Source organism: Diabrotica undecimpunctata, chromosome 3, assembly GCF_040954645.1.
Source record: "Diabrotica undecimpunctata isolate CICGRU chromosome 3, icDiaUnde3, whole genome shotgun sequence".
Lineage (NCBI taxonomy): Eukaryota > Metazoa > Arthropoda > Insecta > Coleoptera > Chrysomelidae > Diabrotica > Diabrotica undecimpunctata.
The window spans coordinates 4,247,125-4,391,303 of NC_092805.1; the positions used below are offsets into that span (position 1 = coordinate 4,247,125).

Sequence of the window (144,179 nt, forward strand, 5' to 3'; positions counted from 1 at the left end):
TTGACTGTCTTTCTGGACTTCAGAGATCAATCTTCCCCTCGATTTTATACAAGCTTCCCCTCGATTTTATTTTCTTCCTTTGGAACCGAATTTTCCCAAGGATTTTTCTAGCTCTGCTTCTTTTACACCTATTTTTGCGTTGAAATTTCCATATAAAATTGTGAATTGCGTATGAGAGTTATTAAGAGCATTATATATCGTCATAAAACATTTCGATTTCTTCGTCTGTATGGTCTGTTGTTCGAGCGTAAACTTGGATAATTTTGAGTTGATATCTACTGTTCAACTTCAGAATAAGATATGTTCAACTATCCTATTCTATTTTAGCCTATTGTATTCTATTTTATTTTATTTTATATTATTTTCATTTTACTTTGTTTTATTTTATTCCTTTTTCTTCTACTTCCGCTGTCAAAATCGGTGGTTCGGTATCATCATTTTTATTTTGTGTTGTAGGGACACTCCTATTGTCTTCAAATGCTGTTGTCCATTGAACACCCATGTTGCAATGAATAGTGTTTGCAAAAATATTAGTTATCAATTTCTAGCTTAACCTTTATCGACAATCTACTACGCCGATCGTAGTAGCATGATAACAAAACAATTTATTTAGTTATAAGTACACATGTAATTTTAGTTTTAATAATCTGTTAGTAAAATTGTAACTATTGTTGATTTGTTAATCGTTTATTAATTTGTTTCAAGGCAATCCCAAGCTGATTCGCAGCTAACGTTGACAAGAAAATGAGGGCACACTTATTTCTGATTTTTCTATTAAAAATAATAAGCAATGTGAGCGGTTATGAAATTTTAGTAGTTTTTCCGAGTCCAGTTCCAAGCCATTATATCTTAGGAAACGCATTAGCGAGAGGTTTAGCCAATGCCGGACATAGTGTCACTATGGTAAGCTCGTTTGAAGAGAAAGATCCACCAAAGAACGGCAGCTATAAAGATGTAGTCCTAACTGGAATGATTGACATGATGAAAGGTAAGGAACTTTTGGCTATATACACTGTTGCGTAAAATTAACTGGACACTACTTTTATTTTAAGTAAAATTAAAAAGTATTAAAAAAACTTAAATTTCAATCAATTTTTTTTATTACATGCTCAATAAAAACCGTAAAATAAAAGCAAGTTCCAAAATATTGATTAATTTATCAAGAAATAAAAATTTACCCCATCAACCACTGAGGGTAATTAGCGGGAGAGCAAAATACAATAATTTATACATTATAAAATTACTAAGTAAATTAAAATTTCAGTTGTGTTGATGTTAATTTAAAAATTTTAATTCTATAATATTAAGATCTATATTAAATAGTTAAGGCTATTAATGTTTTTTAATAGTTACATAAGGTTTTAAAATTGCAATTAGGTCATAAAAATTGGAATATTGTGTCAGTATTGAGTGTTTGTGTCTTTTGTTGATGTATTTACGACAATCAAGATTATGTAGGGCAAATTTAAGCCCCTTTGTTATTGGAAATGATTCAGATATAAAGTTTCCTTTCCTAACTACATTTCTTGCATTTCTGTATATATTTGCGATAGCATCCACGTACTTTCTACTGAGACCTACTTTCGTCAATGTTTGAAACAGTTTCTTCAAAGGTACCGTATCGTAGACCTTCTCTAAATCTACAAACAATAGGTGGGTAGATAGATTCCTTGCCATCCGTTTTTCGATTACCTGCTGCAGAACAAATATACCATCAGTGCACGATCTCCCTGCACGAAATCCATTTTGTTCTTCTATGTCTTCGTATTCTGATTCTATTCTTTCTTTTATTATTCGACCGTACAACCTCTTCACTGAGCTGATAACAGTTATTCCCCTATAATTAGAGCATTTGCTTTTATCCCCTTTTTTGAATATTGAGCTAATGTATCCAACATTCCAATCATTAAGGATATTTTGTCCTTTTAAGCATTTGTTAAATAGTTGAACCAACATCTCATGTAATATTTTTGGTCCATACTTTACCAACTCTATTGGGATGTCTCCAGGTGCTCTGCTTTACCGTTTTTCTATCTTTTGAGGGCATCGCTTAACTCTCCGGTTGTTATCTCAATTATTTGTGTATGTTAGGACATTTCTTCCATTTCGATCTCTTGGAATTTACATCTATCCTCTCTCAGTAAGACCTCATAATGGTGTTTCCACTGTTTCAGATCTATTAACTGTAAGTTAGATTTTTCCTTTCCTTCCCTCCGGAGAGACTTTATCACCTTCCACCCTTGCTCAACTCTTATTCCACCCATATACCTATCCACCTCTGCACATCTTCGATCCCACATCTCATTTTTTATTTTTCACTACTTCTCTTTTTACATCTCGATTTAATTTTTTATATATCTTGTAATCTTCCTCCTTTCTCGTTGACATCCATTTCTGATAAGCAGTTTTCTTCTTGTTTACTACCGTTTGCATATTCTCCGACCACCATTCTTGATTTTTTGTTTCATGTTTGTCTTTATACTCCAAAGCTTCACTTATAGCATCATGAATGCATTTTTTAAGTTGCTGGTATAATTCTTCCGTTGATATATATTTTCTCGATCCACATTTCGAAAGAAATTTTGTCGAATCTTCTTTGTTTGATGATGAAATGAAAGAAGAATTCATTTTATACAACCTATATTTTTTAAAAGAATGTAGTCTCTGAATATTTCATAGTTTGTTTATAAAAGTTTTACTCAAATCTTCCATTTGAATATCTTAACCATGTTCCAATAGGAACTTTGGCAAGAAATAAATCAAACCTTCACTTTGATGATTTTATTTTAAAGATTGGTTTTTATTACCAGAAAATGATCAAATTCAAAGCTTGGAATTTTATTTCAAAGTAAACATATTTAATCAAGGTCAATACAAAGACATTGATCTTTGCATTCAGCGAAATAGCAGTCAAGGTGGACAAATTCGAACCAGAATTTGTAATTATTTTTAACAGGTGTATTTTCTATATATTTCAATTGAAACCTAATAATGTTAATAATAATTAAGAGCATTATTTATTTATGAAATTCTATTAATTAGGATTGTAAATGTGCTCTGAAATTTCTCATATTCATAATAAATTGAAAATAGTGCTGCTATTGCTGTGGACTTGGTCCCGTATCAGTATAGTCGATGACAATACCAAGAGAACCTGAGAGATGTAATTTACCACTTTATAATAAAAATGGGTAGCAAGTACTTCAGATATCTAGGCGTTAATCCTACAAGCAATACAAATACAAGCGATCAGCAGCTAGAGTATCAGGGTTTCTCCGGGATATAATATGCAGAAAAAAAATTCATCATTCAGCCAATTGCGTCCACTGCTAGACATAGACCTCCCTCAGTTTCTTAAAATAACCTTACACTGGCACCGGGCCGCAAGTCGCCAGTTTTCTGCTACTTTTTTCGCTGGTTTTCTTCGGCGTATTGAATGCCTGATCTTTGCCTGATTTTTTGGTTTGTTAAATGGTCTCCAACCTTAGTTGCGACATTTAATTATTAGTACGTATAATGTTTATAAGTTATTATTTGCACACTGTATGTACATTAAATTTATTAGCTTCCATATTTCTTTTAATAAACATGTTTTAGTTAGCCGAAAAGGGTGTTTCATTTGCATATTAATCTGGGTAGGATTTTACTCACAAAATTTAAGAATATTGTAGACTACTGCTAGCAAAACAATGCCAAATATATAATCACTTTCGGTAATCCGGACACTTTTCGTAATCCGACACTCCTTTGGTCCCATGCCTGTCGGATTATCAAGGAACAACTGTAATATCTTTATGGTATGCAAATGGTCATTTGTGCCATATCCTATCCTGAAGCCTGCTTGTTGTTTGGGCTGATAAAAATAAAAATCAAGTTTAGGCAATAGTTTCTTCGTTAAGATTTTCATTAATAATTAATTTGTATATATGTGTCAAGAGACTGGGGCTATGAGGCAATTGCCACTTCGGAAATCGTTCTCAAAATACATTAGTAAATTAAACAAATTTTTGTCTTTTGTTACTTGGTGAAAAATTCTTCTAATAATTTAATTTTATCTGACTCATCAATATTGACAATTCAGGCATGAATTATACATTTTAAAGTAGTCTACTTTAGAATGATATTGCTAATATTGCAGAGTTGCTTTCCTGGTACGACTTTATTGCAAGATATTTCATTTGATTACATGAAATCAACGTTAACTTGAGAATATCCGACAGAAAAATCATAGCATGTGATTCATCTTTAAAAAGACAACTACATGCCATGATGACAGTAAAATTCTCCTTTTAGTGATTCCATATTAAATCATGACGAAAATACCAGGAAAAAAACCTCATAATACTATCCCGACGTGGTAAGTGTTTGGTCTGAAATTTAGTTTACTCTCAATAAACACCAAACTCTAATTTTTTATTTATCTTATTTAAAAACATAAATGATATATCCTCGATATATTGCTGACTTACTAATAGTGGTATTTTCCTTTTATTAACTTACTACTGCATTCTACCGAGGAATTTGGGACACAATTAATCTCATTTAGCATAATTAGAGCCATTTCTTTGATTTTTCTCTTTTTACCATATGTTTCTTTTAGGACTATATTTGAATCGTTACATTGAACCCATACGTGTTTACATATTTGAGATCCATCAAATTCTCTATTTTCAATAGATTAATGTTCACTTATTCTTACATTTAATGGTCTTGACGTTTCACCTAAATAAAAGTGATCGCATTCACAAGGTATTTTATAAAGACAATTCTTTGTTCTAGTTTTAGATAAAATAGATCTCAATGTGTTTGTTGTTTTGAATGTTGTTGAAATGTTAAATTTATTTCCATCTTTTTGAGTTTTTCTGATAATCCTTTTATGCATGATATTAATATTTTTCTCGTATTATTCCTTTATATTCCACTATATAATGTCGCTCTTTTTCTGGTATGTTAGTTATCATTCCTGTGTAGACTTGTAGATTCCGTCTTTCTGGGTGTGTTGCGAGATCATCAAACCTTAGAAATCGAAGCAAAGACTTGATTCTGATACGGAACGTTGTTGCACGAAAATCAGGCCTCTGAAACGCTGGGTTTTTTGTACTTCTCAGCTCCAAAATTGGTTCGTGATTTGACTTGAAGCATCCGGCAATAAGCAATAACCCGATAAAGGCATACAGTTTTCCTTACTGACGGGATTACAGTTATCGCCTAAAATTGATCTTGTGCGAATATTAGATTCACGAATGACAATGTCTATAATTTCATCGGAAAACAAAACAACAGAAAGTTAGTCAGCATTTTGCCCTTTTCCTTTCTTACCACGGTCCCAAAATCTTTGATTACCACTTCTTGTTCCTTTTTTTTTCGAGTTTACCGTTAAAATCTCCCATTATCAGATTGTAATGGGCCGGTTCCAATAGAAACAAATACATGATTATTGAAAGCAAAAGACGAATTTACAAAACCTGTGTAAGATCTATGACCTACGCAACAGAAACACGAGCAGAAACAATTACTGTTAAACAACTACTAAGGAGAACAGAAATGAAGATAAAAAACTGAGATATAAAGTAAGGAGCAACGATATCAGAACCAAGTGTAACATCCGCATTTATAAGACGTTGCAAAACGATCTAAAGTCAGAAAGAGAGCATGGAGCGACCCGATTTTGTTAGAATGAGTGATAATTTGCAAATATTGCAAATGAAGAGAAACCTAACACCAGCAGACGTTGGCATAAAAGTTAAACATTACTTTTATGTCATAAATTTAAGATCTTGAAATGTATTTCGTATTGATCAGGACACATTTTAGGAAAATTATCGGTTTTGCCCGTTTTATTTAATAAAAATTTGAGAGTTGGGTTCCTACTTTTCAAGAAAAATGAATATACAGTTTCGCGGGTAATATAATTTGGGGTTCATCCAACTTCGAATAAGTAAGGGTCAAGTACGGATTTGCGTCGTCTAAGGATTAACTTCTCTACATCTTATTTTTCATCTTTTGTCCTAATTTAATTTATTATTTATGATTTTTTTATTATGTTCAATTACCTTAAAGTTTTTTAGATTTGAATGCACCTCAATGGATGGAGTTTGGAGACATGAACCCAATAAAAATAATTTATTTGATGGACACTCCTGGACATGCCATTACCAATTTTACATTGAGACACCCAAATTTTCGGGAATTACTAAACTCCGGTAAAACCTTCGACGTAATAATTTTGGAACAGTTTTTAAATGATGCCCTTAAAGTCTTAGGTTGTCATTTCAATGCTCCTGTTATACCTCTAGGCACATGTACACCCAGCATGTGGGTAAACCAACCGTCTGGTAATCCAGAAGTGCCGTCGTATGTGCCAGACCTTTATCAAGATTTCCCTACAAGAATGAATATCTGGCAAAGAGGAATGAATAGCTTATTTGTAGTTGCAAGACGAATTATGAATGATTTCATATTTTTACCGGTACAGGAGGAGTTCGTGAATCAACACTTTCCTCATTGTGCGAAAGGTAAAGATTTTTATTACGACGTCTCACTCACACTAGTTAACCATCACGAAACTATTAATGACCCAAGACCTTTGGTACCAAGTATGATAGCAATTGGAGGTTTCCATATTAATCCCCCGAAAAAGTTACCTAAGGAACTGCAGATATTCCTGGATGAAGCCAAAGAGGGAGTTATATATTTCAGTGTGGGTAGCAATGTTATGCCTTCGTCGCTTGGTAATGCCACCGTTGAAGCCATCGTAAACGCTTTAAAGAAAAGAAAGGAAAAAGTTCTTTGGAAATGGGACGACAGTGTGTTTTCAAGTAAACCTGCTAACTTTAAAGTCGGAAAGTGGTTTTCCCAACAAGACGTCTTGGGTAAGTTTTATTTGTAATTTATATACTCTACAAATTATGATAGTAATTTTAGATATAATTAAATTGTTTAGATTTGCCTAACATGCTAGGAAACACGATGGTAAAGATGTTTTGTTAAGTTTATAAAGTGCGGCTCTCAAATTAAAAAAAAACTTAAAAAAATAACTTCTTATTTTTTTTAATAATATCACAATGTAGGCGGTCTTAGGGCCAAAATTTTAAATGTGCAGATGTCTGTACTGTGTTCAATTAATGATTATTGTGGAGGTGTGGTTGAATAATTATTGCAGAGATCAGGCCGTGTGTTCAAATTAATAGAGATCCTGTTATTTCAGATAAATCTCCTGGAAGTGGAATTTTGATAACAGCAGACATTAACGTAGGGAATATATATGAATCGCTTATTTTAGAAACAACTTAAGTCACATTCAGACAGTTTGCAGGAGATGAAAAAAACGTTTTGAGAGTTTATCTGAACATCTTCACTAAAAGCGAAGTTTGAAGTTAATAAATGACACCTAATGTAAGAATTTATCAAAAACAAAAGCATTCTAAATCGTTACTAACTTTTTTAAAATGGACTTAGGTTGTTTCAGTAATGAAATGTCAGGTTTCAAAACAAAAATATTTATTACTAAAGAATTTTAATATCATGCAGTTTATTTTGTGACTTCATTGGATTTTGTCTTAGTTGCTGATGTTTGAATTATATTTTCGTAAAATGGTTTGAACGGTTCATCCACCCATTGAAGCAGTGTGGTAAAATTTTCTTTTTTGGCCTCTAGTATTGGAGCCTTTTGAGTTGGCATTGTAATTGTTACATTACTTGTTTTTGAAATAAAAATATTGAAGGTACACCATATCGCACCATTAATCTATTCACTAGCTCAAATAATGCCGGGATCATCAACGCTGTAGACAAAATGATGCAATTTGCAAAATTGAGAACGAAATTCGTTGGTCCCTTGTTAGAGATAGTGCAAACACTCCTCACCATGGAGCTGCGCGAAGGCGGAGTCAAAATTCACGTAAAGGCAGAAAGGTTCTATTATAAACCAAATTTCGTCTGCTGCGCCGTGGTCAGGAGTGTTTGCACTATCTCTAACTTCTGTGTCTCGGTCGACGAATATGCAGACTTACAATATCTAGGCCACCAGTCTTTAAAATTTATAATACTTTCCTTTTTAATTTCACAAACAGTGAATAGATTTTGGGCACTTGCGGTAACAATGACCTCCGTGTACTTATAGATGTCATAAACTCAGTCAAATTTTCTGAGGTTTCTTTTAATAACCCCAAAAACACGCTCTCAGGGAAGAAATGAGTAACATCGAAGTGGGAAAAATTGTTTTTCTCTTGTTTGATTAAAAAAAAAAAGAATTTTTTGAAATCTGCCTGTATTGGTTAAAGCCAAACAATTCTTGTAACGCAGTGGTTTTTGTTTTAACCTGAGCAGTTGTCAAAAAATAGGCGTAGTTCTTTTACATCTGTTCCAATATATTTTTCAGTATAATCCAATAGGAAGCTGCAGACTTCATTCGGGCTTTTTCCTGCTTTTGCTTCCTTATAAATATAAAGAACGGATTTTCGTGACTTAATATTTTTCAAAAAACATTTACTGTAAGCTGCGACAGATATCTTGTACAGGAATTGCTGGAAGTTATAAGGTTCTGCATAAAATCGAAGGCGATTGCTTCTTCATCATCTCCTTGAATGCATTCCTCAACTTGATCATGTAGAGCAATGTAAAAATTTTTACTTCGGCGGCAGTGTAGGACTTTTTCGGCAACCGCTACTTTTTTGCTGCTTCACCAAGACTAGGGCGTTTAATTTTTAAATTAAGCTCCTCACAGACATTGCATGTGTCAATTTGTGGCCTACCAAAATTTAGGTTAACATTTTAATGAAAAAATTTATTGTACTAACTGTATTTTAGTAACAGGTTCTCCATCCTTAACGTTTTCAGCACTGGGGGTTGGTTGATCGTTGTTCATAATAATATTAAAATCTGAACGTTTTTCTTCCAATATACAGACAACTTTTTGTAAACAGTAATTAGAACAAACAATAGAAACACTATGAGTTTTATAGGTTATAGTAAATCTCGATATGCAAAAAAAGACAACTGACAGTTTAGTGCAGAAACAACCTTAGTCCGGGACTAAGGGTGGTTTCAGAAATACATGAATATTTTAAATCGACGGAACTTCCATGTAAAGTGTGGGAGGTGTATTCTGAATTGAATTGTGTGTAACCCACAGAAATACATGTTGGTTTTATAAACTCAAAATCGCCAAAATGTGACTTCTCTTCTCTATCGAAATCGGTAAAGTGCGAATCCAAGCTTACCGGCAAGGGATAACCTTTCATTCCGAGAATACATCTAAAATTTACTATTGCAAAAGGCCATCTTGTTCACTCTTTACGTAGAGAAAAAACGTTAAAATCAAAGTAGACTTTTTTTTCACTCATACGTACTAAAGCTAGTTAAAAATTTCGCCAAACGGGATCAGAAGTTTATTAAAAAAGGAGGTCAAAAAACATATTAGAAATGAAGCGGCAAAGGTAGCAATTTTATGCCACGTTAGTTTGGAATCTATTTCAAGGACTAAAAAAGTTGTTCAAGTATGATTTTTGGCGCAATATTGTACACAAAATACTGAAATATTACAAATTTTATCCGTACAAAATACACTTACCTTGAAGTGCTTCATATGTTTGTCATAATTTCGAACAACGACTTTATAATACATGTATGGACGTTGGTGGATATCATTTTAAACATAACATTTAATTAATTAATTACAGCTGATGAGTAAACTGTTTTGAATTGCGAATTTATATCAATAATATCGTTTTGGACGTGACGCAAAAAAAACGACACTAGCAAACATAGGTGTTGCATTTAGTTTTTAAGAGATGTAACACTTTCAATAAACTGATACTTTTCTACAAGAATCTCACTTTCCATTGCTTTATCTCTGGTAGTACTTTTTGGTTAGGTTCGGTAAAAACAAAATGTTTTATTCTGTGTCTAACTATATTATGTACCAGTAACAGTTTATGCAAAACTAATTTTATATTTCGTTTTAGCCCACCCAAACGTAAAGCTTTTTATTACACATGGTGGTCTATTGAGTCTTCAGGAAGCCGTGTACAATGCAGTTCCGGTTTTGGTTTTACCCATTTTTGCGGATCAGTTTAGGAATGGAATTTTAGTAGAAGAAAATGGATTGGGCTTAAATCTACCAATTCGAACAGTTACTGAACCAGCGTTGGTTGATAAAATCGATAGGATAATGAGTGATTCAAAGTAAGTACAAGAGTTATTTAGTTGATGACAGTGAAAAAAAGTAGGTGAGGTAGTTCACTCAGCCAAATATTCGGTTTACATCTAAACGTTTCCAAAACTAAAACTTTAGTATTTTCAAAGACACCAATAAACAGTAGAGAGTACAATAGTCAGTGTAATCCAAAAAAAGAAATTCTATCAAGAATCGAACAAGCAAGGAAAGCATTCCTGAGCATGAAAACATTTTTTACAAGATCCGACCTTAGTCTGCAGCTTAGAATCCGAATGATTAGATGTTACGTTTTTTCTGTCTTACTGTATGGCTGTAAAAGTTGGACAATGGACTCTGAAATAGAAAAAAGAATATATGCCTTTGAGACGTATATATACAGACGAATTTTGAGAATTTCATGGGTACAAAGATTTAATAATGTTGAGGTAAACAAAAAGAATGATGCCTTATCAACAACACTTTTTATTCTAAATTTAGAAGCTGTTGTTAGAAAACTGGATATAAATGGCTGTATTAATACAAGATCAATGCAAATATGTGCATATGCGGATGATGTTGCCTTAATAAGCCGCAACAAAATTGTATTAAGCGAAAAAGTTATAAAACTGAAACGAGAAGATGCTACGTTTGGTCTATATATAAATGAAAGTAAAACAAAATATATGGAGTGCACAAAATCGAATCAACATGAGAATCTGAAGGTAGACAACCATACCTACAAATATGCCTCCACTTTTCCCTACCTAGGCTCAATAATAAATGATAACAACAACATCAGTCAAGAAATACAAGCACGGATTCTTAGCGGTAATAAGTGCTTTTATGCATACAAAGACTTAATGAAAAGTAAGTTACTGAATCGTGAGCCTAAGCTTAGAATCTACAAAACAGTAATTAGACCATTGGTCACATATGGATGTGAAACGTGGACCCTCTCAACCACTGATGAAAATCAACTGAGAATATTTGAGCGCAAAATACTAAGGAAGATATTTGGACCAACCCAATGCAGCGATGGTTCGTGGAGAATTAAAATGAATCACGAGCTGGATGAACTAATGCAGAGCCCAGATATTGTTAGATTTGTAAAGTCACAAAGACTAAATTGGCTTGGTCACCTAGAAAGAATGCCAGATAATCGAGCTGTAAAAGTAGTCCAGAGATGGAAGCCCCAAGGAAACAGAACAAGAGGAAGGCCCCGTAAAAGATGGATAGACGACGTAGAGAGGGATCTTAAAACCATTAACATCAGGCAGTGGCGAAGAAAAGTATCCGACAGGGCAGAATGGAAGAACATTGTTAAGTAGGCCAAGACTCACAAAATGTTGTAGCGCCATAAGAAGAAGAAGAAGATGTTTTGTAAGCTGATACCACGATTCCTAGACTTAGTATAGTAAGTCTACGAACCGTGAGCTGATACATCCTATCCTATGAATATATACATCTTATGAATTTGTTTTTATATCTGACTCTCATAGAGGGCGCTAGTTACAGGATTCGTACCAAGTATTACCCAACGTAACAATACAATTACCCAACATACAATTTTACACCAAAAAGATACTCGTGGTGATGCAGGTATTCTTGTCTTAATAAGTAGAAGATCCGGTGAATTAAAAGAAATGTTTAAAATATTAGGATGAAAGTCAGCTAGTTTAGATTAGGCACGTAATTGGACTGACAGAAAGAAGCATTCTCAAAAAATTAATAAACACTGAGGGTAGTACAAAAATAAAAACAGGACGACCTCGAAGAAAATGGATGAAGGTCGTAAAAGAATGTGTGAGATTGTTGGGGGTATGAAATTTAAAAAATCTATTGTTTTTTTCAGAATAGATTATTCTGTTTCTCTATATGTTATAGTCTTAAATTTAGATTGTTTTGTATTATTTAAACTATTTTTTATCGAGCTATTTTTTGTAGATATAAAGAAAATATGCAAAAACGGTCTAAGCTTTTCAGAAGCAGACCTGTTAATCCGTTGGATTTAGCCATTTTCTGGGTGGAATACGTAGCCGAAAACAAAGGTGCGCCGCATCTGAAGGTACAATATTTAAACATTGAATGGTACAAAATCTTGTTATTAGACGTGATAGCGTTATTTAGTACAATTGCGTTAATTGCAGCTGTAATTGGTTATTTTATTTTAAGAAAATTACTAAAAGTGTTGTTAGGAAGTAAAGAAAAAGTTAAAAGACAATAAAAATATATTTATAAAATAAAAATTTATGAGTTTTAGTTTATCCATTAATATTTTATACTATATGGAGGGTTAAGAACATCCTTGAAAGAGATGAGGTAAGTGGAACAGACGAGAAGGAAGAGGAACCACCAACGCTTCTTGAAGTTAAAGACGCCAAGTCTTGTCTTGACTTGTCTTGCCAAGTTTACTTTTCTGAAAGTTTATTCTGCTTTCTCAGACAGAGTTTTAAGAGTGTATTATAAAAATTGTATCTTATAAGCTGTCTGCTCTTATTACGTCTGCTAGTTAGTACGGTTTTAGAAAAGGAAGATCCACGATAGACGCTATACATACGCTAAAACAAGCGATAAAGAAAACATAAGAGTACGACGGAGATGCGCTCTTAATGGTACTATTTATTCTATTACTAGACAAGATAATAATAATAATATATATATATATATATATATATATATATATATATATATATATATATATATATATTTAGGGATTCTACAGTATTCACTGCCTTCCCTCGCTTAACCCTTTCCATCTCTCTCTGTTGTTCCATTCTCCATCGTTTAGGCCTCTCTTACTCATGGCGTCGTCTACTTCTTTCCTCCAGGATTTTCGGGGTCGTCCTCTTTTCCTCCTTCCTATGGGGCTCCATTCGGTTATTCTCTTTATCCATCTGCTGTCGCTAGTTCTTCTTACATGTCCATACCACTTTAGTCTTTTTTGACGTGACAACGTCTTAAATTAGGTTGTGGCTCGGAGTCATTCATGAAAAAGTGTAACGCCCGCTCACGTCTGTTACAGTGAGTCACCGAACGAGAGAGAGGCCCGCTGGACCGGCGAATGCCTTGCGTCTCTCTCCCACTCAAACATGATCGGTCCGCTGCGCGCGCAGCACTAGAGAATTAGGCGCGTTGAATCGGTGCGTGCTTCCGTGCTTGTGTCTCTGTCTTTCTCGAGCGTTCTTGGCGTTCAAGACACATTACAGCAGAAACACTTCCTTTCATTTCATATTTCTCCTATCATCGTCCTATCCTCAACAAAATCACTCAAATAGAAATTAGTTAAGTTTAAGTTTACATGTACAATGTTTTAGTAAACAAAATATATTTCTATAGTTAAAATTTGTGCAATTCTTATTTTCATTCAATTCCTTGTTCCTATTGTGCAATTTAATAATATTCATATCAATAAATATTCTACCGAGAAAAACCCGTTGTCACGTAAAATTTTCGCCCGTAAAACCGACTTTACAGGCAACCGATTTTTTTTTGTTCTATGTATGTTAGTATGTCTGTTTGTATTGATGTTCTTTGCTTTATTTCGTTATTACTTCTCCTATCCATTCTTGTTACTCTGCAGCATCTTCGCAGGCATTCCATCTCTGTTGCTACTATCTTACCGCTGTTTTTCTTGTTTATGATCCAATTTTCAGCCCCGTATGTAATATTACTTCGCACTAATGTTTTATAAATCTGCGTTTTTGTCTTCATATTTAGGTGTCTGTCCCACCATACTGAGTTAAGTTGTCGGATTGCTGTTCTTGTTTGTCCTAATCTTTGTGTAATTTCTTCCTCTGTTGTTGCCTTTTTCGTGATTATAAACCCCAGGTATTTGAATTTATCCTTTCCTTTGATTGTTACGTTGTCATCAATCCGTAGATCTTCTATGTCTTCTTCACTTGTAGATAGGTACTCTGTTTTCGCGAGGTTAATATCTAGACCAGCCTTGGTATATTCTTGTTGTAGTTTCTTCATCATATAGCTGAGGTCGTCTTGGTCTTGAGCAATCACTACTTGATCGTCGGCAAAGCTTAACATATATAGGTATTCGTTCCGTACCGGTACTCCCAAGTAGTCAAGGCTTTCTCTAAGTATATTTTGAATAGGGTTGGAGATGTGGAACAACCCTGCAGGAGCCCTTTTGTTGTGGTGAAGTCTCCTTTGATTCTTGTTCCCATTTTAATGGACACTTTATTTTCTTTATACAGAGCATTTGTAGCTTCTATGAGTTCCGTCTGTATTTCTAATTTGTACATTGCCTCCCATAGTTCTGACCTTGGTACAGAATCATACGCCTTTCTCAGGTCCACAAATGCCAAGTGTATATCTCTATTTTTTGCTTTTTTCTTTTCCAACAGTTGTTCCAGTGTGTATATGTGGTCTATGCATGATCTTCCTGCCGTGAAGCCTGCCTGATCCTTTATGGCTTGCTCTATCTTTTCTCGCAGTATCTTCCCATATAAACTTCCTATTGATGATATTACACTTATTCCTGTGTAGTTTTAGCATCGGTTTGTATCTCCTTTATTAAATATAGATGTCATATATGCCTCTGAACATTTCTTTGGGAGCTGTTCTCCATTTATGGCTTTCTGAAATATCCATTGTATCATCCGGTGTAATTTTTTTGATCCGTATTTCATAGCTCAGGTGAGATGCATCCAGGTCCCGGTGCTTTCTTATTTTTGATTGCTTTTATGGCTGTTCTCATTTCCCTATCTGTTATTTCTATTTCTTGTTCTGTACAAATACATTTAAAAACATTCAGTTTTTATTTGCGAAATCTTTTAATTTCTGTGAGTGTTTTTAAATGTATTTGTACGCCATTTTTTGTAATGTTCAAATTGTTTCAGTTTACTCCTGAGGAAGCTATCAAATAAATAGCGAAATAATGAGTATCTTACAGTTTTAAAAAAAATTCTAGGCTCTCCTAGTGAACCGATTTGAATTTTACAAAAAGCGTTTGAAAGTTTGTGCCTTCCTTTATATGTAAAAAAATTTGCAACTATCTAAGAGGCTTATTTAGGGCCTACTATAAATTTGAAAATTTGTGATTTTTTTTCCAGTAGGCTGGATTGCAAAATTATTATGCAAAACCTATCCGACCGATCTTAACAAAATTTAGCACACGTTTTAAACATATTAAGAAGTTTTTCTAGGCGGAATATGGAGCTTGTAAGTCAAGTTTAGAAAGTCGAAAACATTTAAAGGATTAACTTCATTTTTTTGTACTTTTTTTCCCATTATTGCTATTTTTTCAACAATAAACATTAAATTTTCAAGTTCTAGCTAACGAAATATTGTGTAAAATTGAATAACGAAACTTTTTACTTCTTATAATTTTTTCTCTAGGATCAATATTTTCCGAATTATAAACGAAAATAGGAGCAAAAAAATGGGAAATTTTCAATTGTTTTCAGATTTTGTTAAATAAAAAATTTAGCACAGGGTTTGCGACTGGCGCATATCGTGATTATCGATATTGGGATCCAATCCAAAACAGATCCCGCCTAGACTAATTTTCATAAATCGTGTAAGTATTTTTCCATATGTAGATACTTTAAATTATCGTTCGTCGTGAAACGCCCTGTATAATACCTAATACCAAATTATATACTGACCTCTACAATCGTCGGACTAAACAATAAAGATATTCAAATTATCAAATTAAATATAATTATAATTTAGATTATGTACATCTTACCGGTTTATTTACCATACATATATCGTTACAGTAAATACTTAAAATTCGATTACTATGCGAAGGCTGTAGAATTAAATAAAATAAACTTTATTAGCACACAATGTGCTAAAATATACAATAAACCTTAAAGTACGTATTTCTATAAAGCTAACTAGCTGATCCGGCCACGCTTGGTTATTATACGACTAATATTATGTTCAATTTATTTAACAGAGCTTAGTAAATATCATGAAATCCGTAATGGCATCCCTGGTATATCCACTTCTTCTCCTTCTTTAGCCTTAAGTAATCCAACTTTGGACATAGGCCTCCCCCAAATCAATCCAGTGTTTTCTATTTTGCGCCACTTGCTTCCAGTTGTGTCCTCTGATCTTCATAATGTCATCAGCCCATCTCATTTGTAGTCTTCTTCTCCTTCTTCCGTAACTATGGTCTCCATTGTTGTATTTCGTGGTTCCATCTTTTATCCTTTAGTCGGGCATTGTGTCCTGTGAAGTTCCATTTTAATTTGGCAGCATGTTCTCCTGCGTAAACTACTTTGGTTTTGCTTCTAATCCATTTGTTTGTTTTTTTGTCTATAAGTCTTACCCCGAGCATTGATCTTTCCATCGCTCTTTGTGCTTTTACTATTTTATCCATATTAGACTTGGTGAGTGTACACGTCTGTGAACCATACGTGATAGGCGAGCGGTTTACCCCTATAAGCAGAGCATCAACCGACTAAAATTCTTTTTGCATTTTTAATGCACCAAACCTTTTTTATTCGATTCTATATATTTTTCCAAGATAAAATGTATTTTTTTTTAAATTTTTACAAGTGGGCCGGCAATTGTTATTAACAAATAACTTATACAAAAAAAAGCAATTTCACCGAATTGTTTCGAAATCAATTTTTTTAGGTGTATCTCATCAAAATAAACACTTTTTCTCTCTTGATAATTTTTCGAAAAACTCAAATAATAACAATACAAGCGATATCATTAACTATAGAGGAATCATGCTATTGAACACCTCATACAAAATATTGACAATCATCTTGGGAAAAAGAATAGATAAATACACGGAAAATACATTAGGGTAATACCAACAAGGCTTCAGGTATTATGGAGTAAGAAAATGGATGCGCCAGCATCCAGGAAGACATGTTACAATTTATAAAGTGGGAAAACTCTTTGGTGAAGCTTTTGTTAAATCGGCATTTATGCAAACTGCAATAAGTGGTTTCAGGAAGTCTGAAATTTATCCGCTTGATTCTGAAGTCTTTCCTGAGTGGATGTTTGCTCTCTCAGAAACTAAAGAATGAGAACTAAATACACAAGAAGATGAATCTACAATGCCCAAAGCTCCGTTACTTATACCTGACTGATTTTCCACAACCAAGCTAGAGCGGTATCGATTCTCACCAACCAAGCTGTTGGTTCTTAAAGCCCTAGATTGCAAATCATACTAACATCTCTTCATCTCCTAAACAAGCCACCACTAAATCTAATAGTTTACAAGCAACATTACCAAAACCAATATGTGATTTTTCAGTCTCTCTAAAAGAGGTTTTTCCGATCCCCAAGGCAACCAGGAAGCCATCCACAGTAACAGAAGAAGAAGAAAGGCTTCTATACTAACATCATCTCTTTATAAGTCTGAGTTGGAAATAAATTAAAAAAAATCTCCAGTCGTAAAAAAATTAAAGCTTAATGGACCGAAAAAAAAAACAGGAAAAATCGTTGTAAAAAAGTTTGCACCAAAAACAAAATTGGTTCCGAAATTACCGATTGCAGATCCTGAAAGTTCGGAGGAAGAAGATAATAATGACAATGCGTTTCTATGAATGACACGTGTCTAATGAACTATTGTCAGATTCTAAGGCGAAGAAAGTCTGGATAAAATGTGTCTTGTAACAAATGGGCTCTTGAAGCCTGTAGTGCCTATGATGGTATAGATGAAGTTTTTATTTGTGACTTCACATATTTTTAATAAATATTTTATTTTCTGATCATTAGTCTTTTTACATGGTAATTAAGTTACTACCCAGTTTTATCATACCGATTGGACAAAACCGGGTATTTTGCAATATTTTCATAAAAATAAAAAATTTAAGAATATTTATAAAAAATGAGATTGGTATATCAAACTTAAGTCATTTGAAAATATTTAAATCTGCAGCAAACGTTTGCTAATCTAATATAGCACTAGATACAGTCAGTTTTTGGATTGACCCGGTTTTGTTCAACTTTTCCCTACTAAGACGACAAGAAGCTACATTAATAAAGATAATATTAAAGTGAAAACCTACAAATATAAGAACTAGAGGGAGGTCAAAGTGCAGATGAGAAGAGAAGAGTAGAAGTGCAGATGAGAATCAACACAATGAATATACATACTTACCTGGAGAACAAAAATAGATAATAGAAAGGAAAGGAGCTTAATCACCAATCGGGTGAAATTACACAAGAACCTGTGAAGGAAAACGTCAGAGAACAAGAAAACAAAGAAAAGTCGAAGTGATCCCCTTCGAAAACGGATTAGAAGACAGGCCCGTATATAATATAGAGAAGCTGAACATTTATTTTCATCTACAATTTTTTCTTAAATATTTACCGAGTTTTTTGGACAGACCCTGTATGTTTATTATAAAAATTTAAATAATTAATTATTAGCAAGAAATTTAATTGGTTGATAAAAAGCAAAAAAGAAGTCTTAAAACTAGTATACACCCAAACGCCTACATTGAAATTCAAATAACAGGATTGCAAGGTTACGAGATTTATGATTTCTCGAATTTATCTGAGATATTATTACGAACTTAAGCTACGAAAATATTTAAGCGGTGTCAGACCTCGCGAAAGGTTCGAGAGATTATATTTATTATTTATATGTGAACACAATGAGCGGACGACGATTTTTATTTTTTTGTTTATCAGTGTTATTTTTCCTCGGACGGGTGACAAATGGATATAAAATTTTATTCGTGTTTCCCATGCCGGCTAGAAGCCATTATTTTTTAGGAAATGCCCTGGCTAAAGGTATGGTCGCGGCTGGACATGATGTTACTATGCTAGCCTATTTTGAAGAAAAAAATCCGCCACCGGGAGGAACTTATACGAATGTGCTTCTGCCTGGTATAGACAAAGCAGGTGAGTACTTAACAAAATCAGTACAATATATTGTGGTACAGAATATTAAAAACAGTTATTTAGAAAAAAAGTGTTAATGATATCCTTCAGGCTTGGAAAATATGCCGAATTCTACTGGTTAATTAATCACTACGCGGTAATTATTAAGTTTCACACACACTATTATACAGGGTATTTAACGAGTTATGATCATTTTTGTTTTGATATACATAGCTATGAAATAAACCCCCTGTATATAAAGAAGGAATACATAAACAATTATTCTTTTTACATAATAAGGTAAATATGTAAATTTGGTAATAATTCGTATCCAAGGTGAACTACAAAAGAAAATTACGATTTTCTAATATTTTTAAATGTGTAACCCTATATTTTATTTTTTCAAAATATTTCATTTATGATACTTTCTATTTTTATGAAATTTTCGCTATACCTAAACTCATTACTTTCCAAATTATTTTTAGTTTAATTTAAATTTTGGGAATACCTTCAATCTTTGTAACTAGAAATAACTTGTGTAATAATAAACCAATTTTTTTTAAGTAATAAATAACTAATTCAAAATATAAACCATAACAATATACAATAAATGTAACAATTAACGTCTTCTTCTTCTATTGCACTACAGCCCAAATTGACCTCCTTTATTTTTTGCATCTACCCTTGCTTGTCTGTGGCTGATCTTCTCCATACACGGACTCCTAAAATGACTTGTGCGTCGCTGTTTACTGTGTCTTTCCAACACTTTCTTGGCTTTCCAACCGGTCTCTTTCACTGCATTCTAGCATTAAGTGCTCTTTTTGGTAGCCTATCCTCTCCCATTCTTATCACATGTCCGGCCCATCGCAATCTTTGTTTTATAATGAAGTCTAACAGTGGTGCTTCCTTATTATGTTGATAAAGCTAGTTGTTGTATCGACTTCTAAAGATTCCGTTTTCCCTCACAGGTCCTAGTATTCTCCTCAGTACTTTCCTTTCGAATGTGTCGAGTTTGCTTTTGGATGATTCTTTCAGGACCTATGCTTCACTGCCATAGCATGGTATTGGTCGAATTAATGTTTTATAGATTCTCATCTTTGTATTTCGGTGGATAGTTTTAGACCAAAATATATGGGAGAGGGCAAAATAAGCTCTGTTTGCCTGCGTTATTCTCTTCCGTATTTCTCAATCTTCTAATCCATCGGCATATATTTCTACTCCCAGGTATGTAAACTGTCCAACCGTTTCAATGTCATCTTCATCTATAATGTTTTGTGGGACTATATTTCTTCTTGTTTGTTTCATTATTTTTGTTTTTTCTGTGTTAATTTTCAGACCTACCCTTTTGTTTGCGTTTTTAACTTTGCGTATGTTTCCTGTGCTCCTGTTGATGTTCTACTGATAATATTATTATCATCGGCATAAGCGGCCAGTTGTAACGTTCAGTTGGTCAGTAGGTTTCCTCATCCAGTTTGCATTTGCCTAACCGCATACTCCAGTGCCAGGTTGAACAAAGTTGGAGCCAGCCCATCTCCCTGCTTTAGTCCCTCCGAAATTTTTAAAAAGTCTGTCCGGTGGTTTTGTATTTGTACACATGCCTGAGTTTTATCCATTGTGGCTTTAATGAGTCTAATTAGTTTGTGTGCTGTACAAAATGCTGAAGTCTCAATATCTGAAAATAATGCTTCCAAGTTTCTGTGTCTTTCTGTTGGACACTGATTATTTGCCCACTTTTATCTTTACATAGACTTGTTTGAGGTTTATACCCTCTTTTATCTTTTTTAGGTATTGCAAGCCCCTTTAATTTCGTCGTTTTTGAAATGTCCTTCCATTTTTTCTGTTTGCCCATTTTCATACTCTTTTTTTATTTCTACATATCTTGTCTGCTTTCCGCCTTGCGATTTCAAATGATGTTCGTCTTTCCCGTGTTCTACTTATTATATGCATTTTGTGTGCTTCACTTCTTTCCTCTATTGCTTGTTTCCACTCGTCATCTTGCTTGTCTGCACTCTTCATCGAACCATGCTCCTCTTTTTGCCTTTTTCTTGTTTCCCAGGGTGGATGCTACCGCTGTCAGTACTGCTGTTTTGATATTATTCCATTATTTGAGTGCAGTTCTAGCGTCCTTTACTCAGTTTGTTTGTTCTTTGTTGTCTTTCGTTTCTTTCTTTGTTAACTCTGCATCTAAATTTGATTTGGAGTAAAAGATGGTCTGATCCACAGCATGCTCCTCGTCATTTTTTCACATCTGAGCTACTACTGGCTGCCCTTTTGTCTGTCAGCACATGGTCGATTTGATTGATGAATACATGTCATATTGTGTATGTCTTTATGTGAGAACCATGTGGAACTTATAATCATGTTTTTACTGGTGGTAAAATTTATTAAAAACGCCCCATTCTCGCTTGTTTCATTGTGCAGTGGGTGTTTTCCTGTTGTGCCATAGAACTGCGGCTCCTTGCCTATTTTAGAATTCATATCGCCCATTATAATCTTGATGCCATTTTTGGGCGCATTATCATATACTATCTAAGCTTTCTTTTGTATTTTGTTCTTGTTCTTCTGTTGGGCAGTCAATGTTTATGATTGTTAGATTGAAGAAGTGGGTACAGATTCATAACTTGTATATCCTTTCACTGACTTCCTGGAAGTCTATGATCTTTGACTTAAAATAATTATCCACCACAAATGCAACTCCACATTCTTTGCTTCCTTGTTCCTTCCTACTATATAGAATTGTGTGCGTTTTAGTGTTCCTGACACCTTGTCTCCTGAAGAGCAGTAATCATGAGCTTATATCTTTCTAGTTCTTGCAGAAGTGCAGTTTGAGCTCCTGGTTTATTTAGTATCCTCACATTCCAATTTCCAAATATATAGTCCATGTTTCGTAGCTGGAGTCGTTTCCGAAAGTTCCGTCCTGTATTCCGAGGCAAATGTTCAGGTTTCGTAACAGTGTTTTTTTTTCCGGGAGTGAGTTGTCAGCCCACTTCCAACCTTCCAACCTTCCTCCTTTACCTGGGCTTAGGACCGGCAGTGGTGAGTCTTGAGCTACTCGATCCACCCATTTGTCACCACAGGCATAGTTAAAAAAACAATTAACGTGCTATTAATGAAATAAGTCTAAAGTCAATCTTTAAAATATCCACTTCAAACGTCTATGCAACTTTGTAACAGATATTCAAATGACTGAGGCACTTGTAAGTCGTAAGTACATATTATTAAGAGCTTATCTTATTGTAATTTTTATATCACCTGGCATTGTTGGAGACTTCTGGTACATAAGGTTTTTTTTATATGTATAGCCCCACACGAAAAACTTAATTTTTATCAATTTCTGTTCAAGAAAGTTATTATTTAGATAATTTTGAATAAGAGCAATGTGGTTAAACTGGAGCACGGTTGTGTAATAACCACATTCTTTGTCGAATAAGTGGAATATTTTGCAGAAGTAATAGCAAATTATTATTCTGAAATCCAGATATATAGTACCATTCACAAAAAATGTGGGCCAATCATATAATCTCCAACTATATCTACTGTAGAGCTTTCTAAATGCATTTTGTCCATTTTTTGAAATTTTGGCAAATAGAGAAATACTGCTATGCGTTTGGTAAGATATTAAACGAAAGACTAATATACCTAAAATGTGGATGAAAAATCATTAAAATAATATACCTATATGCTTAAAATCTAGTATTGATAATATCCCAAAAAACTTTGGACAAACTGCATTTAGATTGTCATCCAGGGACAAAACGAATTTTGATTGTCTACACAAAGACTTGGTAGTAACGATGTAAAAAAACTCAAGTAGCTTCATAAAAATAGTATTTTATTTTTACATACAAAATAACGTTTAAAAATGAATTCAACAATAATGTCATTTTAGGCATCCTCAGTATCACCAAAGTTAGCTTGATTGTCATTTTGCTCACCAGAGTCAGAGAGAATTCGTTGTAACCATGTTAGCTCAGGATCCTTGACCCAATTCCCCCTTGACAGTTCCACTAATAGTTTCGAGAGGCTCTGGAGTTTTTTTGGTTTAATTTCTTTTTGAAGTTCTACAGCAGATAAGCGTAAAGTCGAAAGCTTATTTCTACGTTTCAATAACGTTTGGAATTGGTTGGATGGATCATCACAGCTCGGTATTAAGCAAAATGTCGTTGTTGTTTTGTGATCTCTTAATAATAATTCGTTTGGTTAACGCAGTTTTTATATCGTAAACAATCCAGTCCCTACCAAATTGTTAACCTTCTCCCTTCTTGGCGTAAATGTCGGTGTAAGTATCAAATATTGTGTAGGTGTTTTTATTGTACTGTAGGATCGTGTCACTTTTTCTATTTGCTCGAAAACACGGACCGCTGGCAAATATGAATGTCCGAGTAGCGGAAAAATATGTCATTATCATCATGCAACCTCGTCTGTCCACTGCTGGACATAGGTCTCTCCCATTTGTCAATTAAACATTCGTTTAATCTCGTCCACCCAACGTGTTGGTGGTCATCCTCTGCTGCGTTTGCCTTCTCCTGGGTGCCAGTCAATTAGTTTTCTGGTCCATCTTGAGTCTTTTAGTCTCGCTATGTGACCTGCCTAATTCCATTTCAGCTTGGCTAAATTTTCGACATCAGTGATACCTGTTCTTTTTCTTAGGTCTTTGTTCCTTATTTTGTTTTTTTTTTGTCACGCCGAGAATAGATCTTTCCATGCGCCTTTGTGTCACTTGCATTTTTAGTGCTGTTACTTTTATGAGAGTGAGAGTTTCTGCTTCGTATGTAGGATTGATTCCGAGTATAATATTTTGGCATTTCAGAATATAACAATGTTTCAGTAAAAACATTGTTTTGGTATATCTCAAAAACACTGGTTAATGTAGTAGATGGTGGCTGAGCAGCTCTTAGTACTGCGTTCTGTGCTGTAAAATATACTCTTTGTCCATTTTCTAAATGCACAGCTAAATGAACAACAGTAGGGTGTCTCTCATGAATAGTTAAATAGAAATTCAGTTAAAAAATATTTCTATGGAAAAAAAGGGCTGTTTTAGGGTTTCCCGGAAATTATTCGAATTTTTCTCCGTAAAAACCATCCTTAGACTTCAAGGAACATTTTAAAAAAATAATTGTTAAGATTGGCCCATGCGTTGTTGAGTTATGCGCTTACCAACACATTTTGCGATTCATTTTTATATTATGGATTGCTCGTCACAAACGACAGTTATGGATGTTTTACTTAAAACTTCTTGGTTTAGAATCATCATCATCATCATCATCAATCAGCCCTGAGTTGTCCATTGTTGAACATAGGCCTCCTCTAGACTTTTCCATCTGCTTCTGTTCTGCGCCTCTGCTATCCAATTGGTCACGATTCTTTTGAGGTCGTCGGTCCATCGCGTTAGGGGTCTTCCTCGGCTTCGCTTGTCAGCCCATGGTCTCCACTCAAGCAATTTTTTTGTCCAACTGTCGTCTTTCATTCTTGCAACATGTCCTGCCAATCTCCATTTTTGCCTTGTAATATGTTCGATAATGTCTTCCACTTCGGTTCGTCTACGAACTTCGTTTCTTATTCTATTTCTTAAGCTTATTCCAAGCATTGATCTCAATCATTGGTTTAGAATACTGTTGTTATAATATTAATCTAAAAACTGTTACAATTATTGCCTATTGTGTTGATTTATGTTTTGTAATAGATATTTATTGAATAGGAATTGTTGGATTTTTTCGCTAAACTTCGCTGGTGAGAACGCTAGGAATAATTTAAGCAACTTTTCACAATAAAACTTTTATTTCACAAACAGAACTTACACGAAACTGATTGGATTCCCAAAGGGAAGAGCCACTTATATTTTTATGCAACTTACAGATTTTTTTACTCTCTAAGTACAATTTTTTATTGGGCTGATAAAAAGCCATCCTTTCTGTCTGATATTTTATAACAAACCTTTTGTTTTTTAAAAATGCGCATGTGTTGGAACTTAAAGTCAAACATAGGACACCTTGTGTCACACAAAACATTAAATATGTTAAAGTGTATTGTGTTGAGAATTTATTTCGCCAACAGCAATAATTTTGTTATATTATTACAATTATTACAAGACTTATTAGTTATTTACAAAAATTAAAGGAATTCCCGAAAGTTGAAGAAAACTAAAAATGTCTTGGAAAGTAATGAGTTTATGTATAGAAAATGCTTTATAAAAATGAAAGAGTATCATTAATGCAATCTTGAAAAAATAAATCATAGAGTTGTATATTTAAAAAATATGAGAAAATCGTAATTTTCTTTTGTAGTTCATCCTGTATACGATTATTTATCAATGATTTTTGTTAAAAATAATTTAAAAACTAGAACTTATCGTTTACCTCATTATGTAAAATGAATAATTATTTATGTATTCCTTCTTTATATACAGTGTTTATGTCATAGCGATTTCGGAATAAAAATGGTCATAACTCCCATAATAACTCCCAAATGGTCATAAACCCATATTGTAAAAACAGAAATTATGAGAGGAATCTAAATATAAGAAAATAAACAGGGTATCCTATTTAATAAGGCATAATATCCAAGCCTGGATTCCCCATTCCTACATTTTTTCTAAATAACTATGTTTGTTATCTTTTATCAATTTTAAATGATATTTTTATTTGAATTTTCTAACAATTTTATCTATAAGTTTTCTAAAAATGTAGATTGTTTAGACACTCGGAACCGATTTAATCGTTGCATTTTTTGTAGATAATTCAATTTCATTAAAAACAACTATTCGTAACCAATAAAAATAATAATCTATAAGACTTATAATCTATAATAATCTACTTCACTATTGACGATTAAATTTAAAATTAAAAATCAACTAATGACATAGCAACAATTATTAATACTTTTTCTCTGTACATCTAATAATTCTAATAATTTTTCTAAAGGAAAGATTAATTATATCTTTGAAGAAAATAAATGGAAAATACCAACTTACGTAAATTAATATTTTTTTATTAGTAGAAACCCTCAATTCAGAAGAGTGATATCATAGTTTAAACGCGGAATATCCTCAAATTTAAATGTACACAGCGGCCCTCGAAAACTGCCTGTTTTCTCGATTGCAATTTGCGTTTCCTCATAAGAAATTACAGAATATATAAAGTAGTATATTTATTTGTGCTTCTCTATAGAAGACTTGACCAGAAGTTGTTGTACAGTGTAGCCAAATCTTGTTCACAAGTAGTAATTATGGTCATACAAAACCTGTATTCTTCCACGCAGCGATTATTACCGTCATAAAAATACCAAAAAACATGATTTTTTCAATAGTAAAAATTAAGCACAAAATTGTAATAAAATAAATTTTATTTATATGTTCCGTTTCGTTACGTATTTAAATTTATAAAATAAAAATCGATATTTTAAAACATTATTTTTCAATCGTTTGGCAATGTTGGAATTAGCGAGGGAACTCGGTTTTACAATTCGGATCCAGACATGCAGTAAAACTAGTTTTTATTATTTTTTGCCCAAGAAATGAACGAAGAAAACATTGGTGTTTCTATGGGTAAATAGCGCATGTGTTTTTGTGAGTATATTTTATGTGATAAGTTTGTAAACTTATTGTTGTCAATACTGTTTTATCAATACTGCATTGTAGTATTGATAAAACGTGTTATAGATAATAAGAGTGTTATAGTTTGTCGTTTTATAGTAAATATTTAGTTATATTCTTTGAAATTATTGTATATATAGTATATATCCAGATTATTGAAATACAATGGACGAAAAACCGAGTTGTTCCAAGAGAAGACAGCAAAATTCTGATGTGGATTCCAAGAATGAAAAGCCGCAAAAGAGACGGAAAATGTTAACGTCCGAAGAGAAGGTAATGATACAAAACGTTTATGAAGGAATTGTCGGCAGAAAAATGGCATTAAACGTTAGCCAAGCGGTCGACATTTGTAGCAGTTTAACAAAAGTATCCGTTAGCTGTATTTATCGTGTACTTAAAAATACATCGGAAAATAAAAAGCAAGAACAAGGTAAAACTAGAGATAGGAAAAGCTTTGTTTTGGATGACGAGACAAGGAATATTATACGTCGAAAAATTCATTCATTTTATTTTCGGAGTGAAATTCCAACACTGAAAAAAATTTCTCAAAAATGATGACTCTTTACCCAAGATATCTCATAGGGTCTTAATCAGAACCATGCACGAAATGAACTTTCGATACGTAAAACGCAACATAAAAAGTATGCTATTAGAAAAAAATTAAATTATTCTGTGGAGAAGAAAATATTTAGAAGAAATACGAAAAATTCGCAGCACTGGATACAAAATATATTATTTGGATGAAACCTGGATTAACGAAGGTCATACAGTTGGAAAAGTTTGGCAAGATTTAAATGTAAAAAGTAAACGCGAAGCATTTATAGAAGGCTGGTCTACAGGATTAAAGGCTCCATCAGGAAAGGGACGTCGTTTAATCATCACCCATATAGGAAGTGATACAGGGTTCCTTGATGATGGTTTGCTTCAATTTGAGTCGAAAAAAACAGGTGATTATCATGAAGAAATGACTTCTGAAGTATTTGAGCGCTGGTTTAAGAGAATCTTACCAAAATTGGAATCTGGGTCTGTGGTTGTTATGGACAATGCGCCATATCATAGCCGCAGACTAGAACAATTACCGACGATGGCATGGCGGAAAGGGAGAATTCAAGAATGGCTTACAGAAAAGGGGATTGCATACGAAGAATCAATGCTCAAAATTCAACTACTTGACATTGCACGGTTAAGGAAAATTGAATATCTTAAATATGCTGTAGATGAAACTGCAAAAGATTGTGGTGTCAAAGTTCTGCGTCTACCACCTTATCATTGCGAACTTAATCCCATTGAACTTATCTGGGAGCAAGTGAAAGGAGAAGTAGCACGCAATAACAAAACGTTCAAATTAAACAAAATTAAGAAACTTTTGATTCAAGCAATCCTCCATGTAACTCCAGAGAAATGGGCTAAATGTATAGGCCACATAATTAAAGAAGAACATCGTATGTGGGAACTTGACACTCATATCAAAGTTTTACTAGAGCCAATTATAATTACACCAGGTGGTGAAGATAATGACAGCGATAGCAGCACTGCATATTCAGGTTTAGACACCGAATAATATTTTCTAATAGTTTAATAAGAACATCAGCATAAAAAAAACCAAAAACAAAAAAAAAAAACGAGAAGAACATAGTAAGTGTGTATAGTGTTTGTGTTTAAACACATCAAACATTATTTTTATTTTGTTTTTATAGAATTTTGTTTGGTTGCGTCCCTGTTTTTCATTAATCTCCTTTGGTCCTATCATCTGTAGAATGTCATCAGTCATCCATTCTTTATTTTTTACTCTGGTTTTCTTTCCCAGATGTTCTTTTCCCGCATTTAGTAGCAGGAGTTAGCAAAGTTGATTTTAGGTACTCAAATAAACTATCCACCAACAAAGTTTTCTCAGGATTAAAATTCAAAAATATTAAAAATACCACTTTAAAGTCCTTGACTCTAAAATGTATATTGCATGTGCAAATTAATCTTAATTGTTTAATTTGTATTTTGAGAACCATTTCCGAGATTATCATAATATTATATAAACATATATATTTGATTAGCGTACTTATCATTGTTTAGAAGCATCGAATATTGTTATTATTATTTTCTCGTGGCATCTTAAAGCAATTACTATTTTAATGGGAATAAGCCACAATTGAAGTTTAAACTAAGTTTATTTATGTTTCAATTTCCACTTCGGAAATCGTTATCAAAATACAAACGTTAATAAATTATTAACAATTTATTAATGTTTGTATTTTGATAACGATGTTCGAAGGGGAAATTGAAATGTCAATAAACTTATTTTAAACTTAAATTGTGGCTTATTCCCATTAAAATAGTAATTAGCGTACTTATGGTATCAAGCCGTTTTGCTTTATCAAAGTTTTGTAACAGATACTATCGAATACCTTATAGTAGTTGATGAGTGGATTTTTATAGACCACTCATGTAATCAATAGAAACATTTTTACAAATCTCAGATTACGATAGTTTACACATTTGTGAGAATAAAACCTTGAGATCTGACGATAAAAGATTATTTCAACAGAATTTAATATTGAATCGACAATGTTTACTCTCCTTATTATATCATGTTTCGATTTTTACCGATTTGTTTTTAGTATCAATATCCTATATTTCATAATAATTGTATTTATATTTTCTATAAATATACTTATCTTTTTTTCTTCGTTTTTATCTGCTATATGATGTGTAAATATGAATGATATCTAAAGTTACACGAAATGTTCTTAGTTGTAGAATTAATGTCCGTTCAGATATCGAAATGAAACCTGTCACACATTTGTCCGCTTCTTTATTGACTATAATTATCCATGATCAACCCGCAACCGGCGGGCGAACTTTCGACACCAAATTGTCTTTGTACCTGGGGTAATCGAAGGGTCAAATTTTATTATAGGAAATTTCGACACCGCGGCGTAAAGCAGGTAGGTAGGTAATTAGCGGCGATGGACATTTGCACCCAAGCAGGACAAGCGGGTTTTCCCAATATTTATTATCACGGCGGGGGGCGTGGCACTTGTGTACTTGTGACTAAATTATTTCAGTTGTAATTTATTTCTTGTTTGACGTTGACTTGTGCACGTATACGGATATTTAAAAAATGAGTTTGATAAAAAGTTCCCGTGTTCGAGATTTATTAGTGGTGGAGCATCATTCGTTCTCGAAACAGAAAGTGTTAAAAAGCGGCGAGATATTTTGGCGCTGCATCCAAAGAAACACTAAGTGTTCCGCAAAAGTGTTTACAATAGGCTGTGAGGACCTCACCATCACAAGAACTGATTTGGTACATAATCATGAAGACGATCCAAAAAAGCTTGAAGTAAAGATGGTAACCAATGCATGTAAAAGAAAAGCCCAAGAGGACATATCGGAAAAGCCTGCCAAAATTACAAGAACTGCTGTTGCTGAGTGTGATGCCAATTTGCTGACGGTTCCTGACATAGCTAGCATAAGAAAGAACATTTACAACTGTCGTCGTAAACTGTTACCAGGTCCGTTACCAAGAAGCATATCAGAAGTTCATAACGCGGTTAGTAATTATTCTCCTAAAACCTGTCGCAATGAAAGTTTTTTGTTTTTAAATCATCCTGAATTAAATGTAATTGTATTTTCATGCGAGACAAATATTCGTTTGTTGTGTAAATTAAAAACTTTGTATATGGATGGTACATTTTCATACAGTACCAAATATTTTCTACAATTATTTACTATACATGGCTTGGAAAATGGACATTATGTTCCTTCCAAACATACTGTTTGTTAAAGGACAAGTTGTCAATGACATACAAAAATTTATTTTCTTTATTAAGGTCTAAGATTTTTGAAACATTTCAAATATCATTAGAGCCAACTGAAATATTTGTGGACTTTGAAAAAGCAATTCACTGTGCTTTATTGTATATGTGGCCCAATGCAAAAATTAGTGGATGCTGTTTTCACTTACACCAAAACTGGTTTAAAAAAATTCAATCTTTGGGTTTGGTACAAGAATATAAGGATACAAATTCAGAAATTGGAAAATGGTTAAGGCATACGTTTGGTTTAACTTATTTAAATCCAGCAGAAGTTGAAGAATGCTTTCTTTATGATTTAATGTCATATAAACCTATAAACGCAACACTTGATATATATATGCAGATTATTTACTGGAAAATTACATTTTCGATAGCGCTCTATTTCCACCACACATATGGTCTAATCAGAACCCGTCTATTGCGAGGACCACAAATGCCTGTGAATCCTTTCATTCGAGATTTAATTCTTCTTTTTATTCAACACATCCTTCTATTTTTATTTTTATTAAAAAGTTAAAAGAATTTCAAGTAGACACTTATGTCAAAATAAATAGTTTACATATACCAGCAAAAATCAAAGATACTACTGTTAAGGCTAAATTGGCATTTTTGGAGAAAATGATGGATAAACTACGATCCCAACAAATACGTAGGTTAGATGTTATAAAAGCTGTATCTTATCATTCCTATAATAGCAAATAAATCATTGTATACAAGTATATTAACGGTAAAATGTACAAAAATTAGGTACTAGTTGTATTATATTTAGATATTATTACAGTTATAAAGAAATAAAATGCACATTACTTTTATTAAAATACATAAATAAATTAATTATGGTATTTTATTTATGTCGCAGCAATATTTATTTGGTGTCGAATATACCTGTAAGATAAAAACGGGAATTAGGGCTGGTGTCGAAAATTGCCATTAAATTTTAGTCGCTACCTGCTTAGTGTCGAAATTTCCTACGCCCCCCGCAACAAAGAAAAAAAACCAATTAAATTAAGACATGTAGTTCTGGTACATAACATCATCAAAAGTATCCAATTAATTGATAAAGACTATCTTTGAGAAGACAATACTTTTTTTACTTTTTTCAACAGCCGTTGGCTATCCATTCCTAAATATAAGCTTCCCCTTGACGTTTTCATTTTAATTTGAAGCTAAAACACAAAAACAATTTGGTCCAATTGGAGTGTGCTTAAAAAATTGCAATATCTCAGTTTCGACATTATTTATATAAATATATAATAATAATTATAATTTTTCTTGTAAAGTACAAAAAGATTCCTTTGAAAATTTGTTTTAAAGCCATTTACTTAGAGACTTCTTAAAAAGTATGTTTCACATTTCAATTTAAATAAACACATTACTATTTTATAATTAATATTATATATTTACATAAATAATACATATTAATTATTAAAATTTAAATAGTTCTTACGAAATAATAATAAAGTTCCATAGCTTTTTAATGGAAAAAATTAATTTATTTATTTTGCCGGGATTTTCAGATTTTTCCGGGAGGTGAAAGTAGACCAGTCCTTATTATTTCCTCGAGCTATCCCAGTTTGAAAAAATGAATATTCTGCTTGCCATAGAAGGCGATATATTGCAAATTTTACCAACGCGCTCCGATCTGAAGTTCCATTAAAAACAAAAACGGAGCTCGTAAAGTTCTCCCCTGCACTTTATTGTGGAGGTATTTTACGAGTACGATTACTTTAATTTTTGACATCTTCTCTGTACATGCCATCTTAAAATGGATTAAAATGGATGGATGTTTACTTATAATATGTTTAATTTTCAGTTCTTAATGTTAATAAAGTGGAGACTTTAACGCCAAAATAGGAACAAAACTGGATCCAGCAGAAGCTGCTCTTGGAAATTTTGGAAGTCAGGGACGGAACGACCGTGGCGACACTATTTTAAACTTCTTACTAGAGAAAACCTATTCTTAATGAACAGTTACTACTACAAGAAACCCAGTGGAAAAGCCCAGATGGGAAGACGACAAACGAGATCGATTACTTTATCACTGATAAAAGATACATATTTACAGATGTGACAGTGCTAAATAAATTTGCGAAATCAAGCGACCATCGTATGGTGAGAGCCACTATTGTGTTAAATACCAACTATGAACGACACAATATGATAAAAAAGAAGCAAATAAACATATGGACACATTCAAACAACGAACAAAATTTTGAAGATCATATCGGTAAATTCCTTCAAGAAAAATCATCAACAAATGATATTAACTTCCTAAATGACATAATAGTAGAAGCAATAACAGAAGCTCAAAAGAAATGCTGCCCAAAAAGCGTGAAGGAAGAAAAAATTAGTCTGGAAACCCAGAAAAAAATGGAACAAAGAAGAATACTGAGAAGCGACGAAAACTCTAGTAACGACGATATAAATAAAATGAACAAGGAAGTATCAAGAGAAATCAGAAAAGACCTAAGAAAATACAAAGATGAGAAAACCATCAAAACCATTGAGGAAAATAAGAGTATGAAAATAATGAGACGCAAACTCACAAATGGAAATAAACAAACTCAAGGATAGAAATGGCAACATCACATCAAACAGAGAACATTTGTTACAAATTGTAGAATCATTCTATGAGACATTATATAGCAACCAATCGACCCTAGATATAGTTGAATATCAGCAGAGGAAGGTTCAAAATCAGGTTTCCGAAGATATCCCAGAAATCTGCGATAAAGATAGGAGGCTCAGTACTGATAACCAAAATTCAAAAGCTTTTTAATCTATGCCTATGGAATCAAAATATCCCAACAAAGTGGAATAATTCAATAACTGTACTCTTACACAAGAAGGGAGATATAGCAGACCTGGAAAGATACAGACCAATCAGTCTCCTTAACCATCTTTATAAATTATACACCCGAATAATAACGAACAGATTAGAGACAAAGCTGGATTTTTACCAACCTTGGGAATAAGCCGGTTTCCGCCCTAATTACGGCACAAACGATCACCTGCAGTGCCTAAAAACCCTGATAGAAAAAACTAACGAATATAACCGTCCCTTGGCATTGATATTTGTAGACTTTAAAAAGGCGTTTGATACAGTGGAACTACCGTCCATCTTAAGAGCACTACAAGATTGCAGGGTCGACCACAGATATTGTAATATAGTTAAAAATATATATGAAAATGCTACAACAACCATAAGTCTACATTCAGCAACTAATAAAATAAAGATAAAAAGGGGAGTCAGGCAAGGTGATACCATGTCACCAAAGCTGTTCATTACCGTTCTTGAGTATGCATTTAAAAAATTAACATGGCAACAGAAAGGAATATCCATCGATGGAGAAAGATTAAACCATCTACGTTTTGCGGACGATATCGTGCTTCTGTCAGATAATCTGGGAGAGATCAAAGACATGCTCTAAGAACTGAATGACATACTACAAGAAACTGGGCTGGAGATAAATTTCGAGAAAACCAAAATGATGACCAATATGGTTCCCAGCGAAGAGATACAGATCAATAACAACAAGGTAGAATTAATCGATAAATACACATACTTTGGTCATGAAATTAGAATAACCAGAGACAACCAAACCTGCGAGTTAAATAGACGAATCTTGGGCTGGGCGGCATATGGAAGGATGAGAGACATTTTTAAAACAAATACCCCAATTCAGCTGAAAAGGAAGGCATTTAACCAATGCATCTTACCAGTCTTGACCTACGGAGCAGAGACCCTAACTTTAACGAAAGCTACTGCCGAAAAACAGAGGGTAACACAAAGGCGAATGGAGAGATCAATGCTGGGCCTGACCTTGAAAGATCGCGTGAGAAATGAGGAGATACGCCGACGAACTGGCGTAGACGATATTATACTGTGAATCAATAAACAAAAGTGGAGGTGGGCTGGACATGTTGCTAGAATGGAAGACGGAAGATGGACGAAGAGATTATTGGAGTGGAGACCAAGAGCCGACAAGCGAAGTCGAGGTAGACCACCCACCCGATGGACCGACGACCTAAGGAGAATAGAAACAAACTGGATTGCAGCAGCTAGAGATAGAGAGAACTGCAGACGTTTGGAGGAGGCCTATATCCAACAATGGATGTGAAAATGGGGCTGGATGATGATGAATGTTAATAAAGCTTGGAAATATGATTTTAAGAAAAAATTGCCATCTTCGTTCCTATTGATCATAGAAGGTTCTTTTTTTTTAAAGATTGCGTTTTTTCACCATATTTTTAGTGAGCCTACTTACAAGCGCGTAACATAAAAAATATGAAAGTTATTATGAATATTTATAAATTAAAATGTGGAGTGAGAGAGTAGTGAGACAGGGGTGCATAATTTCACCACTAATATTCAATCTGTACTCTGAACACATTTTTGAAGAGGATCTAAAAGATATTAATGAAGGCATCTCAATAGATGGAGTCAGCTCAATAACCTGCGGTATGCAGTTGATACAACAGTGCTTTCCAATATCATATAAGGGCTCCAAAGCTTAATGAACAAATAACGGAAACAAGTAGAACATATGGACTGGATATAAACACCAGCAAAACCAAGCTAATCATCATCAGCAAGGAAAACATAACTGGAGCAAATCTGTATGTGAACCAAATGAGAATTGAACGTGTCTCACAGTACAACTACTTGGGAACTTTAATCAATGAGTTGTGGGACAATCTTCGCGTGCCATATCAGAATTATTCGACGTAGGCGATCACCATTGCGAAGGTTTCTCGATCTTCTACAATATGGAATGATTGTCCTGCATTTGATATCTGAGTCCATTAAGTCCATTTAAGGATCAGTTGTAAAGATAAATAGATTGAATAACTTACAAACTATTTGGTCAATCTAGTTGCGATTTAGCACATATAAGTAACTTATAGTAATAATACCTCACAGTAGTAATTTTGTTCTTCGTAATAAAATAGTTTAATAAATCTTGTGTACATAAAATGCAATGTAATGTGTTGGTCTTGAATGAATGAATAACTGTTGTTATTTAGCTTTTTTTTATTTTGCAGTACACAAAAAGCCTATGAACTTCTTCGACTTGGAACATGCTCCCGCAGCAATTGGAATATATTTTACCCACCAGATCGGTAATGATTTAACCAAAACCATGTTTGAACACGAAAATTTTAAGAAATTGTTGGCTTCGAATCAAAAGTTCGATGTAATCGTTATGGAACAATTTTGCAACGATGCAATGAAAGTATTAGGCTGGTATTACGATGCACCTGTGATTATGTTTAGTACAGTCGGTGCCAATTTATGGATAAATCCTTTGGTGGGGAATCCCAATCCGTTATCTTACGTACCAGACCTACATCTAGATTGTTCTCAAAATATGACGTTACTACAAAGAGTTAAAAATACGTTAATAACCGTATTTCAAATAGTTCATAACGAACTTATTTATTTACCTGCACAACGAGAAGTACTGAGGCAAGCTTTCCCTAAAAGTCCAAGTTTAGAAGATCTGATGACAAATGTGTCCCTTGTTCTGCTGAATTCTCACGAGAGTACAAGCCAGCCGGTACCATTGGTACCAAATATGATAAACGTTGGTGGAATGCATATATCTCCTGGAAAAGGATTACCTAAGGATTTGAAAGCTATCATGGACAGTGCCAAAGAAGGTAAGGCTGTATCTTTTTATGTTCGATTCCTACTTTTGATATTTGTAAAATTTGTTATTTATTACATTTTTGTTAAAAAGTTGGTTTACTGGTAAAGTCTGTAGGGGCTCTAGATGGCAACCGTAGGTTGCCATTATGTAAAATGTTTATTTTACTACAAATAATTAATTTACTGCTAATTGCTGATAAAAAAACCTTAAAGAAATTTGAAGAAAATTAACAAAGCTGTAACGATTATTTTGCCTACCACATTGGGATCATTATAGGGGGTTAAAAATTGGGGACAAAAATCAGTGGGGTGGAGATAGAGTAAGCAAAACAAACCGGAACGTTTGCGAACGGCTACTCAGGTTTTTTTTGGTGAGCTGGGTCGTAGATAAGTGACTGGCAAGGGGACTGGAATGAGGTAACTACAAAAATGAATCAAAAGGGGTACTTACATGGATCTCCTGGACAAATACAACACAAGAAGGTTCTTAAGCTATTTAAAGTAAGGACTCCGCTTACAAGAATCTTCCTGCTGGGCGGAAGAAAGCCTTTTCTTTCCTAAAAAATATTGTCAATGTCACTCCCTAACATTTATAATTGTATTTATTACAATTTCTTAACTTGTTATGAAAGCATGAAATTTCACTAAATGTTATTTTTTTCCTTTAAAAGTTCTGGGGTTGGAACTGGACTCAAATTCATTGCAACACAAACAGATGCACTGCGAAAATATTCTGGAATGACCTGGTACAAAATTAGGGTGGAAGATGGGCACTGGGACGCAACCTTTGAAACTTGGCTTTTTAAAAACTCAAGTGCAATGGAGCCATGTGGGTATCTTTTAAAGTTGTTTGAAACGCCGTTCTTCAAATCCCTTAGGTGAGAGACGGCACAAAACAAAACAGTGATTACTTTTATTTAAATTGATACATTACATTCGAGTATAATTCATTTTTTTTACAAACAAATTTGCCTTTGACAGAGGCCTCACTGAGAGTGATGTCATTCTCTTTAAAAATCGTTTACCCAACTAGGTATAAACAAAGCATAAACAAAAATATTTTGTTTATTTATTTAGCAAAATATCCTAGAGCGGCTCTCGATCAAAGAAATACCGAAGAAATACGCATCTGTGATATATAAACAAACTGTAAAATGTGTTTCTTATCAATTCCACCGATGCAAAAGGATTGAAAATACTTTTTCGGTGTTTTAACATAGGTATACGATAGGAAATAGAAATACATTGAAAATATTCTTCGGTGTTTTAACATATACAGGTGTAAGGTGATTTGAAATGCTACAAAGCGTTTCAAATAAGTGCAAAGTTGTTTGTTTTTTGAAATATAATAATTATATTTACCTATAAATTCTATTCCTACAGGATAGGAATTCTATGCGTTGTATATTTTACGTATGTGGGAAGCAAAACTAACAAACACAGATTAGCTTATTAGGATTAAAATTGAAACCACATTTAAAAAATTTTTCTATCGTCACCTCGGGGGAACAATTAAGGGTCTAACCACCTTCTGGAATCCCCGGGTGCTCTGTAGAGGGCTTCGGAGTTAACGTCGAGAGCTCCTCTACTTTAAGTCCATTTTCGGATTATGGACTTGTAAATATTTCGGTGTCTTGCCTTGAGAAAGGCAAGATATTTCTTACACGACAATTTCTTCGTCGAAATAAAACACCAAGTTAAGTTGAAACAATTCTCAGCCACAGAGTATAGTAAATAAATGCAGGAAGCAGAGCCCCGAGAGCACTAAGCTCTCGGAGAGCCCGTGAGGGACTGACCTGGCTTACCTGAAAATCGCCAATATTTAAATGTGCTGTTCGAGCGATAAATAGGGATTTCCAGGTGAAGAGCCAATGGGAAAATTCGAGGCAGGGCGATGCGCATCGAAATGCGTACTAGTCCACAGACTATGGCATTCGATGACACTATTTTACTATTTTGTATAACAGTATTATAGCAGAAAATAAGCTCATTTTGGTACCCACCGGGCCCTTGCAGACCCGTTTTCGCCAGCCCTGTGTGTGCGTAGGTGTACAACTTTATAATAACAGTAACATGCTCAGTAATATATTAAAAAAAAAATGGTGATTAATAATAACTGATTTTTATATTGCTTTTAAGGTATTGTATATTTCAGTATGGGCTCAAATATTGATCCATCTATGATGAAAGAAGAGATAAGTACAGCAATATTTAATGCTTTAGGAAAACTTCCGCACAAGGTAAGTGCATTTACCAACTTTGCATTATTTGTTTTGGGAAAGATGAAAAAATAGCTATTGATAATATATTGGAATTTACAATTACTTTTTCTTCTTTAACCCGGTATTACACACGCCAAAAAACTTACGTTATAACACGCGCGCGGTCAAATCGACCGTATTTATATAGTTTTGGTTTTAATTAATAAAAAAAAATAAGTAGAACTTAAATATAAACCAAAAATCTTTTATTTTAAACTTACGTTACAATTTTTCATTTATTGTTGTCTTTTATAGAATTCAGTACAAAGCTGGAAGTATGTATACAGGGTGAGTCATGAGGAACTTTACATACTTCTACCATATGTAGAGTCCCTCAGGGAGCATATCATGTGGCCACTAAAAAATGTCAACTCCTCTTCTTTATTAATTAACAGGGTGATTTGTGTAATTGACCATTTATTTCATTTTACTGTAGTGTTTATACGGCTCATTTGATTTTTTTAATTTTTGCATGATACAGTACACTACTATCAAGCATTCGACTGGTATTAGCTAAACTAAAAAATTCCAGGACTGGCTTTGGAAAAATTAATTTAGGGATTCGTATTAAATATGACACCCTGTATATATTTTTTTAAAATGCAATAAGTGATTTTCAAACTACATAAATAGCCAATGAAAACGACATATGTGACAATGTTGTCGCACTTTTATTAAATTTTTAGCGAACGATCAAATCTTACCAAAAATAGAACAACCATAATGAAGTATCAAATTATAAGGTAATTAATTTAAACAAATGTTATAAATTTCAAACATTTTAATTGAAATGATAAACTGAGTCACTGCACAACAAAAAACAGTAACTACTAACAATAACGAAGAACAATTAAAAAAAAACTAAAAATATGTACATAGTTATGATAAACCCATAAATTCGAACTGGAAAAGATACAATAATGGTAACAAAATAAAAATAATTCAAAATAGATTTTCGAAATGGAACCCTGCAGCCTGTACACATTTTTGTTGCCGAATTGTTAATTGACGTATTGAATTACGGATACTCTGGGGATCGTTTCTAATAGTATTACAACAATGTATAATTCTATCAATTAATTGTTGTCGGTTATTAATATTCACTGCGTAAACTAGTTGCTTCAATCGTCCCCAAATATGGTAATCAACGGGATTGAAATCAGGGGATCTTGAAGGCCACGAAATAGGACCTGCACGTCCTATCCACCTGTTGTCATAAACATTATTGAGATGTTGTCTCACTGCCAGTAAAAAGTGTGGGGGTGCCCCATCATGCTGAAAATACATCCCTCGGATAGCAACGTTCACGTTGGCAAGCAAATTCGGCAAAATATTTTGTAGAAAGTTCAAATAGACCTGCCCTGTTAAAGGACCATCAAAAAAGTGAGGACCTACTAATTGGTTATTTATGACACCAATCCACACGTTAACCGAATACCTTAACTGGTATACGACGTTCTCGAATAGCATGGGGATTTTCTTCTGCCCACACATGTGAATTCCGTGAATTATTTATCCCGTCTCTGGTAAATTGGGCTTCATCTGTAAATAGTGTCCTGTAAAGCGTTGGTCGATTATTGTTAATCCATCTACAAAATTCCAACCTATCGATCTCATCTCCAGCATGTAGTCGCTGAACCATTTGAATGTGATATGGGTATAGATTATTTTTTTGTAAGACTCTACTTACTTTTGATTGAGTAACATTGAGTTCTCGACTTACTTGTCTAGTGCTTATTGTAGGGTTCATAGTAACGGCGTCCATAATGTCATCTTCCTGCGCTTCATCTACATGTCGCTCTGTTGTTCCACTAGGAAATGTGCCATTTTCTCGCAAATAATTAAAAACTGACCCAAATGTTGGATGACTGGGAGTTCGACGATTAGGAAATCTCCTGCGATATTCTCTACTAGCGGCCCTACCATTCCCATTACATAATCCATAAACAAATATTATATCTGCATATTCTGTGGAACGAACTGTGGTTTGAACGAAAGTAACAAAAGCTCTACCAAAACTAACACAATGTACTTAACGTAGATATGACAGAAGAAATATGTATTCTTGTACACATAAATAACAATTGATAATGACAATAATGACAATGGGTATAAAATATCAAGAAACGTCAAACGGTCAACGCCAACCTTCATTTTAAACTTTTTTAGATTTATTCTTATTTAGTACAGTTGATGCAATGTATTATTATTTGACATAAAATTTTAATCATTTACAATCAACAAAAACTAACACATACAAGAGGTTTGACTTCAATTAAATAAATCAATTTAATTTATTATTTATCGAAAATAATGCCCCAATACGATCTATGAGTAAAAATTTAAAACTGAAAAACAATTTATTCTATCGTAGAGATAATACAAAGTGACAGTAAAGATGTTAATTTTCTACGTATTAGATTATGTTGTAGGAACTCATTTTAATTAAAATGTTTGAAATTTATAACATTTGTTTAAATTAATTACCTTATAATTTGATACTTCATTATGGTTGTTCTATTTTTGGTAAGATTTGATCGTTCGCTAAAAATTTAATAAAAGTGCGACAACATTGTCACATATGTCGTTTTCATTGGCTATTTATGTAGTTTGAAAATCACTTATTGCATTTTAAAAAAATATATACAGGGTGTCATATTTAATACGAATCCCTAAATTAATTTTTCCAAAGCCAGTCCTGGAATTTTTTAGTTTAGCTAATACCAGTCGAATGCTTGATAGTAGTGTACTGTATCATGCAAAAATTAAAAAAATCAAATGAGCCGTATAAACACTACAGTAAAATGAAATAAATGGTCAATTACACAAATCACCCTGTTAATTAATAAAGAAGAGGAGTTGACATTTTTTAGTGGTCACATGATATGCTCCCTGAGGGACTCTACATATGGTAGAAGTATGTAAAGTTCCTCATGACTCACCCTGTATATATTCAAGGATTCTACAGTATTCACTGCCTTCCCTTGCTCAACCGTTTCCATCTCTCTCTGTTGTCCCATTTTCCATCGTTTAGGCCTCTCTTACTCATGGCGTCGTCTACTTCGTTCTTCCAGGATTTTCGGAGTCGTCTGTTTTCCTCCTTCCTATCGGGCTCCATTCGGTTATTCTCTTTATCCATCTGCTGTCGCTAGTTCTTCTTACATGTCCATGCCACTTTAGTCTTTTTTGTTCTATATATGTTAGTATATCTGTTTCTATTGATGTTCTTTGCTTTATTTCGTCATTACTTCTCCTATCCATCCTTCTTACTCTGCAGCATCTTCGCAGGCATTCCATCTCTGTTGCTACTATCTTACTGCTGTTTTTCTTGTTTATGATCCAATTTTCAGTCCCATATGTCATAATACTTCGCACTAATGTTTTATAAATCTGTGTTTTTGTCTTCATATTTGATTATGATTGATTATGATTTGATTGATTAGGTATGATTTAGGTATGGTTAGGATTTGTTATCGTGACTAATCAAAATAGATTTTAATAGAGGATTTACAACAGGGTTGATAAATACTTGTCTTGTAAAACTGTAAATATGATCGAATTTCGGCAGGGTAGAGCTAATATGAAGAAAGATAATTGATGCCATTAGTTTAAGAACTAGATTTTCTAATTCTTTAATAAGAATATCATGTGGGATTGAATTGTATGCATTTAATAGAACTAATCTATCCGCTGGAGTAATATAATTTCTAACTTGAATTGGTTCATCATTTATTAGTATTAAACCATCATGTACCTGCATAAAGTTATCCATGATTTCTTTGCCCGCTAGATACATGCATACTCGATTATTGGATAGCCTTAGTGGTTAGGTTTAAATGGATTAAACCGTACTTGAAAATATTAACTTATCTGGTAGTATACCGATAAAATTATATTGAACAGGGAACATAAGTACCTACTCGAAAAAGTTTTCTACATCATCTAACTGTAGGAATGTTAAATGCCAACACTTTGGGGACACTAGAGGAATGTAAACGCCTTGTTCAATTTCCTAATTTACCTCAGAATGCAACAAGACGATAGTAGTTAACGTCTGCATATCTGCACATATTACGCATATCCTTTAAAAATTTTTGCACATGTGCGCCAATTTTATGCATATATATGTGCATATTTGCTTTATTCTCTGTTGCTAATAAGTATGTTTAAAATAATATTGGCAGGTTTTCGTAAAATGGCCTAAAGACGTCCCAGGAAAGAATAAGAATATTGAAATACGATCATGGTTCCCACAACAGGATGTATTAGGTGAGTAAGATAATGTGTCAGTCGATATATTAACTACTTGTTAAATTTAGCTTGAGACTTGAAGCTTAATTTTTAAAAGAAGTTCTTAAACTGGAAGAATTTTCCAAATTACGTATTTCTTGTAAGAAAAGATAAATATGTATCTCTAAAATTTTTTATGACGAAAACATTTCGGTAATTATTGTATAACAATATAGTTATCATTTAACTATGAAGTGATAGGGGAGAGTCCTACAGTACCGTCACCTTAAGGTTTATCAACAAAAAAATCAAAATGCTAAAAGGTACATGTTTAATACTTCCTGTCATGTATGAAAGGACTATTATGCTGTCAATGAAAGTAATAAACAATCATAATGTTTCAAAATAATCACTTTATTAATGAAAATTAAAGATAAGGAAAAATCAAACTTTATAAAATTGGCCTCCAGTACCGGCCAGTAAATATATTACCAATTAAACAATACAGAAATCACAAATATATTAAAATCCACAAGGAAAATAATTCCTGTAGCTGGCTGTATACCACGTATAACAAAAGAGGTTAGTCTTTGTATGTGGGTATATTTTATTTTATAAAAACCCTTAAAAGGGCAACATTACAAGCACGAACGTTTTCGGAACAACTGTTCCATCATCAGGTTAAAATGCCTAAAATAAGTATAAACCATTTAGTTACAACAAACGTGGTTTAAAATTTTGACTAAGGTTAAAAACAATAAAATGGTTATACTTACAGGTTAACATGCCTGAGCCACCAAAATATTTGGGTAAAAACCCTTTAAATTGAAAAATGTTACCGAAGAATGTACATGATGTTTATAATATTATATGATGTTTAATATTTTAATTAGATTTTACTTCAGGTAACATACACCCATGCTTAAGTGAGTTCCAGTGTCCGGAGAGTAAACCTCTTCAAACGGACTACGGTTGGCAACTGATTGATGAAATACTCATGAGCGGTGTCAAAAACAAAATGTCAATGAACCATGAAACAGTGTTAGTTAAACATTATATTACTACAGCCAAAAGATTAAAAAACTTTGATGATGTTAAAATGATAACAGTAATCCAGGTGTTGGAATTTAAAAATTTCTCTATAATTATTTAATATTGGATGTAAAAGATGTAAATTACTGGTGTTGTTGAAGGTCATGTTTAAGAAGATGACGTATGCATTAGGCAGCTTATTTTACTCTTTATCGTATGGAGTGTGGTCTAAAAGGTGTAATTTGTGAAGAATTAGCTGAAATATATGGAAATGTCCTTTTATGTTGCTAACATCTAGGACAAGGAAGAATAATTAGTATATATTTGTAGCTAATGTAAGACTTTTTTAAGTAGATGAAATTGTTTAATACTGCTAGTATCGTAAAAATTTTTTTTTAATATAAGTGAGTCCAATAGTTTGAGAAAAAATGATTGAAAATCTTCCGGCTGAAGGAATTAAAGTTATAATTTATGTGATTAAATTTAAAAATTTTATGGAAAGACTGAGATCCTCAGAGACCTGGCAGGAATAACAGTAAATGGAATGACTAAAGAATAAAGGGGAGTGGGTTAAAGGCAAATGAATGAGTTAATCAACAAAATTAGAGATGATAGAGGTCCTTCATGCTTAAAGCATCTAGCACCCTGAACAAAATATATTTTGGTTGTGTTAAAATCCGATACATAAAAGTTTGAAATTTTATTTGTGAGTATGGTGTACTAAGTTGTTGACTAAGAGAGGGGGGAGCAATGGTTGATTAAAGGTTTAGGTAAAGTGGGAGAAAGTGAATTCTGATGAATTGCTGGATTGTGTTTAAATGTTTACTGAGTTTGGAACTAATGGGTGGATGGTAGATATATGAAAAGACAGAGAACTAGCAAAAGAAAAAAGAATGGACAGGAATATGGTGCAAACGTGAAGATTGTAAAATAATGAAATAGTGAGGTATAAAAGATATGATGTTAACAATAGGGGGCTGAAAAATTCTTTTGGAGGGAGTGTTGTGACAGTAGTGTAGAGAGAATGGTTGTTTTTAAAAAACAATAATTGTTGAGAAGGATTAAGGTGTTGACATTTATAGAGGAAAGACAGATGAAGAAGATGGGGTAAATTTGAGAAGTGTGGGTTATGAAAAGAGTTGTCGGTGTAAGGGTTGAAAGTCTCGGTTGAAAGATACATGGCGATTAACGCAGTTGGGGCTTCTTTGCTTTTCCTTGACTATTTCCAAGTCTTCATATAGATCTAATTTTAGAAAATTTTTTTGGGGTATATTATGTAACAAAGAGACGTCTTCTGGTATGTTGAGGGTATGTTTATGTTGTGCAAGATGTTGTGAGAAGGTGGAAGTGTTCTCTTTTTTAGTGTGTTCTTGGGAACGGGAAGTTAGTGATCTACAGGTTCTACCTATATATGTAGCATCACAATCAGAGCACTGTAATTTGTAAACACCACTACGATCCATGTAGTTGATGCAATCTTTTGAATTGGTTAAACATTGTCCTAGATTGTTCAGGACTTTAAAAGAAATGTGGGTATTCTCAACAGATCTTTTTAGGATATATCTGATATCTCCAGAAAGACGTTCTTGAAGGTAAGGTAAGGAAGCATAATGAGGTTTAATGGTCAAGTCTCTGGGGAACGCAGCCTCTCTCAAAAGTTTGAGTTGTCTTTTATTAATAAGTTTGTTAATGAGGTTGGGGTCATACCCATTGTTGGATGCTATTTGTTTTAGAATATTGAGTTCTGTTTGGTAGTTAGATTGTGATAGTGGGATTGTTTCTAGGCGGTGAATATAACTATGGAAGGCTGCATATTTATGTGACATTGGGTGGTTGGAAGATAAAGGTATGATATGATCGGTTTGTGTAGGTTTCCTATAGATACTGAAATCGAAATGGTCGTTTAATCTGGTAATAGTAAGGTCGAGGAAATTAATTGATTGAGACGACTCTAGTTCCATGGTGAACTTTATGTTTGGGTGGATTTGATTTATTTTGGAGAGTAATAGATCAGCTGAATTCGAGTTACCTGATATGAAGACTAAACAGTCATCAACATATCGAAACCAATGGAGAATTTCAGGATTTTTCATAATGTGTGTGGATTCTAAGTGATCCATAAATATATCAGCTAGGAGAGGGGAAAGGCAACTACCCATGGCTAAGCCATCAGGTTGTCTGTAAAATTTACTATTGAAAACAAAAAAGTCTTGAGCTAGACAAGTTTGTAATAATTGAATAATTGAGTTAGTGGTAGACATAGTGATAGAATTTGCTCGTAGAAGAGAGTGGACCAGATTAATAGTTTCTTGTTTGGGGACTGAAGTAAACAAATTGCTGACATCAAATGAAAGCATTGTGATGTTGGGATGAAGATTTATTTGTTGGAGATTGTTGACTAGATGAATTGTATTTTTGACTGAAAAGCGAGGGGTGAAGTTCGTCATATTGTTAATGAGATTCAATATGAATTTTGACAGGATAGAAACTGGAGTGTTTATAAAACTAACAACAGGACGAATGGGAATTCCCTCTTTGTGTATCTTAGGTAAACCATACAATCTGGGTGTTAATGGGTTGCTAGGTATTTTATAATATGGAGCATCATGTTCTGACAAAAATTCTGTGAAAAGTTTATTGGTAGCTTTGATTTTATTAATGAACTTTTTTGTTGGATCTTCGGGGAGTGGAGTGAAATTGTTATCTGAAAGAAATGTAGTGACCTTGTCGTTATATAACTTCTGATCAAGAATGACTAGACAATTGCCTTTGTCTGCTTTACTAATGATTAAATTATGGGATTTAATTTTGTTTTGAATAGACTTGAGGATATGGAGTTGGTCTTTCTGTTTTTTGTATGAAAATTGTGGAAAAGGAACGTTGAATGAGTAATTTTGAGAAGTAGAAGGTAGGTTGATGGATGATGAGTTGTGGGATGTGTTAGATGTAGTGTTGGTAGTAGAGATATTGAAAGAAGTAGAAGTTGATGGGAAATTTTTGTTTTTGAATTTGAAGATGGTTTTGTAGCAGGAGTTTCTAATTGAAGTTTTTTGGTTTAGAGGGACTGAGAGATTCTGTATGATAACATCTAGCTCAATGGAGAGACTCTGAAGGTCCTTTTCAGAAACCTTCCTCGGAATTGAGTATTTGAGACCTAGATTCAATAAGTCGAGTTCATTTTTATCAAAAGTTACGGAGGATAGATTTTTGAGCCTAGGGTGAAATTGAAAATTAGAAAATTTAGTTTTGTTCTTGTTACTGTTATTATTTTGTGAATTAGATGCATTATTAATGAGTTTATTGAGTTTAGATTTAAGTTTACTGAATTTAATAGAGGTTACACTGTCCATTTTGTCCTGAACATCATTCAAGAGGTTACTTAAGTTATCAAAACCTATGGATTCAAGTAAAAAGTCATATGTTACCTTAAGTTTACAGTTTAAAAAGTTAAGTTTTCCATAATGGTTGCAAATCTCCTTCTTTAAGATTTTTAGTTGAAAGGTGTTCCTTAAGGTGGTTGGAACATTTCCTGGTGTTTTAATTCTACAAAAGGTTGGAAAAACTTTGTAGTTGATACATTGTGAGATGAACCATATATCCAACTTGAGAGTACATCTTTTAGTGGCTAAGCGCATGTATTGAAGAGCCAAGTTGACCATACCGTCAATTAACAAAATCCACAAGGAAAATAATTCCTGTAGCTGGCTGTATACCACGTATAACAAAAGAGGTTAGTCTTTGTATGTGGGTATATTTTATTTTATAAAAACCCTTAAAAGGGCAACATTACAAGCACGAACGTTTTCGGAACAACTGTTCCATCATCAGGTTAAAATGCCTAAAATAAGTATAAACCATTTAGTTACAACAAACGTGGTTTAAAATTTTGACTAAGGTTAAAAACAATAAAATGGTTATACTTACAGGTTAACATGCCTGAGCCACCAAAATATTTGGGTAAAAACCCTTTAAATTGAAAAATGTTACCGAAGAATGTACATGATGTTTATAATATTATATGATGTTTAATATTTTAATTAGATTTTACTTCAGGTAACATACACCCATGCTTAAGTGAGTTCCAGTGTCCGGAGAGTAAACCTCTTCAAACGGACTACGGTTGGCAACTGATTGATGAAATACTCATGAGCGGTGTCAAAAACAAAATGTCAATGAACCATGAAACATCATATACATCTTTTTTTTTTTTTTTACAAGATGTACTCTCAAGTTGGATATATGGTTCATCTCACAATGTATCAACTACAAAGTTTTTCCAACCTTTTGTAGAATTAAAACACCAGGAAATGTTCCAACCACCTTAAGGAACACCTTTCAACTAAAAATCTTAAAGAAGGAGACCACACTCCATACGATAAAGAGTAAAATAAGCTGCCTAATGCATACGTCATCTTCTTAAACATGACCTTCAACAACACCAGTAATTTACATCTTTTACATCCAATATTAAATAATTATAGAGAAATTTTTAAATTCCAACACCTGGATTACTGTTATCATTTTAACATCATCAAAGTTTTTTAATCTTTTGGCTGTAGTAATATAATGTTTAACTAACACTGTTTCATGGTTCATTGACATTTTGTTTTTGACACCGCTCATGAGTATTTCATCAATCAGTTGCCAACCGTAGTCCGTTTGAAGAGGTTTACTCTCCGGACACTGGAACTCACTTAAGCATGGGTGTATGTTACCTGAAGTAAAATCTAATTAAAATATTAAACATCATATAATATTATAAACATCATGTACATTCTTCGGTAACATTTTTCAATTTAAAGGGTTTTTACCCAAATATTTTGGTGGCTCAGGCATGTTAACCTGTAAGTATAACCATTTTATTGTTTTTAACCTTAGTCAAAATTTTAAACCACGTTTGTTGTAACTAAATGGTTTATACTTATTTTAGGCATTTTAACCTGATGATGGAACAGTTGTTCCGAAAACGTTCGTGCTTGTAATGTTGCCCTTTTAAGGGTTTTTATAAAATAAAATATACCCACATACAAAGACTAACCTCTTTTACAAATATATTGTTTGGATAGCTCTCATATGTTCGCACAAACCTCATGAACCCAAATATTACAGTTTCCACACTGTATCCAATCCTCTTCATGAGATTCAGTGCACAAAGGACAAACTGTCTCTTCTTCAACCGGTCTGCTAGGAGGAGGTAGGTTTTCATCTTTATTTTTCCTACTTTTCTTACTAACATATCTTCCTGACAACAAGCGTTTACCTTTTTGAACATATTTTCCTGAGACTTTATTTTTTTTGTTAACGTTATTTTTCACAAGTAAATTCTTCCCTCGTTTAAGTGATTCGACGGTTGTTTTGCCTGCTTTTTTCTCTTCCAGCATTTTTTTGTATGGAGAACCAGTTATAATTTCGCTTTTTTCAGCTTTACGACTCCGGGCAGTTGCTCTTCTAAAAGAAGCATCAGGAACCGGTGAGAGTTCTGTAAGTGCAGCTTTAAAATTGTCTGAGGATAGGTCAATTGTAGCTTCTTCTTGAGATTCTAATTGCCGCAAAAAAGCAATTTGTGATTCTCCATTAGCAAGAGTAGTTTGGTTGTCGGAATGCACAGAATTTGTAATATGGGCTACGAGATCAGGAGCAGGAGTAGTAGATGTTGGTTCTAGCAGTTGGGAAGATGAAGGCAACGGTTCTGATGTTGAAGGTGTTGCTTCTAGCAGTTGGGAAGATGAAGGCAATGATTCTAACATTGATTGTTGTTCTGTAATGTTGGTTATGTTAGAACAAATAAAGTCCAAATCATTAAAGACATTTTTATCAAAGGGGTGTATGCCTGTGCAACGAAAGCCACTAACTGCGATTTCCATTCGAGAAACTCGATTAAAAGCTGAAGCAACTAAGCCAGCAATCTCGTATTCACTGATTCTAATACCGGGATTCAATCTCATCCACAAGTCACATGCATTATTATAAGCAGATTTAAATGGCTTCATGAACGTACGATCTAGTGGCTGTAGCTTATGAGTCGTATGTGGTGGGGTGCTAAGCATATGGATGTTATTTTTCTGGGCAAATTCAATAACATCTAAGTCCTTATGACTCGCATGTCCATCTAAAATCAGAAGAACTGGATTCTCGGCTGTAGGATTAGAATACTGCACAAAATGATGCATCCATTTTAAAAATAATTCGGCATTCATCCAGCCGTTTGGCTGAGCTTCGCCTACGCTCTCATTTGGGGCGTTAACCATTAGTCTTTCATTCATTCGGACTCGTGGAAATATAAAATATGGTGGAACAAATTGACCTCCAGCGCTCATTGCAAAAAGCACCGTCACGTTCTTTCCACGTTCTGCTGAAGTCAGTTTTCCTACTTGTTTTTGGTTTTTAGTAGCTAAAACTTTGGCATGTTTTTGGACAATGCTGACCCCAGTCTCGTCGAAATTCCATATTTTATAAGGAGTGAATTTAAACCTCTGTATCAAAGTCTCTAAACCATCAAAGAAACGCTCAACCTGAGGTCTGTTAAATCCTACTGCTCTCATTAAGCTCGTTGATTCAGCACTCCGCAATGATAAATCACTATGTCTTTTCATAAAAGAATAATAATAGTTTTTCCCTGCCATTTCTTTTTCTTTATTAAACTGGTGAGGTAACTTCAACTTCTCTGCCAGTTGAAAAGCAAGACGTAAAAATTCTTGCATGTTTAAAGGCATTAGTCTATTGGCCAAGTGGTTAACATGTGTCGCCAATGTTTTTTCATGATCAGGTGAAAAAGTATTGTGAAAACGACCCATAACTGGCTCAATGGATATCTCTTCATTATTTTTAATAGCACTTACTCTGTCATTCAATGTAGTTCGTGGTATCTGATATCGATGAGTATCACTCATCTCATTATTCAGTACCTTTTCCACGGCTTTTCGCATGTTCGCAGGATCCCAGCTACCCTTTTTTCCCTCACATGAACATTATTTTTATCACTTGGCATTTTTGCGTACCTGTAAGTAAAAGAAATCTTTTAAAAACGAACTTTAATATTGGCCGGTACTGCAGGACAATGCAGTGGCCAGTACTGGAGGAAACGAAAAAAAAAAGTTTGTTTACAGGTAAAAACAAACGCACAAATATTGATTTAAAATATACTTTTTTATAGTTATATAAGTACACTATACATACCAGGAGTTATTTGTTTTAAACTGGATCTTTAAATGTTGAAAATCACCAACAGAATTTTAAATATGCAGTGTACGTCTATGATGCCCAACACAAATCTTTGCACTGACAAGAATCCTGTCGCGACAAGTTGACACCGCGTTGGCTTGTACTTATAGGAGTGTCTAGCACTAATACCGATAATCATCACCGTACCATCTATTATAGGTTTGTAGAACTTTCAACTGGCCGGTACTGTATGCCGGCCGGTACTGTGGGACTCTCCCCTACACATTTTTCTAAATGTAAAAATGTATGGTATATTTATTAGGATTTAAAAGTTGCTTCCGTTTTACAGGCAGCACGCATCTTTAGCATAAAAGCTTTAAACAATTACATTTTGAAAACAAAAAGAGAAATCAAACGATTTCTACCTGGCGAAACCGAATTCAAATTTTTACCACTGTGCTTTTTAAAACTTGCAAAGCAAACAGCTTGATAAATTACTCGGCAAGGGAATCTAAAATTACATTCCACATGCCGTTCATCATGGTCAAAATTCGTAGTGAATTTAGTTTCTGGTACTGGTTATTTTGATAACTATTGTCTAGGACGGGAAAGATTTTTGTTTCGGTTCAGAGCAGTGGCTATACCGTTCTAAGGAGACTTAAAGAGGTCGAAATACGTATAAGCGGCTTGTCGCTGTACTGTATCGAAACAAAAATCTAATACCGTCATTATGTTTTAATTACATTTTGCTACCTCTCTAGTTTGTCTAGGAAGACTTGGCCTTCTAATCTTGATTTAAAATCCATGCTAATAACTTAAAAACTCAAATAAATCACAATAACAGCTTTTCCAAAAGATTAAATACCTTTATTTGTTGCAGTAAAACAGTAAACAGTTAAAGCACCTTGATTTCAGCAATCACGAAATAGGACCAAGTCTCAAAGCTATATTTGACGAGTAGTACTTACATACTCTTTACCAAAATTGATACATATATATACATCGGTTTAGAACGTCTTTCGTCGTTGTCCGATACCTAAACACCATCTCTTCCTATCTTCGCAGTCGTTTGTTGTTAAATTTCTTTCGCTCATGGACTTGTTTACGCCGTGTTGCCATTCTAATCTGGGTCTTCCTCTTTTCCGTCGACCTATCGGTTGCCATTCTATTACTTTTTTGGGGAGTCTTGATGCTGGCATCCGTTGAACATGCCCATACCACCTTAATTGTTTCTTCTCTATATCTTGGGTTATATTTCCTTCTATTCCCATACGTTGTTTTATTACATCATTTCTGATTCGGTCTCGTCTGGAAATACCTAAAGATCTTCTCATTGCATCCATCTCTACTGCTTCTATTCGCTTTTTGTTCTTTTCACTAATTCTCCATGTTTCCGCGCCATAAAGAAAAGTAGTTTTAATCATGGTCTCATATATATTAAATTTTCTTTCTTTCGTTATCTCTTTACTCTATACTATTGAGACATCCTAAGACTTTCTTTGCTTGAGTGATTCGTTTTTCTATTTCCCGTGTATCAGTTCCTGTATTGTCAAAGGCAACACCCAAGTAGTCATAGCTCTGACAGCAGGAAATATGTTGTCCGTTTTCGAGGTCTATGTTATCTGACTCGTTTCCAATACAAAGATATTTGGTTTTTGTTGTATTTACATTCATTCCCTAGTCGTTATATTCTTCTATCAGTTTTCTTAGCATGTACTGCATGTCTTCCCTGTCGGTCGCTAGCACTACCTGGTCATCAGCAAACTGGAGTGTATATATACATTCATTGCTAAGCTCTATACCCATCCTATGTACCTTTCTTTTCCATCTTTCCAATGCCGCTGCAACATATATCTTGAATAAGGTTGGTGAGATACAGCATCCCTGTCGCAAGCCTTTTGTAACCAGGAATTCTTCCGTTAGATATTTTCCTGTTTTTATCTGTGCCTTAGAGTCTCTATATAGTTCTTGTACAGCATTTATCAATGTGTGGTTGATGTTAGATCTTTTCAACGTTGTCCACAGTTTTGTTAAGGGGATGTTGTCATATGCTTTTTGCAGGTCTACAAAAGTAATATGAGTTTCTAGATTCTTAGCCGATCTTTTTTCTATTATTTGTTTAAGACAAAATACGTTATCGGTGCATGATCTTCCTGCACAGAACCCGCTTTGTTCTTCCTCTTCATTGTGCTTATATTCTTCCTCGATCATATTTCTCAAAATTCGTCCATACAGTCTGCTCAGGGTGCTGGTTACCGATATGCCTCTATAATTAAAAAAATTGATTTAATGTAATATTTGTTGTGAAGGAAAACATTTTACAGATGACCTCATTTAATTACTTGTTTCATTGTTTATCTTCTATAAATTTCTCACGATAAAATTGGCTATATTCATATTTTTTTGTCAAACAGGGAACTGCTTATGATTACACGCACGTCTGTAGGAAAATCATTAGTTTACCCTAAAACGTTCATTTTTAAAGATTAACTTCTTGAGAATTATCTTATTTATTTTGTCTCTTAAAATGGGTGTGAAAGAGATTTTGTAATTTTATACAATCCCCATATTTAAATAAAATCCCACCTCTCAGCGAACATAACCACTCAGTCAGATCTCGCCACGCGCGCATCTATAGTTTAGATCCTCGAAATCTCTTTACTGCCCGACGTCTTAGCAGAAATCTTTGTTACTTCACATGACGACGCCGAGACTCGACGCTATTTTTCTTACCTCACGCCTAAAACATTCAAAAGGCGTAAGTGTGTTTCTTCTGTGCTGATGATAATTTATCAGTTATGCCAATGGATTTTGTTCTTATTTACAATCATATTCATATCATTTCTTACGGGAATTAAGGAGCTAACTCTATATTTCTTATATAAACAATAGGAGTGGCGTTTATTTTTTAAGAGGTGCAACAATTTTAAAAATTAATGTTTTTTTTTCACAAAAATAGAGTAATACTTAAAGAAAAATCACGAATGCCTAAATACTTCTTAATTTAGCCTCAATAAGTTTTGTTGTTTATATAACTATAACATTTCATTAATACAGGGACATAAATATATCAAAATAACACAGATTGTTCTAAAGATATGACTCATTTAATCTATCTTTTACAGCTCATCCAAATGTGAAGCTATTTATCACTCACGGAGGTTTACTAAGCACTTTAGAGACTATATACTACGGTGTTCCAGTATTAACTCTGCCAATATTCGGTGATCAGAAAATGAACGCAGCCAAAGCTAACATCGCGGGCTACGGAGTATCATTGACTTTCTCCACGATAACGGAGGAGGAGTTTAGTAACTCATTGAAGGAAATATTAACTAATAAAAAGTGAGTCAAAATTTGTTTATTTTATGTTACTGTCATGGTATTACGCCCACTATATTGGTTTATTTATCAGATGAAGTACATTTTTCGAAAGAGTTACTTTATTTATTATTGTGTTACGATCATTCTGTATTCAAGAATACTTGAATAGAATTTATGTGAGCGTATGCAAATCAATCTTAAGTAGAATCCCACGGTAAAGATCTCATTGGATCTGAAGATTCAGGTTAGTCGTCTAGGTCTCTTTTAACACAGTAAGGACACTAGCCAGCGACGTCTACTAGATACACACCATCTTTAGGAATTTGGTACCCGCTCAGGAAATAACCATTTAGGTAAAATCCTTGTACACTGTATAACAATTATTTTTAAGTTTAAGGTTCATTCTGGTAATTTTTTGAGCGTTTTGTAGTTGGGTAGAACGGCTAGTTGGATCGTGACGTATGAAGTTTCAATGAGAATATCATGACGAAGAAAAATTAAACATGGCGGCGTGCCAAAGGGCCAATCGTGACGTGCAAGGTATCATATGATAAGAGTTAACGAATAGAATACAATAACAAAGAAAAATAAAACATGGCTATATGGCGTAACGACCTTAAGCTTATACCAATTAAAGGCAATAACGTACAGATAGGTAAGAGGTGTCATATGACAGGATTTAGCAAATAGAATATGATGACATAGAAAAATTATGCCATCTGTATCTGTATCTGTAGAGTAGGGAGGACGAGTTAAGTTTCACAGCACTTAGGCCACAATTGACCCATTGTGCATCCTCCCAGGGAGCTGTCACCCTTAGCTCATTGTCCATCCTGCCATATATAGGCAATATATGCTCTTTTACCATCTAAGTGTGAGTTCCATGTTAACTTCCTGTCAAGGGTAATACCAAGGTACTTCACCTCGTCAGAAAAATTTAGACTGTAGTTTAGAATCCTTGGGGGTATTGAGCCCGTGATTCTTCTTTTCCTGGTAAAGAGGACCATCTCTGTTTTCTTGGGATTTATAGATAATGAGTGTTCCTTGCACCATGTTTCTATTAGTCGAAGAGTAACTTGTGATCTCTCACATGTTCTCAAACTTACCGCTTTGCAGGTCAGCAATATCGTCTGCATAGGCTATTGTGTAGAAACCGTTGCTGCTGAGTTGGTCAACCAGGGTATCTAGAACTATGTTCCAGAGTAGTGGTGATAGCACCCCTCCCTGTGGACACCCCCTCATAACCATGCCTCTAACAGAAACGTCTTCTACATTTATGCTTATTGCTCTATTAGAGAGCATACTGAATATCCATTCGCTTATGGCCAGGGGAACATTCCTGACGTTGAACTGTTGGGTGATAGTTGGGAATGTGGTTTTATCAAACGCTCCCTCAATGTCTATGAATATACCTAGGGTGGATTCTTTATTATCCAGCGATCTTTCAATTCTTCCCACTACATGATGCAGTGCAGAATCGGTGGATCTTCCCGAAGTATATGCATGTTGATTTGGGTGAAGTGGGTTATGGACCAGAACTTCATCCTTTATGTACCTCTCGCATAGCCTTTCCATCGTTTTCAACAGAAAGGATGTTAGGCTAATTGGTCGGAAAGCCTTTGGTAGGGTGTAGTCCATCCTACCTGGTTTTGGTATGAAGACCACACGTACCTCTCTCCACTTCCTAGGAATATATCTCAGAACCAAAGAGGCTCTGAATATTTCCACGAGGTGCGGCAGAAGGATATCCAGTCCCCACCGTAGTAGGGCTGGATATATGCCGTCAGGCCCTGGTGATTTGAAAGGGGTGAAGCACGATTTGGCCCATTTTACCTTTTCCTCATTAATCATTGTTCTGGCGAGATGCCAGTCGTTTGTTGAGGGTATGATTGCTTCTTCCATCCGGTTTGGTGCTGTTGAGACACTAGAACCGGGAAAGTGTGTTTTCATCAGGACCTCAGTACTTTCGCGAAGGTTGGAAGTTTTATTCCCATCTTCCTTCGTTAGTATGCCGACATCCCGATGTGGGTCCTTTGAGAGCGCTTTTTGTAGCCTGGAAGCCTGCGAGAAATCTTCGATTTTCTCACAGAAGGTTCTCCAAGCAGCTCTTTGTCTTTGTCTGCAGACTTTTTTAAACTCTCTGAGATTTGATTGATAAGAATCCCAATCCTCTTTGAGTTTGGTGCGTTTCGCTCTATTAAAAGCTGTTCTTGCTATCTTTCTAAGGTGTTCCAATTCAGTGCACCACCAAGAGTTGGTTATGCGACTTTCCTGGACCATCCTTATTGGACAGGATTTTTTTATAAGCATAGCTTATTTTGTTTTGGATAGATACCGTATACCTTTCCAATTCTGTATTAGTTCCTGAAGTTGAAGCCTTTTCATTCCGCAGAGCATCTTCTAAGAGTCGGTTGTAGAATTCTACATCCGTCCTCCTAGGGTTGCGCGATTTGATAAGGCTTTTTTCCAGACTAATATTATAGGTTAGCCAGCGGTGGTCAGACATAGAAATATCCTCCGATATCTGCCAGTTCTGAATTTTATTCGATATTTCAGCTGTTGCCAGCGTGATATCTATGACTGTTTGGCTCCGAACATTAATAAAGGTAGGTTCGGTGCTCTTATTTAAGATATACAAATCTTTTATAATAATATAGTCATAAAGAGACTTACCTCGAACATTATGCCATACAGGCATTACATAATCTTGACGCCTATTAGGTCGACCGTAACGCGTGATAAGTTTAATAACATATGAGATTTTTGACCTCTGTTCTATATGTTTTGACTAGACCCATTAATACGCCCGGCAAGCTTGATGAGGGAAATAAGGGAATATAAGAACATTTAAAAAAACTTGGAGATCCTACAAAAAATAATGAAGAACTACTTCAACTTGCCACACAGCTAGCAATAGTGTTGGTAGAAATATTAAAAAAGTTTGATGGTAAATTAGGTGAACTGCAAAGCCAAGCTTATTGGAAGCTATTGGATGATGTGATGTTAGGAATAACCTTTTATTTCAACAATACATCGTGCAATAAAAGCTATAATATAAACTTTTACAAAAATACAAACTTTTTCTCTGAATAAAATATATAAAACAAAAAAAAAATAGATTGAAGAAGAATACCGGAAATGAACTGTTTTTAGAAGATTTGCTCATATATTGAAGAACAAAATAAGACTAATGGAAGATATTATGTTAGTATATGGTAATCAAGATAAGAAGGTATCACTACTTTAAAAATACCGAGGAACTAAGTTAAAAAAAAAAAAAAAAAAAAAAAACATGTGAAGAATTTTCCCCTAATAGATTCTTCTTATTTATTAAAACCCACAATCATCACCGCCGCTACTGTTATATTTATTGTCTGTTGATCCAACAATTTAGGAAGTCCAAGTCAAGATAACACCACAAAAAGGAAGCAGTCGGTAAAAATAGCAATCATAATAGATAATATCCTGCAGAATAGCAGGTTTTGTCAGTGCGAGATCGGTCGATAATTCCATGGTATAGAATATCCAAAAAAATTATTTAAAAAAAAATGGCAATAGGCGATGATATTCTACATACTTGGAAAATAATTTTGTTATATTATCACTTAATACTCAATACTTATTTCTACTTACAAACATTAAATGTATTCCCGAAATTTGAAGGAAACTAAAAATATCTCGGAAAGTAATGAGTTTAGGTATAGGGAATGCTATATAAAAATGAAAAAGTATCATAAATACAATATTTCTAAAAAAAAATACAGGATGATCCATTGAGAAAATCGTAATTTTGTTCTATAGTTCACCCTGTATACAAATTTTTGTCAATTGTTTCAATTAAACTTAATTTAAAAACTACAATATATTGTTTACCTTATTATATAGAATAAATAATTGTATACAGGGTGTTTCAAAAAAAGATAACCCCGTCTCTAGGGTAGGTAAAAAACTGAAAAATAATTGGGGTTTGCTTAGTAAAAAATTTTTGTAACGTCATCCGTTTTCAAGATACAGGGCGTTGAAGAAAAAAAAACTTTACGCATTTTTTACGATTTTGCCGAAACTACTGGCAACATTGTAATGAAATTTTATACGAATATGTTTTGTAAGCTGATACATCTCATGAATTTGTTTTTATATCTGATTCTCATAGAGGGCGCTAATTACACGGATCGTACTAAGTATTAGTCAATATAACTTTTTTAAGAGTATAATTATTAATCAAAATTTCAAGTAAACTTAAACATTATTCAATTTTACATGAAAAAGGTACTCTTGGTAAAACTCGATACTGTGTACCGTTTTCGGAATATTTTGATTTGAAAATTATGAAGTAATAATTGATGCTGGTATAAAATAGTTAGTAATTAAACAATACTCACAAGAAAAAAATTAACAAGTCTATTCTTTTTTCTAAAGATTCCATTAACCTTCTAAACGGTAGGGGATCAGCTATTATGTCATTAAATTGACGTTGAATTCTTTCTTCCAATTCTTAGCGTAAATTTACCTCTGTAGCATAGACTTTTTCCTTAATATACGACCAAACTGCGTAGTCCAAAGGGTTAAAATCGCATGACCGAGGAGGCCAATGAATCGGAGCTTCTGCACCTCTACCAATCCATCGATTCGGAAATGATTACTCAACTAATTACGACACCTTCTATCAAAGTGTAGTGGAGCTCCATCGTGCATAAAAAATAAAGATCTTCGCTCGTTTAGCGTTAAATCTTCTAATATCTCGAATAAGGAATTGTTTAAAAAATCAAGATACATATCACCATTTAAATTTTCAGGTAGAATATGATAACCTATTAATTTGTTACCTAAAGTTGCTGCCCAAACATTAACTTTAAATAAGTGTTGGTAATGTGATACCCTTTTGACTCGTGGATTCTCATCACACAGTAGTGTGCATTATGGGAGTTAAACATACCTTGTCGCGTAAAGGTGGCCTCGTCCGTAAAAAGAATGCATTTTAAAAAATTTGGATTGTGGGCTGTCCTTTGTTGAAATGTTTCACAAAAATCCACTCTAACCGGTAGATCATCTGGCAGAGCTCTTGGACTTGTCTGTAATGATAAGGATGTAATTGATGTTCTTTCAGTATATTGAAAACGGATGCCGTTACAAAAATTTTTTACTAAGCAAACCCCAATTATTTTTCAGTTTTTTACCTACCCTAGAGACGGGGTTAGCTTTTTTTGAAACACCCTGTATATACGTGATTTATGTGATTTTCTGGGTTTGACTTTTTGAGAAGTATTCTCAAAATACTTCTTTTGAATCAGAAGTGAAAATCGAAACATCTCAATTTTTTTCAATAAAAATAGTAAATTGCATTAAATAGCTTCAGAACATAACTGATACTACCACCGCTCGTGCTATACATTTTAAATAATAGTACCCTTTTAGCTAGTTTACAGAATTTAAAAAGTTAGTGTCGTTTTATTGAATTCTCAGAATAAACGAATGTATTTGCATTTTTGAGAAATGGACTTTAACAATAGACAATAATTAAGAATTGAATTATCAATGTCTACTGAACGTGCAGATGTTCTCAGCATGGAGAGCGCATTTTTACCGAATGCATAGAGTGGAATGTGTTGTCTAGAGTATCTGATTGCCTTTCTCAAGTGAGAAAGGCAATCAGCCGAAACAGCTGTAGTGATAAGAATTTAAAATAAATTTTGTGGAAGTTTTGAAAACAAAGTTTTCAGTGTTTTGTTGTTACATAAAATGAATTTCCATTAAGTAACGGTCGAATCCATCAATTAAAATAAAATCAAATTCATGCCGACTAATACAATCGCGAGAGCTGGAAGTGTTGACGCAGATCTAACAAGAATTTATGGACTTAAACATATATTATCACATTGTAAACATTTTTTGTAAAAGCCGTTAATAATTTTTTATTATTAATTACATAATATATTATAATTTTATCTACATAATCAAAAGATGTGGTAGCTATTTTCAGTTGTTCTAGCGTAAAGCCTGTTTATTCCGAAATTTGTGATCTTATTAAAATAAACTAATTATTCTATACAATTTTATATTACAGGTACACAGAAAACGCCAAATTGAGGTCAAGACTTATGCACGACAGAATTGTCAAACCGATGGACACAGCAGTTTATTGGGTAGAGTATATAGTGCGAAATAAGGGAGCCCCTCACTTAAGGGTAGCGGCAATCAATATGCCATTCTACAAATACTTTTTACTTGATGTTATCGCTCTTTTAGTATTAGGTTTTAGTATTGTATCTACGGTAGTATATATAACTTGTAAAAAGGTTTGCTGTTCTAGAAAAAACAAAAAATCCAAAAAAGAATAATTTGTAAAATTTAAATAAAGACGTTTTTGTTTTACTAAAGTCTATTAAATTATAAGCATCTAATCTAAATAATGTTCTTGTCTTCTTTCGAAGGTTACGTCGCACGAGCAGCTTCTACTACGTGTTCTCATGATTTTTTCTAATATAATAACTTAAAAGCGTTAATGTAGTTCTTTTATGACATAGCCAAAGATATTGTGGTTTTCGCATCTTTATTTTATCATTTATTGACAGTCTTCATGATGTCTTTTCTTGATTTGTATCTCAATTGTTACTTTCAAAATAGCAAAAGAAAATTCTCAATTTATTTTAAAACAAGACTTTTTCCGGATATAATTATAAATAGGTACATTATTCATGCCAGATCAATTGGTCAGACCATAGGCAATGACGTTGTTCGACGAAACTGACTAAATCCAAAAACATCCAATGCATCACGAAAAGTCACTGTTTTCTGTACATTTTGGCTGGCCATAGTTAAATATTTCTTTGAGAATAACGTTGACTAGGCCATCACCGTTAACGGCGGGTGCTATAGGTCGATGATTACTAAGTTTTTTTGGTCTGAATTGGATGTTATAGACAGCAAAGACATGCAGTTTCAATAGGACAGCTCTGCGTACTTCAACGATCATGCTACATTTTAAATTCTGAACGAACTATTAGCGAGAAACATCTAAACAATCTTAAACAATAAATACTCCTACAAAAGGAATTTATTGGTTTAGTATTCTCGAGATAAATAGAGCTAACTAATTGCTTACCAGTGACTTCTGCGAGAACCACTCTACAAGTCCCTTGTGTTTCGCCTACAATATTCCAACCCCGTTTAAGTAACATCGACGATTAGAATTCGTCTACAAGAACAGAGAGATATCGAAGGTCGACGTGTTAAAACAGATTTATGCAAATAAGAAGGTATACTATACAAATAAACGGCGTACTATGGTATAAGCACATCACCAGGAAGACAAAGAAGAGAATTAATTAGAATATAGTGGATAAAAAACTGATTGACAAGACTAAAATCAAGAGATAAAAGAAAGGATTGTACTGGAACAAGATTTACTGAACTACCTAGAAGAAAAAAAAACAGATCAATCGAAATGAATATTAAAAATCTCGGAAATGAGTCCAACGGGAACAAAATGAAAAAGTAGATCACAAAGTTCATCGAGAAAAATCATGACACGTTAAAATTTATACCGGCATAAACTGAACATGGCACTTTTAAGTATATTTATAAACAAAATACTGTAATACACAAATAAAAAAATCTTTAACAAAATTAAAAGAATTTTAATCAAATAAAAGGTAGATATCGAGAACAGTTTTTATTAAATCTTGCCTAAGTACTTTCGCTCCTAGAGCATGTTTAAAGGCATTTCGTCAAAACTAGGCTATCCAACAATATATAGTAAATGTCATAAACATTAACTGATACATTTACACAACACGAGACAAAGGACAAACAGTTTAAAAATTATTATAAATTCGAGGAAGCTACATATTGGGTGACATCAGGAGTGAGAAAGATACTCTAGGAGCGAAAGTACTTGGCCAAGATTTAATAAAAACTGCGCTCTATATCTGCCTTTTATTTGATTAAAATTCATTTATTCGAGCATTCAACCTTATACCAAAGTTAAAAGAACCTAATAAACATTCAAAATCATTCCTTGCAACAACTGCTCGATTATTCAACCAAATGCTATCTGACAGATCATTATTTCAGGTGGTTATGAAACAAAATGAGTAAGGAAAGAAAACTAACCCCACGGCCTTCGGCGTCCCCACGGCTCGGTACTCTTTCTTATACTCTAACAATTTTCAATTAAAGGTGACTTATCTACAAATTTGTAGCATTTGCATTTTCCTTGATATATATTTTAAAATCCCCTCGTGTATGTATTAAATTGAAATCCCCTCATATATGTATTAAAATAACGAAGAATGTTTTCCATGTTTTTCTGTTCCTATCGTACGAGTTAACACCCAAATAGCATTTCGTTCTTTTTACGTCGCCGAAATTAATGTAAACCATTTTTAGAGTTTGTTTATATTTTACAGATGCGTTTTTCCTTGGTATTTCTTGGTATTTTCTTTGATCGCAACCGCTTTTCGGATATTCTGCGTTTCAAATAAATATTTCAGTTTATATGTTTTGTTTATGCTAAGTTAAGTGAATGAATTTAAAAGATTATTAGATCACTCTCGCTAAGGCCGGCAGCTGATTAAGGCGTGTTTAGTTTTATTGGAGTCCGAATTTATTTTCAAATTCGTAAACTTTTCGTTTTCCTTTTGTTGTCATGGAAATGTAGTATAAAGTGACAGTAGCATTGAGCAGTCAATAGTTGCAGTTTAAGTGAGGTTTGGAAGAATCGTTTCCATCCTCGTTTTGTTTCTCCCTGATTGTCATCCCAGGCTCTTTGGCAGTATGGAGATGAATTTGTTCGTGTTCAGAGATTTCTCATCCAGTTTTACCCCCAGAAAATTGAATAGATCCATTTCCCGACCCCAGACAAGCAGAGTGAAATTTAGTGAAAATTAAGGTAACTTTTTGTGTTAAATTTTAAAGTCACGACAAACATTTTTTTTAAATAATAATTGCTTTCATTATTTAAAAAGATAATTTTTTATTTGCAATAATTTTTTATTTGCCAGAGTTTATAGCCCAGTAACATTTGTAAGTTTTTGTAGCATCTTCCGAGTTTGTAAAAGGATAATAACATGTAAGTGATCTTTGTTATTTTTGGTATAAATCTCTGTAACTATTAACATAGTATTTTTTTGTGCCATCTGTATTTTTGTAACTGTTTGTGGTGACACAACAATAAATGTTTGATTTATTTCTAAATAAAAAATTTCTAAAATAAACATTTTTGTATTTTTAATAATTATTTCAATAGTTACAACTAGTTGTTGTAATCGTTATAATTCGGCACCTCGAAGCGACGTCCATTTTAAATTCCTAGAGGTCCTCCCTGTTGTTTTTTTGTCCGTTTGTTCCGAGAGACTTATGTAAGAACCCCTTTTGTTTCATTTTTTTGTAGTTGCCCCAATCCAACCCCCTTGCCATTCAACTTATCCACGACCCAGCTCTCCAAACAAACTCTGAGTGCCGTTCGCACAGTACCGTTTATATTGCTTGCCCTATCTCCACCCAAAGTAGTTTCTGACCCCAACTTTCAAACCCCATAATAATACCCTATGTTGTAGGAAAATATTACGTTACAAATTGAACTGAGAGCTAACGGCAACAATGTTAAGTGTCAGAAGTTAATTTTCACGGGCACTTACCAGGATTTAGTCTTATGGCGACGAAAATATCTTCGCCCTATTGAAGAGATTCATTTTGTCCACAAAAAGATTATTATCTGGACGAGATGTGGGTGAATGCTGGTGACACAGTATCTAAGATCTGACAAGATATTACTGCAACGATTTATCATCGAGCATTTGTGGACGGTTTATCAACAGGGTTACAAGGACCAACGGGTAAAGGGCAAGGACTGATTGTCGCCCATAAAAATAGTCAGAGTGGCTTTTTAGACGATAGTCCACTAATTTTTAACTAAAAAATAGAGGATTATCACGAAGACATGGATGCCCAATGTTTTGATAAATGGTTTGAATCCCTTCTTTTCCGAGTATTGCCAAATTCGGTAATAGTGATGGATTCGCTTCGGAAAGCTTCTTATCACAGCCGATTAGTAGAACATCTGCCAACTATATCCACTAGAAAAGCAGACATGCAGAGTTGGTTAGGACAAAAAGGAATTCCATTTGCCAAGAACATGGTTAAGGCTGAGCTTATAAGTGTCATTAGATACATTAGCATCATGATATATATCGCCAGCATGTTGTAGATACAATGGCTGTGCTAAAGGCATCACCATTTTGAGACTTCCTCCTTACCGTTGCAAGTTAATACCGATAGAATTAATCTGGGCTCAAGTAAAGAGTTACGTAGCGAAAACCTCACATAAAATTTCTGATGTTCTTCCTTTGTTAAACCTCGCAATAGAACGGACACGGAAAGAAGATTGGGCTAATGCCGTAGTCCATGTGATCAAGGAAGAAGAGAAAGTGGAGATTGGATGGGGTGGTAGACACTGTTTTAACACGTTTATATAAATATAATACAATTATTATTTTGCAAAGTTTTCTGTTTTTTTAAAGTACTGTATTAAGTACTATATACAGGAAATTCATTTTCCTCGTAGATTCCATAAAATAAGTATCTTAAATATTTTGGAGTGACATTAGATTAAATTGTAACCTTTACTATTAGCAACACCTTGAAAAAGTCTTTGAAAAGGTCGCTGAAAACAAGGTTCTATGAACATCCATGTCCCTATTAGCGACCAATTTTGAGATGAAAGACTATTGAAAGAATATATGGGAAGAGAGCATAAAACCATATTTATAGAGTACTTCATTCTGATCAGCTCTTTTCCAGGTTTTGATTTGAATCGCAAGATATGGGTGACACTAAATAGAATCAGGTATGCGTGCGATATATGTGCTGACATCCTAGAAAAGTGGGACAAGGCTCCGTCTTCAGCTTGTGACCAAGCTTGTGATCCAAGACAAACCATACAACACATTAACTGTGAAAGCCCTCACCGAGTATATCCAGCTCTATGGCGGGACTTTCTTGAAACAGTACCACAGGCAATAAACTGGATAATAATTTTGAATTCATTATGTATACTTGTTTTTTATTTGTATTTCATATTTTTCTTATTGTTGTGTCAGACGCTCAGTAATAAAATAAATAAATGCAAAATTTATATTAAAATCACAATTATAAATAAATTCGCAAGTATTTAGCTGCAGGTCACGAATGTTTTTATTATGTATTATAAATAACTGTGTTGAGGTGTTTTGATCTTATAATTTCCTGTTGTCCTTGGCTTTAATGCTAATAAGTAATACATTAACGAATAGTAATTGTTATCATCATTAACTTATAGTAAACATTTAAATTTTACAACGGAGTTCTAATTACTATAAAATCTCATGGACAAAGTCGCAAAAGACCTTTTCTGCGTGACTGTTAGTGAATTGAACAATTTTGAAATTATTTTTAACAGATTAAGTGTCATGAGAGGCCAACACGGGCTCACACATAAAAGATATATAAGTAAATGCTGTGTAGTTCAAAAACGGCTTCTCGAACTCATTTAAAATGCATGGGGACATTTCGCGTCCGGCCAAATGGTCTAGAAAGCATACTTGGCCTGTGCTTCTGATATGTCAACGAGGACTCACATGGCCCATAATATTTATAGCTTGTAGCATAATAAATTTGTTAGTATAAAAATTTTGTAGTACACTCGTGGACTATATATAAATTTTGATGTCTTTTTTTACATTCAAATCCCCCAAAGAAAGAATCGGGTTACGAAGTTAAAATATTATTACGTGTTTATTTCTACGATTTGAAAAAGCTGTTTGGTTCAAGGTTATTTTACGATAATTTTCAGCATCTAACCAGAACTTTAGCTCGTTCCTAAATATGAGTTAGACGCGCGGGGAAGGGTGCCGGTCATGAGAGATACAACATCGAAGATCGAAGGAAGGTCAAGTTTAGGTTGAAAGATTTGGTCAAACGGAACGATCGTTGAGATGTAGCGATGAGATAAGCCGGCAAAATTTGTGGAAAATAGTGGATATTTACTCTCTGTTAATATGTCAGATTGGAAAAGTAATCACTATATGGTTTTGTTAAGTATTTAAGAGATTTGTGTCGTTTACCAGAGTTTTGAAAATAGTTCCAGTGTTGTAAAAGCTGCTTATAGGGTGTGTCCAATGTGCCGCTGATTTTGTTCCAACCTCACTTTTATTTGTCTCTGGTCGTCTTTCCAGACCAGTTGAAGCAGTCCTTTTTGTTCGTGAATAGCAGAAATTCCAGTATAATTCCAGTTTAACCCCAGAGGTGTTAGTGCATTGTTTTTTGTGAAACCAAGGTAACTTTTCTGTTTTAAACTTTCAAAAAAAAAACATTAAAATAATAATTGCTTTCATAATTAAAATAATAAAAAAAAATGTTTTAATAATTAATATTGTAAATCTTAGGGTGTGGCTATGCTGTCATTTTAATTGTTCTCTGTTATAAAATTCAATGTTGATATATGACAGGTAGATTCATATTTTTAGACATTAGCTTGTTTTGTTTTCAGAAAAGGTTAACCTGTATGAATGTTTTTATTTAAAAAGATAATTCTTTACTTGTAATAATTTTTATTTGTCACAGTTTATAGCCCAGTAATATTTGTAAGTTTTGTAGCATCTTCCGAGTTTGTAAAAGGATAATGACATGTAAGTTTTCTTTGTTATTTTTGGTATAAATTTTTGTAACTATTAATACAGTAATTTTTGTGCCATGTGTATTTTGTGTTTGTGTTGAGACAGTAATAAATGTTTAATTTATTTCTCTGAACCATTTTGTCTTTTTATTTTAGAAAAGTCTAATAACCTTTTTTTTGTGTTTCTTATTTTAGGAAAGAAGAGCCTTTTTTTCCTTTAGCGTCCTTATTTCAAATAGCTAGAGGTCTTTCTTGTTGTTTTTGTTAACTCATTTGTCTATAGAAAATGTCACACTGAGAGTGCAGTACGGGTAAGATACGGCAATGCTTTTTTTATGGAGAATAAACGCGCAGGGTTGTCGGTTTTCTCCAGCTGTTGATTGCTCATTGTCTCACAGGACCGGCTTGGATAAAATGCATCTGCCGGCAGTACGAGTAAAATATTTTATATCATGTATACGTATACAGTAGAATAAAAAGGCATTGATGAGTTATTGACAACGAAAACTATGAATTTTGCATATAAAACGTCAACATGAGATATACAATTGAATCATATTCATAAGAGTAACATTTGAACACCTCTTTACAAGAACAACATACAATAACTGTAGTTTTAATGTTTTACATAAAATAGAAAAAACCTACATAATTTCTAGGAAAGAATTTGGAAACTTGGAAATGATATTATTTATACATATTACATATAATATTCAAATTTCCAATTCTTTCATGAAATTAGATTTTTTCTATTGTATGTAAAATATTAAAAATACAGTTATGTTGTTTCTATAAATAGGTCTTCATTTCTTTTGTAAAACTTCTGCTACAAATTACCATCATTAACATAATCACCTAAATATGGCCATAAACTTGTTTGTCATAATTAGTATTTGATAAACTCCAAGCTTTCCCTATTTCACCCCCTACCCATCCTAAGGATGGGTAGGGGGTGAAAGTGCTTTTGGAAAACGAAACTACACTTCAAAATTTAGTCCGTGTTTCAACAGAGAGCATGGAGTCCCATAAGTTTAAATCCGGTGAATTATTTAACGGTTGCGCTAAACTCGTAGTGTTAAATGTGTTGTGTTTTTTACAAAATACGGAACAACTTAATGTAAGTGCTGCTGTAAGACATACTTCGTTGATGACTGGTGTTGGCGAAAGAAGCATTTACAATTTCAAAAAAGAAAAAGAACAGAGTGGAACGTTGAAATCGCCAAAAAACATAAAAAACGAGTGTGTCAAATCAAATTCTAGAATATTCACATATAACGAGGGTGTAAGAAGTATTCTACGGAGAATTGTTCATTGTGAATTTTTCATGAAAAATTTGCCGCCATTCTTAAAGCTTATACATAACTTCATACAAGGTAATGAGAATATACAGCCGTTGTCTCTTTCTACTTTATACAGACTTCTGAAAGATATTGGATTTGTTTATAAGAAACGTGGCCGAAGAAGCATCATGGTGGAGCTAGAGGATATTATTCATTGGCGCCATAATTATTTGAGAACTATACGACGTTTGCGAAAAGACCATTGCAATATTATATATTTGGACGAATCGTGGGTTAATGTTGGCCAATCTATAAATTGCGAATGGTGCGATACTACAATACAAAACAGTCGTGATGCTTTTCTCAAAGGTTTAAGTACTGGCTTAAAAGCACCTACTAAACGAGGTCCACGATATTTTTTATTGCATGCAGGTTTTTCAGGAGCTTTCCTTCCTGGCACACAGCGTGTTTTTCTGGCAAAGAAATATGATGGCGACTTTCACGATGAAATGGATGCCGCATATTTTGAGTCGTGGTTTAAGGAGACATTAATATCAAATTTACCAAATAATGGTCGCAGGAATGTCATTGTAATAGACAATGCATCGTACCACTCCCGTAAAGAGAGATTCCCTAACAATTCCTGGAATAAAGCTGCAATCAAGGAATGGCTAGTGGAAAAAGACATTTTTTTCGAGGAGTGTTATTTGAAATCCGAGCTATTAGAAGCAGCGCGTGCTTTTAAAGATCAATACGATAAGTATCATCTTGATGAGTATGCTTCACAACATAATGTTTATATTTTAAGGCTTCCTCCACATCACTGCGAATTGAATCCTATAGAAATGGTGTGGAACCAAGTTAAGCGATATGTAGGTACCCATAATACCACTTTTAAAAACGACGAGATACGCCAGTTGATCGACGACGGTTTCGCATGCATCACAGAGCAAAATTGGCGTAATTATGTCACTCATGTTGTTGACAAAACGGAAACTGAGATGTGGACTGCGGACAACCTGCAAGATGACGTAGACCAATTGATAATACACGCGAACACAGGGGAGAGTGGCGAAAGCGAATCCGACATCTCGGATGTAGAGGACGACTTTAGTATAATTAATTGAATATCTGTGAGTAACCTCGATTATTTTACACTGTATAACCAATAAAATGCATTTACCAGTCCAATCAGAGTATGGGCTTTTCGGATATTGGGCTGGGTGCACGGAAATCGAGTTCCCGGAGGTTCCACCCTGTATATTTATAGCTATCAAGAAATGTAATTTAAAATATATTTGTTAGTTTAATAAAGTATAAATATAATATAATGTTAAATACCTTACACTATAAACCTTATACCTGCTCATCTGGTCAAGTGTGGGCAAGGAAAACCATTATCCCATATGGAATAACACAAGGTTTCGCTGAAAACTACCAGGTTGCTATGCCAAGGAACTAGATAAACTTATGTTGTGTGAAAAAAATGCGAGACTGCATTATGTTTCAAAAAGGACAAAAACTGCACTTCAGATTTCCACAAAAAAAAATTTCATAGTAGGTGTTAAAATTTCGCAGTGATTCAAGTGCGCAACTTGTTTTTTAATAACATCGCCGGGATTAAAAAATGTGCAAAGCTTTTTCGATATTCCCGTTCCTGATAATTTTTCACATATTTACAAAAGAAAAAGTTTTTCTTGGATATTGGGCTGGGTGCACGGAAATCGAGTTACCGGAGGTTCCACCCGGTATATTTATAGCTATCAAGAAATGTAATTTAAAATAAATTTGTTAGTTTAATAAAGTATACAGTTTTATAATAAAATTCTCGCTAAAAACTTAAGGTCTTTTTATTCAAATCCATGCCTCTTATTAGGCTACTTGAAGGCAATTATTTTATCAATATATTATTTTATAATAAATAACAGAGCCCGGCTTAGAGATCTGGGTACGGTTCTGTGACTACCACTTGGACCTGTTTATATCGCCAAGCACAAGGCGTGAAATCCGGCAATTGTGCATTCCTATATTAGCCGTACTGCACTCTCGGTGTGAGATTTTCTATAGGATATTTATGTAAGTATCCATTTGTTTCATTTTTTTTGTAGTTGCCCCAATCCAACCCCGTTGCCATTCACTTATCCACGACCCAGCTCTCCAAACAAACCCTGAGTGCCGTTCGCACAGTTTCGTTTATTTTGATTGCCCTATCTCTGCTCCAATAATTTCTGTCCCCAATTTTCAATCCCTTATAGCAATACCCTATGTGGTAGGCAAAATATTTCGTTACAAGCTAAAAATTGCGTAATTCTTTCTTTTTTTTATTATATTCATAGTAAGAACACATTTTAAGTTAGCGGGAAACTGGCTACAAGCTGCCCAGTATAGAGAACACTGGAAAGAACTGAGGGAGGCCTATGTCCAGCAGTGGACGCATTGGCTGATTGATGGAAAACACATTTTAGGCAAAATAAGCTTTATTTTCATAAAACCAAACGTAATAACATTATATCAAAAACACAGGCAAGCAATAGAATTTTTTACAGCCATCACATGTCAATGAGGTATTGATTGCTTTCCTCGGTGCCACTTGCCTTTCTTCCTCTTCTACCATTTTTGCGTAACACGTTGTACATCGTGTACCTGCACGACCAACATCGCTGAGTTTGTGACTATTTTCCATAATGCCTGGTGTGACAATAAAATCTCCTAATAGGCCCCGAATTACCTCTTCCTTGAATTTGGTAATCGTCATGTTTTCATTGCCAATTCTTTGATGCGCGACATAGGCATTTATACGTGCTGTGTCAGTCAAGAGCTTCATCGATAATTTTCTGTACCATTTTATTCCTTTACGTAATGGCGAATTATAGCTTTTCATTTGATCTGATATATCAATGAAGCTTTTATATTTATTATATTCGATGATATTCTTTGGCTTTACAACATCACCGCGTGCCTTCTGCATTGTCACCATTTCACCAGCAAATTTGGTACTAATCATCAGCACATCTCGCGTGTCCCTCCGCTTCTGAACAACGATACCCGAATTACTTTGCTCAGCTACATGTTTGCCTACTTTGAATTTTTTGGAAATGACATTTTTGGGATTATATTTGCGGTTTGCACGTAGCGTACCAATCATATAAGTTTTTCAGTGTATGAATTCATGTGCAAGTGTGACAGAACTATAGTACTTATCAACCTCAAAAGCAGTACATTCATAAGTTTCATCACTACATTTATTGGTACGGTACTACCTTCAGCATGTTCTTTTCCACAATATACGTTAAAATCGTAGGTATAACCTCTTTCCAGGCAAAATTGGAATACTTTTATGACAAATTTGTGCCTCTTGTTGTCAATATACTGCATGAATTTTAGTCGTCCTTGAAAAGGCACTAAAGTTTCGTCAATGCACACGTTTTCCTTTGGAACCATGGCAGCCGTAAATTTATTCTTCAGTCTGCTAACCAAGGGAACGATCTTCTGCAAACGGTCATCTGTTGTTACTGAATTATTGTTGAAATGCAGCGTTTTCCACAATAATTGGAAGCGATTTCTTGACATTACTTTTTTGATATTATTTACATAAAGATCATTCTTTGACCAGTACGAATGAAAAGATGGAAAATGACATAATCCCTTCCATATAACTATACCCAGGAATCGTTTTATATCGGCGACATCAGTGTTGTGCCACGCGGTAATACGTGTGCTTTTTTTCTGATTTCTTTCCTGACACTGCATTACGATTTGTTTCTTCGACCTAAGAATTAAAAAAAAATCCATTACAAAATTTAAATAAATTGCACAACAAATCCTTACGAACTAATAAGTTAGAGTTGCTGCATGTGATGCCCAAATATAGATAAAAAGACTTTAGTTCCTTGTACTTAACGGTACTGTAATTTCTTAGTTATTCTCTAAGAAACTCTTCTACTAAATAATATATTCTTTTAGATAAATAGACTTTTGTCATTTGACGGAACTGAGGGAACGATGTTACGATTTTAGATTTAAGTTGTAAAGGGAGATGGTTGTATAGTTTTTCTTCTTCTTCTTCTTTTTATATAGACATGACTCTGTCTGTTTTTCAATGTGCCTCCAGTAAGTTGTCGTACCATCGTTTTCGTGGTCTTCTACTGATCGTCTTCCTATTGGGGAACCATCTCTTGCCATCTTTACTACTCTATTTGTTGTCATTCGGCTTATTTGATCGTTCCATTCTACTCTTCTATTTCTTCCCAGTTCTTGATGTTCTCCACCTTGCATCTACGTCGTATATCTGTACTTCTAGCTCTGTCTCATAGTGTCTTACCATCAATTTTTCTAAGTGTTTTCATCTCTGCTGTTTTTAATATCCTTGTTGTCCTTTCTGTGTCAGGTCTTCTTTCTAGCGCTTATGTCATTATTTGTCTGATGACTGTTTTGTAAATTATGCCTTTCGTTTCTTTCCCGATATTTTTATTTCTCCATATTGTTTCATTCAGGCAACCTGCGGCTCTGTTGGCTCTATTCCCTTGATCTTCCACTTCCGTTTCGAGCTTTCCGTAGCTAGATAATGTGATGCCTAGATATTTAAACTCCATCACTTGTTCTATTGTCTGACCTTCCAGCTTCAATTTACATCTCAGTAACATTTTGTCTTTTTTGGGGAAATTAACATGTTAAATTTTCTGGCGGTTATATTAAATTGGTGCAGCATACGTTGTAAATCATCTTCACTTTGAGAGAGTAGTATTGCGGCGTCTGCATAGCAGATTATTTTAAATTGTTTTTCTCCCATCTGGTACCCTTTTTAGTTCTTAAATTTTTTATTATTTCATCCATAATCAGGTTGAACAATAGAGGACTCAGGGAATCTCCCTGTCTTATCCTATTGCCAGCTTCAATAGTTTTTCTGTAGAATATAATATAGATTTCTTTACTAACTCAGTGGACGGGATCGGAAAATAAATATCGAAGATTAAATTTCTGGTGGAGTGGTCATGATTAATTGATTAATTACTTACTTAACTTTAACGACCCCAAAGAATATGGACTATCAATAAACATCAAGAAAACTTAATTTATGAGGTTATTGAAAACCCAAAATAATGATGAAAGCCTAATATCCCCTTGTCATATTCCTCTGACTACTTTAATTTTGCTGAAGGCTAAATGTCTATTATAATCCACTTCCTTTTTTTTATCAGAACTTTAATTACTTAGAGATGATCATTTGTCCCGTAACTTTTTCTGAAATTTGCCTGTTCTCTTAATTGATAGAGGCCCAATTTATCTTTCAAGCTTTTGGTAATTATTTTGGTGAAAAGCTTATCGGTCATAAAAATGACAAAGAAAGCTAATCGGTCTGTAATTCTCAAGGTTGGTTTGTACAAGTCTTAATTTGGTAGTTTTAAAGGTACTATAAATCTGTAGCCTGGTTTCAAAGATGACCAACTCCATTTTTTTTTAAATTCAGATATTGACGGATTCTTCTGTAAAATAACATTGGAAATCCAAATCTAAATAGTTTTGGTGTCAAAAATGGCAAGAACAATGTTAAAACTGCATTTGAATAGTACTCTTGGTTACAGAATCGCCCAGCTCTCAAATATGTTGGTGACAAAACAGCAATCTTCACAAAGCACCAATCAGATGGTTTTATTCTATCACGTGACCTCACCGCCTTAGGTGAAAGAGGAGACAGCAGTGAACTGAACTATTCTGGTGGGTTGTGACTGGCGTTGTTTTAATGTTCAGTATTTTAAAGTTTTACTAATAAACTAAAAAGATATTACTGTCATAAATCTGCAGAAATAACATGGAAGGAACTAATGTTAAAGAATCTCCTTTGTTGAAAGGAAGAAAGAAACTACCAAATCCTTCAAATTGGAAAAGAGCCAAACAGACGATTTTGAGGTTAGTTTTAAACTGTAACCTAACATTGAATAAACTAATAGACAAACTTAAATAACATTCATTCAGTTACTATTACTTAGGCCTAGGCCTAGTTATTAGAGTGAAAATGGACCAATTTCTAGTAGACCTAACCTATTCACACTTCACATTATTTTTATTTTTCTTTATTTTATGTTAGAATAAAATAAGTTCCCCTGCCATAAAACAGTTTGTATTTTGGTTTTGAATCCAATGTTTGTTTTAGGTACAGTTCAAAGGGATTACCTGATGCTCCTTCATGTGGCCACAGAGGAAAGAAAAATTGCAGTTTATTGAAGATGCAAGATATAAATAGGTTTCATAGTGCATTTTATTCTGAAAAGACAAAAGCCAGCCAAGATGCTTTCATTCTTAATGATTGCACAGCAGAACAACTAAAAAGATGCAGACCAGAAGACATACTAAAGGCGTAACCTACCAATATTGTATTGAAACAACAGCAAGAAGTAGATTAGAGATATGTAGGAACACGTTTATTAATGTATTGAGAATCACAAAACACAGAATTGAAGGTGTTTTCACAAGATTTAAAAAAGACAGATGTCTCATCCCCGTTGAAACTCGAGGTGGTTATAGGAACGATAACACATATCAGAAAAAAATTGATTCTGTAATAAATTTTGTAAAGCAGTTTAAAGGTACAGAATTTCTAAAATGTAATCAGTTGTTGATGAATTTAAAGTTAAAGAGTCGTTTTCTGGACACATATTCGTAACTAGGTTCAACATTAGATTTAGAAGGCGTTCGACAGATGTGTGTTCAACCTGTCTTCGGTACAAAGAAAAAATTAAAGTTGAAAAAAAATGAGGCAATATTGCAAACGCTTAAAGTAGAGTACACTGTTCACACTACTCGTGCTAAAGGGTTTTTTAACCTTTTGAAAAAAGATTAACCTAATGTTGCTATAATGTCGTACGACATGCAAAAAAATATGCCTCTGCCAAAGCTCCCAGATCAGAGTGTGTACTATTCAAGACAGTTATACTGCTACAATCTGACGATAGTTTCTGGATGTTCTACTGGAACCGAAGCTTTACGCAAAGAAAATGTATCAATTTACTCTTGGGCTGAACACGAAATGAAAAAGTCTTCGAATGAAATAGCCTCTGCAGTATTTGAAGAACTTGAGTGCAGATCTAAATCTGCTTACTTTGAAGGAAAAGACACCTTAAAGCTAATAGCTGATGGATGTCCAGGCCAAAACAAGAATAGTATTGTATTAACGATGTGCATTGCTTGGCTGCACAGGACTAAAACTTCAATCACAACAGTGGAGCTTGTGTTTCCTGTTACCGATGACTCGGACACGCCTAGTGATAGAATTTTTGGTGGCATAGAAAGAAGTGTAAAGAAAAGACATACAATTATTGTGAAGCTTGAAGAGTATCATTTAGAGTTTAGTAAGTATGGGACAGTAAAACTTTTTTTATTTTCACCAAAAAAATCTTTAGTATAGGGCAAGCCTGGTGCATTGCTACTGATATTTTACTGCTGACTTAAGACATCAGCGACACTATCAGCAATATTTTTGGTGACAAAAACGACTATCTCCACATGTTGGTTACAAACACGGTCTACTTCATATTTCAACGTTAAATTTATTAACTACAGAAAAAAGCATAAATATTAATATTTCAAGATGCTCTGGAAATAATTATTAACAAACAAACAAAAATTCAACAGTACCAATTGTGTGGAAGTAATTTAAACAGTTTTTTACCTATAATGAAAATTTTACTAGATGGAGTTGGCCATCTTTGAAACCAGGCTACAGAAATAGTATTCCAAATATTTTTTTCACTTAATATGTTCTATATCTCTATCGTACCTGTGATTCACTTTCAATTGATATTGAAAATAATTATGGTAGACAAACTTTTACTTATAAAATGACAAGACAAACAAAGGCAACGAAAAAAAAAAGTTTCGCCCACCTAAAACTCTATTTTCATATTTATTTATTTAATTCTTTTCCATTATTCAAGAGTTTTGACGGTGTCAATTAATAGAATAACGATTTCAACTAAAAGAAGCTCCAATAAAATAATTTTTATTTACAAAATAACTTTTCCACCATTCCCATAACCATTTAATATTAAAAAATATTAAACTCAGCTAACACTGAAGAGAAAATTAAACACCGTTTAAAACAATATGTCGATTGGCTCCCTTCATATTTAAAATTGTAAGACTAAATAGGCCGTTGAACTTGTCAAAATTCAAAACAATTGCTACCTACACCACTGGTAGACCTTGACTTAGATGTGAGATCATCTTTAGGCATGCTTCGTTGTTCGTTATTAATTCGATAAAATAGACAAATACACATTAATAGATACCACAAATATCAACAGCTATGATATAAATTTAAAATGAAATTGCTTCTGTATCTCGCTCTTCTCTGGGAAATAGTTTCTTTGGCTCAAAGTTATAAAGTGTTATTGGTATTCCCGGTGCCTTCCAAAAGCCACTTTATTCTAGGAAATTCTTTAGCGAGAGGTCTAGCTCAAGCTGGACATGAAGTAACGTTAATTAGTCCGTTTGCCGACGAAAATCCACCAAAGAACTACAAAGATGTTGTTTTAACGGGATTTATGCAAATCAAAAAAGGTAAGTGAAATTTTAAATTCATCTGATAATACCTTGAATAGATTACATTGTAATCAATGCAACATATTTCTATTAATGATGTTAGTTTCAACATTCCCGCATAGGCGGAACGTTATTAGAGGGATAAAATATTTAAAGAATATGGACAGATCGTTCCAGGATATAGACCTTAAATAATATTATTTTTCCGTTCAGTTTGAAATTTTCTTGGTTTGTTTTTATTGCCTTTGGTTCATATACCTTTGACTGCATTTTAATCATGACATTTGTATTTCTGTACTTAATTTTGACTGCTTTATTACTTAATTATAAATAGTCAATAATTCTTTACCTGGATCGATCTAATAAGCCTTTATTATAAATGCAATATGCGTGTATTGAAACGATCGTATTAACCCTTTCAGCCCCATTTTTGTTATAGAAATAAAATGAGTTGAAATCGTAATTTCTTAGCTTTGTATGTAATTAGGTTACGCAAACAGGTTTGCATAAGATTTTTTTCTTAATTTTGACATTGACAGATGGTACATATGTGTCCCATTGATATTGTTAACTGGGACATATATCCCAATGGCAGCCTATGAAAAAAGGTGCAAGTGTTCTTAAACATTTATATAACATAATTTTACAGTTTTATGACACATTCTGCATAATGTTGAAGTTCGTTTTTCTATTTTCCGTTGGGAACATCTGGCACAACAACGTCCAGGTGTTCCACCCTCAACTAGCAGATATTTTCCTATATTTATCATGCATTTTGTCCTCTTGGACGGTCTCCCGATCTTCTTCTTATGTGAACTTTTGACCTAGTCTTTCCAAACTGAATGAGCTCTTTAGCTATTAAGATGATTACTTAACTGTTTACAGCAACAACCATAACCAGTTCAAACAACACCTTTTTCCACCATTTTCTTTTACTGTTAAAATATTTAATTTGGTCGATATTTGTATATGAACCTATTTTGTCTGTGATTTATTCTTCTTTTTTATAAATAAATTCTGTTTTCGTGATTCACCTATCAGTTTTTCCATTGTTGTAATGTCAGCTCTATTAATATTGTTCTGAAGCTATTTTCTTGTGGCATTTTAAATTAATTACTATTTAACTGGGAATAAGCCACAATTAAAGGTTAAAATACGTTTATTGACGTTTCAATTTCCACTTCGGAAATCGTTCTCAAAATACAAACATTAGTAAATTAAACAAATTTTGTTTTTGTTACTTAGTGAAAAATTCTTCTAATAATTTAATTTTATCTGACTCATCTATATTGACAATTCAGACATACATTATACATTTTAAAGTAGACGACTTTAAAATGATATTGCCAATATTGTTGAGTTGCGTTCCTGGGACGACTTTACTTATAAGATAGTTCATTCGATTACATGAAATCAACTTTAACTTGAGAATATCCGTCAGAAAAGATCATAACATGTAATTCGTCTTTAAAAAGACAAATACATGCCATGATGACAGTAAAATTCTCCTGTTAGTGATTCCATAGTAAATTATGAGGGAAAAACCAGGAAAAAAACCTCATAATACTATCCCGACATGGTAAGTATTTGATCTTGCATTTATTTTACCTTCAATAAATACCAAATTCCGATTTTATATGTTTGTTATTTAAAAAATATAAATGATGTATTCTCTATATGTTACTGACTTATCAATACTGGTATTTTCTTTTTAATAACTTCCTCTTTCAATATGGGTAACCAGATCCTACTACATTCTGCCGAGGAATTCGCGACACAATTGGTCTCATTTAGCATAATTAGAGCCGCTTCTTTGATTTTTCTCTTTTTACCATCCGTTTCTTTTAGGACTATATTTGAATCATTCCATTGAACCCTATGTTCATTATCCCATGCATGTTTACATATTTGAGATCTATCAAATTCTCTATTTTTAATATAGGATTGATGTTCACTTATTCTAACATTTAATGGCCTTGATGTTTCACCTAAATAAAACTGATCGCATTCACAAGGTATTTTATAAATGCAATTCTTTGTCCTTTCTTGTTCATTGTTGGGTTTGGTTTTGGACAAAATAGATCTCAACGTGTTTGTTGTTTTGAATGTTGTTGAAATGTTGAATTTATTTCCTATCCTTTTAAGCTTTTCCGATAATCCTTTTATATATGGTATTGTTATTTTCCTCGTATTATCCCTTGTATATGCTGTAGGATCTCGTTCTAAGTTGTTTTGTTCTATTCGATCTATTGTTGAAAATTCCTTATTTATAAACGATAAAGGATAATCATTTTTTAATAAAACAGATGTTAACAAATGTTTCTCCTCCAAGAACGAATTTTCGTTAGAACAAGTAATTTTGGCTCTATCGTATAAGGATTTAATGATTCCCTTTTTAATATTAATATTGTGATTTGATTTGAAATTTAAATATCTGTTGGTGTGTGTTGGTTTTCTATACACCTGAGTTTCGTATCCAGTATCGTTCTTAGAGATTAAAACATCCAGAAAAGGTAATGTGTTATTATATTCCTTTTCCATGGTAAATGTTATTGTCTCTTCTTTATCGTTTATATCATTTAGGAATGTGTCCAACAACTCTGATCCATGAGGCCATATTGAGAATACATCATCTACATACCTCCACCATACTGAGGGTTTTAAATTTTGTTTAGAAATAATATTTGTTTCAAAATCTTCCATAAATAGATCGGCTAATAATGGAGATAAACTAGAGCCCATTGCTAGTCCAAAACTTTGTTTATAGAATTCATTATTTAGTTGAAAATATGTATTATCAGTACATACTGTTATTAACTCCATTATAGCTGATATATTTAGTCTTGTTCTAGTTGCCAATGTATCATCACTCTCTAATTTTGTCTTGACTATATTTAAAGTCTTATCTAATGGCACATTCGTAAATAAACTATTTATGTCAAAACTTACTAAAGTATTATTTGAATTAAATTCAATATTTGATAATTTATTTAAAAAATGTTGTGTATTTTTTATAAATGTGTCATTTTTATTTGCAATTGGTTTTAAAATATTTAATAAAAATTTTGATAGTTCACTACAAGGAGAATTCATGGTACTACAAATGGGTCTAAGTGGTATATTCGTTTTATGAACTTTCGGTACTCCATAAAAATGAGGGGTCTTACTGTAATGAGGTGTAATTAATCTTCTCTGATAACTGGGTAAAGATTCAAGTTTAGCTGGTTCTGATATAAAAATAGTCAGTTCGACTAGAATTGGCAAACGAAATAAAAACGGGTATCAATCACCTGAAATGGTTCGGTTGATATTGAGAAACAAGAGGGAGTTTTAAAAGTATTCCTGGAAGCTGATTTAACTACTGAACAACGAGCTGAGGTCAATGCACTGAAAAATGAGTTAAAAGAAAGACAGCGTAAGGGTGAATCCGATCTCATTTTAAAATATGTTAATGTTGTGCCAAAGTTAATACGAAAAAACTAAACATATCTACCAGGTTCAAAGCCCCCTCAGTCGACACTTCAAAAGCGCTGGTGTATTTTCAGAATGTCAGACGGTTACGTACAAAACCTGTACATGTATGACATAAAGAGCGCCTAACTGCAAATGTTTGACTACAACATATATAAAAGAGATAGATCCTCAGAAACAAGTACCTTCAAAAGAGGAGGAGGAGTGCTTAAAGCTGCCCGAAAAACTATAACCAGTGTTCGTTTGTCAGCGAGTCAAAAAATCGAACATCTCTTTGTCAAGATTGAGATTGGCCACATCGACAAGTTTATCTTTACAACTGCCTACTTTCCACCATGTAGTATCGTTGAGAAGTATGTCGAATTTGCAGAAAATGTAGATAATCTAGCTGAAAAGTATCCAGAATATAAGTTATGTATCCTGGGAGATTTTAATCTTCCCAATTGTCAGTGGTCCATTAATGGATTGTCTTCTGTGGCTACTCCATTGCAAGGAACCTCACCAAATGAAGTCGATTCATTCATTCATTCATTCAATTCCTCTCATTTTTATGTTACTTTCATAATCTGTATCAAGTAAACACTGTTAAAAATGAAAACAACTCCTTATTAGATCTAGTGATGGTCCAAGATGAAGAGGTTGAGGTGAGAGTGCCCTACTTCCAGAAGATAGGCATCATCCTCCACTCTCATTTGTGTTTAAATGTGAATCTCAGTATTTCAATGAGCCACGATTGATTGGAGATGGCTTTTATAGTGGGATGATTTGTTTTAAGATAAAAGTCTTGATGACATGATCAACATGTTTTATGATATTATTTACCTTGCAATTAATATTTTTGTTCCCCTGAAAAAGTATTCATCAAAAAAGTTTCCTGTCTTGTTTTCTATAGAGCTTAAAAAAACAATAATAAAAAAAAAATGCATAAAAAATATCTAAAATCTCAATTACTTACTGACTATAATGAGTTTTCTTTATTACGAGCTAACTGTAAACAACTAAAAGAACAATGCTATCTTGATTATGTTGCTCTGACTGAATCCTCTCTGAAAGATAATGTTAAAAATTTCTGAAAATTTGGTAACAGTAAAAAAAAACAGGAATAATATTCCTTCTGTTATGCACTATAATAATATTTCTGGCTCTTCTGGCATGGAGATTGTCATTTTATTTGCTGAATACTTTTCCAAAATTTATATTGATAAAGATTTTGATTTTCGGGATGAAACCTTTTTAACAGGAGTCATCAACCTATCACAATTTAGCATTTCTATTTCGTCTATATGTGAAAAGTTTTCCATTTTGGATAGCAACAAGAGGCCAGGTCCAGATGGTCCTCCACCTTCTTTTCTTAAACACTTTAGCTTTTTTACTTTCTAGACCTTTTTTTCACATTTTTAACCTGTCATTAAAGACAGGGATGTTCCCGGTCTACTGGAAAACTAGCTTTATTACCTCAATACTAAAATCTGGAGATAATTCTCGAGTGAACAATTATCGGTCCATTAGCATTCTAAGTTGTATTCCCAAAGTTTTTGAGAGCCTTGTCTGTGACTTTTTGTCAGCAACTTAAAACGCTGTTTTATCGACCAGCAATTTGGATTTCTCTCTAGCCGCTCCACTGAACTTAATTTATTGACATTTACTGATTTTCTTATAGAATCTCTTGAAGATGGCTTACAGGTTCATGCTGTATACACAGACTTTTGACCGGGTAATTACAAGATTTTAATCAATAAGTTGAGGAGTCTGGGTATCCAGGGTGAACTTTTAGAATGGTTGTTATCCTACCTAACTGAAAGAATACAAATAGTACGTGTTCAGGGTTTTCAATCGTTGGAGATTAAGGTACTTTCAGGAGTACCACAAGGATCACACCTAGGACCTCTTCTATTTAATAACTATGTTAATGAGATTGCCTCCTGTTTCCTCTTTGCTTCTTTCCTAATGTTTGCTGACGATTTAAAATTATATTTGAAAATTGAGAATGATGGTGACTATCAAAAACTACAGTCTGATTTGGATCGGTTGAGCTATTGGTGTGACAGCAACGGAATGGAACTTAATGTTAAAAAGTGTCATTTAATGGTTTTTGGTCGGAATAAAACTCCTACAAATCATATCTATACTATTAATGGTTGCCCTTTAGACTCTGTTTCTCAGATAAAAGACCTAATTGTTGTGCTCGATTCCAGTTTATCCTACATCCCCCATATCTCATCTGTTGTATGAAAATCACTTCAACTTTTAGGGTTTATCAAACGTTGTGCTAAAGACTTTCTAAATATCCCAACCATAAAAATTTTGTATTGTTCACTTGTGAGACCCCACCTAGATTACTGTTCATGTGTTTAGTCTCCATCACTATAACACCCATATTCAAGCTATTGAGAGAGTTCCATAACACATTCTTAAGATTTGTTGCATTTAAACAAAACCGTAGGATTGAAGAAATTAACTATTCAAATATGGAAAGGTCCCTCAACATAATTTCTCTCCAAATCCGACGCATGCACAAAGATCTCACTATGTTTTATAGTATACTGCACTCTATTATTTTTGGTCCTCAACTATTGGAAATCCTCCATGTTCCCAGTAGACAAACACACTCTGTATATATATATTGTATATAATATCACTTGTTATTATTTTCAGAACAAACCATCTTTAATGTATTTGATATGGAAAAAATGCATCCCATGTTAAGCGTCTTTATCATGAATGTGATCGGTAATCAACTAGCCAATGCCACGCTTGGTCATCCCAACGTCCAAAATCTGCTGTCATCAAATGAAGAGTTTGACGTAATAATTATAGAACAGTTTAAGAATAAAGCCATAAACGCTTTACAGTGGCACTACAACGCACCGTTAATTCTATTCAGTACCATCGGTCCAAGTTTCTGGGTTAACGGTTTCACTGGGAACCCTTCACCACCGTCTTACATACCGGATATGTTCTTGAGTTATACGAGCGAAATGAATTTTTGGCAGAGAACTTTTAACTTTATAATGACGCTTTATGAATATGTAAACGATTATTACTTAGTTTCCACGGCGCAGACAGAAATCTTGAAATCATATTTTCCACATTGTCCTGATGCTGAAGCGGCAATTAATAATGTTTCTTTGGTACTTTTAAACTCACACGAAAGTTCAAATCAACCTGTACCTACAACCCCCAATATGATAGGAATCGGTGGTTTCCATATAAAACCTTCCAAAGGACTGCCGACAGATTTAAAACACTTTATGGATAGTGCCAAAGAAGGTGTAGTTTATTTTAGTATGGGCTCTAATATAGAATCATCTGATATTAACAACGATACCAAATACAGTATTATTAAAGCTTTGGCAAAATTAAAGCAGAAGGTGCTTTGGAAGTATAGCGAAGATCTTCCAGACAAACCAGCAAATATTAAATTGGATAAATGGTTTCCGCAGCAAGATATACTCGGTAAGTACTTTTATAGTTGTTGAAGTAAATCTAAGCAAAGTAATAAATAATTTGAGCAAGCCTTGAAAAAGCCTTATCCAAAGGAATTCACAAATTGTAAATTTATAGTAGCAAACTAAAATTTGATTTAATGAATGAAAGTTGCTGCTGAAAAAATTTGTTTCTAAATATTTGTTGAGCATCTAGCAGAGGTTGGGGACTTTCTGAAGTTAAAGCGTCAATTATATTTTTTAAATCTACGAAATAGTCAGAATAAAAAAAACGGGTGTGGCAGTCCAGCGGGACTGCCGGTAGAAGTTATACTTCTATAAACGCGTTCGCCGTTAAAAATTTATATAGGAGTCAATCTGCACAATCATTACATATGTAATGCTATAGGTAAGAGAGAGCAGAAAGAGAAAAAGAATTAGTTATATAGGTATATGGTGCATCGTTTGCTGTATATAAACATTTGACCTGCAATAGGAGTATAGTAAATGAAGGATTGTATCAATATTTTATTGAAAATATATATTTTTATTTTTATATATGTATAAGAGAAGTTGAATGCAAAAAAAATTTACACATACTCTGCAGTAAAATTCATTGTTTATTTTGTTTTTGATTAATATAAAAATTACAATACAATACATACACTGCAACATAATTCAATATAATAATACAATATAAATTAAAATGTAATATTCATAAGTATTTAAAACTGCCAATATACATTTATAAGTTACTTTACGAACATAAAAATAAAAAACTAACAACTCGGATTATGTTGTAAATTTTCATTTTATTTTAAAATTTATGTTTTTTGCGTATATTACATATATTTAATAAGATTAACGTGAGGTTTTTAAATATTTCAAAAATAAAAAAGAAAATTCATAATTGGGATTCGAACTCACAACCACCAGCGTATGAACCAAATACGTAAAGGATTTGCCAATTAGACATGACACTAACGGATTTCAAAATTGACAGTTCTCGGTAAAACAGTGATTATTTTGAAAATACAAAAGCCTAAAATAATTATAAACGTTTAATTTTAAATTATACAAAACATATCACATAAATAATAATATTAATACATATTATATTATATATAATATTATATATACAATATTATATAATATATAATATTAAATATATATACAAAAGGAACATTTTTATTCTCGAGGGAGGAAGAGAGAGAAAATATATTTTCTGTCTCTCTCTTACTCATTATCTTACATATGTAATGGTTTCACAGATTTACTCTCATGCAAATTTCCAACGCCGACCGTGCGTATAGAAGTATAACTTCAAAAAAAAACAGCTTCCAACAATGTTCTCCATCGTATTAGACTGAGTTCTGGTGGAAGTGGAATATTTGGAAGCATTTCTTTATAAAGCAGAATTCTTATAGGAGATTTCAGGAATACTTTTTATGCTTGATATCAGCGAGTTTACAAAACTAAACAACTTTTTTCTAATTTTTTCCGCAACTGTGTTCATTCCAAGCGCTAAACAAGTAACGTGTATTAAGTTGGTATAAAATATTTTTAAATTTTGTCCTGCTTTTACGATATATGTTACAGCATCGGATAAAAAAAGTAATAATTTATTGCTAGGAACAGCTGCAAGAAGAAAAAAATTTGATATTTCTTCTTGTACAAAACGTGATATTGTTGCAGAGTTGGTTTTTTCTAATTGCTTGCATGATAAATAGGATTTTGGTAAGATCTGATCGCTTAGAACACCATTCATTAAATGAGGAATATATCTTTCTGGCGAATTAGTGGTTTTATCTGCACACACGTAGAAGTAATTGTAACAAATATTAGTTTTTATATTATCTATTACTGACGAGTACAACGAGTTGACATGGTTTCTCTTTAGAGATCTTTTACTTGGAATATTCATTTTACAATATTTTTTGTTTAAAAAAGAAGTTAAGTTTTAATTGGATAATTTTGAAAGCGGTATATTTGATGAGATTAATGCAGTTAATGAGTTTTCATTATAAGTAACTTGTTTGTTTCCTTCTTTCTAACTTAACCCAAAAGACTTAAAAACCGAAGCTTGATATTTTTCTCCAGATTTAGTTTTCTTTTTTGGCTAAATCTGTAATCGATTTTTTAATATAAATACCTAAATTTTTAAAATATGTATTAACATACAAAAATCAACGATAGTGATCTGGCTGTTATTAATAAGCAAGGGTTCAATGGATATTATAGGATAATGCTAGTGTCTTATCCACGTTAAAAGAGAGTAAATTAGAGCCAAATAAGGTTTTTATTTAAGTAGATCAGAAGTTATAATTGCATAAAGAGTTGGAATATTAGAGTTCCTCCAGGTAATACTGGTATCATCAGCAAAAATAAAAATTTTTCCATCGATTTTTAAGATAGCGATGTCATTTATAAAGATAAGAAAAAGTAGAGGACCCAATACTGAACCTTGTGGTACTCCACATACAATGATTTTGTGACTAGAGTCAGTATCATTTGCTCTAACTCGTTGTTTCCTATTCCTCAAGTAAGAGTGGAACCAATTTAGAGAAATACCTCGAATTCCGTAGAAATTTATTTTTTTTTATCAAAATGTCGTGATTTCTACAATCAAAAGCTTTGGCATAGTCACAAAAAACAGTGGCAGTGTAGAGATTATCGTTTAGTGCTTGATAGACCTCATGTATTACAGAAAACATAGCATCTGGTACATTTATTAGATAAAAAATGATTTTGTGATAAAATGTTGTTTTCGAGAGAGGACATATGTCGAGCTTTTATAAGTCTCTCAATAATTTTGGATAGGACCGGTAGTAAGGCAACAGGTCTACAGTGGGTGGCCAAATTAATAGGGACAGTAAAAGATTTCTTAATTTTTTAGTTTTACTGATTTTTTTTTGCAATTTGTTGGTTTTAAGGCTTGCATTTATTTTTTGTATAAGAGATTGAGAAATTAGGGTCACAAAAACATTAAGTTTTGTTAGTAAAACCATTTATTTTTTTCGCAAAATTTTTTTTAACATAATATGACTAATTTTAATATTTAGTGATGCCACCCTTTGCTGCAATTACAGCTTCTACGCGTCGGGGCATGCTCTGAATACAAACTCCTGCGTTGTGTTTTAAGTTAGGGTTATGATGCCATTCTCTAATAAGAGCTTCAATCAACTGCCGCTTCGTGGTGATAACATCTTTGGCGATCTCCCGTTTGGTTAACTCCCACATGCTCTCTATAGGGTTCATGTCAAATAAGTTTCCCGGCCAGGGCAGAACTGCAATATTTTCTTTGATCAGATATGAAGTTACACTCCTGGCTTTGTGGCACGGTGCAGAATCGTGCATAAAAATGTAATTTTTTTCACCAGTGAACCATTCTTTGAGCTGGGGCAGTAGCCGAGTTTCAAGTACTCGCTTATACTGGTCCTGTCTCATTGTCCCTTCCACGATGTATAAGCGTCCCATACCCTTTGCCGAGATTACAGACCACACCATGACACTCACCGGATGTTTAACTCTCTCCACAATGCAATCTGGATGGAACTGCTCCCCAGGACGTCGTCGGACAAACGCACTTTTATCCACCAAAATCTGAAATGTTGATTCGTCGGAGAAGCATACCTGTAAAAATGATAATATTCGCTGTTCACAAACTTCATTCGTTAAAAAAAGTCATATTTACTCGACTCCAGTCTTCAACAGTCATACTTCGGTGTTCTTTGGCCCATTGGAGTCTCTTTCTCTTCATGGCTTCGGTGAGCCGTGGTTTTTTCATAGGCCGGCGACCTAGCAGATTCTCTTCGGCCAGTCGTCGTCGTACTGTCCTTCTGGAAACATTTTAATTCCTTCATCATTAATCATCGTAGTCAGATGTGTCACACTCTTTTTACGATTTTGGAGACAAATATCCCTAATTTTACGATCAGTACGAGGAGTAGTAATCCTTTTCCTGCCACATTTTCCAACACGGCCCGGTTCCAATGCCTCGTTTGAATTCATTTTTATTTTTATTCGATTAACTACAGACTTTGAAACACCTGCAGTAGTTGCTATAACTCTCTGGGAAAGCCTCGAGTGCAGTAATAATGTTTTTATTTCTCTAATTTTCCCTGGAGACAAGTCTGCAATTTTGCCCATGCTAAAAAAATAATTTTGAATTTAAACAATCTTTTTAAATAAACTCGTGTCATTAAATGTAGCAAAAATTACTAAATAACAAATATTACTTACCTGTTAAATATATCTGACACGAAAACCGACCAAAAACAATTTAAAACGATTTGCAAATATTTTTAAACCTCACTGCGGTGACAGCCGATGACTAATTGAGATGCAACAATAATTATTATTTTATAGATAAGCAGTCTGCCAGTGTTGCCGCTTATCAAAAATTTTAATAGTTATACCAGAAGAATTACCAAGTAAAATACAGATATGAACACCAATTTTTTTGGTCAAAAAAATAATTTTAAGTAGAAAATACAAAAATATATGCAGTGTCCCTAATAATTTGGCCACCCACTGTATAGTTGCAGATATTCGATTTTTCACCACGTTTATGAAGAGAAATAATAATGGCTGTCCTTAGGCACGCTGGAACTATACCTTTTTCAAAGGAATTGGTAATTAGTGAGACCAGGACTTTCAACACATTTGTTGGGAGATTTGAGAAAATTTTTATGGATAATCCATCAGTACTACAGGAAGATTTGCTTTTGATACTACTGATTACTTGGATCAGTTCAGATTTATCAACTGGTCTTATAAAGAATGAATTCGAGGCTTTTTTGAATTGGGGAGATAGGAAATAGAATCTTATGGCAAAATAGTTGATGTTATATTTTTACTCACATTAACGAAGTATTCATTTAAATTTTCAGGGTTTGGAAGAGAAAATGTTTGAGCTGTGTTAGTTTTATTTCGAAGATCGTTTTTTAATGACCAAGTTTCTCTAGCACATTTTTAGAGCTTCTCACTGTCTTACTAATAAAACACTAGTATTATAAGGTTATTCCGTATTTATATCTAGAATAGTTATCCCAAGTGTAAGGTGAATATATTACTAAAATAATTTGTTATTATTTGTTATCAGTATTCCCACTTTATTCCGAAATAATAGTTTGGCAATGTCCCAATCTTTTGCACAAATACACTCGCGATCATAAAATCCGGGTCACCTTGAAAATCGCCGTTATTTCATTTTTAACGAGCTTTATCGTAAATAATAATAACACAAATACAAACTAATGCATGTTTCTGAGAATTGTTGTCGGCTTAGCAGTTTCCTTTTTAACAAAGAATTCCAATAATGCCGATTTCGCAGAAAACTATACACTTCCCAAAATGAACGGTACCTGTAACTGTCGCTTGTTTTAAATGTCTCATTTGTGCTTCGACTTTCTGTTCAAACGCAACAAACAAACGTTTATTAGTGCCATTATTAGTGTTTATTATTGTTTATTTCATGCCAAAAATGCCTTGACTATTGTTGAAACAGCACTCATTGTCGCGTTTGTGGAAGGCGGTCACACTCAACGGCAAGTCGCAAGAACTGTTGGCGTAAGCCTTTCTACGGTTCAACGAGTGCTTCAACGCTTTCAGATGACGAGTTTGTTAACCGGACGACCTGGCTCTGGACGAAGAAGAACGACCACGGCACGAGATGACCGTTTCCTTGTGTTTCAGGCTTTACGAAACCGGACCTCAACTGCGGTTATGCATCGAAATTGCCTACAGGAAGTACGAAATTGTAATGTTAGCGTTGCAACAGTCAGGAGAAGACTTCGTTCTTCTAGACTATCTTCTCAAGTAATGGCTACAGGACCGCCACTTGGCCAGGCGCATCGAGTTGCACGACTAACTTTTGCTTGACAATACCCGCATTGGGGAATTAATAATTGGAGCAAAGTTTTATTCTCAGATGAATCCCGTTTCTACCTAACTGGATCCAATGGACGTGTAAGAGTTTGGAGGAGAACTGGTGAACGATTTTCACAAGCTTGCATTGCTCCAAGAATTCCATTTGGTGGAGGCTCGGTCATGGCTTGGGGAGGTGTATCTTCTGACTTCCGCACAGAATTACCCTTCATCGAAAATGGGGATTAACTGCACGAAGGTACATTACGAAGATTCTGGAAGAACATGTTATGCCCACCATGGCAGGGCTTGGAGAAGATGCCGTTTTTATGCAGGAAATGCGCGACCGCACGTTGCCAGGATCAGTTTGCAATAGTTGGACGAGGTTAAAATTACGAGGTTACCCTGGCCAGCTAGTTCTCCGGACCTGAATCCCATCAAACGTCTCTGGGACGATTTAAAAAAACGTATTTAAACCCATACACTTCCTCCTAACAACGCACAGGAGCTTAAGGATCTGTTAGTGAGAGAGTGGAGTAACAGACCACAACATGTAATCCGGAGAAAAATTGAGAATATGCCCCGTCGTCTGTAAGAGGTTATTAGAGCAAGGGAAGGCAATACACGATATTAGTCATTGAAATTTCACTGATGTTTTACCATGTTCTGTATTTTTCATTTTTTCTTTCGTATATCTGTTTCAACAATTTGGTTTGTTTTCTGCTTTTTCAATAAAAACAATAAAAAAACCGTTTTTTTTTTCTTTCAAAACAAACATTGATGACAAATAAAAAATACATTAGCCTGATAAAAAGGTTACTACTGCACTAGATGCAAAAATATCCAAGAAACTTAAAATTTTCAAGGTGACCCGGATTTTATGATCGCGAGTGTATATAGAACAACGAGATATTGAGTGAAATATGTCAATTTTGATTTTTCTTTCAAACTGACAGCTGAAACCAAATACATCTTTTTTCGAGTATTTTCCATCATGTTAATTAAATTATCAACTTCCTCGACAGCCGCAACATATTTTTTTATTATATAGCTACTTATAAAACAATACAAAAAATAATATATTCTTGTCACTGATGACTTTGCCATTCATAAAATAGGTTATACCACGGTTATACTAGACTTAAACAAGGGTTTGGTTCGGTATAATCGGTATAGTTATTCCATGTTTATTTTTAGTGATTTTGCCTATACCTGATTTATTCTGAGTATAAGTTTTATACTTGGTTTATTAGTTATACTCTCAGACGATTCTGATAGTACATTTTTTTAGCTGTTTTGATAAGTTTTAGATAGGTTCCTATGTACTTGAAAATACATTCAGTGACAAAGACATTGGTAGTAAATTTCTTGATGTACAGTAGAGAACGCATATTCTTGGCTGATATGCGGATACCTTTGGTAGTTCACGTTTTGTGATGTTTTGACTTAATTGTAATTAAAGGAAATGCCTTATTGAAAATACAGACAAGCCTATCTAAAAAGTCACGCCACCCAGAAGTCAAGCTCAAATTTTGGAAGTTATCGACTCTTTATCGACTCTTCTTGAGCAACTGTACGAACAGTTGGGCTAGTGATTGTGATTGTGATTTTAATAAGATTATGATCGCTTTACAAAACTTGTAACGATATATTTTGCCTACCACACGGGGCATTAAAACAAGGGGTAGAAAATTGGGGGAAGAGAAACTATGGGGGTGGAGAAGGGCAAGCAAAATAATCGACATATGCGAACGGACACTCAGGCTTTGGTAGGAGAGCTGGGGTCGTGGATAAGTAAAAGACAGGGGGGGGTTTGGATTGGGGCAACCACAAAAAATGAAATAAAAGGTCATAAATCTCTTGGGACAAACAAAAACAAAACGAAACAGGAAACACCTCAAGAAATTTAATATAGGGCGCCACTTGAGGTGCCTAATTATACCTATTACAACCAGCTAGTTGTAACTGGGGATATAATTATTAAACATAAAAAACATATCTTTTTCAAATAAAACTCAAAAAGAAAGGGTTTGTTAAAAAAATAAACAAAATGTTGAAAAACAAAATTTAACATTTATTTTTGTGTCACCACAAACAGTTACAAAACAGAGAACATAAAAACACTATATTAATAGTCACAATTAAAAAAAATACAGAAAAAACTTACAATTGTTAATGGGCGACAATTTGTAGCAGAAATAAATTATTACAAATAAAAAAAATATCTTTTTAAGTGAAACTATGCACAGTGGTTAACCTTCTTTAAAAAACAAAAACAAAATCTCAAATATGATAAGGTATTTACCAAATGTCAAAAATAGTGCTAACTGTCATAGGTTAATACTAAATTTAAAACAAAACTGAACAAATAAAATGACAGCTAAAAGTCAAACCATAAAATTTACTACTTTAAATCTTACAAATTCTTTTTTGTATGAAAGCAATTATTACTTTTTTAAAAAAATGTCTGCTTTACTTTAAATTTACACAAAAAAAATGTTACCTGGATTTCACTATTTCGCACATAACTCTGAAACTTGTTACATCTCTGGACTGAAACTGCAAGAACGAAACTCTGGAACAAAGGGAAACCATTTCCATAATCTGGAACGAAAATCTGACGTGGATGGAGTTGAATCCTGGACACGAACACACGAACAAAAGGGACTGGATCTCACACTGCAAATTGGATCGACCATTTGAGGCCGAAGCCGGCACTGAGCACAAAACTTATGACTCTGCCTCTTAAACAACCGGAACAGGTGGAATTAGACGATTAACTGCTACTAAAATTGATTTCCATAACGTAAGACGAAAATTTCCCTGAAAAGGGACAAAAACAGAAAACTACAAATTCAAATTGAATTTGGACATGACGTTGGCCGCTCTTCACCAACCGGCTCCAACGAAAGTGACGAAATTATCGTTAAAAATTGCTCGCATAAGTTAGAACAAACAAAGCACTTAGCGTATAAACTAAACACAACGGAAATTAAGACGTAAATTAATTTGAAAACGCAATATCGGGCGGTTTGAACAAAGAAATATCGAAGAATTTGCGCCTGTGACATAAATAAACAATAAAATAATTTATTATCGGCGGCGGCGACCTAAAGAATGAACGAAAGATTATATGGGTTTTAAATTGAAGGATACGAACTAAGAAACATTGAAAAATTCTTCGTTATTCTAATGCATATATAAGGGGATTTCAATTAACACATATACGAGGGGACTTCAAAATAAAATGCTACAAACTATAGATATGTTCCTACTATATATTGATTTTTTTTTAGCTCATCCAAACACTAAGCTGTTCATTACTCACGGAGGATTGTTAAGTACCCTAGAAACCATCTACCATGGAGTACCAGTACTCTCTTTACCTGTATATGGCGATCAGAAAATGAATGCCGCTAAAGCACAATCTATAGGATATGGTCTGCTAATTCCGTTTTCGCAGATAACAGAAGAGCTTATGACTGAGCAGTTGAATAAACTTTTAAATGATCCAAAGTAAGTAAGCAATGCACTTTTTCCCACTTTGACATATTACCCAGTTTCACACTAGAGTACTATGCTATAACTGCATCTTAACATTTCAGATTACTTATTTAATGCAGTAATTTTAGTTAATCTGTACTAAAATTTCTTAAGCTTTATTATGATAAAATAAAAGTTAGTTCATTTATTAACATAGCTACAAAAATAGCTGTTTACATTATACTTATCGTATATTATTATTCTTCCTCTACTATTACTTATCGGTTTATAACGTTTTCCTCCGTTTTCCGACTTACAATCGTCAATTAGTCCCATTGTTCCATAGGTCTTCTTCTATGGCCCTCCCTCTCAGTTCTTTATTTATTACTTCGCTCCAACTTTTTCTCGGTCTACCTCTTTTTCTTTCCTTCTGGTTGCCATTTTAATATTTCTTTTGGTATTCGTTGTTTATCCAATCTTTGTATGTGTCCGAACCAGATAAGTTGTTTTGTTGTTAGGTCATCTGTGATTGTTCGTTCTAGATCTTCCTGCGGTTCTTCTCCAAAAATCCATTTCCGTCGCTTTCAGCGTTGACAGTGTTCTTTCTTTTAGTGGCCATACCTCACAGCTGTATAAAGTGATACTTATTACTATAGTCTCATATATCCTCTTTTTATTTTCTTTGCTGATGGATTGGTCTCATAAAATGCTGTTTAACATTGTGATGGCTTTTTTCCCTGACGTATTTCTCTCTCTTATGGCTTTGTCTAATGTTCCATTTTGTGAAATAGTTATACCTAGATATTTGTAGTCACAGCAGTGCTTTATCGTGGTGTTATCGTCTATTATGAGATCTTTTTGTTCGACTCCAATGCACAGGTATTCGGTCTTCTTTTTATTTACTTCTAGTAATAATATTATACTCTTCAATTAATTTTCGTGCCAAATAGTTTAAATCGTCATAATCTTGAGCCATTATTATTTGATCGTCTGCAAAGTTGAGCATATATACATTGTGTTGGTGAGCGGTATCCCCATTGTCCTGCATTTTTGTTTCCATCGTTTTAAAGCACTTTCGAGTTATATTTTAAATAAAGTAGGGGACAGAAAACATCCTTGCTTTAATCCTTTTGATGTTATAAATCCTGTTATTATTTGTGTCTGCTTTTATTTTTGTTATTGGTTGGTTGTATAGCACTTTGACGGATTTTATTAATTCTATATTAATATTCATGCTTTCCATTGATTGCCATATAATATCATAAGAAAGAAAATTTTGCCGATAATATTTTCGACGTATGAAAGTTTGTTGCCTGGCAATTTTCGGGAATTAAATTTTGACAGTTAAATCACGAGACGTCAGTCGAATGATTTTGTCAAAATTGAATAAGCGAAACAAATTTGAATAAAACCAGAATAACATTTTGCCGGTAAATTATTTTCTCTTTTTCCGGATTTTTTGTATTATTGACCTGTAGCATTTGGAAATTCGAAGGTCCAGCTTCATTTGTTATTCTGAGATTTTCGATCAACTTCTGGTGGTGACTGGAATCCAGCTGCAGATATGGTCTTAGAGCGCTTGCATTTAAGTGACCCGTTAATTTAATTAACTCATTTCAAAAACGCATCGCTTGAACAAGGCTGACACAGCTGCAGATTGATTAGAATGGTTTGTTATTTTATGTTTTTTTGTGTCTATTCCAATTTTTCAGCTGACATTTTTGTCCACTTAGATACGGTGTCGATTCCAAGTAGACAGTTTTTGAACCAAGATCCATCCTTCCAGTTGGGATGATCGATAAGAAAAGTCTGTCTGATAAAATCCTTGGTCCCCTTTTTCCATTAATTTCAAAAATAATCTAACTGGGCATACATTTCGCAATTTTCGTTTGATGAATGTCTCACCAGCCATTTGCTGCTTGCCAAACTTTTCGAACCGCCTTGATTTGTTTTGGAAAAAATGCTGTTGTATTCAATTTGGCCCGTAAATTCTCCCATAATTACCTCTCCAAGCAAGTTCAAATGAGCACAGGTGAAAATACTTTTTTGTGCTCCATCGGAGGTTTCCTCGTCGTAGCTTTGGATGATTTTTAATAGTTCTTCGGTGGATAATGTTTTTGTACTGAGTTTTCTTTTTTCTTGAACACTTTGAAGCTGCCTCCGCTTGGTATCTCTGGCCAATCTTTCACATTTGAAAGATATATCTGTGAAAGGGTCGATTTTTATGGCATACTCCGTATAATATTTATCTTGTACCATTTTTACTGCAGCATTCCACATTTGACTTTACAGACGACTCTTTATAGTCTTCGTCATTTCCTTTTTTCATGTTACAGGCATAATCCTCGAGTATTTTTGCTAGTTCCGTTATGGTGGTACATCTTTTAAGCGTAAAATTTTTCACCCGTGGAAACTTCGAAAATTGGGTCCAAATAAAGCTTCTGGAGCTCTGCGTGTTCAATGGGACATTTTCCGAAACCAATTTTTTCATCTGGATTCATTATAACTATCCAAAATTAATTACGCTTCAATGACGTTTGTCAAACTGACAACAATAGAATTACCAGACACCTTCGTGGCGGATTTGTCATAATTTTGTTGCTAAGAAATCATGGGCAGGAAGGAGTTTTGTCAGTAGGAAACGTGGCGTTGCTATGACGTTTTGTCAGTTAAAAATAGTCTAGTGAAATAGTCTCTAAAATAATATTTTTTAACAAACTAACATTAAGATTTTTACCGTACAGATACCGCTTGACTGCCAAGACCAGATCTGTCCTGATGAACGATCGACCAACAAAACCTCTGGATCTAGCTATTTATTGGACGGAATTTATTGCCAGACATCGAGGAGCACCACATTTAAGAATGACTGCCTTAGATTTGACTTGGTATCAGTATCTATCGTTGGATGTAGTTGCCTTTTTAGGATTAGTTACTTTTAGTATATGTGTAGCTTTGTATATTGTAAGTAAGAAAATCATGCTTAGTTTTTGTACAAGTAAAAAAATAAAGAAAGACTGAAATAAAATTTTGAAATTATTTTCTACTTTTTTTTTAATTTTCGCCGTGTATATGAATTTTCCTCAATCATGAATTGACCACGAATAATATAATATTACTGTTTTTAAATATTATATAATGTAGATCTAACACTGAAAGGACTGATAATAAAACGCTTAGATCCTCAAGAGCAAGTCTGAAACAAAAAATCTGATTCTGACACATCAATTTGGGTGTACTAATAAGTGCTTAACAATCAACCAAGTGCACACAATTACAAATTATCCAAAGATCTTTAGAAGAAAAAAAATCAGTTTTAAAATTAAGCAAGAAGACAGTTTTTCAGATTTAAGAGAAATTAGTGCAGGGGTACAATGAAATAAGTATCGAGGTTGAAAAAGAAATAGAAATGCTAGAGAACTTGGTACAAACAGACGTTGAAGTAACATGGACTGCTGTAAAAACGAAAATAACAAAGATACAAGGAGACGACATCGGGGTCATGAAAAACAACAGAAAACAAGAATGGATAACGCAAGAGATCATGGACTTCTGGACCTCTGGATCATGGATCTGGACCATATTAAGAAATAATAATAACGAGATAATTATAGATACAGAAGATAAACTGGAGAGATGGAAAGAATACATTCAGACACTTTTTGACGATGATAGACCTTGTTCTCCACCATCCACGTATGATCGAATAAATGAAAAAGGTCCAAAAATAACAAAAGAAGAAGTTATTTATGCAGTAAAAGCTCAGAAGAACGAAAACGCCACCGGTCCAGACAATATCAATGTCGAAATACTTAAATTAATTGCAGACAACGAAAGTAAAAGCCTCGACTTAATAACAGCACTATTCAATAAGATATGTGACAGAGGTAAATTACCATCAGACTGGCTAAACTGAACATTCGTAACATTACCAAAAAATCCAATGCCTCACACTGCGATGACTATCGAATATTAAGCATGATGTCTTATGTCCTTAAAACTTTTCTCATAGAGAAAAGAAAAATGCAGAGAAAATGCAAAAAGAAACGATGCAGAGACATAAATGTAGATGGATATGCATGTTTTATTGATTATGGAAAAGCATTTGACTCCGTTAAATATTAAAAGATGATCGAAAGTGTGAGAACAACTGGAATTGACGATTAAGACTTGCGAATGATCTCAAAACTATATTGGCACCAAACGGCAACAATTGAAATAGAGCACACAACATCCGAAGATATACTAATCCGACGAGGAGTGCGACAAGGTTGCATCTTATCACCACTATTATTTAATCTGTATTCGGAATCTATATTCAGAAAAGTATTAGACGAGGTTCAAGGTGGAATCAAGATTAACGGAACCAGCATAGACAACATCAGGTACGCTGATGATACCGTCCTAATAGCACTACAGAATATAAGAACTTCCACTACAGAATATAAGAACTTCAGAATATAAATGCTTCCTAAGAACTACAAAATATAATAAATGCGGTGGTTGAAGGTGAATTGTAGTCTTCCACTCCGTCATTGTTAAATATGCTTTAAAAAGGTCACTATATTATCATCGACTTTATATATTTTCAATATATCTACAAGCCATTCATGCAATACTGAATCAAAGGCCTTCTTGTAGTCGATGAAGGCCGTGAAAAGGTTTCTTTTTTTGGTGTACGCCTGGTTGGAAATGACTGGGTCGATTATAAGTTGTTTTTTGCAGCCCATGGAATCCTTAGCGCATCCTTTCTGTTGAGGCTCTATGATATTGTTTAGAGAACAGTGTTGGTAGATATTCTAGGCTATACAGGATGAGACCAATTTGTACAAAGTTGGAAGGCAAGTAATTGGACGGTACTTGGCTGGATCTTGTGTGTTATTTTGATCCTTCGGTATTAGATAAGTGGTTCCCTGAGTAAGAAATGGTGGTATTTCCTGCGGATTAAAAATAACATGATTAATTAATACTGTTAAGAGCTCGTGTACACTCCAAAACTTCTTTAGCCAGAAGTTTTGAACTCCGTCTGGTCCAGGAGATTTCCAGTTATGACGCTCTTTGATAATGTTCGAGACTTCTTCCGTGGTAAAAGGTTCATAGGGAATATTACGGTAGTGTTGACAGTTGTTCGTCGTTTCTTCAATCCATCCAGCATTGTTGTTATGAGTAGCTGGCGTCGAAAGTTGGTTTCCCTAAAACTCATGAATTTCTTCTTGGCTTGAGTTGGATTTATTTGCTTTTTCTACAGAGGAATTAAGTTTCCTATAGAAAGAAAATTTAGAAAAGAGAGAGATAGAAAATTTCTATATAAATTTTATTATTAGTATTATTATTATGTATATATATTTTCTAATCACAAGTAATTAATTAGTATAATAATTATCCTTTGATCAAATAAAAGGCAGATATCGAGCACAGTTTATTAATTAAATCTTGCCCAAGTACTTTCACTTCCTAGAACATCTTCAGGGGCATTTGAAATAAGCCAAGAAACGTTTTTTTAACTGAAGAAAAATTAATTAACTTCGATAAAAAAACTCGAAATTGATGGTTGATAAAAGTTTTTATGTGATTAACGTTTCAGACTTACTTCGTCAATTTTGGCCTATCCCACATTTTATGTTTATGAGATTCTTTGATTGTCATAGATTCATCGAGTTTTTTATCGAAGTTAATTAATTTTTCTTCAGTTAAAAGAACGTTTCTTGGCTTATTTCAGATGCCCCTGAAGATGCTCTAGGAAGCGAAAGTGCTTGGGCAAGATTTAATTAATAAAACTGTGCTCGATATCTGCCTTTTATTTGATCAAAGTTCATTTATTCGAGCATTCAACCTTATATCAACCAATAATTATCCGATTAGATAATTTAGGTCAAGTCAATAATTACACTTTGGTTTTAAAAACACTAATAAATTAAAGAACTATAAAATTGTTAAGAAATATGTAGAATATAAATTTTATCTTCGAATAAAAATATTTTTGGAAGCAAATGGAATCTTGCCATCCGAATGTTCTCCCGATTAGCCATCAAATAAAATATTGTTCCAAATTACGGTAAGTTTAACAGTATTAACTAGCTGACCAACTCAACATCGAGTTTTTTAAATGAAATTTATATTTTGCGAGAAAAATATACAATATATACAATGACCGGAAGTAAAAATCTTTTTATCAATAACTCAAAAACTATAAATGATAATTTCGTGAACTTACATTTTTGAACTCTACGTTAAATTCTCTATTGATTTGACTAATAAAAACGAAACCGGAAGTCGACCTCAAAACCGGAATGCAATTTTTAGTTCATCAAATGTCGACATGGATATCGTTTAGCAGTTAATTTTGCATGCTGATCACGAATCCGGTGTCAGATTTGCTCTATCTTGACGTTTTATGCGCGTTTCGGGTCACTTCCGGTGTCGGATCGCAACCGGAAGTACATATTTAGATTCGTCTCGACGAGACCTTTCGATCCATATATACATTGTGGGGTCTAAAACTTAAAAGTAAATTTTAACTTCCGGTCATCTCAAAACCGGAAGTGAATTTTTGTACCAAAAGTATATCTTGACAATCTCATACGTAATACTAATAATATTCCGAAAAAATATTTTAATTATCTAATATGGTTTTTGAGTAAAGTGGTGGACAAGAAAAGGGCTTAGCGTTTTAGTATATAAGATTCAAATTTTCACTAATTCTTTTTCCATTTCAATTGAAGACGTTGAAAATTATTCACTAGAAACTAAGACCAATTTTGAAAATACACTTCCACAACTGATTTTCCATATCAACACAATTGCCGAACTATGTAGTATTGTCTTTTCGGTTCGACGTATGTTTGCGAAGAAATGTTTTTAATCAATCACAATATTGTTGTTAATTTTATTAGCAGAAAAAACTTGACACCAATATTCAAGATCTAATTAAAAACACCCAGAATATTCAAGCCACATTAACCATATTAACCAAAAACATAATTAACCCCAAATTTATTCTTCTTCTTCTTCCTCTTTATAAGTAATTCTGCTTATTCATTGGCGGATTAATACCTCTATGGAAGGCCATCTTTTGCGCGGTCATCCGGTACTTCTTCTGCCGATTGGTGACTTATCTCTTGCTATTTTGACGATAATTCAGCAGACTTCAGTCTGCTTATGTGGTTATTTCATTCTTTTTTTCTATTTTGTGTCCATTCATTTATACACTGTACGTTACATTTTCTTGTAATGTCTTCATTTCTCTTTCGACCTCTCAGCGTATTTCATGTAATTCTTCTCAGTATTCTTATCTCTGCCGTTTCGCGTAGCCTTTTCGTTGTGACTTTGTTGGGTCTTATTTCTGAGGTATATTTCATTATTGGTCTTGCACTGGCTTTATAAATTCTTGACTTAATCTCATGTTGACTGTTAATGTGTCTGATTCGCCATATAGTGTTATTAAGGCATCCTGCCAGTCTATTTGCTTTTTGTACTTGATCTTTCACTTCTTTCTCCAGGTCTCCATAGCTAGACAGTGTAATTCCCAGGTGCTTTATATCCATTACTTGTTCAATACTGATGCCATCAATTTTTATTTCACACCTGCTTGGTTCTTTGCTGACTACTATTATTATAGTTTTCTGAGATGAGATTGTCATGTTAAATTCTTTTGGTATGTTAAATCTGTGGACCAGTTTTTGCAGACTATCTTCATCTTGGGCTATCAATATTATATCGTCTGCGTAACAGAGTATTGTGATTTCTTTGTTTCCCATTCTATATCCTCTTCCTTTGTTAACGCTTTTGATAATTTCATCCATAATCAAATTGAAGAGCATGGAGCTCAATGAATCCCCTTGTCTTATTCCGTTGCCTCGTTCTATAGGTTCTTTAAGTTGTCCATCTATTCTGACTTCCATTTTGTTGTTTTGGTAGATGTTTTCGATAGTTTTTATAATATTTAGGGGAACTTATCTATTATACAGAAGATGGATTAGATCTTTAAGTCTTATTCTGTCAAACGCTTTTTTAGGTCAATCAGACACAGAAATGCTGGTCTAGGATACTCTAATGATTTCTCAGTAATTTGCTTCATAACGACTATTGCATCTGTACACGATCTTTCACTACGAAAACCCTGTTGTTCATCTGCTAAACTTATCCTCTGATTTATTAACACCTGTAAAATTTTAGTTGTAAGTTTTAGCGTAATATTTAACCTCTGTAGTTTTCTGGCTGTTTTTTATCCTCTTTTTTGAATAGTAGAATTATTTCGCTCGTTCTCCATTCTTCCGATATTTTATTGTGTTTTATAATTTTATTAATTAATGTTGTTAATTTTTCCATCATTGCTGCTCCACAATATTTCAGTAATTCCTTTGGTATCCCGTCTTTACCTGCTGCTTTTCTGTTCTTCAGGTTTTCAAGTATTTTCCGAACTTCCTGTACATTTATATTAGGTTCTTAGTTTGTGGTAATTTCTGGTGTTTCCGGTTTTAGCGGAGTTTGTTCTTCCAATGCGTATAATAGCTTTTTTAGGTAGTCAATCCATGTATCCTTTTCTATGTATTTTGGTTCTATTAGTTCCTTTACCTACGTTCTTTGACCTCTTATGAAGCCGCGTATTTTCTTTTGCAAACTATAAAAATCATGTTGAAGTTTTTGTTAAACAACTTTTGGTGGTACAAATAACTTTTCATAAACAGATAATGGCACAGTGGCACGAAAGGTTGTCTACTCCTGTTTTACAACATTTATATTATTGCAGCAAGCGAGATAATAATGATCCACGAGGTCAAACTACCAGTTTATCTACAACTTAAGTAAACAAAAGTGCAGTTTATGTTTACACTTAGGTATTTTATACTACAATTTTCGCAGGTATAAAATATAATCGATGTCGTTCTGTTATAGAGACCTATGTGTGAATTATAAAAACTGATATTGCTACACTGATAACGATATTTGTATAAAAAGTTTTTAATGAGTATTCTGATACTTAATATACATATTATAGCTACAATATTTACGAATTTGCAGGTACGAGAACATCGATAGTGTATCACACCGCAAGGCCATTTCGATTATGTGTATATGAACAATATGAGGGAAAGTCGGCATTTAATTTTAATTTTAATAGTTCTATTCATCCTCGGCCAGGTGACAAATGGATACAAAGTTTTGCTAGTATTTTCCATGCCGGCCAAAAGTCATTACATGTTAGGCAATGCCTTGGCCAAAGGACTAGTTGCAGCGGGACATGATGTTACGATGATAGCTTATTTTGAAGAAAAAAATCCGCCCCCGGGAGGTACTTATACGAACGTGCTTCTGAGTGGTAGAGAAAAAGTATGTAAGTACTTATTTTTATTCTAATTTTAATCTGTTTATATGTTTTTTTTTATTTATCATCCAATGTTTACTCGCAGCAGTTCTGAAAAGTTATTTTGTCGTTTTTCCACTTCACTGCTTTAAATTTTTCAAACAATGCGTGCATTGTTTCCCCAGTACTCTTTTTCTTTCCACTTTTCCTTGTATAACCAATCGCATTAACTCATATTTTTTATTTCTTAGTAAGTGACCAAAGTAGTTCATTTATCTTCCATAGTATTGAGTAATTCTTTTTCTTTTTTTAATCTTTCTTAATGTTTCTGTGTTAGTTACGTGTTGTGTCCATGATATTTTTCACATTCTTCGATAACGCCCCATCTCAAAGCTGGCAAGTATTTTTTCAGTTGCGTCTGTAACTGTCCAGGCTTGAACTCCATAAAAAATTGGAAAAACCGTATAAAAATATCAAAATAAACCTATTTTGTACTAAAGTTGTGGTTAATTCCAAAATGCCAGAAAAAAGCTTCAGAACAATATTTAAACTGCTATCCCATATTTCGAAAATTGATTAAAAAACGTTGTAGCTCACTTTTGCTTAGCTTAGAGGAGAGCGATTTAAAAAAATTTCCACAACATTTTATTTTTTACTTCGTCAGTTTTAATATTTTTGTAGTTTTCTTAATCCATATTTTATAACTTTTCCTCAGCTTTTCACTTTCACGTACCGCATTGTTGTTAAAATTACAGGTCCTGATTTAGATCGAGTTACAATAAATACCAAGTTTTTCAAGAATTTTAGGTAGAGATGGTTTAGGTAAGTGGTTTATACAATGATATTTCAACAAAGTACCTATCTTTCTTTGATCAGTTGCATATAAATGGTAACTAATGAGTATATATCAAAATAAAGAGATTATTATTAGTTTTTTTATTGATTTTACCTTAACGTGATTTTTTTTACTCAAACAAATATCTAAGAATTTACATCACACATACTAACAAGAAGTAAATAAAATAATATCTGTTAGATTTATTTATTACAAAATGAGCATTCTTACAAATTAAAGAGTTTATAATATTTGCATAACAATAACCTTCCGCAGATCCAATATCAAAGATAGTAAAATTATGCAATTTAAACTTCCTTTTATAATAAAACAATGATACCTCTGATTGGAGTGTAGTTAATATTTTTGCAAATCAAAGCAGGTAGTTACAACTGTTGTTATTTTCTTAGAAACCTCCCTATTACGATTTTTGACATTTGTTTGCAATCTCTCTCTCTCTCTCTCTCTCTCTCTCTCTCTCTCTCTCTCTCTCTCTCTCTCTCTCTCTCTCTCTCTCTCTCTCTCTCTTCAATCCTGCGTGATGTTGTGTATTGTCCGTCTCTGGTCATTTCTTTTAACTCATGCGTAGGTCTTTTAAATATGCCTGTAATTTGATCGATCCATTTTGTTGGAGATTTTCCTCGTGGCCTTTTACCTTTCCTTTGGTAATAAGTAGACTTCAGCAAATATGCAAATAAAAATGTAGAAAATATGCGCATAAATATGCACGTGTTTACCCGAAAATATGCAAATATTTTACAAAATATGCATACAAATAAATAAAAAAAATCGTAAAATAGTAACAATTTTATTTAAAAAAAAAAAGTGTACATAACTAAATATTTCCTACTATTCATTAAGATTTACATTTATTTTAAGTAACTACATCATTTTTAAGTATGAATAAACTTATTTAGAATTATGGTAACAATAAATGACCAAGTGGTGTTCAAAATTTTCTAACAAAAACTTGTGGCTTCTGTCTGAGTACATATATTTATATATGGAAAAACTTCGTTCAACATCAACTGATGTAACGGGAGCATTTTTCAAACTAACCAAAACATTTGGTTCTAAATTAATTGTTTCCGAAATATTTCCAGCTAGAACACTGACTACTTCAGAAAGAATATGGTAACCTTTATTTTTTTCCATAGTAGCTTCAAATTTTTTTAAAATATCTTTTCCAATATTACCTCTAACGTTCCGACAACATGACGCAAATTCTTTTATTAATGCTGTACTTTCGAACAATGACAGTTTTGGTGATTCTAACTGAGTAATTGTTTTTTGAACAAAACTAAAATTTGATTTTATAAATGAAAGTTCTTGTTGAAGCAAGTTACTCTGAAAAGTTTGTTTAGAATCCAAAAGAGATTGGGAACTTTCATCTGTTAACGTATCAATTATGTTCTTTATTTTAACAAAATGATCTGCATAAAAATTAGCTGCTTCTAACCATGTTCCACATCGCGTTAAAATAGGTTGTGGTGGAAGAGGAATGTTAGGTAGCATTTCTTTCTCCTATTGCTATAGGAGATTTAAGAAATACTTTTTTGACACTGGATATCATGGTATTTACAAGAGGAAACTTTTTTCGTATTTCCTCTGCAACTCTGTTTAATCCATGCGCTACACAAGTAACATGTATTAAATCTGGGAAAAATATTTTTAAATTTTGTCCTGCTTTCACCATATAAGGAGCAGCATCCGATAAAATAAGCAGTAATTTATTAGAAGGAATAGTTGTCGGAAGAAAAAAAGTTGCTAATGTTTCTTGTATAAAACGCAAAATTGTTAAAGCATCTGTTTTCTCAAGTTGCTGGCATGAAATAAGATGAGATTTTGGTAAGGTATCTTCTTTATGAACACCAATCAATAAATGAGCAATATACTTTCCTAAGGAATCAGTGGTTTCGTCTACAGATATGTAAAAATAATTATCTGCAATTTCTTCCTTAATATTAATTAACACCGACGAGTATAGCCCGTTCACATTATTTCTTCTTAGAGACCGATCACTTGGAACATTAAGTTTGCAATATTTTTTTAGAAACGAACTAAAATTTACATTTGCTAATTTTGAAAGCGGTATGTTTGCAGACACTAATGCGCGACACAAGTCTTCATTAAAAGTTTCTTGCTCATCTAATTTTTTTTGAAGTAGATTGGAAACATTTAGCCATTGAAGTTTGATGTTTTCCTCCTATTTTTCCTTTTTTTGCAATGTGTGAAGCAGTTCTTACATGTTGGTCTATCTGAAATTTCTTCTCACATGCTATCTATAAATAAAAATAAAAACCTTTATTTTAACCCAACCTTTAAAATATAAAAATATACAAGGTGTTTTTGGTTAATCAAATAACTGGTTTGGAAAAAAAACACTCGCTAAGTGTTTTAAATGCAGTATTAATCCACAAATTAGTTTTTGTTACTAACCATTAGTACATCATATAACTTATTTTAAAATTCAACAAAAGTTTTTTTTTTGTTAATTCAATTACAATAAAAATAATTGTGTTTTAGAATAGCTGACTTCATAAAAAAAAAATAAAGGTGAAAAATTTTTCTAAATACACACCATTGTATTGTACCATGGACAATTTTTTCTCACTAAAGGAAGCTATTTTTCATTTAAAAACAACCTACGAGTACTAAATTTCAAGTAAATACGTTTATTGGTTTTAAAGTTATTGTTGTTATTAACTAAAAGAATTTAATTTTTTTTAATTTTAACACCCTGTATCTCGAAAAGTAAATAAGTTTGACCCCTCATTAACTATATCGTTTTGTTCAATTTTTCGAGAAGTATCTACAGTCAAACGTTGTAAGTGTCATTTGGAAACACCCTGTATGTATGAAATATTAGATATTTAATAGAAAATATTAGATACTTACCATTTTGCCACAGACTGAACAGTAGATTTTTCCCATATCCATAGACAGCTCTTTATAAGGTTTAATCCAAGTTGAAGCACTGGTTGTTTTAGGCATTATAAAATCACAATCTTCCTTTTTGTTACGCACAACGAGTGTTTACGCTTTGAATATCAAAACAAAAATGATTTACAAATCTAAGCATCAAATTAGAAATGTTTAGGTACCTAATTCAATAAACTGGGAGATTTTGGAAAATCCCTAAATTAGGAACAAAACTATTAGCCGTTTACCTGCTGTTAAGATACAATAAATTGTAGATAGATTTGGGGATTAGATCATAAAATGCAAATGAGCGAACCCTTAGCGATTATCCAATAACTGAATGCCTCAGTGACCGAGACTTTCTAAGAATGTTGAGGGCTACTTAAATTGATCTTCTTTGAAATTGTAAATGTTTTGTACCTGTAGAGATTACGTACTTAGATCATTTCTTGATTAAAATGACTACAAAATTTTATACAAGAATTGAAATAAATTGGTAAGTTTAAAAATTTTCAAATACAGTATAAAAATCTGAACTTTTATGCACTTTATGCAAACTTTTATACAAATATGCCAAAATATGAAATATTTGCATAAAATATGCACAATATGCAAAATATGCAATATGCATATTTGCCGAAGTCTAGTAATAAGCCTTTCCATATTTTTTTTGTCTGCTCTTATAACACATCAAGAGTATTTTAATTGTTGGAGATGAACTTTGTTGGATAGCCGTTTGCTGATTTTTAGCTCATTAAAAAATATTTGTTCTATGGTCGGTCCACGGAATTTGTAACATTCTTCTCTAACAGAACGTTTCAATGGCTTCTATTTTTCTTCTTTATGCTTGTCGTAGGGTCCTAGATTTACATCCGTATGTTTGCAATGTGCCAAAGCATATTCCTTTTCTATTTAGTCTTTTTCTTCTTTAGCGTTATGTAGATTACAAATGAGACATTGATTTTTTTCGGTGCAAAAAGCCGATAATAAATCAGTATTGAATATGTGTCTATACTGACTTTTGGTTGCTAGCTTTATACAGTGAATAAAATTTTCTTCTTCTTTAAGTGCCATCTCTGCGACGAAAGCTGGCAATCATCATGGCTATTCTGACCTTCGAGGCAGCTGCTCTGAATAATTGCCTTGAGCTGCAACCAAACCACTCTCTCAGGTTCTTCAACCAGAAAACGCGTCTTCCTCCTACGCTTCTCCTACCCTCTACTTTTCCTTTAATTATGAGTCTCAAGATGTTGTATCTTTCGCCTCTCATCACATGTCCGAGATATTGCAATTTCCTTTCTTTTATTTTATTTTCCATTTCCCTCTCTCTGCCTATCCTCCTTAACACTTCTGTATTGGTGACTCTATCTACCCATGGAATCCTTAACAATCTTCTAAATGTCCACATTTCAAACGAGTTAAGTCGATTTATTGTATTCCGGTTTAATGTCCATAATTCAGCTCCATAGTAGAGTACACTGTGTACATAACATTTAATTAGCTTTATTCTGAGGGCCAATGTCAGATCTATATATACAAGGATTTCCACAGTTTTCACTGTATTCCTTCACTCAACCGTTTTCTCCAATTTTTCCTGTTTAGCCAGTCCCCTTCCTGTAAATTTCTTCTACTCATTGCTTCGTCCAGTTCATCTCTGAAAGATCTTCGGGGTCTGCCTCTCTTTCTTCTTCCTATCGGGCTCCACTCTGTTATTCTATTTATCCACCGATTTTGATCTGCTCTTCTGACATGTCCGTACCAGGTTAACCTCTTCTGTTTGATGTAGTCTATTATGTCGGAGTTCATTCCCATTCTCCTCTTAATCTCCATGTTATTTATTCTATCTCTTCTTGTTACTCTGTCAGATCTTTGCTGCATAAAAACTTGCAGACTCTTATTTCTGCACTATAATCGTTATTTTCTGTGATTATCGTTCCCAAGTAAGTATATCTTTTTACTCTCTTAATCTGCTGGCCGCCTACCGTCAATATTTCGTTTGTATTGTTGTTCTTGCTAATTATCATGAATTTTGGTTTTTTTGATGTTAAGAGAAAGTCCGTATTCTCCACTATATCTTAATATTTTGTTCATTTTTCTTTCTAAGTCTTCCAAGTTGTCGGCTATTATGACTGTATCGTCGGTACACCTAATGTTGTTAATTAAACTTCCGTTCACTTTTATGCCGTCTGTCTCGTTTACCAAAGCTTCTTGTATGATTTCTTCAGAATAAGCATTAAACAATAACGGCGACAGTATGCAACCTTGCCTGACCCCCGTCCTTATCTCCACTTCTTCTGACACTTCTCTTCCAATTTTCACATTTAATCGTTGGCTGTAGTATAAATTTGATATCAATGTTACATTCCTCACATCCAGATTCTTGTTTTTGAGTATTTCTATAAGTCGGTCATGTTTTACCTTATCGAATGTCTTGTTGTAGTCTATAAAGCATACATAAAGATCTCGATTAACATCCAAATATCTTTGGGTCAGCACGTTAAAATAAAATAGTGCCTCTTTTATGCCCACTCCATTCCGAAATCCAAATTGGGAATCACTAATATCCATCTCCAGCTTAGCATGTATTCTATTATGGATGATTTTTAGCAGGGTTTTTAAGGTATGTGACATTAGACTGATCGTTCCATAATCACTACATTCTTTGGCATTTACTTTCGTAAAATTCCACTCACGTGGAATGATTCCTGTGCAATAGATTGTGTTCAGTAGTTGGACTAAAAGATCTATGTTTTTTTCATTGACCAGTTTTAGCAATTCACTTGGTATTTCATCTGGACCAGCAGCTTTATTATTTCTCATGGACTTTAGTGCATGCATAACTTCTGACTTTGTTATTTCAGGTCCCTCTTCTTTACTCTGATTATCTTCATATATATTTTCCTGTTTCTGGTCATGGAATAATTCCTTTATATATTCTTTCCATCTTCCTAATTTTTGTTCTGTCTACACTAAAATGTTTCCTTGTTTGTCCAATAGTATGCTTGAGGTTTTTTGTTTTGCTACCCCAGCTAATTCTTTAACTTTCTTATGGAGATTGAAGTTACCATATTTGTTTTGTAAGTCTTCTATTTCTTGGCATTTTCCAGCCAAATAAGTCTCTCTAGCTTCTCTTATTTTCCTTCTTATTTGATTATGCAGCTGTTGATACTGAGTTATGTTGATATTCTTTTGCCTTCTTCTGTCCTTCATCATTTCCAAGATTTCTTCTGTCATCCAATCTCCTTTCTTGCATCTGGTTGTTATGAGTTCTCTGCGATTTGGGTCGATAATTGTATTTTTTAAGAATTGCTACTGTTGTTCTACAACATCATCAATTGATTCCGGTATGGATTCTAGGTTTGCATTAATTTCTTGTTTCAGTTTTTCTTTGACGTCTTCTAATTCTAATTTTTGTACATTCAGTTTATCACTTTTGTAGCTTTTTTGTATCTTTTTTAAGTGAAGTTGGAATTTTACTACAAGAGGATTGTGGTCCGACGCCACTTCTGCACCTGGGTACGCTTTCACCGATTGTATTGCGTTTTGGTATCTGTGGTTTATTAAAATATAGTAAATTTGGTTTCTAACGATTTTATCGACCTTGTCAGCTGGCGATTTCCAAGTGTAAAGGCGTCGTTTAGGCAATTTGAAGAAAGTATTCATTACCGCAAGATTAGGTTCTAGGCAGAATTCTATAACGCGTTCTCCTCTCATTTCGAACACCGAGTCCATATGGTCCTACAGTAGGAATAAAATTTGAGAAGCGTTAAAGACTCATATTAAAATACATCTTTATTTTTAACATCCAATATTTATTGCAATCTGTCTCATTACAACAATAAGCAATATGTATATTTTATGTACAATAACATAGTAGAAAATCGCCCAGTGACGAGCACCCAGGTCAGACATATCATCATCATCATCATCATCATAATTTGGCTCTACAACTCTATGTGAGTCTTGGCTGCGTTTACTATTTCGCTCCATTGTTGTCGGTCCTGAGCAGCTATTGCCTATTGCTGTATTCCCATTTCGCGTAGATCACTGGCTACTACGTCGTTCCATCTCTTTCTTGGACAAACAACTGACCTTCTGCCATCGGGCCTTTCCCAGAATGTGGCGTTCAGGAGTCTTTCGTCACTCGATCTTAGTACGTGGCCCGCCCATCTTATTAAGTTTGCTTTAATGTAGCGTACTATGTTTTCATCTCCAAGGTCAGACATATAATGTTATAAATTTAATCTATGATATACCAATTAATTTAAACTTCAACTTAACAAAGTTTAATACAGATAAACAACACTGACACATATATGACTATTACAACGAAAAAAGATTTAGAAAACACCAGAATAAAAACTTGTTATTTCACCTCACTATGACACTATGCTCTGTTTCTCCAGATTTACTAGAGGTCCAAAGGGTCTGGTCGTTTTAATCTTCTTACGTGTGAAACGTTGAGCAGATCCGTGGCCAGCGGATTTGGATGACAGGATAGTCTGGTCGTGTATACAGAGTTTACAGCAGATATTGCTTCGCTAACTGTTGGTAACTGTAGATCGTGGTGTAATCTGTGGTTCGTAATATACCAAGGGATATTGCAGATCTGGCGCAGTACTTTCGATTGGAATCGTGGAAGTTTTTGTATGTTGGTATTACTTGCTGTACCCCAGATTTGTGCTGCATATTGCCATACCGGTTTTAAAATACATTTATATATCAGAAGTTTGTTCTCCAGGCAAAGATTTGATTTTCGACTCATGTACCAGTACATTTTCCTGTAGATTAAGCTGAGTTGAATGCGTTTCTTCCAGAAACTTCTTCTTCTTTTTAAAGTAAACGTTATTTGTGTTGATTTTAAACTGTTGACTTGGATTCGCCACAGTTTAAGCTAGCTCTCTAGTTTAAGTAGGTGATTTTGTAATACCTGGGATGCTTCAGTTGCTGTAGAATTTGAAGCCATGATAACTGTGTCATCGGCATATGTAGCGATTGTTGTATTGGTCGTTGTTGGGAGATCTGATGTGTATATTAAGTAGGGGATGGGTCCTAGTGTGCTTCCTTGTGGAACTCCGGAACAAATTGGAAACAGCTTAGTGATTTCCCCACCTCTTTTGACTTGAAAGAATTGATCTGTCAGGTAGGATCTTAAAAGTGAATGTATGAGATGAGGATATATGGATTTAACTTTGGAGATAAACCCTACATGCCAAACTTTGTCGAATGCTTGAGAGATATCTAGAAATGAAGCAGTACAGTAATTTTTGTATTCAATTGAATTTCTGATAGTCTTTACCACCCTATGAATTTGCTCGATGGTACCATGTTGTTTTCTAAATCCAAACTGATAAATCGGTAAAACATTACTGTCATATAAAATAAGCTCTAGTCTTCTCAGAAAAAGCCGTTCAAATACATTGGATATAATAGGCAACAAGCTAATTGGGTGATATGAAGATACTTCTGTGTGATCCTTATTAGGTTTTGGCATAAGAACAATTTGAGCAACTTTCCATTGGAGTTTTAATATTGAATTAAATATATAAGTAGTTAAACGTACACCTTCGTTGGGTAGATTTTTTAGTACTAAACTAAAATAGATGTTAGTTGTTCTTTTCTTGCGTAGTGGATTCTTTTGCTGGAATAGAGTTTTTATGCTCACGAATGGAATTTTTAATATCTTCATCTATAGCATTTGCTCTGTTCTTATAGTGACCAGACATATCTCCAGGTATAAAGCCTCCACCTTCCTGACTATCAATTTTTTTGAATAGTGTAATTAACCACATATCTGTTATGTTAAAAGTGTCCAAAAATGTTTTTTCACAAATTTCGTCGGTATTCTGCTAACTGCAAATTATATTCATATGTCCAGTTTCTTCTGGACACTTTTCAACCTTTCTCTCTTGTCTGAGAACATACTGTAACTTTTCTGTTACGTTTATCATTACAACCAGGTCCAAATTCTCTAATTTTTGTTAATTTTTCAGTTTTACTAGTATATTCTTGACTACGGTTTCACAGTTTCTTTACTTTTCAAACACTTGGATTCCTTTGTCTCTCCCTTACCTGATTTTTCTTCTTTGGGTTTTGTTTTTTCTTAAAAGACGTATTTAATGATGAACTGATAACTTTGGTGCATGTAGAAGTTTCCGCTGTCAATGTATCTTGAGTATGTAATGCACTTTGAACATTTGGTATTTTTTTTACCAGTAGAAGTTAGTTCGGTCGTAAATGATATATGTAGGTGTTATTATTTTTGATTGAAATTCTAAACTAGTATGTTCACGCGAGTTTTTAACATTTAAGACATGCTTACCAGTTAATAATAAAGACTTTACTTCTTGTCTGTCATCTTCCTGATTAGAAGAGCCTGGTAAATTGATTTGAATGTTATTTATAGTAATATTCCGCTACCTTGCTTTCTTGTCTCACAACTTACAATGAAGTTGAAAAAACTTACTCAATGAATTTTTCGAGAAAAACATTGTATGCAATATTACAATGTTTTTATAAGAAATATTCATCAATAATAAAATTTTTCAATATTGTAACATTGGTTACAACATTTTTTCCTCCAAGGGATTCAAAATTTGTAATTACAAAAACATTGTAAGTAGAATTTCAATGTTATTCATATCAGGTGTCGATTTTACTCTTAAAATCATCATTCAATCTTCGCTTATCCACTGCTGGACATAGATCTCACTCATAATTTTCCATCTATTTCGATCTTGTGCCTCTTGCATCCAATTCCTATGACAACGTTTTAGATCGTCAGTCCAACGTGTTGGTGGACGACCTCTGCTTTGGTAGGCATCATCTCTTGGTATCCATTCCAGTATCCGCTTTGTCCATCTATTATCTGTCATTCGAGCCACGTGACCTGCCCAGTTCCATTTCAGTGTTGCTACTCTCTCTACTGCATCAGCCACTCCTGTTCTTTGTCGTAGCTGGCGATTTGGGATCTTGTCTCGTAGTGAAACGCCCAGCATAGCACGCTCCATCGCCCTTTGACACACACGGATCTTTTGAACTGTTCTCTTTGTCATGGTCAACGTTTCCGCACCGTAAGTTAACACTGGCAAAACACACTGATTAAACGTTTTTCTTTTAAGGCATATTGGTATATCAGACGATTTGAAAATATGGTTCAGCTTGCCGAAGGCTGCCCAAGTCAGTCAAGCTCAACGGTTTGGTTATCTTTTCCATTTTAAAATTTCTTTGGATTTAAAAGTTCTTTGGCCTCATCTATCCTATCAGCTATTAGTACAATATCATCTGCAAACCTTAGATGGTTAAGCTTTTCTCCGTTTATGTTTATGCCCTTGACGGTCAGTTTTGCCTTTTTACATATATATTCCAAAAGTGTAGTGAACAGTTTCGGCGATATGGTGTCCCCCTGGCGTACTCCACGTTGTGTCGGGAATTTCTGGGTTTGACGATCAACCACTCTAACACTGGCTGTTGCGTTTTGGTATATGTGTTTAATTATATTTATATACCGATAGTCAATTCGGCATTATGTCAAGGCCTCCAACATTTTTTTTTGATATAGCCTTTTCTGAAACCCGCCTGTTCTATGGGCTGATAAAATTCCAATTTATTTTCTAGTCGTTTCGTAATTATTTTTGTAAATATATAGTTTATAAATATGTGAAAGTAGACTTATGGGCCTGTAATTCCTGAGGTCGGTAGCATCCCCTTTTTTATGAAGTATGATAATTTCTGCGTTATACCACTGGGTTGGTGTTATTGCTTCCTGCAAACATCTAGTGAATAGTTTCGCAAGGACCTGCCATAATCTTTTTCCAGCCACTTTCAAGACATCTGCCACTATTTCATCGCCTCCGGGGGACTGATTGTTTTTCATTTCTTGCACTGACCTTCGAACTTCATTGGGTGTTACGTCCGGTAAAATTTCAGATCCCTCATTGATTATCTTTGGTAATGATCCACTCCGGTTACATTGCTGTTCTTTATATGTATAGTTGTCTTACTCTTAAAATAAATAGATAAAAATTTAATTCCATGTAATAAATATTTTTTACTGTACTTATTTTTTTTTTATTTTTCAGTTAACAAAGATTTTAACTTTTTCGATTTAGAACATATTCCCACAACATTGGCAATATATTTAACTTACCAAAAAGGTATCATTTTAACTAAAACCATGTTTGAACATAAAAATGTCAAGAGGTTATTGGCATCAAATCAAAGATTCGATGCAATTGTTATGGAACAATTTTGCAACGATGCAATAAAAGGTCTCGGGTGGTACTACGATGCTCCCGTGATTCTTGTAAGTCCGATTGGTGCCAATTACTGGGTGAATAATTTGGTAGGGAATCCCAACCCGTTATCTTACGTACCAGAATTACATCTTGAGTATACTGAAAATATGACGTTATTACAAAGAGTTAAGAATACGGTCATAATGCTAGTTCGTATAATAAATCAACAAATATGTTATTTTCCTGCGCAACGAGAGATACTAGGAAAAGTTTTTCCTGGAAGTCCAAGTTTAGAAGAATTAATGACAAATGTATCTCTTGTTCTGCTGAATTCTCACGAGAGTACAAACCAGCCGGTACCATTGGTACCAAATATGATAAACGTTGGTGGAATGCATATATCTCCTGGAAAAGGATTACCTCAAGATTTGAAAGATATTATGGACAGTGCCAAAGAAGGTAAGTTTGTACCTTTTTATTCTCTTTTTCGACTCGATATTTATAAAAAAAATACAGTAGATGTCATATTGTACCAGTTGTTGAAAAGAAGCCTTTTTAAACTCTCAAGCAAAAAAAAAAATAAAAACTTCTATAGGAACGACTTTTTAAGGAATCTAAAAAAATTAATTTCTTGGAATTTTGCCTTTTTAATCAATGATTCCGTAAAACTGCATCGATACTTTAATAAAATAATATTAGTAGACTTTTTTAAGAATTTTTCTTTCAAATGTTCTATGTACGTCAGGGATGAACGTTCTTCTTCACAGGGACATAATCTTCCAAAAATAAGATCTTGAGGAAACTTCATTTCTTTTCCAGTGATTATCATCGATATATAACCGGTTACTTCATGTTCGGAACTTCTATAGACTAACAGAAATAGAGGAATTAAAGTATCCCAATCTTTTTGATTATCAGCGACAAATATTGAAAGGTATTGACAAACAGTTCTATTAGGATGGAGATTACGACTAGAGTGTAGAGGCGTAGTGCGAGTTTTCTTAATATCCAAGTTTTTTATTAATTCTTGCCATAATTCTAATTCAAAATTTCGTCCTTGGTCAGAATTTAACTCTAAAGGAACTCCATTTCTTCCAGTGGCGGCCCGTGAGGTAGTGCCATAGAGCCATGGCACTACCTTGCTAACTATGGACAAACATATTTTTTTATCTTTAAAACATTTTAATGCCTGTTCCTATGAAAAGAGAAAGATTCTACAAGCATCCTATGTGACTGACAGAGATAGAGCTATATCATGGTACAATGAATACACAAGGTATGATACATAATGTCCCAAAATCGGTTCGCTTTCGCGCATGACGTAGTGAAGAACGCTTATTCCCGCAACATTTGAATGTAGTTGTATAGGAAAGACTTTTAATTTTAAGTTTTTTTATATAATTTGGCTAATTTAATTATAGTAATTATAAAGAGATGATAAAATTATGTTATTATAATATTTATCCTTTATAAAACATAGATATCCTTTATAAGACAAGTTTTAATTATCTTTTATTACACGTAGGTACAGGTTAATTAACTTATACTCCAGAGTTCGATATTTCAGATGTTTAAAAAGATACAGAAAAGTAGTAATGGAGGTACACAAAAGTTGTACGTATATATACCTACTAAACTAAACACAAAATCAAAATAAATAATGACAAAGTCAACTTTATTTATATCGAATGAGCTAGCTGGCCATCGAACATGAGTGTAGTGAGGGCACACAATATTGCACAACATTTAAAATGACATTTTTGTATTATTCACACATAAAATTATCTTGGTATTGTTTATAATAATGATAACATTGTATATTTTAATAATGATAACATGATTTAACAAAGAAAAATATGTTATTTTGGAAGATACTAAATTGATTTCCTCCGAAACAGTTCTTATTGCAAATTGCATAGCAGGCTGAGGCTATTTTCTTACTTAACAAATCGATATAAAAAAACCATTTAAGGTTTCATGACTAATAATTAATAAAAATAAAGATTTAGACTTACGTCGTTGACCTAGAAGTAGTAAGAAGCTGCTCAACATACTTTTTGGACTCTCTGTGTTCGCCTCCTTGTACGCGTTTCTTTTGTTTGGTTAAAAGGGTGCCGATGTTGATTTAGGCAAATAAAGACTAGGTACTGCCTCAGGTTTGAGTTTTAGACCCTTTTTAGAAACGTAATATAAAAGTTCCTGTTGTAGATTTCTTAGGTAATCTTCAGTTTTAAAATGTGTATAACAAATTCTTGCAGTATTACAATTAAAATTATTCTATCTACAACAAGATATAATCCACAGTTTTCTGGTCACGCTATCTTTCTTTAGGAAATGTATGAAACCTAAAGATTTTATCTTCATTGTCACTATTGCAACAAGCAATTGTACAGTGTACTTTGAAAACGGTACAAAACCAGATATACAATGGCAAATAAAAACTTTCAGTATAAATAAATAGTAACTAAACACCATTTGTATAAAGACACATATATAAGCATATATCTAAATTATTTTTCTATTATAAAATAGATGACTCAGTCAGTATTGAGATACTTTAAAATATATTTATTATCTCATAACTTGCAATTTGCAATAGTCACCATTGATAACCGATATTATTGTTGAACTTTTGTTTTTATACAAGCTTTCTGTCTTACCGGTGTAAAGTCGTCTGAAGTCGATATTTATTGTGTTTTGCGTTTGAACTAATTTGTGTCTTATTTTCATATTATTACATTGATTGATATGTAAATTTTGCATATAATAATCGGTAGGTTATAGTAATGTGTATATTTTTTATTTTACTAAATTTCATTATAACTCATTTAAAATAGCATATTGAATTGTAAAACAGATTTTTCTCTATTGTACTCTATTTTGTTTTTATTTCAGTAAAACTGCTTGGAAGTGAGTGACAGTGAATCAGAATAAGCAAATCTACTACTATTTACCTATTCACAGTATTTCCTCCGCAGAAAATTTTTAAATTTCAAGGGATTTACATACAAAAAGAGTACTTATATTATTAGTATATGTATGAAAACAAAAATAAATATTTCGCCTGAATCTCTAGGAGAAGTAAAGGTTTTACGCTACTGAAAATATATTTTTTATTCAATTATAACCAAAACAAAACATTTAAAAAAAAATTAGATCACTTTTTAACCATAATTTCAAAATTAATGTGTACGTTAAGCTGTAATAATGGGTTCGAGGTGGTTCAGGCGATCTTAACTACGTCAGACTCCTGGGCCAGCTGTCAAATGCCATGCGCAATATCATACCTTGTGTATTCATTGTACCATGGAGCTATATTATACAGATTGAACGAATTTAAAACGGAACATACGAAATCAATGTATTTCGGCTCAACTCCGCTCTAGGTGGTTGGCCAACAAAAGGTTGTCAAATAATTATATTATAAAAATCCAATACTTCAGCGGGCTGCTGGATTCTGAATTCTTTCAAGAACAAGTCAAAACTCCACCCAAATAGGTTGCCTAGAATCACTGAAAAAACTAGACTACACAAGCAGTTATTATGCTGTCAAACCACTTATCGTTTCCTTATAGTCCAAGAGATAGAGCCGAAATTTTGAACTGATCAGTAAGCAGACATTTCTCTATTGGAATATATTCATTGTAACTGGGTTAAGACTTTGCCTTACAGGCGGACGCGCCTCGTGGTACAGGGGGTGGCTATACAGGGATGAAGTTGTCATTTTTTTCGGAAAAATTAACGATCGATAATATGGCTGAAAATTTGCCCAGAGGTATATTTAAGAAAAAAATGTGATTTGTAAAGTAAATATGACTTCAGTTTGAAAAAAAAAACATTATCATAATATCATTTTAAAACTACAAAATATTCTATAAAAGAGGATACTGATACTCTATATCAGACGCTGACGTAGAGTTTTATCAAATGTTTTAGAAAAGTTTTTCTAATTTTTTTTATCGGAAAAATCGTTTGAAAATTTTTGGAAAAAAATCATGGTATAACTGACAGAAAATCGAAAGGATTCTACAAATTAGATTTTACCTCAAAAAATTACGAAAATTTTCATTTACGGAAATTTTTTTGAAAAATTTTGAGGAAAACTCTACTTGACGCTTTTCAGAATAGTAACAGAAGTGAGCATACAAATTTTCAAATCAATCGGTATAAAAATATCATAATAAAATCAGTTTGAAAATTGTTACCGAGACCTAAAATGCGCAGGCAAGTGGTACATTTGATCCCGTTTTATGGCTCCCTGTAACAACCCAGCTGTCCGCTCTTTTCGATTTAGAGTTTTTAGGCGCTAAATAATGAGCCATGAAAATGGCGGACATATTACTTATCGTTAATTTTTCCCCAAAAAATTGCAATTTCACCCCTGTCCGCCACCCCTTATGTATCCACTCTCGCGTCCGCCCTTTGGGATTTCGTCTAGTTATACCAAGATCTTACTCTGGGCAAATTTTCAGCCATATTATCGATCGTTAATTTTTCCGAAAAAAATTACAACTTCATCCCTGTATAGCCACCCCCTGTACCACGAGGGGCGTCCGCCTGTAAGGCAAAGTCTTAACCCAGTTACAATGAATATATTCCAATAGAGAAATGTCTTCTTACTGATCAGTTCAAAATTTCGGCTCTATCTCTCCGACTATTAGGCAAGCTCCTCTTTCCTTTAAAGGAGACAGATAGTTGAACGATATTTTATACAATGTCTATCACCGAGTATGGATTTATTTTTGTCCAAGTTTTATATTGGTCCACTATTTCAAATGCAGTTCAAACAGACATATATTAAATTGTATGTTCCGTTTTAAATTCGTTCAATCTGTATATCTAGTAATACGTTTAAATGAGACTACTCGAGCAAGGCAGGAGATCTCGAGTTTCAGTAGATCATATCTATTTCGAGTTTATTAATGTCTTCGCTTGCTGCTGTTGTGTTTATTATCTAAAATAATATTTTGATTATTTCGTACGTTTAATTTATTTATTGACAATGAATCAAATTAATATCTTAAAAAAAACTCTTTTGGTTGTTTTTCGTTACGCCTTTACCCGATTTAATACATATATATATATATATATATATATATATATATATATATATATATATATATATATATATATATATATATTATATTTACTGATAAGTGTATTACTATTGTAACATTTTTTGTGGAAGTAAATAAACATTTACTGTAATGTACTGTATTTGCTTTAGACTTTACTAATATTTATATTTCTTTTAAGGTATTGTATATTTCAGTATGGGATCTAACATTGATCCGGCTAAAATGAAAGAAGAGATAAGCACAGCAATATTAAGTGCTTTAGGGCAACTACCATACAAGGTAAGTGTACTTCAAGTGTACCACAGACTTTACAATATTTATTCCACGATGGATGACAAATTGTTTAATAGTATGAAATAATAAAGACCTTCTTCTTCATTCGTCGGTTTAAGCATTGTAATGTATTACTATTAAATGCAGTAGATAATAATGTATTTGTATATGAGACCGAAGAATGATTGACTTTACTGAATTTATTCATCCTTATATTTACAGGTTCTCATAAAATGGCATAAAGATGTTCCAGAAAAGAGTAACAATATTGTAATAAGACAATGGTTTCCACAACAAGATGTATTAGGTAAGTAAAATGCTATTAGCATATTTCAAATATACGAATAAAGCTACTACGGTTTACGGTTTGTTAGAACAGTGCGCAGCGCACAGCATACACGTACAGCAGAATCTGTTCTACTCGACTCACGGCAGTTTTGGTTGAGTCGGTTTGTTAGATCAGTGGTCGCCAACCTCTTCAATGTGTTGAGCTACTTTGTTAATTTTGGAATAAACAGCGAGCTACCCACACGGAAGCCACGCAACGTAACGTAAATGAAATAATCCACAGTTAATCTATCATTATATTTATTTATTTTACTGTTTAACTGGTAATACATAATACATAGGTACTAATAATAAACTAATAACAAAATAACTAATATTACTAGTACGTACTTGTTCATAGCTACATTCCTACCTATCAAACGAAGGTATTTGAAAAATAAACACAAAATTTTATCTAGCCACAACGGCATGTCACGTATGATTTAAAAATAGTTAATAATAACAACAAAAAAGTAAAGCACTATCATAAACATAAACATTGAAAAATAAAAAAGTACCTTCAATGAGAAGGCTGACACTCAGACTCATCGATAATTTTTTTAATGTTTGCAGTATAATTTGATGCAGCCATTCGAATACAATTATCCAAATGTTCATCTGTAAGTCGATTGCGATATTTGTTGTTAATAAACTTTATATTGGAAAAAGAAGATTCACACAAATAGGTTGAACTGAATAATGCTTTCACTTTCAAGGCAACACGACATAGAACTGAATATTTGTCTTTACTTACAATAGGCCAGATACATTCAGTACTTAAGACTAACAATTTTAAGGCTAAATCATTTTGAAACTCAATGACTTCCATTTCTGTTGCAGCGATGTCTTCGCCAAAGTTCTGCATAACACAAGCTGCAAACTGCTGGATATCAATTTCCATAAAGGGTGAAACAACAAACTGCGCTATTAAAGCCATTTCAGACTTTCCGACTTCAGAGTGAAGGAGTAGGTCCCCGTATTGACAGTCAACTTCATCGGCCAAGGTTCTGAATAATCTTCTTTGTAAGGCTTGAGCTCTAATCTTGTTCACAATTTTTACCACCAGTTTCATAACGTTGTTTAGTTTCAGAAAATTTCCACATAATGCTTGCTGATGGATAATGCAGTGGTAACAGAGAAATTGCGGAAAAGTTTCATCTTTACGACATAACGCCACCAGACCCTTATCACAACTCACCATAGCTGGAGCGCCATCGGTTGTCAAGCCTACCATTTTCGATATTGGAATTTTCTCGGAAGAAATAATATTTTTAAATGAGAAAACAACTCCTGTCCAGTAGTGTGTCCTTTCAGTGGAATGAACTTCAAAAGATCTTCTTTAATCGTAAAATCACTAAAAACCATCCTGACAAACACGGCCATCTGGGCAGTGTCAACGACATCTGTTGATTTATCCAGTTGAAGTGAAAAATAAACACATTTATCTAAGTCAGTTCTTAACTGTAAAAAAATATCATTGCTCATTACTTCTACACGTCTCATCACTGTATTAGCAGAAAGTTACATAGATTTTATAGCTGAAACTATCTCGTCTTTATTTCTAAAGTTGGCAAATAACGAATCAGCAGCTTCTAAAAACGCCTGTTTTATCATTTCCCCGTCTTCATAAGGTTTCTTTTTTTGTGCAATTATCTGGGACACACGGTACGATGCTTCAGTTGCAGCCTTATTTTTGTCGACTGTTCTTAAAAATATTGATTGTTGTCCAATTAACTGTTTTTTTAACTGTTTCAGTTTCTCCTTTCTGGCGGCAGAATGTAGTGGGAATGATTTTTCAAAATTAGAATGTACAGTTTTATGATGTCTCTCAATATTTCCTTTTTTAGCAACGGAGACCGAAGTATTACATAACAAACACACATTTTTATCTTTAACTTCTGTAAAAAAGTATTGTTCTTCCCATTCCGAATGAAAGTGGTATGTCTTTACCTTCTTACAACTGCTTGCCATAATATTATTTTTGTTGTTCTCTACTAACCCAACCGCTGGACGTTGGTTACGCGTTCAGTTTTAAACTAAGCGCAATGTCGCCGCGCCGTGCGTATTTATCCCGTTCAAAGCAATCCAGATCTTTCTCGAACACTAACCCGCTGGTCCGGCTGGTCGGTTCTATAAATAGCCGATTCTAGCTTGACGGCGTCAGGGGCAGATCGCTCACCGCAACGTTGCCGCTGTTTATGTTTAATATTATGACAATTAGATTTTTTTGTGGAATTTTCGGAAGCTTCTCTGATTTTTGCAGTTTGTAAACTGCAAAATCTGATTAAAATCGTTGTGAGAGCTACCAGAATTACCTCCGCGAGCTACCGGTAGCTCGCGATCGACAGGTTGGCGACCACTGTGTTAGATTAATTCGCATAAATATTATGTCGCTCTGAAAACAAGTTTAGAAATAAGTTTCACGTTTATTCTCTCAAAGGTTGTACGTTTAAAAAAATTAATTCTCTTAAGAAGAAGAGTTGATAACGTTAAATCTAAATAAAAGAAATAAAAATGTAAACGAAATTTTTTCATGTCTTAATACAGAAGGTGCTTTTAAATTAATAGTCGAAGAAAGATTGTTTTAAAACGAGGAAGAATATTTTAGACTTTCCAGGGATTTATTTCGAACTGTCTTATAATTTGTACTAGATCCACTAGTCTTTTATCTTCCTCGGGAGAAAATTTAGTAGGCATTACTTAATTATTACAATAATAGTAACTATATAAAAATACAATTATCATTTCGGTATAGATGTGTACGCTGTGAGCTCAGCTGAACGTTTGCGTCCAAATCAAATCGCAGTTGATTCCAGCGCACACCGTCGACGTACACGGCTATCGCTCTGCAGTGCGCGAAACTCAGCAGAACCTAACAAACCATTATCATAGAGAACCATTTCTTTGATTTTGACGAACGTGCGCGGCGTTCGACTGACTGGGTTATGCGTCGCTCACTGTTCTAACAAACCATAGCTTAAGACTGTCTCACTTTACATATTAGTGAACAAAGAACAGTATTAACGAAAACGAAGTATGAAGATCCAGATATAACCATGAACTCTACCAACTGTTCAAAGAGACATCGATCTCAGAATTTGTTAAACTTCAAAGACTTCGATGTCGTGGTCATGTGTGAATGTAAGAATGGAGACCGAATGCTTGACAAAGAGGGCCCTAGATAGTAACATGCAGGGCGCAAGACCAAAAGGAAAGTCACGGAAAACGTGGACGGATCAAATGGCAGCGGACTCGCAAAATTTGCTAGACGTGAGAACATGGAGAAGATGGGCGCGAGACCAGCAAGGTTGGAGGCTTGATTTGAGCTGTAGCACCATTGGAGAGAGAACAAAGAACAATATTAAACGTACAAAACAGAGATTGTTCCTAAATTATGACTTATTTATTCTATTTTTTACAGCTCATCCAAATGTGAAGCTATTTATCACTCACGGAGGTTTACTAAGCACTTTAGAGACGATATACTACGGTGTTCCAATATTAAGTCTGCCAATATTCGGCGATCAAAAAATGAATGCAGCCAAAGCTGAAGCCGCAGGCTACGGAATATCCATGACTTTCTCCACGATAACAAAGGAAGGATTAAGTAAAGCCTTGAACGAAATATTAAATAATAAAAAGTGAGTAAAAATTAGTATTATTTCTAATTAATAGTAGTTCTTCTCTCACGATGTAGTTCACGTTACCTAAGCGAATATCTTCTAAGACATCTGGAGACTGACTTTTACACTATTTATTTAAATTGTCGTTATATTCTTCTTCTTAGAGTGCCGTATCCCTACGGAACGTCGGCGACTACCATGCTTATAATATTTTTATACTGATCTCGGTCTTGCGCTACGTGTAGCAATTGGTCCGCTGTCAAACCTGTCCACTGCCGCAAATTCCTCAACCAAGAGAGTTTCTTCCGTCCTATCCATTTCTTTCCTTCGATTTTACCGTTGAGAATTAGCCGAAGGAACTCATATCTTGGTCCTCTGATTATATGTCCAAGATATTCTAGTTTACGCCTCTTAATAATATTTAATAGAGTTCGTTGATGTCCCATTCTTCGAAGAACTTCTTCGTTTCTGGTTCTGCTAGTCCATGGAATTTTTAGTATCCTTCGATACAACCACATCTCAAACGCCTCGATTTTATTCATGATATCGGCGTTTAAAGTCCAAGTTTCACATCCATACAAAAGTACAGAACACACGTAACATCTTGTAAACTTTTCACGGATTTCCAAATTTAATGAGTTATTGGATAATAGAGGCTTGAATTTTTAAAATGAGTTTCTTGCCTGTTTAATTCTACATCGAATTTCGAAGGATGGATCTAGATTTTGGGTAATCCAACATCCAAGGTATTTGAATCTCTGTACTCTCTGCAGCGGTTCTTGGTTTAATATAATTTGGGTTGCGCCGATATCCACTTTACTGGTCACCATGTATTTAGTTTTATTAATATTTATCGACAGTCCCCGATTTGTGCATTCCATGTCAACTCTATTCATTAGCTCCTGCAGATTGTCGATGTTTTCAGCTAGAATCACAGTATCGTCGGCGTACCGTATATTGTTAATTATTTCTCCTCCTATGATAATTCCTTTTTGATCTTTTAAAGCTTCCCTAAATAGATTCTCAGAATACACGTTAAAGAGGGTGGGAGATAGTATACAGCCTTGTCTTACGCCTCGTTCAATACTGATTGGCTTTGATTCTCTGTTGTTGGTATTAATAATGGCTGTTTGGTTCCAGTAAAGTTTGGCAATAATTTTGATGTCTTTCTCATCTCAGTCTGGTATGCTGAACGCGATCAAATGCCTTTTCAAAATCAATGAAGCACATATATACGGGTTTTCTTACCTCCCAACATCGTTGAAGGAGTGTTTGCATAGAAAATAGTGCTTCTCTAGTTCCAAGGCATCTCCGGAACCCGAACTGCTCTTGACTAATTATTTCTTCGCACTTGTTGTTAATTCGATTTAGAAGAATATGCAACAGTATTTTAACGGCATGGCTCATTAAACTAATGAGTCTACAGTCGCTACATTTCTTAACGTTTGGTTTCTTAGGTAGAGGAATAAAGATCGATTTTAACCAGTCCGATGGAATTTCACTGGTATCATATATTTGATTGAAAAGTACAGTGAGTTCTTTTATATTGTCATTTGAGAGTAATTTTAGCCATTCGCTGTATATTTGATCTGGTCCACTGGCTTTGTTGTTTTTGGCTTGGTGTATGGCTTTTTCCACTTCACCTTTTAAGATTGATGGTCCTGTATTTGCACTTAAGTTAGGTAGTGATCCTCGATCATCCTTAAATAATGCTTTAATGTAGTTTTCCCATTCCTCCATTACTTCGTCTTCTAGGGATAGTGCATGACCTTCATTATTCGTTAATGTTATGGGTGTATTTCTTTTGTGTACTGTAACTTCTTTTATTTTCTTATGTGTGTTAAATTCGTCATGTTTTCGTTGCAATTCTTCTAGTTCCTCACATTTTGCTTGCATCCATAACTCTTTGGCTTCCCTGATTTTTCTTCGAATCAGATTATGCTTTCGTTTATACTCTGAGTTATTTCTATTTTTAAGCTGTCTTCTTTCGTCCATCATTTCGATTATTTCATCTGTCATCCATGCTTGCTTTTTATAATGGGTGACAGTTCCACTTTGCGTTGCTGTATCGATGATACCATTCTTTATGTTATCCCATCTTTCTTCGACTGTTGGTACATTGTATACTTGTGTGATGTTGTCTCGATTTTTTTCGTTCATTGTCTGTTCAAAGTGATGTTTAAATTCTTCTTCTTTGAGTTTTTGTCTATCGTATTTCTTTGTAATGGAAGGCTTTTTGATTGTCTTTAATTTTAGGTTGATTCTAGATTGTGATCGGTGGCTGCGTCGGCACTTGGATATGTCTTAGTACATTTACATGAGTTTCGAAATCTATTGTTAATCATGATATAATCTATTTGGTTGCGCATTACACTACCATGGCCATCTCTCGGTGATATCCATGTATAGAGACGTCTTTTTGGTTGTTTAAAACATGTGTTGGCGATAACAAAGTTTTCCTCTTGGCAGAACTCTACCAATCTATCACCTCTTTCGTTTCTTTCCCCAAGACCGAATCCTCCAGTAACTCCGGGAGTTATGTCTTCTCCTACTTTAGCGTTGAAATCTCCCATTATTACACAAATTTCGTGTTTTTTTGTGTTATTTAGTGCTTGCTTTAATACATGGTAAAATTCATTAATTTCGTTGTCTGTACTGTTACTTGTAGGAGCGTATACTTGTATTAAGTTTATATTAATCTTACTTTTAATAGTTATTATCATTATTCGCTCTGAAAGAGGAACAAATTTGTCAACCAGATTTTCAAGTCGTTCCTCAAGAATTATAGCAACACCATTTTCATGAACGTCATCCGTTTTTCCGGAGTAATAAGTAATATAACCTCCACTTTTTACAGTTCCCGATCCGGTCCATCTAGCTTCGCTAATTCCAAGGACTTGCAGGCCCAGACGTTTCATTTCGAGTTGTACATTTTTTAGCTTTCCTGATTGATATAAAGTTCTAACATTCCACGTAGCAATATGTTTTATTAATGATCTATTTTTATTTTTATTTTTCCCTCCGGAGATTCTTAGCACCCCTGTCCCATTAAAGGGACGCCGGAGACTCGGGGCCGTAGTATGATTTGTATTTGTCATGGAGCTTTTCTTGGGAGATTTAGTGCAGTAGTTTCCCATTGCTTTCTGCACCGCAGTATCACAGCCAGTTAAATCATTATGGGATTGCTGCCTGTGGGTGTCTGTCGTCAAACCTGCTAGATGTCGTTCTAACAGCCTTGATTCAGTAATGGCATCACTGCTGCCTAATGCTATGCCCTCAGTTGATCCGCGGGTACTGATTTGGCTAAGCCTTATTCGTACCTGCCCTGCATATCTGCAGGAACATTCCCTATCAGCCATTGGGACGCGCCGTGTCGGGGTTGAGGGCATCCCCCGCCCAGTCTGTCATACGCAAAGTATTGAGAGGCTCCTACTCAATTCAAAGTCCCTCCTCTACGCAAGCTGAGACCGGCACGGGTCGTTATATTGTTCCGACCATTATTGAATTTGTATGTTGGTTCGAATTACCATATAGTGTACGGTGTTTCGAGTCCTAGGTCCTTCTATACGAGTATTTTCACCGTAGTAAATCAACAAAAGTGATATACCTGTTTACCCTTTCAGTAGACGCAGTTTAATTTTGTGTATCAATAGTCGCACACAGTCTACTACACCGGTCATCAAAATAATCCTCTGGATGCATTTTGTTTATATTTCAATAGAATAATCTATTATTTGTAGTTTTTTTAACATTATTTAATATTATTGACATATTTTGTTTACTTAAAATGTTTATTTACGTAGCACAAAAAATAGTTCAACAATTTTTGTAATCGTTTGATTTATTCTCTTTTTTACTAAACAAATTACTACTTTAGAAGATTCTAAAAAAGTAAATATTTTGGTCTACATAAACAATTTTTTAACTCAAAAAGAACATTTTAAGTCCGAGCGAATGGTGATATATCCTATCTCAGAGAACAACGTGATGGAATCCCACAAGGATCGATTATCAGTCCTATTCTATCTTTAAGAGCAATAAACGATATAATAAAAATAATTGCGAAACCTGTTCAGGCAAGAATATATGCTGATGACTAATTATTTACATCAAAGGCAAGAACGTTAATGGTATGGCGTCAATATTACAAGAACACTTAAATAAACTAGTAAATTGGTCCCTAAGTACCGGTTTCAGTTTTTCTTCTAAACAAAACAAAATGTATAATATTTTCAAAAAGACATATTGAGGATAAACCAAACCTAATGCTAGAAAACCAAAATCTTTCCTATACACACGAAATAAAATTTCTAGGAATGATATTTAATCAACAGTTAAATTGGAAAGTCATATCCAGCAGGTAGCTCTTTTATGTCGAAATGGTCTTCTTGTTAAAGTACGTAGCTCACAAAACTTGATGTGCCGATGGTAAAACACTGCTCATGTTATATAGATCGTTAGTTCGTTCCAAAATTGATTACAGATATGTCGCATAAACATCTGCCAGCACAACAACGTTAAAACATTTGGATACGTTACATAACACCTCCCTAAGTTTTATAGTTGGAGCGTACATAACAACTTCGATAAATAGCATACAAGTTGAAATAGGTGAACCCACGCTAAAGCTTCACAAGCAGCTATTAACCCTTAATTACAATAGCATAACTGTAAATAAAAGAATTCCAGTAAATACGATTTTAGACATATCCATTTCTAATGACTCTTCAAAGTTCAACCTCCATATTCCCGCAGAATCTATCACGCAATGAAACTATGAACTTAACTGAAAGCAATGTCCATCATTATATCAATACAAAACTTTATCTTTTCCTTGGATTATAATAATTCCAACAGTCAATAGCAGTCTACTACAATTACAATGCCATTATAAACGGCAACAGTATTCCCGTATCATCCCAATATGTAAGTATGGATCTAAAAAGCTACTTCATAAAGCACCTTTTCGAGAACTGGAACAATAAATGGAAATCCACACCATCAAATTTCAGGAGATAAAAAATAAGATTGGACCACCACCCGAGGTATCTAGACGAAAGCAAACAATTACTTCCCGCTTACGACTTAGACATACCCAGTTTTCTCATGAACATTTGTTTGTACTCGTGGAACAGTGAGAGAAGTTCAATGTTACAGAATTAAATACCATTTACCAAAAAATCTTAAATTAAAGACATTTTAAATTCAAAAAACGCTATAGATAACTTACTTTTGTTTTTAAAAGACTTTAATTTATTAAGCAAAGTGTAATTAACTGTTACCAGATCCAGAGTTTTAACCTTGTTTAAGTAACATGCTTCTTCAAGGAAGGGGTTCTTTTTTTTCTAGGAGTAGTGGTGGTGAGATGAAAAGTGATGAATGACGTTTATGGAGAAGTAGTAGAAGTAGTGGACTACTAAGAAGCTGGGGGTCAGAAGATGGCGTGTTGTGTGGGCGATGTTTCTGAGGCGCACAAGAGGAATTTGGGTGAACTTTACCAAGCATGCCAAGGAGGTACTTTCAGGGGTTACCAGCCATACAATGGAACGGCTCTTGATCAGCGTTTTTGGTGTGCGGTAGTTAACTGCGATATTTTATGAGGGTTGATTCTAAAATTTCAAAATACTCATCAGGGAGTTCTTGTCCAGTATTTTTAAGAAGTTTTTTTAAATTTTTTTAACGGAACTTTTCTTTGAGGAAGCCTGGTGCTTGTGGAGTGAAGGGTGTAGATAAGGTGTTACTGATTTTGATCCTGATCGTTCGATTAGAGAGATAGGAATTTATTAGTTGAACGAAAGGTGTGGGCAGTCCAGCGAGGTGGAGTTTTTCGACCAGGCGTGTATGCCAGACCTGATGGAATGCCTTCTGGACGTCTAAGAATATGCCTAAGACGTAATTCCTTTCGTTAAGTGATTGTGAGATGAAAGTTGTTGCTTCAACCAATGCATTATGAGTGGAATGTTCAGCCCTGAATCCGAATTGGTAGTCTGGAATGGCTAGGTGAGCGTCTAGGAATTCTACGAGTCTGTACTTAAGGATCCTCTCGTAGACTTTATCTAGGGTGCTCAATAATGAAATGGGTCTGTACGATTCTAAAGTTTGGGTTATTAGGGGAAACGAGGGCGGCCTGTAATATGTTTTTGAATGCCTTGTCTTGTGGATTATTGAGGATGACGTTATTGACTATGAGATGAGATCGTGGCTGAGTTCTTTGTTTCGTTAGGACTTTAAGTTTTTGCCAAAATACAGCACCCCCTCGGTAATCAAGGACGGCCGTGACATGCCACCACAGTTTTTGTTTTAGCCTGTTCACTTCCAACCTTATAACCGCCCGCCGAGAGCCTGTTATACTCTGTTTTGATGAGGGGATCTCTGAATCTTTTATACTCTCTGATCATTCTGCACTTGGATTTAATTAGTGCGACAATTCTGGGTGGAAGAGTTGGAGTATATGGATTAATTCGTGTTTTTGGGATTGCCAGGGATGAGGCTTCATGAAGAAGTTTCTCACTTTTGGAAATCCCTGTGTCAACTTGGTTATGTGTTGACATATTGCCTAACTCTGGGAGGTTTTGACAGATATATTGTTGGACAAGTTCCCAATTTGCTATACGATAATTTGTCCTGTAGATAGCAGGTCTTATAGGGGGAGGAGAGTTTAAGTCAGTTTTGACTAGAAGTGGAAGGTGGTCAGAGGTTATTGAATCACCGATGAAACATTCACCATCGAATCTATCTAGCAAACTGTTCGTGCAAAAGATATGATCGACCATGGATATTCCACGGTGATTGAAGAACGTGACCTCATTATTGGTGATTCTGGAGATGGGCAGCTCTAGAAGAAGGTCTGAGAGCTATCTGCCGGGAATGTTAGTGTAGGTATCACCAAATTGAGTGTGTCTGCTATTAAATTCGCCCATTAAAACCGCCTTGTCGAGTGTGGAAAAGTACTCGACGAGGGGTAAGGAAAGGGGTATGTTTGGATGTTAGTAGTAGGAAATTATCGTAATTTCGGTGTTGTCTAACTGTTACCGTTCCGCTAATAACCTTATTATGTTAAAGCGGGTTTTTTGTAAATAAAAAAAAATCTTGTTTCGCGTTTAATTAGTATGTAATGTTTAAAATGTTTGGGATTTATTTTGTGTTTAACAATTTTTATAATGTTTAAATTTAGAAAAATAAAACAATTGTTCTATATAATTGTTTATCTTATAGGTACGCAGAAAACGCCAAATTGAGGTCAACACTTATGCATGACAGAATTACCAAACCGCTAGACACAGCAGTTTATTGGATGGAATATGTAATACGAAATAAGGGAGCACCTCACTTGAGGGTAGCTGCAGTTAATATGCCATTCTACGAATATTTTTTGCTAGATGTTATCGCTCTTTTAGTATTAGGTGTTAGTATTGTATTTACGGTAGTATATATGACTTGTAAAAAGATTTGTTGTTCTAGGAAAAGCAAGAAATTCAAAAATGAATAATTTATATTTTTAATTGTATATTTTAATAATTTCTATATTTGACTAATAATTACCTCACACCGGAGTAAAACCAAATGACAGTTATATGTTTGTTTTGGAAACCATGATATTTATAAAATAAAGCTCTTTAAAACTATTAATATACTTTCAAAAATAAAACATTTAATAAACGATAATGCTGTTACATTTCTTTATAATCACTTTTATTGTAAACAGCAAACAATGAGGATTATCAATAAAAATGAGAATTTAGTTTATACTCCAAATTTTGTAGTAAATACTCCACTTGGTATGAATAAAAAACAGAAGTAGATACCCGGCGTTGAGTGAGTACTCTCATGAACAGTTTGTTGTGAGAATGTTCTCATTTTTGATATGAATAAAAATATATTTATGCTCTTTAGAATGAGAATTCACTACATAAATTTGGAGTCTTAATAGTTATAGTTTGTTTCACGAAAAATGGTTGAGTGCTTAATTTTTACCTGAGTTGATCCTATTGTGTATACAAGAGTCTCTCAATAAACTACCAAAGTACACAGGGTCGCACTTCAGAAAGTTTGTTATTTAATATATTTCATTCGTAGCTGTGTAATACACGATTATAAAAATTTACTAAATTATTTCATATGGTATTTTCAGGTTGTTCAAGTGAATATACTTGATAATTGAACAATTTTTAACATGAAGAAAGTGGTTTTTTTGTTCTACGTGAATAATTGTAGTATATGGATCTAAATTCAAAATACTTTCCTTCACACTTTTTACAGGCTTAGGACTGTCAGCAAAAAACTGGCGTGTTTAAAAGTTTTTGCTCTTCCTAATCGGATATCGTTAAAAATGTACAGTAATAATAGTTCTATTTACAGTATATACATACAAACGAATACATAATGTACAAAAAATAGATGAATTGAAAAAAAAATATAGAAAAATATATACAAGTTAATATTTACAAAAAAAAAATACCCAAAATAACCAAAATATATTTATGAATTCCTAAATACCTAATTCTGTTTCGCTGTCGCTATCCTCTTTAAGATTAATAACAATTGGTTTAATTATGTGATTCAAAGTAACATATGAATTTTCTACGTTCATTACATGGCGTACTGAATTTTTCCAACTTTCTGGGGAGATATCATCAACTTCCTTATTAATTCGACTACACTACCACTTAAAGTCGGAGAAACATTTTGTGACCTAACATTTAACTTTAGTTGGTGCCGCATATGCTCTATGGGATTAAATAAACAATAGTAGGGCGGAAGCCGTAACACTGTATGTCCCATGTCCTCGGCCAATGCGTCACAAACATATACTTTTTTAATAGAAAATGATTTTAACACTTCTAACAGTTCATTTTTTAAATAACTTTCTTCAAAATATATATCGTTTTCTAAAAGGTAGTTTTGAATTTCAATTTTCGTGTTATTTGCACTTGGAGACTTATGTAATTGACGACTGTGGTAACTTGCATTGTCCATTACTATCACACTATTTTGAGAAAGGTTAGGTATAAGACAATTCTTAAACCATTGCTCAAAAAGCTCTGCCGTTGTATCCTCATGGTAGTCCACGCAGGAGTCTTTAATGTTCTTTGCAGAAAGCCATAAGCCATTTGGGACCCAACCATTTTCTGATCCTGCATGTAAAATTGTTATTATTTTCCCTTTGTTTGATGGAGCTTTTGTTTGACACCTTTTGGAAGAATCGGACCATCCTTTGGATGGTGTTTCATGAGTGTCAAACCATGTCTCGTCCAGATAAATTATTGGTCGATCTTCTGTACGGTATTTTATTATGGAAGTTATATATTCAGTACGCCACTTTTGTAAACGATGGGACTCCATAAGCACTTGCCTTTTGTCAATTGTACGATATCTGAAGCCCATTTTAGACAAAATCCTCCAAAGCCTAATGCGGCTACAGTTTATTTGTGTATCATCATTAGTAAGCCGTTGTTTTAAAGCATCTAATGTAGGTATCCGTTGCTCTTCGTACATTGTGTAAATTTTTCGTCTTATTAAGTCCTTATCACTTTCGTCAATACATTTGGTAGGACCGCCATCCTTACGCTTCCTTCTTGACTTAAAAGGATTTGATGTAATTCTTTTCACTGTGGTTAGAGGTATTTTCGTTAAATCAGATATTTCACTGGCAGCAGTATTAGCAGTAAGTCCTCTTGTAAGTAAAGAACTATATATTGTTTTTACGATTTCTCTAGCGTCAGCAGATATTCGTGTTCGTGTTTTTCCACGAACGCCACATAATGCTGTTTTATAGGTATAAATAGGTATAACACTGGTAACACTTGTAACACTTTCAACTAAATGAAACAAAATATATATTTAAAAATTTCTCATCGGTTTTATATACTTTTACAAATTATACAGAATAGAGGGAACCTGTATAATTATTCCAAGAAATACTTAACGATCAACAAATTTATTGTGGTCATTAAAAGATCAACCATTGATAGTGAAACTCACTGTTAAAATGTTTACAACTTTATGAAATAAAATGTACTCCAATCGTTTTTATAATTTTATACGATTTTTTAATCGTTTTTATATTACCAGGAATTTATTATACAAACAAGATAACGACACTCCACAGTAGCTTCATTTTTACCTAAATACTTACCTGCTCAACTAATGTTGACTAAGCTGGGGTACTTGCGGTCGGGTTTTATTGCGATCATTAAGCACTCAACCATTTTTCGTGAAATAAACTATACCAGACTTCAGTTTCATCGTGGCAAAGCTGTGGTTGAGTAAACCAAGAAGAAGTACGTGTGATCGTGACTTTAAAGTATTATATCCATTTAATAAAGAAAATGTTTAAATATCATGTTGAGTTAAGAATCGGAAGAAACAAGAGGTGGGGCTATATGTAACTTCGATAAAATGAAAATATTTTTAAGATATGTAGGTAATCCGGGGTCTCAAACAGTAAAGTTATTATATTTCCTACCACATAGCGTATTACTTATAGGGGGTTGAAAATTGGGGACAGAAATTGCTGGACTGGGGATAGGGTAAGCAAAACACACCGGAACATTTGCGAACGGCTACTCTTACAACAATGATAAAAACAACTTACAATGGTGTTATCAGTGTACAACTCTAGACGTTGGGGATACTATAAGAACTTAAATTATTAATAAATTGAAATCATCTAGAACTTTCAATGGAGCTTACATTAAGGTCAACATTTTTAAAAACAAAACAAATTCAAAATATATGGTTTCAAATGTCCGAAGAAAATAATGCTAACTGTCATATGTCAATAATAAATTTTAAAACTTTATAAAGATAATTAATATGACAGTTAGCCGCTCTCTAATATTTATAATTTTATTTATAAAAATTTTTTAACTTGTCATGAAAGCAATTATTGATAAAAAATGTCTATTGTTACTTTTTTTAAAAAGTAACAATAGACATTTTTTTTGTTAAAAAAACATTTTTAACAAAAAAAAAATGAGTACTTGATGTCACTGAATATTATATCTTCTTTAACAGTTTCGGGGTTGGAACTGGACTCATATCATTGTAATCTCCTTACAAATCTTCCATTAAGGACACAATACAACACATATAACAAATCGGTGATTAGCCGATGTCGGTGATTCAGCAAAACATTTGCATTTGATTGAATTCAGATATCCACAAACAACATCTGCCGGCTTTTTTTTGAAGATTACACGGCGAGCTCTTTTCGCCTCAAGATCTTAATCCCACCTCACTTAAACTCCACACTGCTACTACACTACACGTTTTCCCATGACAAAAGACGAAAAACGAGAAAACATTACGAATTTGAATGAAAATTCGGACTAACCAACGAAACCAACTGCCTTTGACAGCGGCTCTATCGATGGTGATCTCAAATTCTTTGAAAATCGTTCACCCAACTCAATTTAAACCAAACGTAAACGGAAAAATTCCTGTTTATTTGACGGGCAAAATATCCGAAAGCGGCATCTCGGTCAAAGGTATACCGAAGAAATACCCATCTGTGTTATATAAAGAAACTTGAAATGTGTTCATTATCGATCTCAGCGACGCAAAAAGGATTGAAATAATATTTCGGTGTTTTAATACATACAGGGCGATTTTTAATACATACGAAAGAAAATACAAATGCTACAACAGGAGTGGTTGAAGATATTGGTGTTCATCAAACTACTGTGTCTAAGGTTGTGACGCAAGTTGCTGACCAGATAATAGAAAAAAGTTGCTCGTTGGATAATATTTCCTCACACTCCGGCGGATACAATAGAAGCTAAAGAAAGAAAACATGATATATGTTAATATGTTTTGAAAACATGATTTTTGGATAGATTCATTTATTCACTTTGCGTTTATGCTTTCTTGTTACTAAATATATAATATCTTGAATGAATACAGAAATTTATTTATCAAATGATACGATTTGTTCGTATGCTCTCCTGACAGTAAAACTAAATCGTTGAGTTCGCCTTTTATTTATCAACTCATGATTTTTCGATGAATAACCCATCTACATTTATGATCCTCTGATATTAAATATTCAAAGATTTCCAAGAATTTAATGTGAGGCATTTCGATGGACTTATTCAGTAAGACTTGCTTTTCTGCTTTCCTCATACTAGATCTTCGATACTTAAAAACTCTTGCTTCCAAAAATAAATCTTTAAAATTATTTATCACTTCCCAAGAAATTAAGGCAGAATTTTTCGGTCGACTAATCACTTTTATGTTATCCTAACACTAAAATTCTTAAACTTGTGCATTATGAAAGTTTCAAGACCAATTTTTTCTCTACAGATTCAGATTTGGCAGTTTCCCTACTTGCCTTGGTTTTCTGCTTTTTTGATATTAAATCTTAAAAATCGTTAATTCTCAAACAACTTTTCAATTAAATCTTTTTAATTAATCAAACATTTAAATGGTCAATTTTAATTAGATTAATATTACTATAAAGAATACTTTTTTGAATATTCTCGAATATTTATATTTTGTGCCATCTATTGAAGAGTGTCTACACTTCTCGTCGAGATTCAAAACTTTGGTATTTGCCCTGTAGAGAGTGCAGTAAAACTTTGTTCTGTGATATAACTATTCGCTCCGTGCGTGACCATGGTAGGGGTACCTTGAAACGATGCCAGCGTGCGTAGCGGCGAAATATGACAAAATTGGAATCTTTTTACGCATAAATTTTATCAAAAATGTGTGCAAATACATGTTGCGTATTTAATTGTGCTAATAATAGCAAAAATAGTAAGTGTAGTTTTCATAGGTTCCCAAAGATTACATATAAATTAGAGAAAAGAAAAAGATGGATTTGTGCTATTAATATGAAAAAGTAAATATCACATAACCTCATTTTTATGCAATTGAAATAGGAAATATTTAAATAATTTACCTTAAATGATATTTTATAAGGCTTCAAGCTAACTGCAGAGTGCCTGATGACTTTAGCTTTTATATCATACCTTTTACTATTACTGTTTTTAATTATATGCTCTTTTACGTGAAAAACTTGATTTGTCAGTACTAGATTTTTCCCTTACTTTTTCCGTTTGGGGTTAAAAAGATATATTATGATGAATTTTGAGAAACCCAGTTATTAATACTACATTAATTTTGAAAAAATATAATTAAAAAGTTAATTATTAATAATTGTCAATTTCACCTGTATTTAACAATGTCAAACATATGTCACATGTTTAACCTGAAAATTGGTAGGTCCAAAACAGTCAGATGAAGGCGGTAGGTGTCGCGTCAGTCACGCACGGAACGAATAAACGTATATATTAACATGTTAATATTTATACATTTGTTGCGTGAAACAACTCCCACCGAGCGTCTGACTTTACCACATAATACATCATTCCAACATTTCAATTCGGCTTTAGAGAAGGTCACTCCACCACAACGGCATTGACAGAGATCGTCACCCATCTCACACATACAGCAGGAGTTCCACAAGGTTCAGTATTGGCATCCATATTATACACTATATACAATAGCGACTTTCCAAACCCACGTAACACTAACACTCTCACTTTGCTCTACGCAGACGATTTCGCTCTCGTAACAACAGCACGAGAAGTAAATTCAGTACTTAAGTTTGCTCAAAATCACCTTGACCTGGTCGACAGATGGTGGAGAAGATGAAGAGTAACACCTAACCCTAATAAAACTCATATCAAGATGATTACCTTTAGACACCCCAGTCTCAGCAGATTCACCTCATACAACATAGCCGGAAGAAACAACCTCAGACTCTGGGGAGACCGACTCCAACTCCGCGACTGGATTGAGTACCTCGGTGTGGTTTTTACTCAAACACTAAACTGGAGGACCTATCTGGACATAGCCTGTAACAAGGCTAGGAGTAGAATCGGTCTACTCAATGCTCTCTGTGAAAATTTAGGTAGAACACATCCACGTACACCCATACATACTTACAAAACATTTATAAGGCCGGTGATCGCGTATAGATCTAACCTCTATATTTCGATCCGCCGTCACCTCACACAAAAACTGCTCGAATTGGAACGGGGAATCCTGAGTAAACAACGACGCAACTACCCGTTCGTCCTTATTCTTCAACTGTCGAACATCCAGCCCATCAATAAGAGGGCTAACCTGAACTACCTGATGAATACATTGACATCCTGGAGACAACTCATTTCTACCGCCGTAACAACCAATAAATGCTCACTTCGAGCTTGCCTACTCAGGGAGGGATCAGTTTTCTGTGGTTTCCCGATCCCATTGCACAATGTTACCTGTTAATTGCAGAGGATACAGCCACAGCTGCCCTCACGCGAATCATAACATACAGTTACTAATTAATTAAATTGTATACATAGTAATAGTAAAGTCAGTCAATTTATAAACATATTTTTACTAATAAAATTCTGAAAAGGACCGTGTTAGCTCAACAACCCTTTCACCTCTGATTGTCCAGGATCCTCCTCCGCAGACACACCCACGAAGCGATCCACTAGTAGAACCAAAACAACGAAAAAGCCAACCCACCAAAGAAAAACAAACCACGTCCTGAAGAGGTGAAAAACCTAAAACAGGACAACAAAACACAAACGAGAGATTATCCAATGCGATACATTTGTTTTTCTGTTTTACTCATAGATGTATAAATATTAACATGTTAAATACACTTAATGTATACACCCTCATGTAATGGTATTGGATAATTTATGGCGGCGGTTCTGTAACCCCCTTCTATGACGCCAGATTTTTAGCGAAAATTTTAGTCGAGTTAGAAAACAGCTCTATACCCAAGATTTCCAGATAGGAGAATAGGCCATAATCCGAAACCACAACATAGACACAAACCGTCATTGGACACACATTATACTGTGTCCGAATCAAAACTAAACTGCAGCATTAATCCAGAAGATGGCGAAACAAAAGAATTGATCACAAATATTAGTTAATTTGATTGATTAGATACTTATTATACATAATCATACAATCGTTAGATATATTATATAATTATACAATAGTAATGTTATATATACAATCAAATTTTAATGCAATAATGTAAATTAAAGTAAAAATTTTGGTTCGTATTATTAGTTGCATATCTAACAGGAGGAAATATGATATAATAATTACTTATTGTAGCTACACACATTATCGATGTTCATACAGCGTGATTACATTACATTTATAGAAACAAATTAATTGTATACTTTCCTAAAATTCACATCGATGGTAGTAATACAGAAATAATCTCCATTAAACATAAATTGTATAATGTATATTATGGCATGGCAAATGGGTAGGTCGACTACCCAGCTCCTTCGCCACACTTTAAAATTTTTTAATAGAACCTTTTATAACATTTTTGCAAACTGGAACTAATTTTTAAAGTAGATTTTACACTAAGATTTAAATAATGTGAATTAGATTGAAATAGGATACCACCATGAATTTATTATGGACTTATATGGTAAATGTTTAAATTTAGAATATTAGATGGTTTTAGTTTTAAAATTGGCAAAATGCCCTCACTATCACAATTCAATTTTTAAATTTTTTCTTTTTTATTTTATAATTAAACATTATAAATAACATAAATTCATAAAAAAAAAACCCTTTACCTGTTTTCTTCATAGTTTTGATAAACAAAAAATAAGCGATTAGCGGTGGCTTTTGTCCTTGGCGTGGGTTTTTGAACTTCTGGGAATTTATATAAAGCTAATTATTGAAGTCCATTGTTACCGGCAGACTCACCTGGTAAAATAATCAGAAATCAAATAGATTATATCGCTGCACCAATCAGGTTTAGAAACTCCATCAAAGCCATAAAAACTTACCCGGGTGCGGACGTAGCATCAGACCACAATCCGGTGGTATGTAAGTTTGAAGTAAAGTTAAAAAAGCCAAATGTAAAGAACAGGCCCGAAACGCTAGATATTAGGAAGCTTTCCAACAATAATATTAAACAACAGATGCAGGAGAATTTAAATACCGAAATATCAAAAATCCTTAAAAATAACAATGAACCGCTGGAAAAGTGGAGTGAAATTAAAGAAGAGATTAGGACTTCAAGCACTAAGTTTTTACTACCTGATAAGAGAAAAAAGAAAGACTGGATGACTGCAGACATCCTTGACATGATGGAAGAGAGACGGATATATAAAACTAAAGATACTGCCAAATACCGTGAAACCCATAGACGAATAAGAGCTGAGATAAGAAAAACTAAAGAGAAATGGTTCTCGGAGAGATGCGAAGAAATCGAACAGTGCGAAAAGGTATACGACTATCACAATATGCATAAGAAGATAAAGGAACTCACAACAAAGAAAAGCTACAATATTTTATCGAAAGGGCTGTGCGATGATAATGGAAATCTACAACTAGACCCCGACAAAATAGTTAGAATCTGGGAAACTTATGTGGAACAACTGTTTAATGATGACCGTCCTATTGGGTATACACTGAGCAATGATGATACTGGCCCTTCTTTTCTAAAATCAGAAGTGGAGAATGCTATAAAGGGTCTTAAAAATAACAAAACACCAGGCAACGATAACGTATACGGGGAAGTATTGAAAATGCTGTGCGAAACAAACAGTCAATTTCTAGACTCACTCGTCAGACTCTTTAACAATATTTATAACAGCGGGGAGTTTCCTGAAGACTGGGTAGAGTCAACTTTTGTTGCCATACCGAAAAAACCAAAAGCAAAGTCTTGTGATCAACATCGGATGATAAGTCTAATTAACCACATTTCGAAGGCATACACCAAGGTTATTTACAACAGAATAAGCAAAAAATGCGAGGATAACATTGGAGATTCGCAGTTTGGGTTTCGGAATTCTCTTGGGACAAGAGAAGCACTTTTTAGTCTACAGGTACTCATCCAGCGCTGCAGAGATATGAACAAAGACGTGTACATATGCTTTATAGACTACGCAAAAGCATTCGATAACGTAAAGCACGAAAAGATAATTGAAGTTCTCCATAAGATCGGAGTCGACTACAGAGACATTCGAACAATAGCGAGTCTCTATTGGGGTCAAACAGCTAAAGTGAAAGTAGGATCTACATTGACCAATAAAATTGAGATCAAGAAAGGGGTACGAAAGGGCTGTATCTTGTCTCCTATTCTCTTTAATATATACTCAGAAGAAGTATTTAAGACAGAGCTGGAGGAAAGCACAGAAGGCATAAAGATAAATGGAGAAATAATTAATAACATAAGGTATGCTGATGACACTGTGATTCTAGCAAGTAGCATGGAGGAACTGAGTTGCCTAATGAGTAAGATACAAAAAACAAGTGCAGAATACGGACTCAGACTAAATATCACAAAAACCAAATGGATGTTAGTAAGCAAAACCCAACAACCACCACAGCAACTGATATTAGACAATGAAAGAATTGAACACGTGGATTCGTACATCTACTTGGGAACAACAGTTAACTCAAATTGGGATCAAGCGAAGGAAATACGTATAAGAGTAGAAAAGGCAAGAGCATCGTTCACTAGCATGAAGCAAATTTTCACCTCTAAAAGCCTCACCCTACCTCTCAAAATTCGACTTCTGAAATGTTATGTATTCCCGGTTTTGTTATATGGAATGGAGGCGTGGACAATGACCGCAGCATTGATGAAAAAAGTAGAGGCCTTCGAAATGTGGGCTTACCGACGTATATTACGTATATCCTGGACTGAGCACGTGACCAACGAAGAGGTACTACGCCGGATAGGTAAAGAGAGAGAGGTAGGAATAAGTATAAAGAAAAGAAAGTTGGAATACTTGGGTCACGTTATGAGACATAATAAATATAGAGTACTACAACTGATCGTTCAAGGGAAAATAGACAGCAGAAGGGGTCCAGGGAGGAGAAGACATTCGTGGCTCCAAAACTTGCGGCAATGGTTCGGATTGTCGTCTGCTGAACTATTCAGATCTGCCGTAAACAAAGTCAGAATAGCCATGTTAATTGCCAACGTTCGGAACGGACAAGGCACATGAAGAAGAAGAAGAATTGTTATTTTGTTTTTATCAAAAACAAAAAATGAGCAAGTGCGGTGATGTTTTGAGAAATTGGGAATTTTGATTTGTTTTTGAAATACGAAAGATGATTGAAAGATGAAAAGAGAGCGTGGAAGGAGATATTGGATGTTAGGTGAATTTTTTAAAGCAGGAGAAGGTGATTATCTGTTACTGACCTAGAGGGAAAAATATCGAATCCTTTGAAGTGATTTAGTTCCGGTAGTTGTGAATAGTTGTAAAAGTAATTTTTGAATAACAGTTAAAAAAAGGTAGCAGTTCTGATCTATGAATGCTAATTGTGACAGATAGTTTTGTATGTATTGTACGTACAAACCAGATATAATTCATCGGGAGAATCATAGACAAGATTTCTAAAAAAAAATATATTAAATATAGAAAAAGTTTATTGTGACAAAAAATATAATTTGTTTAAGTTACATTTACATATATCACTAAATAGACATTATATTGTTATGACTTAAATTCTCGTTAAAATCCACCAGGATTAAAGAATTCTAACGTTGAAAATAATTCTGCGAAGGTGGTAAAATTTCTGTCTTATTTCTTTAAATTCATAAATCCACAAGACCTCTGGTAGCTTAATATTATGGTAAAGAGATGCCACAGAGAAAAATCTGGCCACAAAACGTCAGTAAAATACAAGTAAGTATCAGAAAGCTGCCAAAGGAGAAAGTCGCTCAACCTGACTTCTCCAGATGTTCTAATCATCATACCTGGGTTTCTATCAAATTTAGAATACAACGATTTTGAAATTAATTCTTCAGAGATATCCTCACATTTAAAACAACCTTCTTGAACGCCGTCTACTACTGATTTAATCGAAGCAGTAATTTCCTCCCGAGCTACGTAGAAAAAGGCTACGTTTAATACGAATCCATCGTTGTCTTTGGTCACTTCGCATGCTCGTTCCATGGCTTTTCTTACATTTTCAGGAATCTGGTCTAAATCGCCTACTATTTTGATACGAACTTTTGCTTTTCTAAAATCACTTTCTTCTTTTTCTACTTCAGAAAATCTTTCTTCTGCTAACTGCATCAGATCGTCGACCTAAAAAATTCAATTGATAATATTATTTGTTATTAATAAGACCTGTATGGATTTATGGTAGCTAATTTTGGGGATGGAAATCTCAGAGTTAAAGGTGAACACACTGACTATGTTATAATCATGCGTGGAGTGAGGCAAGGCTGCATTTTGTCTCCTTTTATCTCCAATCTGTACTCTGAAAGAATAGTTATCGAAGCTTTGGGCGAAACTGAAAAAGGTATTCTACTAAATGGTTACCAGCTAAATAACATCAGATATGCAGAGGACACGATAGTATTTACGGAAAACTTAGAAGACCTACAAATCCTTATGAACAAAATCAGGTATTACACTCAACAATATGGACTCAATATAAACGTTAAGAAGACAAAGCTTATGATAATTAGCAAAAAAGGATAACAGATAATTAGTGAAAACGAGTGGCAAGAATACTACGTAGAACTACTTACAGAAAACCGTCCCCAATTTCAGGAAGAGAATATAAAACATGCAGGAAATGGGGCATACGACCAGATAGAAATAAGCCTGGCAGAAGTTAAGAGAGCAATCAAGACATTGAAGAACAAAAAAGCCAAAGGACCCGGAGGAATACCAAACGAACTAATTAAAAACGGAACGGAAAAGTTATTCCGCATGCTACATAGAATGTTAGAAAGAGGACTAAATGGAGAAATAATACCTGCGGAATGGACACAAGCATACATCACATCCATACATAAGAAAGGAAACAGGAAAAAATGTGAAAACTATAGAGGAATTAGTATAATATCGTCGGTAGGTAGACTTTACGGGAAAATTATTAAGGAAAAACTAGAAACTGAAATAATAGGAAAAATTGGAGAAGACCAAGGGTTCACAGTAGGAAAATCATGCCTAGATCATACGTACACATTAGAACAACTGATATAAAAGAAAATGGCAAAAGGTAGACCGGTCCATCTGGCCTTTGTTGATCTAAAGAAAGCATATGACTCAATACCTAGAGTCAAATTATGGGAAGCAATGAATGATCTCGGAATCCGACAAACACTAATAAAAGCAGTTAAAGCACTATACAAAGGAAACAAAGTAGATATTAAATGTGGAAATAAAGCCTACAATCCATTTAAGACGACAAAAGGACTTCTACAAGGCTGTGCTACGTCCCCTACTCTGTTTAAAATATTCTTGGAAAAGACACTCAAACCATGGAGGAGAAAGTGCGAAGGAATGGGCATACCAGTAAGAGACGAATACCTATACACCTTAAGTTTTGCCGACGATCAAGTAGTCATCGCACAAGATGAAGAAGATCTCAGCTTTATGCTCAGAAAACTAGAAGAAGAATATAAAAACAACGGAATGGAAATAAACTTAGAGAAAACCGAATACCTAACAACAGAAAACAAGGATATGAGAAACCTAGAGATAGACGAGGGAAGACAAATAAATGGAACAGATAAATTCAAGTATTTAGGAACCATAATATCGAACCAGGGAACAACAGAAGAAGATATAAACAACAGACTGAGACAAACAAGAAACTGTATAAGACAACTAAACTCAGTGTTGTGGGATAAGAACATTACGATAAAGACAAAAAAGAGAATATATAATACCCTGACAAGAAGTATCCTGACATATGGGTCCGAAAACTGGACAATAAACAAGAGAAATAGAGGTAGAATAAGAGCAGTAGAAATGGAGTTCCTGAGGAGAAAAGACTGTAGACTGTAGACTTACAAAAAGAGACAGAATTGAA

The 144,179-nt window shown here is 33.8% G+C and overlaps 5 protein-coding genes across 5 annotated transcripts in view; 3 read left to right on the forward strand and 2 right to left on the reverse strand.

Annotated features, from left to right (window-relative positions):
* The first annotated feature begins 623 nt into the window (after positions 1-623).
* LOC140436365 (UDP-glycosyltransferase UGT5-like) lies at positions 624-12,402 on the forward strand. Its single transcript, XM_072525109.1, has 4 exons — positions 624-988; positions 6,069-6,872; positions 9,966-10,185; positions 12,101-12,402. The coding sequence occupies exons 1-4, from the start codon at positions 745-747 to the stop codon at positions 12,378-12,380; spliced, it is 1,548 nt and encodes a 515-aa protein (XP_072381210.1). The 5' UTR covers positions 624-744; the 3' UTR covers positions 12,381-12,402.
* A 6,247-nt stretch (positions 12,403-18,649) lies between these two features.
* Positions 18,650-60,408, forward strand: LOC140436367 (UDP-glycosyltransferase UGT5-like). The gene is made up of 6 exons (XM_072525111.1): positions 18,650-18,991; positions 35,417-36,034; positions 38,163-38,263; positions 42,469-42,553; positions 53,833-54,052; positions 60,096-60,408. Exons 1-6 carry the CDS (start codon positions 18,742-18,744, stop codon positions 60,367-60,369), a joined length of 1,548 nt encoding a protein of 515 aa, XP_072381212.1. The 5' UTR covers positions 18,650-18,741; the 3' UTR covers positions 60,370-60,408.
* On the reverse strand, positions 44,143-47,699 carry LOC140436366 (uncharacterized). Its single transcript, XM_072525110.1, has 2 exons — positions 47,471-47,699; positions 44,143-47,384 (listed from the first exon to the last, which is right to left on the reverse strand). Exon 2 carries the CDS (start codon positions 47,203-47,205, stop codon positions 44,674-44,676), a length of 2,532 nt encoding a protein of 843 aa, XP_072381211.1. The 5' UTR covers positions 47,206-47,384; positions 47,471-47,699; the 3' UTR covers positions 44,143-44,673.
* A 15,696-nt stretch (positions 60,409-76,104) lies between the features above and the next one.
* LOC140435434 (uncharacterized) lies at positions 76,105-130,991 on the forward strand. Its single transcript, XM_072524168.1, has 10 exons — positions 76,105-76,519; positions 82,628-83,428; positions 92,562-92,781; positions 95,493-95,763; positions 101,788-102,082; positions 113,891-114,505; positions 119,303-119,403; positions 119,620-119,704; positions 123,146-123,365; positions 130,563-130,991. Exons 1-10 carry the CDS (start codon positions 76,282-76,284, stop codon positions 130,834-130,836), a joined length of 3,120 nt encoding a protein of 1,039 aa, XP_072380269.1. The 5' UTR covers positions 76,105-76,281; the 3' UTR covers positions 130,837-130,991.
* Positions 130,992-141,796: 10,805 nt separating this feature from the next.
* LOC140435456 (dehydrodolichyl diphosphate synthase complex subunit DHDDS-like) overlaps positions 141,797-144,179 on the reverse strand; it is a 5,033-nt gene continuing 2,650 nt past the window's right edge. The window contains exon 2 of the mRNA XM_072524189.1: positions 141,797-142,438. Coding sequence (XP_072380290.1) covers positions 141,929-142,438 — 510 coding nt within the window. The 3' untranslated portion in view covers positions 141,797-141,928. The remainder of the gene's footprint in view (positions 142,439-144,179) is intronic.

Bases quoted from the DNA above. Each gene is read 5' to 3' on its own strand.
- LOC140436365 (XM_072525109.1), top strand. From the start codon at position 745: ATGAGGGCACACTTATTTCTGATTTTTCTATTAAAAATAATAAGCAAT. The intron at 989-6,068 runs GTAAGGAACTTT...AAAGTTTTTTAG, and splicing joins AATGATTGACATGATGAAAG to ATTTGAATGCACCTCAATGG. The intron at 6,873-9,965 runs GTAAGTTTTATT...ATTTCGTTTTAG, and splicing joins TTCCCAACAAGACGTCTTGG to CCCACCCAAACGTAAAGCTT.
- LOC140436367 (XM_072525111.1), top strand. From the start codon at position 18,742: ATGAGCGGACGACGATTTTTATTTTTTTGTTTATCAGTGTTATTTTTC. The intron at 36,035-38,162 runs GTAAGGCTGTAT...ATTGCTTTTAAG, and splicing joins CATGGACAGTGCCAAAGAAG to GTATTGTATATTTCAGTATG. The intron at 42,554-53,832 runs GTGAGTAAGATA...TATCTTTTACAG, and splicing joins CCCACAACAGGATGTATTAG to CTCATCCAAATGTGAAGCTA.
- LOC140436366 (XM_072525110.1), bottom strand. From the start codon at position 47,205: ATGGTCAACTTGGCTCTTCAATACATGCGCTTAGCCACTAAAAGATGT.
- LOC140435434 (XM_072524168.1), top strand. From the start codon at position 76,282: ATGAAATTGCTTCTGTATCTCGCTCTTCTCTGGGAAATAGTTTCTTTG. The intron at 114,506-119,302 runs GTAAGTTTGTAC...ATTTCTTTTAAG, and splicing joins TATGGACAGTGCCAAAGAAG to GTATTGTATATTTCAGTATG. The intron at 119,705-123,145 runs GTAAGTAAAATG...TATTTTTTACAG, and splicing joins TCCACAACAAGATGTATTAG to CTCATCCAAATGTGAAGCTA.